Source organism: Hyaena hyaena, unplaced genomic scaffold (assembly GCF_003009895.1).
Source record: "Hyaena hyaena isolate Hyena2069 unplaced genomic scaffold, ASM300989v1 scaffold_334, whole genome shotgun sequence".
Lineage (NCBI taxonomy): Eukaryota > Metazoa > Chordata > Mammalia > Carnivora > Hyaenidae > Hyaena > Hyaena hyaena.
The window spans coordinates 697,254-806,135 of NW_024080967.1; the positions used below are offsets into that span (position 1 = coordinate 697,254).

The following is a 108,882-nucleotide window of genomic DNA, read 5'->3' on the forward strand; positions in this document are numbered from 1 at the left end:
GAACATCCTACTAAAGAATGAATGGGTCAACCAGGAGATTAAAGAAGAAGTTAAAAAATATATATGGAAACAAATGAGAATGAAAACATGAAAGTCCAAATCCTTTGGGATGCAGCAAAGGCAGTCCTAAGAGGACAATACATTGCAATCCAGGCCTATCTTAAGAAACAAAAAGAAATCCCAAATACAAAGTCTAACAGCACATCTAGGAGCTAGAAGCAGAACAGCAAAGAAATCCCAATGCCAGCAGAAGGGAAATAATAAAGATCAGAGCAGAAATAAACAACATAGAACCCAAAAAAACCCGGTAGAACAGATCAATGAAACTAAGAGCTGGTTTTGTAAAAAAAACAACAAAATTGATAAACCTTTAGCTAGACTTCTTAGAAAGAAAAGAGAGAGGACCCAAATAGATAAAATAATGAATGAAAATGGACTTATCACAACCAATCCCTCATAAATACAAACAATTATCAGAGGATACGATAAAAAATTATAGACTAACAAACTGGACAACCTGGAATAAATGGAAAAATTCCTAGATCCTACCAAAGTTAAAACAAGAAGAAATAGATTTGAACAGACCCATAACTTGTGAAAAAATTGAATCAGCTGTCAAAAATCTCCCAACAAATAGGAGTCATGGGCCAGATGGCTTCCTTCAGGAATTATGCCAGACATTGAAAGCAGAGTTAATATCTATCCTTCTCAAGCTATTCCAAAAAATAGAAATGAAAGGAAAGCTTCCAGACTCATTCTATGAAGCCATCATTACCTTGATGCCCAAACCAAATGAGACCCCACTAAAAAGGAGAACTACAGACCAATATCCCTGATGAACATGGATGTAAAAATTCTCAACAAGATACTAACAAATTGAATTAGATAGCATATAAAAGGAATTATTCACCATGATCAAGTGGGATTCATTTCTGGGCTGCAGGGTTGGTTCAAATTCACAAATCAATCAATCAGTGTGATATGTCACATCTATAAAAGAAAGGATAAGAACCATATGATCATGTCAACAGATGCAGAAAAAGCATTTGACAAAATACAACATCCTTGCTTAATAAGAACCCTCAAGAAAGTTGGGATAGAGGAAACATACTTAAACATCATAAAAGCCATATATGAAAATCTCACAGCTTATATCATCCTCAATGGAGGAAAACTGAGAGCTTTCCCCCCTGAGAAAGGAACACGACAGGGATGTCCACTCTCACCACTGTTGTTTAACATAGTGCTGGAAGTCCTAGCATCAGCCATCAGACAACAAAAGGAAATAAAAAGCATCAGAACTGACAAAGAAGAAGTCAAACTTTTACTTTTTGCAGACAACATGATACTCTACATGGAAAACCCAAAACTCCACAAAAGGGCTGTTAGTACTGATACATGAATTTAGTAAAGTCACAGGGTACAAAATCAATGTGCAGAAACGAGTTGCATTTTTATACACCAATAATGAAGCAAAGTAAAGAGAAATCAAGAAACTGATCCCATTTACAATTGCACCAAGAACCATAAAATACCTAGGAATAAACTTAACCAAAGATGTAAAAGATGTGCATGCTGAAAACTATAGAAGGAAAATTCCTTATGAAGGAAATTGAAGAAAACACAAAGAAATGGTAAAACATTCCATGCTCATGGGTCGGAAGAATAAATATTGTTAAAATGTCATTACTACCCAAAGCAATCTACCCATTCAATGCAATCCCAATAAAAATTCCACTGGCATTCTTCTCAAAGCTAAAACAAACAATCCTAAAATTTGTGTGCAACCACAAAAGACCCTGAATAGCCAAGGTATTAAAATGAATACCATAATATTGAAAATGAAAACCAAAGCGGGAGGAATCACAATCCCCGACTTTAGCCTCTACTACAAAGCTCTAATCATGAAGACAGTATGGTATTGGCACAAAAACAAGCACAGTCCAAGGTAATAGAATAGAGAACCTAGAATTGGACCCACAAATGTATGGTCAACTAATCTTTGACAAAGCAGGAAAGAGTATCCAATGGAAAAAAGACAGTCTCTTTAGCAAATGGTGCTGAGAGAACTGGACAGCAACATGCAGAAGAATGAAACTAGACCACTTCCTTACACCATAAACAAAAATAAACTCAAAATGGATGAAAGACCTAAATGTGGGACAGGAAGCCATCAACACCCTAGAGGAGAAAGCAGGCAACAACATCTATGACCTCAACTGCAGCAATTTCTTACTTGACACACCCCCAAAGGCAAGGAAATTAAAAGCAAAAATGAACTATTGGGACCTCATCAAGATAAAAAGCTTCTGCACTGCAAAGGAAACAATCAATAAAATTAAAAGGTAACTGACGAAATGGGAAGAGATACTTGCAAATAACATATCAGATAAAGAGTTAGTATCTAAAATCTATTGGAAAAAAAACTTACCAAACTCAACACCCAAATAACAAACAATCTAGCGAAGAAATGACAGAAGACATGAGTAGACACTGTTCCAAAGAAGACACCCACGTGGCCAACAGACACATGAAAAGATGCTCAATGTCACTCATCATCAGGAAAATACAAATCAAAACCACCTTGAGATACCACCTCACATTGGTCAGAGTAGCTAAAATGAACAACTCAGGAAGCAACAGATGCTGGCGACAATGTGGAGAAATGGGAACCCTGCACTATTGGTAAGAATGCAAACTGGTGCAGCTGCTCTGGAAAACAGTGTGGAGGTTCTTCAAAAAATTAAAAATAGAACTACTTTATGACCCAGCAATAGCACTACTGGGAATTTACCCAAGGGATACAGGAGTGCTGATGCATAGGAGCACATGTACCCTAATGTTTATAGCACTTTCAACAACAGCCAAATTATGGAGAGAGCCTAAATGTCCATCCACTGATGAATGGATAAAGAAGAAGTGGTTTATACATACAATGGAATACTACTTGGCAATGAGAAAGAATGAAATCATATCTTTTGTAGCAATGTGGATGGAACTGGAAGGTATTATGCTAAATGAGATAAGTCAGTCAGAGAAAGACAGATGGTATACGTTTTCACTCATATGTGACTTGAGAAACTTAACAGAAGACCATGGGGGAAGGGAAGGGGAAAAAGTAGTTATAATCAGAAAGAGAGGGAAGCAAAGAGACTCTTAAATACAGAGAACAAACTGAGGGTTGATGGGGGTGGGGAGTGGGCGAGAGGGGAAAATGGGTGATGGGCATTGAGGAGGGCACTTGTTGGGATGAGCACTGGGCATTATATGTAAACTATGAGCCATGGGAATCTACCCCCAAAACCAAGAGCACACTACATATTGTATGTTAGCCAATTTGACAATAAATTATATTACAAAATAATAACAACAACAAAAATAGAGTCCAAGGCCAGAAGGGGGAGCTCTCATACCCTACCACCAGCCATCTATGGCAGACCCCAACAGAAAGAGCCATACCTTGCAAGTGGATACTACTTTAGCTACTACTTTTACTACTCCAGCAGGAGCCCACACCTGCAACCGCCTAGCCACTGAGTTGTGAGCCTGCCACAACTCAGCCAAGGAAAAGCCACTACTTGGAACTTCCAGTTTACTCCAATGGGCTCTTTGTTTATAACAGCCCTCCCAACTCTTCCCTTTCATCTGTTAAAAAGAATTCCTTTCCTTGTTCTACCACTTGCCTATGGTTTTTGCCATGGCTTGCTTGTCCTAAGTTGTAATTCTCTACTATTCCCAAATAACCCCCCTTTTTTGTTGCTGGTAAAAATAACTGACAATTTTATTTTTAAGGTTAACAGAAGCTGTAGGTAAAGATGTGAGTACTGTATGTAGAGTAAGAAGATGAAGTACAGGAACTTCTGAAACATCTACATTTAAAATATGCATAGATGACGAGGAGCTAGAAAGGGAATTGGGAATGCTTTGGTCCAAGGAATAGGGATAAAATCAGGAATGGTGTTGTGAAAGCTAAGTTAAAGGTCAGAAAAGGTGAGTACTAAGAAGTGATTTTTCTGCATTTGACAATTAGGGCATCTTCAGTATTAGTCAGCAACCTGGAACTAGAACTGGAAAAAGATTATCAGGGCCAGTACAAGGATAAGGTTCAACAGCAAGGTGAATCCTGAAAATTGAATAGGAGCATCTGGGTGGCTCAGTCGGTTGAGTATCCGACTTTGGCTCAGGTCATGATCTCATGCTTCATGGGTTCAAGCCCCACATCTGGCTCTGCACTGATAGCATGGAGCCTGTTTGGGGTTTTCTGTCTCCCTCTCTCTCTGTCCCTCCCCTGCTCATGCTCTCTCTCTCTCTCTTTCTCTCTCTCTCTCAAAATAAATAAATAAATTTTATTTTTAAAAAAGTTAAAATCCCTAGCATCTAGTACAATGACTGACAAATACTAGCTGCTTAATAAACATTTAATTCTTTGTAGTGTTTGTATCTTGTATTTGCTTCTCATAGAAGTTTTAAAACAGGGTTATGATAAATTCTGGATGAAGCCATAAAATGGAATTAATAACTTTTTAAAAAGCTGGTGCAAATCTGTTTCCAGAGCTAAAGAATTTGGAATTTCAGATTTTCCTTTTCCAAGTAAATAAAATAAAAAATTTAAATCTATATTCTGAATATATCTCCAGCAACAGAATTTTAGAAAGCAAATAATGATGCTGTGAACATGATGTTCTATAGTTTTAGCACTAATGTAAGTACAAGGAGAGTTAGAAATTATTTGTTGAAATATATTTTCTCTAACTGGGTTCTTCCTGACTCTCCCTACTAGCCACACTATTGTCCTCTAACATCTAAAATCTAATATATTTCTTACATACTTTTAAGAATACTTTATGATTCTTATTGAATGAACCTATAGTAGTCAAATTCATAGAGACAAAAAGTGGAGTGTTAGTTGCTAAAAGCTAGAGAGCAGAGGGAATGGGGAGTCATTAAAAAGTAATTTAAATAATAGCTTCCATTTGAGAAAATGAAAAAAGTTTTGGAGATGAATGGTAGTAATGATTGCACAACAATATGAATGTAGTTAATGCCACTAAGCAGTATACCTAAAATAATTGAAATGGTAAATTTTATGTTACAAATATTTTACCATAATCAACTAATCAATAAATAAACAAAAGACTTTAGCTCATGTAAAGATCTAAATAGTTCCAAAATCAAAGAAGAATCATTAGCCTTTAATAATAATAATATAGTTAAAATAATAAAAATGACCACAGCCTTGTGTTACTAAAACCTCACATCAGAGAATAATCTAATATAGTTAAAATCACCTGGAAACAACTCAACAGATATAGAAAGAACTTCATTTTAAATATCTGTTATTAGGTTAGCCAAGATAAGACGATGTCATGTTATATTTAGTAGAAGTGAAGGATCTCTTACAGAAATTTAGAAGCAGATAGTTGTATCCCAAAATAATCACAAATGTTAATGTCAATTTTTACCAAGTTGATCAATAGATTCACTCCAATACCAATCATAATCTCAGCAGAATTTCTTGTAGACATCAACAAACTGACTCTAGAATTTATATGTAAAAACAGAGGACTAGAATAGCCAAAACAATTTTGAAAAAGTAGCTAGAATACTCACATTATTTGATATCAGGACTTATTACAGGGGAACCTGGGTGGCTCAGTCGCTTAAATGTCTGAGTCTTGATCTTGGCTCTGGCCAAGAGCTCATGGTTTGCAAGTTCAAGCCCCACATAGGGGTCTGCACTGGTGGCACAGAGCCTGCTTGGGATTCTGTCCCTCCTGCTCTCTGACCCTCTCTCGCTTGTGTGCACACACGCTCTCTCTCTCTCTGCCTCTTTCTTTCTCTCAAAATAAATAATTAAGCTTAAAAAAACAGACACTATAAATCTACAATAATCATGACAATGTGGTTTTGGCAAAAGGATAGACACATAGATCAACAGAACACAATACAGTCCAGAATTAAACCCTCAAAAATATGGTCAATTGATTTTTAAAAATGATACAAAGACAATACAACAGAAAATGGTTAGTCTTTTCAAAAAATTATGCTGAACAACTGGATCATGTGAAACATAAATTTGATCAATACCTGACACTTTACATAACAATTTGCTCAAAATTGAAATATTATATATGTACACACACATACACACACACATATGCATGGAATATATATATGGAATTCTACTCAGCAACAAAAAGAAAGTATTGATAACAGCACTGATGACTCTCAAACACATTATTCTAAGTGAAAGAAGCCAGATCCAAAAGCCTACATCCATCCATCTGTATGATTCTATTTGTATGACATTTTGCAAAAGGTAACTCTATGGGTAGAGAACAGATCAGTAGTTGTCAGAGGTTAGAGTTTGCAGGGCTGACTGCAAAGGGGCTGCATGAGGCAAGTTTTGGGGTTATGGAACTGTTCTGCATAGTTTTACTTATTTTATTTTGTTTTAATCTCCTAAATGTATTTATTTATTTTTGAGATAGATAGACAGAACATAAGCAAGGGAGGGGCAGAGAGAGAGGGAGACAAAGAATCTGAAGCAGACTCCAGGCCCTTAGTGTCAGAAGCAGGGCTCAAACTCATGAACTGCGAGATCATGACCTGAGGCGAAGTCGGATGCTTAACCAACTGAGCCACCCAGGAGCCCCTGAATCTGTTCTACATCTTGATTGTTGGGGTGGTTATGTGATTCTATGCATTAATGAAAATGTAAAAGAATGAATTTAACTGCATTAAACTGAAATATAAAATTTTTAAAATAATTACACATATGATCATGAAAAGTCTAGTTAATAATAAACCTGGAAATCCATTGAGGTGATCAGTGAAATAATGAATATATGACCAGGAAATATATTAAAAAAACATATCCAGATGGATGCTGCAGAGTGTGTGGGGAGATGTCCTAATGTGGTAAACATTACGCCAGGCATGATAAATGAAGCTTTGTACTACTTTGCACCAAAACTCATCCTTCAAATATGTGTTGGTAAATGGATCACTATATTACTACAAAGATGAACCCAAGCCATATTTTAAAGAATACTATAGAATTAACCACTACATGATAAACCAAGAGCCATAATAATGGATGAACAAATTTTTCCAACAGATTAGTCAATCCACTATCTGATAAGAATAAAAAGGCAGTAGGAAAAAATGCTTTGCCATTAAAAATATCATAGAAATTGATCTGGAAGCAGGGGAGGGGGAGTAAAAAAGTATGTGTCTCTGGCAGAGGAGCTGAAAGCAAATGTGGAAACTCAAAACCATCAAAGTAAAGCTGCCTATCCCCCTAGCAACTGGTATGATTTCATATACGTGAAATCTTACTTGGACATCTTATCATGTAGAAATGCTTTGAAGTCAGTTTAGAATCAAGGACTTCTATATGCTTGCTAAATAATCAGAGGTTTTCATCTCTATGAATTGTTATAAAGTTCTTCTGTTAAAATATTATGACTAGATTGATTTTACACATGATCACATCTTGCATTTGTAAGATGTACTAATTGTGTGATGAACTTTTACAAAAGTATTTCCTCATTTAAACTTAAAAACTTATGCTTGGGGTTTGTAGGGATTTTGGAAACTTTCAAAGCTATAAAATTCTGTTATTTCAAAGTAGTTTGGGAGTTATAAATTAGTCAGAGAAATACATACCATTGTAAACATTCCAATTTATGTTTGTCCTTTTTCTCCATAATAACAAGTTACAGGATTCGTGGAGCCCCACAGTTTAGGCAGCTGCCACCAACAGTGAATGGTATTTGAACTATGGACTTGATTGAAATAGCAATGAAGATTCCCTCTCTCAGACCATACCACACCCAAATGCCATCTATCATGTGGATACAATGCTACAGCTTCAGAATTTTACATGGGGAAGGGACATGAGAGATTTCTGAGTACAATCCTTTGATTGTAGAAGTGAGAACATTGAAGACCAGAGAGACTGAGTGGTGATTTGATAAATATTTAGACACAAAAAATACTTAGATAAAAAATAGTTCCAGAGTAGGAGAACCAGAGCCAACTCAAAATATGTTACAACGTTCAGCTGATTCTATTCCTCTTTCCTTGTTGTTTGAATTTACAATATAAATAATTAGCTGTAAACTTTTAGTTGCCTCAAGGGCAGGGAAAATCTTGGGAAGGAGGGATCTTGGTGTTTGGCCTGACTACCCCATAGTCAGGGAATATATTCATAGGAATATATTCAGTGGGTTGAGGAGGATGGGCTACCTAAAAATTCCACTAAGCTGTTAAGGCTTTCAAGCTTCACTGGCATTCAGGGTAAGCAAGGGCTGCTGTAAAAAACATATATTTTTATAGGCCTTACTGTATACCAGCCCAAGTACTGTAAGGACACAAGTCTAAACGTCTAAACCAAACTGACTCCATGACAGGCTTTAAGTTTCCCCTCTAAACTAGAAGGCCTGAGTTTCGGCTTCCCCGAAACTATCAGGCAGTTATACATTGCCCAAAGCAGGAGTAACCACCCTTGCAACACCCAATCAGGAAAGGCCAGCGACCACCCTCCACGTTGTTAAGGGAGAGGTCTTGAGATAGAAACTATAGGTAGGACCCTGTCACTTAATGTTAAAGTTAACCCGTTAGTCACCGAGTAAGACCCTAGGCTCGCTCTGTGATTGGTTGAATTTGAAGGTATTCTAAATGTTGTAATTGGATCCCGCCAAAAGTAACGAATACCCTAGACAATGTGTATGGTCAAACCCGCTGTCAATGATGTTGTATAATTATGATTGGATCACTGTTCCCATGTCACAACTTCTATAACTCCCCCGTCACAAACTCCATAAAAACCCTACTCTGCCCTGTTCGAGGCTCTCAGCATGGATCCATTGCGTTGGTGAGGTCTGGGAGCCCGAGCTTAAGCCTGTAATAAAGCCCTTTGCCTTTGCATACGTGACTCGGACTCCTTGGTGGTCTTGGGATTTTGGGGAGATGGTGATCTGGGCATAACATTTGCGGGCTCTCCGGGATTTCTCCCCCAGACTCCCAAGGACCCCCGACACGTGGGGCCTACCGCCAGCTGGTAAGTGTACTTGTCTCTTTGTCTAACTCTTCCTGTCTGTCGTATGTTCTGGTCCCGGGGTGTATCGGTATTGGGAAGTGGTCAATTACGGTCAGGTGGACGCGCCACGGGACAGTGACCACGGGGGATCCTGTGAAGACGTTCCAGGCCCCCATCGGTAACGGGGTTTGAGGCCCCATGGGTAATGGGGTTCGAGGCCCCATCGGTAACAGAACTTGGTAAAGGAAGGAGCGGGTCGCTACCGTGAAACCGGTGCAAGGCCGGCGTCTTATTTTTCTGTGTCTGTGTCTCTCTGTGGTTGTCGATTTTCTCTGTTGGTGTCTATTACCTTGTGACTGAGACTGACGCTATGGGACAGACTTCATCCAAACCCCTAGACTTAATGTTAGCCCATTTTGGAGAGGTTAAAAAACGAACTCATAACCTCTTGGTGATTGTCAGGAAAGGCCCATTTCAAACTTACTGCAGCTCAGAGTGGCCTACTCTCAATGTGGGATGGCCACCGGAGGGGACCTTCGACCGCGACACCATTCGGAAGGTCGAGGCTCAGATTTTCCGACCCCGAAGGGGACATGCAGACCAAGTCCCATACATTGTGGTTTGGGCTGATCTGGTTGATGACCCACCCCCTTGGCTTAAAAGAGTCTTGCCTCCACAGAAACCTGAGATCCTGGCGATAGCTGAAAAGTGCCCGCCCTCCCGGGCTGCCGAAACACACAAAAAAGGAAACTATCTACCCTATCTTGCAGGGCGGAACAGGGCAAGAATCCATTTTCCCCCCTCCTTGTCTATCCCCTCCACAGGGCTCAGCAGGAGGGGCAAGAGTGCTGTTGCAGGAACCACCGGCGCCCTCTGTCCCGCCCACCACGGCGGCCTTCTGAACGGCGGGAATGGGCCCCGCCGCCGCCATGGAATAACGCCTGAGGGACCGGACTCAACTGTCCTGTCCCTGAGAGCTACAGGCCCCCCCGATGATAGGGGAAATCAGCCCCACCATTACTGGCCCTTCGCCACAAGCGACCTATACAATTGGAGGTTTCAAAACGCTCCATTCTCGGAGAATTCCCTCGCCCTTATTAATCTATTAGAAACTGTTCTGTTCACTCATCAGCCCACTTGGGATGATTGCCAGCAATTGTTACAGGTACTGTTTACTACTGAGGAGTGGGAAAGGATCCAGTTGGAAGCCAGGAAACTGGTTGCTGGGCCCACTGGAGTTCCCACTACGGACCAAGCTCGAATTGATGCCGGTTTTCCCCTAGCTCGGCCAAATTGGGACTACAACACAGCTGAAGGTAAGGAGAGTCTCTTGGTCTACCGCCAGACTCTGTTGGCAGGTCTCAAGGCTGTGGCCCGCAAGCCAGCTAATATGGCTAAGGTATATAATGTCAGTCAGGGACCTGAGGAAAGCCCTGCAGCACTCCTTGAGAGAATAATGGAGGCATTCCGTCAGTACACCCCTATGGACCCTGAGGCTCAGGCAAGCTTGGCTGCGGTGGCCATGGCTTTTATCAATCAGTCTGCTCCTGATATTCGGAGAAAACTTCAGAGATTAGATCGTCTAGGAGAAAAAAGCCTCCAAGATCTAGTGGTCGTGGCAGAAAGGGTGTACAGTAATAGGGAAAGTGCAGAGGATAAGCAGATAAGAGCTGAAAAAAGACAAAACCAAAGTCTAGCCAAGATCCTGCTTGTGGCGACTGCTGAACCAGAGGACCGAAAAAGACACCTCAAACAGCTGGCTTCAGGAGAAGGTAAGAAACACTCCCAACGGGTTAAAGGACGCCCCCGCCTGGGCAAAAACCAATGTGCCTACTGTACAGAAGAAGGGCATTGGTCCAGGGAGTGTCCCAAGAGAAAATCGAAAGCTCCCATTCTAGTAACGGGAGATGACAGTGACTAGGGGAGACGGGGTTCGGCACCCCTCCCCAAACCCAGGGTAACTAAAAATGGAGGGGAAGCCCACCGAGTTCCTAGTGGACACTGGGGGCTCAACATTCTGTGCTCCTACAACCTGCTGGCCCCCGGGCAAACAAGACATCCTGGGTCCAGGAAGCCACAGGGATGAAAACAGTATCCACGGACAACCCGAAGAACGGTGGACCTTGGTGTGGGCCGGGTACCCCACTCCTTTATGGTCATCCCAGACTGCCCCTACCCCTTGCTAGGCCGCGATCTGCTGACCAAGCTGGGAGCTCAGATTCATTTTTCAGCCGAAGGTACTAGGGTATTAGACCAGGCTGGGCAGCCAATACATGTGCTCACTTTAGGGCTGGCGGATGAACATCGCCTGCATGAGACGCCGCTGACACCAGATGCAGGGATTCAACGTTGGCTCCAGCAATTCCCGTCAACGAGGGCTAAGACGTTGGCAAGGGGGGCCGGCTGTGGTGCGGGCGCCCCTCAGTACTCCTGGGAGGCCTAGGTGGCCTTCTTGTTGCCCATGGGCGCCTTCGGCCCCACGGTGGCGCTGTTCTTCTTGGGTGGCAGCACGGCCTGGATGTTGGGCAGGACGCCTCCCTGGGCGATCATAACGCCGCCCAGCAGCTTGTTGAGCTCCTTGTCGTTGCGGATGGCCAGCTGCAGGTAGCGGGGGATGATCCGCATCTTGTTGTCATGGGCCGTTGCCCGCCAGCTCTGGAATCTCCATGGTGGGATGTTCCAGCACGGACACCAGGTGCACCAGGGTGCCGGCGCCAACTCGCTTGGCATAACGGCCCTTGATGAAGAGGGACACCTACCAAAGGGCTAAGGAAACACGGCCCACCGAGCATTCCCAACCAAACATGAAACTTCCCAGATCATGGCCAAGAAACTCCTAGAAGACAGGGATGGTTTTCCTCAGATGATAGGGTCAGACAACAGACCTGCATTTGTGTCCAAGGTCAGCCAGAATTTAGCCACGGCCCTGGGGATTAATTGGAAATTACATTGTGCATACAGACCCCAGAGTTCAGGGCAGATAAAAAATGAATAGAACCCTAAAAGAGACCTTAACTAAATTGACCTTGGAGGCTGGCGGAGACTGGGTGGCTCTCCTCCCCTTTGCACACTATCGGGTGTACAACTCCCCTACCAGATGGGATTAACTCCTTTTGAAATCATGTTTGGGATGACCCCTCCCATCATTCCCAAACTCCAAGCACAGGTGATTAACGAGTTTGAAGATTAGCGCCTACGGGATGACTTCAGAAAAGTCCGGTGGGCCCATAAACATGTCTGGCTTAAATTGTATGCCCTCTATCCAGATAGAATGCATGATTACTAAACATAGGTTTGAGTTTTCAGCTTCTATTGCAGAAAAAGTAAAACTATTTGGACCTTTCGAAAAAGATGGTTTATGCTTAATTGGTTCGTGGGCCCACTGGAGGTTGGTTCAAAAATTCTAGTGTAAACACCTCTCAATTGGTTACTAAGTCCTCAATTGGAGACTAAGGTTTCCTAAGTTAAAATTCTATTAAGTGTATACTTACGACTAATGGAAAATAAGGAAAGCAATCCTGTATATAGGAAACTGAGAGATACATAAAAAAGATGTAAGAAATGAAAATACATTTTTTTGAGGGTAAAAGAAAGTAATTTTGTCCTAAATAAGACTGGTTGCTTAAAAAGAAATGGTTTTGGGACGAAGTTTAAAGGTAAAGAAAAGGTGTAGAAGGTCTGTGAAGGGAAGTCTTTGAAAAGGAATTCTACGTGTGCTCAGGAAGGTTGAGATGAATGGAATTCAAAAAGTACACTGGTTGGTATAAGGTTAAAACTCTACTTTTCTCTCTGGTCAAAAGACAAAGTTTTCTTGGATTGTAAATCTGCTCTTGATAAGACAATGTAAACAAAGGTTTTCTCCTTTTGCTGCCAAGAAAACCAAAGCTTTAGGTTTCATCTTTATCAGGTCTTTGTACAGTTAAAACTTCTCAATGTTGAAGGAGCTACTCCAACCAATGTTGGTTTCTATCTTTTATTGCCACTTTGGTTGAATAGAAAAAGTTTTAAGATTTGTAATGATCTGTAATTCTATTTAGGATACGCTTTATAACTTCCTAAGGTTTTAACAAACTTCCCAGGATTTGAATAGTAAAAAAGGGTCTTTTGGCCAATTAGGGCCCTTTATTTGAGATGCTAAATTACTTGGAAAAGCACTGTGTACAAAAGTAAACCTTAGGTTGTATTGCATGGGTAAATGCTATAACTACCTAAATATATACGCAAATCCTAAAGTTTTAATGTTTTGGTATAGGGTTATCATGTAATATTCTGATTAACAATGTCCATCTGAGATTTTGTCATTTGAATAGATTGCTTGAAAACTCCATTGCCCATTTACAAGAGTACCTAACTTCACTGGCAGAAGTAGTACTTCAAAACAGAAGGGGGCTAGACTTGCTATTCCTCCAACAAGGAGGACTCTGCAACATTAAAAGAAGAATGCTGTTTCTACGCAGACCATTCGGGTGTAATAAAAGAATCTTTAGCTAAAGTTCGAGAGGGACCAGCCAAACGAAAGCGGGAACGAGAACAAAACCAAGGATGGTTTGAATCATGGTTTAACAACTCACCTTGGCTATCCAATATATAAAACAAAGATTAGGTACCCTTCAACTAATGGTCTTACAGGCCCAATATCAACCTTTAGACCAAAGTGATGGAGATACGACTGACCCAGGATTGGGTCAGTTACAGGATAGAGGGGGAAATAATAAGGACACAAGTCTAAATGTCTAAACCAAACTGACTCCATGACAGGCTTTAAGTTTCCCCTCTAAACTAGAAGGCCTAAGTTTCAGCTTCCCTGAAACTATCAGGAAGTTACACATTGCCCAAGGCAGGAGAAACCACCCTTGCAACACCCAATCAGGAAAGGCCAGTGACCACCCTCCACGTTGTTAGGGGAGAGGCCTGGAGATAGAAACTATAGATAGGACCCTGTTACCTAATGTTAAAGTTAACCCGTTAGTCACCGAGTAAGACCCTAGGCTCGCTCTGTGATTGGTTGAATTTAAAGGTACTCTAAATGTTGTAATTGGATCCCGCCAAAAGTAACGAATACTCTAGACAATGTGTATGGTCAAACCCGCTGTCAATGATGTTGTATAATTATGATTGGATCACTGTTCCCATGTCACAACTTCTGTAACTCCCCCGTCACAAACCCCATAAAAACCCTACTTCTGCCCTTGTTCGGGGCTATCAGCATGGATCCATTGCGTTGGTGAGGTCTGGGAGCCCGAGCTTAAGCCTGTAATAAAGCCCTTTGCCTTTGCATACGTGACTCGGACTCCTTGGTGGTTTTGGGATTTTGGGGAGATTGCGATCTGGGCATAACAGTGTCTTATGTTTATCAACCCACAATAATTTTATGAGGTAAGTATTATTTTCATTCTATAGGCGAGGAAACTGAAATATGAAAAGGTTAAATAACTCATCTATTGTTATGAAGGTATAAGCTATAAAAATGATATTAGAAACCATGAATCTGTCTCTAGTCATTGTGTTGAGCAAACTCAGAAAAACAGTTAGGTCTTTGATATTATAAGTGCTATGCATAGTTTCCAAGGGCTTCACATGTATTAAGTTGTTTGACCCTCATAATAATGCCCTAAGTACATACATTATTATTAGCCCCATTGCATGATGTGAAAACTGAGGCACAGAGTAAGTAATTTATCCAAGATAACACAACTAGTAAGTTTCAGAGCCAGAATTTGAATCCAGGCATTCTGGCTATAGATAATCCACTTGACCATTGGTTAAGCAAATAATTTTGTTTTGCTTGTTAGCAAAATTTATTTTGATTTATTAATTCATATTAACATGAATTCATATTAATTCAAAAGTATATTCTGAAAAATTTCAAGTAATATATAACATATAAAATATGTTCCTTAAGAGTTATTTAAGTATACTAGTGATATAAGATGTGCATGCTTGTAGAAAATACTAATGAAATGTATTATTTAAATTGCAATGTGTTTACTGCAAGAAATCCCTGTAGGAATTCCTAGAGATTTATTTATATTACTACAAGAAGTGATGCCAGTTCAGTCAGCTTTTTATGAAGATATATATGATAACAGATTGGAAATTTCTTCTCAAACATCTGTCTCCAAGATTGTATCTCAGGAAAATAGTATTTTCACTACTGAGAAATTTGACATTGCAGCTGTGTTTATGCTGTTGGCAGAAAGACTTTGGGTACTTAGAAATTTTTCAGATATGTTGTAGTAGGTTTTTCTGGGTCAAACATATTAATATAAAGATGCTTAAAATAGACTTGATTTTATTAGAGGTTCTAAGGGTAGCTACAGTATTTATATTTTGTGCTGCAAGCTTATAAAATTAACATGATTGAGAATGAAATCTCTGCAACTGTGGAGTTTATTAACATGTACCTTTTTACAATAAATATAACACCATTTACTTACTTGGCTATAGAATATGAACATAGAGTTGCTTTCCTTGCACTCCCCTAATATCTAAAGACACAGACTCAGAACTAGTGATGCACACTGAATGTAAAAAAGAGAGTTTTTTTTTAAATTTTGGGACCCTTTGAATTACAGGAATATTGATCCTATATTTTTGCTCTTATAATTTTGATAATCCAACCATATTATATTCAATATTCTCACATATTGTGCATGATTTTTCACTGGAACCCAATAAGCTCTATAAGGATAAATATAACAATCTTATCCTTGGGGTATGTGTTAAAAACGTAAAATAGCACTATTAAGACTAGAAATAAAATGTAGAAATGAAATGGAATTAAAAGAAAATACAGAGTGGGGCGCCTGGGTGGCTTAGTCGGTTAAGCGTCCGACTTTCGCTTGGGTCATGATCTCACGGTTCGTGGGTTCGAGCCCCGCGTCGGGCTCTGTGCTGACTGCCGGCTCAGAGCCTGGAGCCTGTTTCAGTCTGTGACTCCTTCTCTCTCTCTCTGACCCTCCCCTGCTCACGCTGTCTCTCTCTCTCTCTCCTAAAAATAAATAAAACATTAAAAAAAAAAGAAACAACAACAATAAATTCTATGCATAAAAAAAAAAAAGAAAATACAGAGATAAAAGTCATATGAAAAAGAAGTATAGAAAACCTAAGAAGAAGAAAGTAGTGTGTCATAGAAAACTCAAAGAGGAAGGGCATCTGGCTGGCTCAGTCAGTAGAGTGTGTGACTCTTGATCTCGGGGTTGTAGGTTTGAGCTCTACACTAGGTGTAGAGACTACTTAAAAATAAAAAAAAATCTAAATATTTTTTGAAAAAAATTTTTTTTGAAAAAAATTGGAAAAGATCAATTCTAAGGGCAATATCTTTAGAAAACAGAAGAAAGAAAAGATAAGGAAAAAAAAACAGTGGGAAAGTGATGGAAAATGAAAATAAAAAATGAAATAAAAAACAAAAATAAAAACCAAAATAGAATATTGAGGAAGACCAGCATATCAGAGAACATATTTTTAACAAAAGATTTTTGATAAGAAAATGAAATTATCTGTGAGAATATTTAATACTTAGATAATTTTATCTATATTCACTCTATTATAATACACAGAGTCTGCACAGAACAGAGATCACAGTGGAGCAAATCCACAACCTCTTCTACAGATAATTATTCTCCGTTTGAGAAATAATTCCTGCCTTGATATTTAGGCCTTCGATAGAAACTGAATGCCTAACCATGGGATGTCAATGGACAGTATTAACTGAGTTTCATTTATGAAATGAGTGTGATCTCGGCCACCAGGTCACAAGGTTGGGTGTGCATGGCAGTACTCTATCATGAGGTAGAAATGGTATATAAGATATTGGATTAGAGCAGAATTGGAAGACACAAGTAATTGCATGAAGACATCTTCAACAATGACCCCTCTTCTCTTTCAATCCACATTTAGGGCCTTACAAGAAGTTTCTTATAACTATTTTGACGGGGGAGGAAAAACCCAGGACTGGCTTACAAATGGTTCTTCATGAGGTATTGGTACCAACAAGAGGTGGATGGTTGTATCATTACAGTCCCAATGAGAGGTGGCCCTGAAGCGGCATTAGTAGAGGAAAATTCTCTTGAGTATAATTTAGAGCAATACATCTATCTACCTTGTCTGGACTGAAACTTGACCAGAAGTATGGATCTGCAGTGATTCATGGGTTAGATGTTCAGGCACTTGGAGGGGACAAGATTGGAAGACTGATACAAGATGGTCTGAGGAAAGAGATATGTAGGTGAACTTCTCAGAATGGGCTAGAATGTTAGGATCTCTGTTCTATGCAAATACTCACTAAAAGGCATTATCTGAAGAGGATTTCAATAATCAGGTGAACAAAATGACATTCTCTTGATGTCCACCAACCAGCTACCCTAGTGTTTTCTTAATGGACCCATGGTCAAAACAGCCATGTTGTCTGGCATGGAGGCTCAACATGGTCTCAGTAATATCATCATCTCACCAAGGATAATTCTGTAGCCTGCTGCACTGCTATTGCTGAGTGCCTGACTAGCTGAGAGCACAGAACAACACTGGCATCCTTCCTTGAAGGAACAAGCCAGCCACCTGGTGGTAGGTTGATCATATTGGACCACTTCCCTCATCAAAAGACCGATGTTTTCACTGGGATAGACATTATTTGGGATATGGACTTACTGTCTCTCTATAAGGCTTCTTTTTGCACCATTACATGTGGACTCATAAAATGCCTTATCCATTTTCTTATATTCTGTACAACACTGCTTCTGTTAAGGAACTTCACAGCAAATGAAGTGCAGTATGGACTCATGCCCATGAAACACACTGGTCACTGAAGCATCTGACCTCATAGAACAGTGGATACTGTCTTTTCCATAGCCAGAATAAACACAGGAATCAAGACATGGAATTAGGAGTGGCTTTGCTCATTATAATACCTAAAAATGTGCTTGCAGAATTTTTGCTTTCCATCCCTGTAACATCAAACTCTGCTGATCTGGAGCTCTTGACTCCCAGGGTAGGAATGCTTCCACAAGGGCCATGATAATGGTTCTTCTATTGAATTAGAAGATAAAACTGCCACTTGGACATTTTATGTTTCTCATGCCACTGAACCATCAAATAAATAAGAGAGTTGCTTTATTGGATGAGAAGATTGATCCTGATTACAAAGGGAAAACTGGGCTGATTAACTGATTAACTGCTAAAACATAGTACTCAACCCAGGATACTCTTGAGAGCACCTCTTATCACTTCAATGTCCAATAGTAAAAGTTATTGGAAATTTCAGCAACCAAACCAAGGCAGTACCACTGAGCATTCAGGAATGAAGGTTTTGGTCATCTCACCAGGTAAAGAATTTAGATTGGCTAAGGGCCTGACTAAGGAAAAAGGAAACATGGAATGTAGAATGGTTAATGAAAAAAAGTTGTGAATACCAATGATGGATCCACCCCCAGTTACAGAAATGAGGATTGTAGCAACTGTGTACACATTGTTTACTTGCTACATGTGTGCTTGCATGTGTGCATATGTATTTGTAAATATTAACTATTTTCTTCTTCCTCCTTCTCCTTATATTACTTAATACAAGTTTTGTTGGTGGTAAACTTTAAATTTTAGTTTTCAAGTAGTAGAAAATGAGGTAAGGCTGTGACTAAATTTAAGGAGTAACCAAAATAATATAGAGGTTATTGACTCCCAGAAATGTGCACCATGACTGTTGGGGTACTGTGTCTCCTCCTTTTTAGGGAAGGATGAGAATGTCTTTGTACACAGTAGTTACATCCAGGGGGACAGAGAGATGTCTTGTTATAGTACAGATGCTCAAACATTCCTAGAAGCATTTGTGTGGATACTGAGTTGCCAGAGCAGTCAGTGTGGCAGTTATTCCATCATTTGGTGTGTGCTTGTATAAAATATTCCTTTATGTGTGTATACATGTGTATGTATGTGTGTGTATATCCCACCTTCTTTATCCATTCATATGTTAGTGGATATTTAGGTTATTGCTAATAACTTGCCTATTGTAAATAATGCTGCAATGAACATGGGGATGCAGATATCCTTATGAGTTAGAGTTTTCATTTTCTTCAGATAAATATCCAGGAGTGGAATTGCTAGATCATGTAGTTCTATTTTTAATTTTTTAAGGAACCTCGATACTGTTTTCCATAGTGGCTGCACCAATTTACATTCCTACCATCAGTACACAAGGCTTCCCTTTTCAACATATTCTCACCATCATTTATTTGTCTTTTAAAAAATTCATTAATTGGGGCACCTAGGTGGCTCAGTTGGTCGGGCATCTGACTTCAGCTCAGGTCATGTTGTCATGGTTCGTGGGTTCGAGCCTCGCATCGGGCTCTGTGCTGACAGCTAGTTCAGAGACTGGAGCCTGTTTTGGATTCTGTGTCTCCCTCTCTCTCTGATCCTCCCCTTCTCATGCTTTCTCTTTTTCTCAGAATAAAAGAAAAATAAAATTTCATTAATTTTTAAATTTATATTCAAATTAGTTAGCATATAGTGCAACAATGATTTCAGGAGATTCCTTAATGTCCCTTACCCATTAGTCCATCCCCTCTCCCAGAACCCCTCCAGCAACTCTTTGTTCTCTGTATTTAAGAGTCTCTTATGTATTGTCTCCCTCCCTGTTTTTATATTATTTTTGCTTCCCTTTCCTTATGTTCATCTGTTTGTATCTTAAATTCTTCATATGTATGAAGCCAAATGATATTTGTCTTTCTCTAATTTTGCTTAGCATAATACCCTCCAGTTCCATCCACATAGTTGCAAATGGCAAGATTTCATTCTTTTTGATTACTGAGTAATACTCCATTGTATATATATCCCATCTTTATCCATTCATCAGTTGATGGACATTTAGGCTCTTTCCATGATTTGGCTACTGACGAAAGCACTGCCATGAACACTGGGGTACACGTGCCCTTATGCATCAGCACTCCTGTATCCTTTGGGTAAATTCCTAGTAGTGCTATTGCTGGGTCATAAAGTAGTTCTATTTTTAATGTTTTGAAGAACCTCCACACTGTTTTCCAGAGCGGCTGCACCAGGTTGCATTCCCACCAACAGTGCAGGAGGGTTCCTGTTTCTCCACACAATCCTCAGCATCTGTTGTTTCCTGATTTGTTCATTTTAGCCACTCTGACCAGTATGAGGTCATATCTCAATGTGGCTTTGATTTGTTTTTCCCTGGTGATGAGTGACGTTGAACATCATTTCATGTGTCTATTGGCCAGCTGGATGTCTTCTTTGGAATAGTTTCTATTCATCTCTTCTGCTCATTTCTTCACTGGATTATTTGTTTTTGGGTGTTGAGTTTGGTAAGCTCTTTATAGATTTTGGATACTAGCCCTTTATCCAATATGTCATTTGCAAACATCTTTTTCCATTCTGTCAGTTGCCTTTTAGTTTTATTGATTGTTTCCTTTGCAGTGCAGAAGTTGTTTTTTGTTTTTGTTTTTTTTTTTTTTTTAAATCTTGATGAGGTCCCAATAGTTCATTTTTGCTTTTAATTTCCTTGCCTTTGGAGATGTGTCAAGTAAGAAACAGCTGCGGCTGAGGTCAAAGATGTTGTTTCCTGCTTTCTCCTCTAGGGTTTTGATGGTTTCTTGTCCCACATTTAGGTCTTTCATCTATTTTGGGTTTATTTTTGTGTATGGTGTAAGAAAGTGGTCTAGGTTCATTGCTCTGCATGTTGCTGTCCAGTTTTCCCAGCACCATTTGCTGAAGAGACTGTCTTTATTCCATTGGATATTCTTTCCTGCTTTGTCAAAGAGTAGTTGGCCATACATTTGTTGGTCCATTTCTGGGTTTCCTATTCTGTTTCACTGATCCGAGTGTCTGTTTTTGTGCCAGTACCATACTGCCTTGAAAATTATAGCTTTGTAATACATCTTGAAGTCTGAGATTGTGATGCCTCCACGTTTGGTTTTCTTTTCAAGATTGCTTTTTTTTTTTTTTTCAAGATTTGGTTTTGTTTCAAGATTCAGGAGTCTTTTCTTGAATACATACAACACAATCCATAAATTGTAAATCCATTGTTTACAATTAGGATTGTTTGCTCTAGCTCTGTGAAGAATGCTGGTGTTATTTTGATAGGGATTGCTCTGGTCTTTTTGATAATAGCGATTCTAACAGGTGTGGGGTGATATCTCACTGTGGTTCTGATTTGCATTTCCTTATAATTAGACATGTTGAGCATCTTTTTTATGTACCTGTTGGCTATCCATATGTATTCTTTGGGAAAATGTCTATTCACATCCTCAACATAGTTTTTAATGATTGCTTAAAGTCCAGTCCTTTGGCAAGATCATAATTTATTTAACTATTCCTCTTTTGATAGGCATTCAGATTATTTCCAATATTTATTAAAATAACTGCAATGACTGTCTTCATGTAAAGCTTTTTATGCACTTCAGGGTGTATCTTTAGGATATATTCCCCAAAGTGGAACTGCTGTGTTAAAGAGTGTGGATGTTTTCTGAAAACTATAAAACATTGACAAAAGAAATTCAAGATGATGAAAAGAAATGGAAAGACAATCCATGCTCATGGGTTGGAAGAATAAATAAATGTGTCTATACTGTTAAATTGTTAAATGTCTATACTACCCAAAGCAATCTACAGATGCTACAGATTAATGCAATCCCTATCAAAATACCAACAGCATTTTTCATAGAACTAGAACAAACAATCCTAAAATTTATATGGAACCACAAGAGACCTTGAATAGACAAAGCAATCTTGAAGAAGAAAAACAAAACTGGAGGCATCACAATTCCAGATTTAAAGTTATGTTACAAAGTGGTAGTAATTAAAACAGTATGCTACTTGCATAAAAATAGACACACAGATCAACAGCACAGAAAACCCAGAAATAAACCCAATTATATGGTCAATTAATCTTTGACAAAGTAAGAAACAATATGCAATAGGAAAAAGACAGTCTTTTCAACAAATGGTGTTAGGAAAACTGGACAGCCACATGCAAAAGAATGAAACTAGACCATTTTCTTTCACCATACACAGCTCAAAATTGATTAAGGAACTCAGTGTGAGGTATGAAACCATAAAAATTTTAGGAGAGGGCACAGGCATAATCTGTCTGACATTGACCATAGCAACATTTTTCTAGATAGGACCCCAAGGCAAGGGAAATAGAGGCAAAAATAAACTATTGAGCAAAGATAAACTACATGAAAATAAAAACTTTCTGCACAGTGAAGGAAACAACCCCCCCCAAAAAAACTAAAAAGCAACCTACTGAATGGGAAAAGATATTTGCAAATGACATATCCAAAAAGGATCAGTATCCAAAATACATAAAGAACTGATACAACTCAACACCAAAACCAAACAATCTAATTCAAAAATTAGCATGAACAGACATTTCCCTAAAGAAGACATTCAGATGGCCAACAGATACATGAAAAGACACTTAACATCTCTTATCATTAGGGAAATGCAAATCAAAACTACAATGAGATATCACCCCATAATTTGTCAGAATGGGTAAAACAAAAAACACAAGTGTTGGATAGGATGTGGAGAAAAAGGAACCCTTGTGTACTGTTGGTGAGAATGTAAACTGGCACAGTCACTATGGAAAACAATATGGAGGGTCCTCAAAAAGTTAAAAATAGAACTGCCCTACAATCCATGAAGCGCACTACTGATGAGTCTTTACTCCCAAAATACAAAATTGCTAATTAAAAGGATACATATCCCTCTATGTTTATTGCAGCCAAACTATGGAAGCAGCCCAAGTGTCCAGTGACAGACGAATGGATAAAGAAGATGTGATATATATATATGTGTGTGTGTGTGTATATAATGGAATATTATTCAGCCATAAAAAGAATGAAATCTTGCCATTTGCAACAACATGAATGGAGCTAGAGAATATAATGCTAAGTGAAATAAGAGAGAAAGACCAATACCATATGATTTCACTCATATGTGGAATTTAAGAAACAAAACAAATAAGCAAAGAAAAAGAGAGAGAGAGGGAAACCAAGAAACAAACTCTTAATTAGAAAGCAAACTGATGGTTATTAGAGGGGAGATGAGTGGAGAGGGATGGGGGATATAGGGGATAAGGATTAAAGAGTACACTTCTCAAAAAAGAAAAAAAGAGTGTGGACTTTTTAAGTTTTTAATTTTAATCTTTTCAATCCTAATTTGTCCTCAAGTTCTTACAGACGTATAATGCTTTTTCATGATCCATAATCTAAAAAGCACTGAAAATTGAAAACATTTTCATATATCACCTGACTTATAAGCATTTAGCAGTAAAACTTAAGTGATTTATGGACTTTATTTTCCCACATGGTGTGAATATTTACATATTTTGCAGAAATATTAATATATTTGATTATGGGGCACTATTTGAGAACCCACTTGGAAGGCTATGTAATTATGCAGTAATTGTATCATATAAGGTACTTTGAAATTCCCAAAATGTCTTTCTAATGAAAGATATCCAGGCTTAAGGCTTTCAGATGAGGACTAAGAATCTGTACTAGTAACATACAAGAATATACTAGAAATATTAATTTAAAAAATCTTTGGGGGATCCTGGGTGGCTCAGTCCATTGAGTGTCCAACTTTGGCTCAGGTCATGATCTCAGTTTGTGTGAGTTCAAGCCTCACATTGGGCTTGCCAATGTCCACGCAGAGTCCTCTTCAGATGCTGTCCCCCTCTTGCTCTGCCCTTTCCCCGCTTGCACTCTCTCTCTCAAAAATAAACAAACACTAAAAAGAAAAAAAAGAAAGAAAAACCCTTAAAAAAATCTTTGCTGACCTCTTTATGCTAGTATTGTAGACCTGCTTTAGTCCCCCCTGCAAATTCATTTTGAAATCTTAACTCCTCAGCACCTCAGAAAGTGACTATTTGAAAATAGGGTCTTCAAAGAGAAAATTAAGATAAAAGATCATTAGGGTAGGTCCTAATCTAATCACTAGTATCCTTATAAGAAGAGATTAGGACAGATTCATACAAAGAGAAGACTGTAGGGAAAGAAAGTGGCTATATACAAGCCAACGAGAGAGGCCTCAGGAGAAGCCAAGCCTGCTGACACCTTGATTTCAGACAGTAGCCTCTAGAATTATGAGAAAATAAATTTCTTTTGTGAAAGTCACCCAGTCTGTGGTATTTTATTTTAGCATCCTAGAAACTAATACAGGGGTAACATATAACTTTTATAATGAACAAAATCAGGAAAGGTATGTCTGCTTTGCAAAAAACTAAAACTAACCAACTAAAAATGTAGCAAAAAAAATTCAGTCTTTTATAATGTGATTGGTTTTACAATTGCCATTTATTGTTGTTATCCTTTATGTTGAATTTTGCCAGGGAAGATTTGAAGCTCATTTATCCCTCAGTTACACCGTTCCCCTCCCATTCCAGTCTTACTTCAGTTATTACCTCATACTGTCAAATAACTATATAGAAAACTTTTAATACAAAGCTTTTATTGTTGTGTTTACTTCCTTGCTAGAAACCCAGGACTAATCAGAACCATCTGGGGTCTCCGGGATCCCATAGTCAGTCTCTTGATCTAAGACATGGTCTCCCTAACCCTTCATCCACCTCAACAGAGAGTAGATTACTATCCATCTGTGTGCAGGATCCCATGTACAGTTTCAGTAACTTTTCCAATCTCTGCCATTCTACGAAGTATATTAGGATGGAAACAAATATTACTATATCAATATACTAGGGATTATTTTAATTTTTGAAAAAGAAATCTTAGAAAATTTCAACACCTTAGGGGTGCCTAGGAGACTCAGTCAGCTGAACATCCAACTCTTAATTTTGGCTAAGGTCATGATCTCGTGGTTCAGTTTGTAGGATTGAGCCTTGCCGTCAGTGTGGAGCCTCCACGGGATTCTCTCCTCTCTCTCTCTGCCCCTCCTCAGCTTGCTCTTGCACACACACATACTCATGCTTTCTTGCTCTCTCAGTTTGTGGGATTGAGCCTTGCTGTCAGTGTGGAGCCTCCACGGGATTCTCTCCTCTCTCTCTCTGCCCCTCCTCAGCTTGCTCTTGCACACACACATACTCATGCTTTCTTGCTCTCTCAAAATAAAAAAGTAAACATTAAAAAACTTAAGGGTATTAAAGACAATTTCAACACTTTATTCTTAAATCGTTAAAACTATTGTTAAAGAGTTTGTGTCATTTTACAAGTGTTCCTAGTGAATTGCATATCTAAAGTATTAACCTTTGTTAATGTGCTGAAAAGACACATGAATAGGGAAGAATCTGGGTGACTCTAGTGACAAGGATCTTCGTATTCTCCACTAGCCACTCTTCCAAATTAGTAGGAAAACACTTTGGGAAAAGGTATGACTTTTGGGTGAAGGAGGAGTAGTTCTGGTATTTCTCCATGGAAGGAAACCTGCTACAGGAAGAGGTTTTTCCATAAACAAGAACCAGTAAATGGGAGGCAGCTGGTTTAGCACAAAAAGCTGGTCGTGTGCTTTTGTAGTGCCCAGAAACTGGGTTCCTAGTTCTTCTAAAAGGACTTCAGTACTTTGCAGCCTTGTGAAAGTTCAGTTTGAAGGAGTGTTGTAAATTTCAGCATTGACTGACCATCCTCCCTGCACACAATATGCTGAACAGGCTGTAAATCCTGGTATGAAAACATTGCTCACGCAAGAAGCGTGACACAGGTGAATGTATTCATTCTCAGAACATTTATTGAGTACCAACTATGTGTCAGACTATTCCAGGGGCTGGAGATGCAGTGATGAAGGCAACAAGTAAAAGTTCCTGCCCTTCTTGAGTACATGATTCAGAAATGGAGTTTACTTTACGGTGGTGGAGGTTATATTCTAGTGAAATGGTGACCTGCAGCATGGGAGAGTTTTAGAGCCTCTGATTTGGTTTTCTTTTACTTTAAAAATAAATTGCTGCCATCACTTTTGCAAGCAAACCAGTTCTTGCCAGTCTCCTTGATGATCCATCCAGTTAAGGAATTTTAAAACAGCATCATGCTCTGCTGTCAGCACAGACGCAGTTCGGATCCTCTGCCCCCCTCTCTGCCCCTCCCCCATTTGCTCTTTCTCTCTCTCTCCCAAAAAATAAATAAACATTAAAAAGAATACAATGCCTTAGACTTGGAAGGGACCTTAGTTAAGATAATAGTTTTTAACTGCTTTATTTTACAGATAGAAAATAGGAAGGGACTTACCTAAGGTTACCCATTGCATTACCAAGAGATTGAAGACTAGGCCTTAGAACTCCGCTTGTTTGCTTTTCTCAATCATATTCCTCATAGTTTCTGATTTGAGGTCAGAGCCTGGAGAAGTGACACTTTTCAAAAAGTACCGATGGTGCAATGAGTTCAGGGACTGCTGTAAATTGGAGTGATTTGGTTAATCAGAAATCACGGTTTGGTAAAGGACGAATAAGATAGATCTGAGCTCTAATCCTGGCCTTTTCATTACAGAAAAACCCTTTAACCTGGGCCCTAAATTCTTTGTCTTTCAAATGGATAGGCTAGTTGATAACATTTGCCTAATGCTTTGAGTCCTTTAAAAAAATGCATTTGTGTGAAGAGATTTACAAAGTGCCTGGCAAATAATGCTAAACAATGTTATTTTATTATTAATCACACAGCCTCATAAATATAGATACCATTTTGCAGATGAAGTTGAAAATTAACAGAAATTAAGCACAATTTCCAAGACCCATTAGTGAAGAAACAGGGAAGGTAGGTGAACTGGGAATTCTGACATTACTATTTCTTTTATATGTTAATGTTAAGTACCTTAACATTCTCTCAGTTATTGAGGTTATTATTTTGCAGGAATTAGGACATGCTGTGAACCTAGAAAGATAGGGTAGAAACAGCGAGGTTAGAAACAGCAAGAAGAGGAAAATATTTTATACAGAAGTAAGCCATGCGGGTGAAGGAATAAATAAGTCAATCTTATTTGCTGTCTTTGCCAAGAGGCAGCTTTTCTGATAGGAAGTAGGATGAGAAGGTAGGGAGAAAGAGTGGAAATCCTTGAATGCCAAGCTATGGAGTCTGAGAGCCTTAGCAAGGTGCTTGATCAAAGTGGAGGCCTAATGTTATCAGTATTTTTTATCCGGTTGTGGATTACGGAATAGATTGCGGAAGTGGGGCTGGAGTTTAGGAAACCAGTTAGATTGCTGTTGCTAGAGTCTAGTACGAGATGAGGGCATCTAGTATGTCGAGGTAATTAGACTTGAGGGAAAAGTGTTCCTTTCTTAGTCAACAGACAGCAATCAGGGAATATGTAAACTCGTTATTGCAAAAAGGGCTTATGAGTCGTTTTAAGTGGCTACTGTTGAGCCCTGGGAGGCTAAAAGAGTGCATTTGTTATTAAAAAACCAGGGTTAAATTCCTGGCTATGTCATCTTCTACTTACATAATACAGAGGAAGTCACCTAACCGCTCTTGAGCCTCGGGTTTCGTTTCCTCTAAATTAAGGGCGATACTACCTACTTGGTAGAGATTTGCGTACGGAAAATCGGTATTCGAAGGCACCTAGCAATGGCGCTCAATATCGGTTCCCGCCTTCCCTCAGGTGTCTCTCGGGCTGAGTCTGAGCAGTCAAGCACGGTCGGGGCCGGGAAAGCGGTTCTACCTGCAGACCGCGGCCGGGCACTCCTGGCGAATGGGGCTGACCTCCCCACGCCGGCCCCACCCGGGAGCAAACGTCCCGTGGGATGACTGAGCATCCCCCCGTCACAGGGGCCCTGCAGCGCGTGGCAGCCACCGCCAGCCAAGGTTGCGGAGGAGAAGCGCGGTGAGCCGAGCCGAGAGGCGGCGGCGCCCGAGGCTGCAGCGACCACCCCCACACCGCCCGCCCGCGAACTCGCCGCGGGTGCTGGGCCGCGCTGGCCGCGTTTGAAGTCTCCGGCGCCGCCGCTGGTTGGCCGGCGCGGGTCACGTGCGCCCAGGCAGGAGTTTCCCCGACAGCTGGAGGCTGCGTGGGATCCGGCGGCGGCTCCGGAGCGCGGCGGTGCGGCCTTCCCCGCCCCCTCCTCCCTCCTCCCCCGCCCGCTTCCGCCCGGCTTATTATCCTCCTTATTGACAAACAGAGCGGCCGCCGCGGCGACTCTCCGCGTGCATCTGTAGCTAAGCCATGGGAGACAAGAAGAGCCCCACCAGGTAACAGCGCCCGGGCCCCCGGGCCCGGACTGTGCAGGCGGCGGGGCCCTCGCGCCGGGCTTCGGGCGGCCGTCTCGCTCGCCGCCCGGGCAGCGGGGCCAGAACGGAGGCGGCGCTGGCGCCTCTGCCGCGCGAGCGCTGCCGCGTGAGGGGCCGGCGCCGGCCGCCCTACAATGGAGCCGCGATGGCGGCGGCCGGAGCGGCAGCCCGGGTGTCAGAGCGGCGGCGGCGGCGGCGACTGCGGCCGCGCCCGCGCCCTCCCCCTTCTTGACTCCCCTCCCACTCCTAGCCGGAGCGCGGCGCGCCGGGGGCCCGCGGGGCGGGGGTCGCGGAATCGGGGCGGGGGGCGGGGCGGGGGCGGCCGCGGGGACCGGGCGCCGGGCGCGGCCTGCTGGTGACCCCGCGCCGCGTCGTGTCCGGGTTGTGTCCTGCAGGCCGAAGCGGCAGCCGAAGCCGTCCTCGGATGAGGGTTACTGGGACTGTAGCGTCTGCACCTTCCGGAACAGCGCCGAGGCCTTCAAGTGCATGATGTGCGATGTGCGGAAGGGCACCTCCACCCGGTGAGTCCCGGGCCTGCCCCGCGCGCCGTGGGGCGCCCGGGTCGCGGCGCAGAGGACGCCCCTGCGGCTGCCGCCCCCCTCCCGTGACACTCGCAGACCCGGCGGGAGGAGGCGAGACTGAGGTGGTGGCCGCGGTAGGAATTGGGTCAGATTGATTGCGACCCTTGCGATGGTTTGCGGTGAGGGGTAATTGAAGAGGCTGTAACGTTATATGCTGCCAGGAGAGAATAAATTATTTAAGGGAGGCATTAGCAACTGCGATTTAATACGTATCGCTGGGTCTAATGCCCCCCGCCCAGTCCGGGAATATTAATGTTGGCTGCATTGTTGTGTTAGTGTGTTGGAATCAAAGAAAAGCCATGAAATCCTCTGTAGGATCAAAAGATGTAATCTAATTTAATTCTTAAAAAAAGGTGCCTGGTTATGGAACACACAATAGGTTAAAATGCCTTTTTTATTTATAGAGTCTGGAAGGGTTAGATCAAGGTTTTGTTTAGTATTTTTATTCTAATTCTCTAATATTTTATAAATAGTTGGAGGCGAGCCCAGTCACAGGGACACATTTTTACTGAAAGTATCTGAATGTTTTTAGTTTGATTAAATGGCAATCTATGAGACTATACAAATGAGATAAAATGATCTCTGCCTATTTTCAGTCTTTATTTTATTGTAGGCTTACAGTATAATAACTCAGTCTTTCAAAAAACCACTTAAGTGAATTAAGTGGATAAAGAAAGTCATACAGGAAACGCAAAGTCTGACATTGTTGATCTGCCAACACTTAGAGTTCCTTCACTTTTATAGGAAGATAGTCTTTGAACTTCTTACAACCATGTGAGTTATAGCCTAATGTTTAGATATCATGTATTTTGATATTACACAGTCTGTTAGAAACTAAATTATCACAGGAGTATAAGTATGCTAATGTGATATACTGTTTTAAAGGAGCCCTACTTTATAGTGACATTAGATTTATGTATTCAGTAGAAGTTAAATTTCTGAAAATGAGATAATCCAGATTTTTAAACATTTAGAACAATTTATTAAATTTTTAAAACGTAGAGACAGAAATAGTTGGAAATAACTTTAAAAGTTTATGATTTGCTTAGTGAAACTACTACTTTCAGCATGTCTTTTTGTGAATCAGAATATACATTTTGTATATTCTCATTTACATTGGGTAAAATGTATTGAGCATTTTTCATGACATTCTTTAAAAAGCAAACTTTCAAACATGTAAATTCAAGGGAATATAACAGACCATTCTAAAAAGTAAACAAACAAAAAGCCCGCACCTGTTTGCTAAAGTAAATGTGGCAACTATTTTTGGACCCGTGATTTAAGTATTTTGAAAAGCAGAGTATCTTTGTATCTTTATATCAGTTTGGATTTGGCTTAGAATATATGTTTGTATATCTATGTTAATACTTTGTACTTCTTAAAACACTCAAGCAGGTTTTAGAAAATGTGGTTTTTGGAGGCAGGAACTGTAAAGTGGAGACATTTATTATCTTAATCTCTGGTACTATATTGTTGCTTTTTGTTGTTTCCTCTCTATTTTCTTGTAGCCATTAGAAAAAATACTGAAACTAGAAGAGCCTATATGTTTATTTGCAGGGACAGCAAGGAAGGGGGGAAGCTGTTGTCCTACTCCACAGCCAGTCTTGGGGTTAGAGGAACCCTGAGAAATAGAGTAGGTGGTGGCAGCTCAGAAGAGAAGAAACAGGCTGAATACCTGGCACCTGGAAGAAGAAGGAATATAGTGCACAGGGGAGTTGGCCCAGGACAGAGAAGTGGGCCTAGTTTAAAAGAGGCTTGAGGCCTACAAGGGGTCCCCTGATATTTTTTACCAGTACATCTGAGCTCTTGTAGATCGAATTTTTAGTGGTGGAAACATTACTTGAGAAGGACTCAGAGAAGCATTGTCATTTGGATTGAAACTGAAGAGGCTCTGGGCAACTCACCAGAAGTCTAAGGGACACTCTGTTCCTAAAAGTAAGTGTTCTACACTACGACCCTCTCAGCTTCTTCCTTCCTCTCTCTGAATTGTATCTTCTCTTTTGATTTTGGCCCTAAGTTAAATCTAAGAGCTCTAATTTCTCTGATATCTGTTACTTTCCAACCACTGCTTCTGAAATTTAGAGTGGAATCCATGTTTGGATAGAACAGTGGAACAGGGCATTGTTAATAGGGCAGATATTGATCGCACCACAAAATATTTCCCTCTCTGGTAATGTTAGAAAAACAGGATTAAAGGATTGCAGAACACTAGAGAGAAGCAGAAGTTTCAGGAGTTGGAACAAATAATTCTGTATAACTGACATGTCAATTAGCAGTTAGGGTAATTTCAAGGGTAAAGTTGGTGTTTATCAAAGCAGGGACTGGATGGCAGCAGAGCTGAAGATGCAGTTTGCTAATGACTTGTCTGGTAACTGACCTACGGGACTTGAATTGCTTGGGTCAGACTGACCTTTGAACTGATTCTGCTTCGAAGTCGCCAAATGTGAGGCCAAGTCTAAGGCATTCCAGACGTTTGAAGAGTCTTTTCTTTTTAAACCTCTACAGAAGACAGAGCCCATGGTCTCCCTTCAAAGTCTTTATTGATGATTTTGTCTTTTAAGATTATGAGTTCAAATTTTTTATATTTCAACAGAAGACTATTTTCTTTGGCTGTATCCTTGGTAGGTCACGTTTTACTGCAGACTATTCAGTGAAATGAGGTTATATTCATAGTGGTATTTTAAAATGAAACATGATTTGAAGTAGCTTCAATTCCTAAATTGATCAGTTATATTCTTTAAATTTATGCCATTTCTGTGTTTGAATTTCAGTTTTGTGCTTGCTGACCTTAAGTAGTTTAAATTTGATTCATCTTTTTTTTTTTTTTTATCCAGAATCTAAATAACTAGACAGTTCAAGTACCTGAAGTTTTCCGCATTGTACTTTTGTGAGAGAAGCAGTGATAAATGTCAAACTGACAGGAAACATTTTAAAAAAAGAAAAAGCTATGGTGACAAATTACTGTGACAGGCACTATACAGTCTCCTTCATCTTTATATCTTCATCATCAAGTTCCTATAAAGCAATATAAGGCTAAGAATCTTCAAAAATTAAGAACGAGTCTAAATCATCAGAGAAAGAAATATTTAGTATATTGTGCTGAGGGTAGTGCAGTCAATGTATGATTGAGTTAGAGTAGTATCTCCTTGCCACTTGATATAGGAATGGAAATTACTGCCTAACTCAGATGACACATATTTAAAAATGAGAATGATAGAGCATTTGTTTTCATTTTGAAATGTGATCTAAATGAAAACATAAAACGCCGAGTCCATAGTAGACGTTCAGGTGGAATTTAAACTGTTAACAGGTAATGTTATATTTTCTCACGATAAGTTGTAATAGCTCTCTTAGGTTTCTGAGAGATATTATTTTATGGAACAGTGAAAAAGATTTCAGAGAGAAGAAAGCTCTAGTTGTACTAGGTATCTGGTGACCTGTGTTCTTGCCTCATTTCAACTACTTCAACGCTTAGCAGTGTTTACTGAGCATCTTTATTTTATACAAGGGCTGTGCTAGGTATTGGACATAGAATGGTGAGCAAGAGAGATGTTTCTGTTTCTTTTGCAACGTTTTATGATTTTGTTGTCAAATCACAAACACTTTGAATTGTACCAAATTGTATACATGAGGTCGTATTAGTAAATCTTTATGTATGAGCCAAAGAGGTTGAAATTTTCTCATTTTAAAAAAGTGTTTATAACTGAACACAGTAATATGGTCAGGATCTGACTATTGGTAAAAAGAGGAATTATTTCAGCTTCTATAAAATGGAAGTAAATTGTTACGATTTACATTTTGAAGAAATCTAAAATAAACCCCAATTATCTGGTAAAAGTCTTTTCAGTATTTTTGTTGCCAGATTTGCTTTCTATCTTCTAATTTGAGGTTTGTCACAGATTCTACTACTCTTGGGGTAGGAATGGGAGAAAAAAATTGAGGACCATTTAAGTCAGTTCGTTTTTCAGAAATGCAGAGTTCCCAAGCCTTGCTACCTGTCTGAGGAACCTTTGCAGCCACCGACAAAAGTTGTTCCGAGACTCCTTATTCTAGGAGGTTGGTTGGTTTGTTTGTTTTCCTCCTTCTATCTTGGGTTAGAGAAGTCATGGGGGTTCATTGTTTACAAAGAAATTCTTAAAGTGATTAGTGTTTGGATAATTTAGGGTAATGGTTTTCAGAGTGTGATCTGAGGTAACCCTGGGGGGTCCCTGAGACCCTTTTAAGGAGTCTGCGAAGTCCAGACTATCTTCACAGTGATATTAAGATGCTATTTGTCTTTTTTGCTGTGTTAACCCTTGCGGTTAACAGAGGCAAGGATGGATAAAACTGCTGGACCCCTTAGCATGAATCAAAGCAGTGGCCCCAAATGCTATCCGTATTCATCATAATCTTCACTACCGTGCCTGTGAAGTAAAAACAATGCCAGTTTCACTTAAGCATGTATTCCCGTGATGTAGCAGTAAGAGTTACAAATTTTAGGAAGTCTCATGTCTTTTTTAATATATTTGATGAACTGGGAAGTAAAGTAAAGCCCTTCTGGTGCATACTTAGAGTACAGTGGTTGATTCAAGGGAAAACATTTGTGTAGTTGTTTAATTTGCAAGCAGAACTAGATGCTTTTTTCATGGAAGATCATTTTTACTTGAAAGAATGCCTGGCAAACCATGGTTATTCAAACTTGGATATGTAGCATCTATTTTCTTTTTCCTTTTTTTTGTAGCATCTATTTTCTTGAAATTGAATGGAGAGAGTCTGTCACTTCAGGGAAAACAATTGATAGTGTTTGTTGCCAGTGATAAAAATCAAGCTTTAAAGTGAAAATTAGAATTTTCGAAAATGAGTAGCTACTGTAGATCCCAGTATTTTAAGGATGAAATCAGGTGGCGATACTAATGAATGTAACATCTGATAATTTATCATGAAATTTGTTGATGTTTGGAAGATCTGCATAACTCAGTGAACCAGTATATTCAGATAACCAATGTCTGAGGTTATAAAACCATGCGCAGATAATCCATTTAAAGTACAACATAAATCAATGGATTTTAAAGGACTACTATGAAAACTTTGTTGATGTAGTTTCAGATTCCACATGCAACTGACTTTAGAAAAATAACTACTTGTGTTTTTATGTAGTATCAAAGAATATCTATAATTATCTGAAAAGGCTATTAAAACTACTCCTCCCTTTTCAACTACATATTTGTGGGAGTCCGGAGTTTTTTCATATTCTTGAACTAAACCAACATACTGCACCAAATTGAATGCAGAAGTAGATATGATGATCCAGATGTCTTCTGTTAAGCCAGATATTAGAGGTTTTGCAAAAATATGCAAGTGCTACTCCTCACACAGAATTACTTTTGATTTGGAAAATACAGGGTTTTAAAAGTATTTATATTAAATTGTGATCTACTTTATTTTTTAAATGAACTAGTATATATTTAAATTTTAGCTTTTTATTTCTAATATAGTAATTTATTTCTTGCTAGATTAGACTTACATAAACAAAAACTCTTTTAACTTTGAGAGTGTAAGAGAGCCTGAGACCAAAAGTTTATGAACTGCGGTGTAGGGTTTTACTAGTGTGGGTTTCTACATCCAACAGATTTACTTCAGCAGGCATTCTTTTCCTTTCATTTATCCTTTGTTGAATAAGATCTCTCTGATAACCTAGTGACTTGTTAAACTTAGTGGCCTAATCTCACTCTTCTTTCCATGTCAGCTCCATCTTATTTGATATTGGTAGCCTTTCTTTTTTAATTGAAATTCTCCCTTTTTGATGTCTCTCACATTTTTTCTTTGGTTTCTCTTGTACATCTCTGAAATTGGTTTCTGCCTACTGAAACATGGCTTCTTTTCTATATACTTTACATTGTATGTGGCATAGCATACTCTTTCTGGAATCTAAGCCAGCTACTATCATTGTCTCAACTTTGATTCTAACTCATCCTCATCCCTCATGTCCAGTCTTTGGATTGTCTCTCAAATCTATCCTTTTTCCAGTTGATGTCACTATAGTTTAGAAGCCCATGTCATTTCTCTCCTGAATTATGACAAATTGGTCTCTTATCCCTAATGCTGCTAACATTATTTCAGTATATTTTTTAAAACCTATGTGATTATATATGTTCTTTTATTTAAAAAAAAAATTGAGACTTCTCCAGTGAATAAAGTCCTCTTTATTGAATAAAAATTGAGCTCCTGAGCATGGTATTCAACCATGAATAGCTAGATATAGCTTCGTTTCCTGATGCATATCCCAACCAATCTTATGATGCATCAGCACTTATTTTCATCAGATGGCGCTTCTTAAAAAAAAAACTAAGAAACCCTCTGGGATTATAACCTACCCACCCCAACTATTGTTCAGTCTATGTGAATGTGTATGTAATTATCCCTAGAAAATCACCATATTGTGGTAGTATTGTCTATGTGTTTATCTGCACTTCTGGGCAACCATACCCTGTGTATGTCTTCTCCAAAGTGTGGGTTTCTACATCCAACAGATTTACTTGGATTCTCCAAAGCTACTAAAGTATTTGGAACATTGTAGGTATTTAAACTTTTTCAGCTAAAGTTCCTTTAAATTTTGCTATTGCTATTTAACAATTGGCATCACTTTTCCAATAACTTTTAAAAAAATTTTATTTCTTTAAGTTTATTTTTTTATTGAGACAGAGAGAGAATCCCAAGCAGACTCCTCAGGGCAGACCTGTTGCGGGGCTCATTCTCATGACCACGATATCATGACCTGAGCCAATAGAAGGAGTTGGACACTTAATTGACTGAGCCACGCAGGTGCCCCTAATAACTTTTTTAAGTTTCTTTTTTTTAAAGTAATTTCTGCACCCAACATGGTGCTCAAACTCATGACCCTGAGATCAAGAGTCGCATGTAGAACACGAGTACATTCAAGGGAGAGACAGAGAGAGAGGGAGAAAGAATCCCAAGCAGGCTCGGCATAGTTAGCACAGAGCCTGATGTAGGGGACTCAAACTGATGAACCATGAGATCATGACCTGAGCTAAAGTCAGATACTTAACTGACTGAGCCACCCAGGCATCCCACCCCCAATAACTTTTAAGACTGTGCTTGTAAAAATGTTATCAGACTATTTTGTCCATAATTTATAGGTATATATTACTTTTTAAAGATGTTTTCACAATTTTGTTTCGTATTTGATGCTGTTATTTGATTAAAAGCAGTTATTACACTTAGACTAGTAACTGAGATGAGTGACCCTGAGTATTCATTTCTTTTGTCTTTAAACATGGAAATAATATTTTTATAATGCAATAATGTTATAACAAAATATGTAGTTATTTTGAAAATTAAGAACATAAAGAACTTTGTGCATCTCATTTTTTTATGTTTGTTCGTCTTACACTTAACATGTATGTGTGCAAGTAGAAATATAATTTGCCGCTCAATTTTGAAACATTTTTAGCTTTATCATTTTTAATTGACATATAACAATATATTAGTTTCATATTTCAATAATGATAATGTACTTTACATCACACTATGCCTTAGCATTTTTACAGTAAAACTTTGGAAAGTTGTTCATTATCTCACAGCCACTTACAGAGGCCTTGTTATTCAGATGATTGAAATTTCCATGGTATATAGCTAAAAATGAGAATTATTTCTTGACTAAAGTGAGCTAAAGTTATGAAAAAGTACAGCATATAATGAAACATACTTAAGTTCTCTGTTGAGTGGTTTTTAAAGTTAGTTGACACCAAAGGCCTATCAAAACCTAGAATATACTAAACATAGATTTGTGGTATTTGAGACTGTTTAATTGAAAAATAGATTTCAGATTTTGCATTTATTTGAAATTGCTGGTACAATTAATGGAACAAATTTAACTTAATTATAATTAACATGTTATGGTTGAGATAGTATTGTTTTATCTATGAACTTGTTACTTTAAAGATAGATCAATTATATAAATTATTAGATATCTATATAACTATAGAAATTAGGCAAACATTAAAGAAATAATGGAATTTTCCCTCATCTTGTCCTTCCAGTTGTCTATTTCCAGTTGTCCAGAGTCAGACTAACAGGGTTAGTTGCTGATATTTTGCTACAATTCTGTTATCATTTTGCCTACCTAGTTAACTGCTTATTCTTCCAAACTTAGTTTGTGTATCTTTAGGCTGTGACATTCTCCTTGACCGATCTCAAACATGCTTTCCTTTGTGTGTCTTTTGTGCATGCCTCTGATGGTGATCTTTATCTAGCTTCAGCATTTCCTCATAAATCCAGGGTTGATTTGTGTCTTTTTCATGAAGCTGAGTATTCTCTCTCAGACGATGAATTCTCCAGAGAATGGATAACTTTGGTTAAAGTGATGAGAGTAACTGTTTTCTGGTTTTAGAATCTGAATAGTGCCTCAGTTTGTGATACTTATCTTTCTTTGTCGTATCATTTAGCATATGGTAGTTCTGCTACCTGTATGCATTTACTCTCTTGTTATGCTGTGAGTTTCTTAAGGGAAATATGAGCTTTTCGTTACCTTCTTCGAAGATGCCTGACCAAGTGCCTGGGAAGTAATAGGTGTTCAATGAAAGTTTGTTCAAAGAGGAATATATATATTAGAAAGGAAAAGTTATTGGTTTTTTTTTTTTAATGTATATGTAGCTTTGAAGAAGTTGGAATTTTGATACAGGTTGTGTAAGTCATTATTTGGAGAAGAAACCCACATGTCTACATGTGTGAAGTATCGGAAGTAAATGGTAGGGAACAAAATTCTAGAATTCTGTATATGCTTAATGAACACATACCATATGCCAGGAGTTTTGCTGGGATTGTAGAATTGTGGATGAGACCCAGTTCCAGCCTCTGAGAAATTGAATTCTACCAAAGATAGATAAATAATATTTGCTAATGAGTAAACAGAAGAAGGAATTTACAGTTAATTTTCCAATCTAGTCCTAGTTTTTGGAGAGAGCAGTCCTGTGCTTAAATCAAGGATGAAATCAGTTATTGGTGTAGTCATTATTGGTCAAGCACTTTTGGTAAAGTGTGTTCTAACATCACAGCCTATTTCCTATTTGATTGGTTAGTTTTCTCAAGAAATTTCAGCCAAATGAAACTGCCATGTCAGTGCCCTTTTCTCTATGTATATGTCTATATGTATGCATGTATAAATAATGTATTTTTTAAAAAGAAACTGCTGTTTTTCAGACAATAGTTATATAATTGAAGCAAGATTTCAAATTTACATAGGCTGGTACAGATTATTAAACTTAAGTATGATTAATAATACCAGAAACCATTATTTTGAGAATAAAATAATTTTATAATGGGACTACTTTATTGAATTTAACATTGGTTTCTTCCACTATATTACTTATCATATTGGCAGTGATCTTCAGTATACTACTAATGTATTTTTTTTTAAAGCATTGCTGAGAAGATTAAATGAGTTAATTTTTGTAAAGCCTTATCACAGTGGCTTACATATAGTAAGTGATTATTGAATGGGAGTTATTACTGTTAGGTGTATGAGAGAATATTTATAACATTGCTACAAAATTAATTTTGCTATTATTGGTGGTTTCAGTAAAAGCCAGTATCTTTAAATTATTTATCATTTACGTAGTAATTTTCTGTGTTCAGAATGCTCTCCTTTATATCTTTCCATTTGTTCATCAAAACGCCCTTCATGGAGGAGAGGAAGATGGTCGTCCAATCACAAATTTAGTGTTAGAGCCTAGATTGAAATACAGGTTGACCACTGGTTGATCTTTTCATCCATTTGTCTCTGATGAAGAGGTTTATAAAACTATCGTATTTGATGGAGCACCTGGGTGGCTCAGTCAGTTAAGCTTAGGTCACAATCTCACGGTTTGTGGGTTTGAGCTCAACGTCGGGCTCTGTGCTGACAGCTCAGAGCCTGGAGCCTGTTTCAGATTCTGTGTCTCCTCCTCTCTCTGCCCCTCCCCCACTCATGCTCTGTCTCTCAAAAATAAACAAACATTAAAGGAAAATTAAAAAAAAATAAAAAAAAATAGTTCATAGCAGCACCCTCAACAATAGCTAAAACATGGGAAGAGCCTAAGTGTCCATCAGTGGACGAATGGATCAAGAAGATGTGGTTTATCTATACCATGGAATACTACATGGCAATGAGAAACAATGAAATCTGGCCATGTGTAGCAACATGGATGGACCTTGAAGGTGTTATGCTGAGCGAAATAAGTCAGGCAGAGAAGGACAAATATCATATGTTTGTACATATAGGAGGATTAGGAGGAACTTAACTGAGGAACACGGGGGAGAAGAAGGGAGGAAATGGTGGGGGAAAGGGAGAGAGGCAAACCATGAGAGACTCTTGAATGCTGACAAAAACTGAGGACTGATGGATGTGGGGGGGAGGGGGGATGGGCATGGAGGAGGGCACTTGTGGGGATGAGCACTGGGTGTTATGTGGAAACTAAGTTGACAATAAACTATTTGTAAAAAATAAATAGATAAATATAAATAAAAAAATAGAACTATCCTATATTTGAGTGAAAAGTTTCTTGGCTTACTCTTTTTTTCTTCTGAGGTGTTAGAGGGCCAGTATGTTTTGGTAGAAAGATTAGCATTTGGTGGGATATCAAGTTTTCATTAAAGAATTTAATGAAACAGGTGTCTGAGGTTTTTTTAGGACACATTTTCCTTAATCTTTTATAGCTTATTTTAGTGGTATTGCAAGTACTTAGAATATGTTGTGATTTTGTTTAACAAATACTTACTAAATACCTACAATGTTTTGTTTATTGGCTTTCAGGGTTGTTAAAATCTCTGTCTTTTGTTACATGATCTATAATCTTCTGTTTCAGAAGATTCAGAAGGCACTCCATTTTACAATATGTTTATTATGGGAAATTATAGAATTACTCCGAATTTTAGAGCTGGAAGGAACCTTTCAAGAGCTTCCATGAGGTTTAGTCATTTCCTCAGACTGGCTAGTTTTTCTTACTTGAAACCTTGATAGTAGAGGGATAAGATTGTCTTCACAGGAAAGATCTTGAGCCGTTTGTGGTAGAAATATTGGTATTAAAACTTTTGAAATAGGTTGAGGCCACTGTGTTTGCAAATCTTTCTTGTTTGGGATTCAGCCCAGTTCTTGCTGTACTGAGAACTGCTGGGTAAAGTATAGCAATCTGGTGGGTGAGGTCTTTTCTATTTGTTGGAACTCAGGGCTCTAGTCTAGTATCCTCCTGACAGGTAAGAAAACAGGCATGGAAAGATTGTGACTTGTTTAAAGTCAGTAGCTGGTTAATGTAATGTCAGATACAAATACTTAGATTTCCAGTCCTTTTTATTATCTCGACATAATAACATTTAAATTTGTACTAAGTAATTTCTTAAGAATTTATTCTTGTAAATTGGGTACACAGAGATTTAGAGCTGTATATCTTGATAATTTCTAACATTACACCTACTACTTATAACTAATACAAGAATTTATGTTAAAACTGGGCTTAGCAGTATAGTGAATGAAGAACAAGATGAGTCAATTATTTCCCCCATGTTAACTATAACTAATATTTTTGACATGTAATTGTTACCAAACTTCATATTGATACTTTTTTTTAATGTTTGTTTATTTTGAGAAAGAGAGAGTGTAAGCAAGGGAGGGACGGATGGAGGGAGGGAGAAAGGGAGGGGGAGAGAGAGAGAGAGAGAGAGAGAGAGAGAGAGAATCCCAAGCAGGCTCTTCACTGTTAGTGCAGTGCCAGATACATGGCTTGAACTCCAAACTCTGAGATCATGACCTGAGCTGAAATTAAGAGTTGGATGCTTAACTGACTGAGCCACCCAGCCACCCCTTGATATCTTTTATAGTGACATTTTTTGTGCTTTGTATCCTGACTTTGATATCATAATATTTCCTAGAAGAAAAATCCCAGTAAATTTATTTCCCTTTTTTATTTTGTGACACAAATATTAAGAATCATTAATAGTATAATTGATAACCAATTTTTATGTACGTATATTACTATTTGTATATGATAAAAAGTTTATGCAGTCCACTGGTAATTTTTAGACATGAGTTAAAACACTTAATTTTTACCTGTTTTGTAGTCTGATCAGGGTTTGTTTGCACACTATCATACGAAGTGCTGGGGGCGATCAACTTACAACAGCAGCAAGTAGATAATATTTGGTGCCAAAGAAGTGGTTGTTTAAGAAGTAGAGCTCTAAGGGGTGCCTGGGTGGCTCAGTTGGTTAAGTGGTGGACTCTTGATTTAAGCTCAGGTCGTGATCTCAGTTTGTGAGATCTAGCCCCAAGTGGGACTGGGTGCTTTCAAGGCAGAGCCTGCTTGGGATTTGCTCTCTCCCCTTTCCCTGCTCATGCTCGCTCTCGCTCTCTCGTTCTGTCTCAAATAGATAAATAAACTTAAAAAAGAAGAGCTCTAGGTACATTGACAGAGAAGGCAATTTTGTTTTGGTCTTCTTTGATCTTTTTCCATCCTTTTTTGCTGATTATCGTTGATCTCCCCTGAGTCCAAAGTCTCCTCACTAATATCATTTCTAGCTTGCCTTTTTCCCTTTCCCCCTAGTTTGCTTTTTTCTAATTCCTTTATTTTCTTCAATCCACCAGCAGTTCTTCCTTTACTAGAAAATCTTTGGTTTTATCTGTTCTGTAAATGTGAATAAAGTAATAGTTTCAAGTGTGAAAGTAAATAACCTGAGTGTGGGGGTGGGGGGCGGTTGAGTTTTTCTTTTTTAAGGCAGTAACTGTCTGGTGTTAAAAAGTATTACATGTTCATTGAAAATACTAAAGAAATAAAAGGAGGAAAATAGGAATGCTCATCATAACATCTCTCCAGTCAGAGCTATTTCTAGAATGTGTTTCCTTTCTGTTTTTTACATGTGGATATTAGTATTTAAAAGGGGGAAGTTAGGTGTCTCTCTTTGGAAGAATGGGGTAAAGGAGGAGACTTCTACATCAGGGGTGTTTATCTGACTTGCCAAGACAGCTCTCACCTTGCCTCGATTCTCTCTGTGCTCCAGTGTGCCTCACAAATGCTGGTGCTAGGGAATGCTCTGTGAAAACAAGCCATGAAAGTTCAGAAAGTGTTGTGTATCATTCTCTTGAAGAGTTTAATAAATTCAAAGTCCTGAGAATCCTCTAGTAGAATTTGTTTTAGCTTATTTAGTTGAGCAGTTCTCCGTCTTACTCGACTGGGTTTTGTTTTATTTTGTTTTTCTCTATTATAATACAGAACTCCTTGGAACATCCTGTTCTATAGGCCCTTGCTATTGAAGTGTGGTCCAAAGACCAGTGGCAGGGACACCACCTGGGAGCTTGTTATAAATGTACAATCTCTAGGCTCCTGGCTGGCTCAGTTGGAGGAACCTGGGACCCTTGATCTGGGTTGTGAGGTCAAGCCCCAAGCTGGGTGTAGACATGACTTAAATAAATAAAACTTTAAAAAAATGCAGAATCTCTGGTCCCACCAAGGATTTACTGAGTCAGAATCTGCATTTTATAGATTATTCACATGCACATTAAAATTCAGCAAGCACCGCTCTAGTTTTTTTCAAGATAAAATAGGTGGGCAAGGCTCTGAGGTATTCATTCTACTTGAACTGCTTTTTTCAAAGGACTTTCCCCTTTCCTTTTGGGTTGCATGTGTGTTTGTAGGCAGCATTGCATGTACGATTGTGTATGTGAGCATGCATTTGTGTACAGCATGTGAGTGTGGGGTATCCCCTCTCTGGCCAGCACTTCCCTTATGTCCAAACATGCCTCCTCTGTGAACACTTAAGTCTCTCCTATTCCTGTTTCATGTACCCTTACACAGCTGTACCTTCTTTCAACCGTACAGCTCATTCAGGGCTGCTTTGGGAAACCTGTGAGAGAGCAAGTGCAGGAAATAAGGGAGTAAGAACATGTGTTTGCCAGTTAGAATCAGGTAAACGGGTTTCTTGGGGTAGAAATGCACTAGTCTTCCCTCAGAAGAATCCAGGAGTTTTGAATTGTGTTGGTTGGAGCTCTAAAGTCTCAAAAATTATCTCAGTGGGCTGCCAGCAGGAACAAGCAACTGGGGCTCTGTGCTCCCACACTCCACTTTAGCTACATCATCTATGCTCTTATATACTTTGTTTATTAGGATTTCTTTTAATTTATTTCCTAAAGATGTTTTGCTATTGTAACACTTTTTTTGAACTACTGCGCTATTCCTTCCATTTAGCTTTCTACCACTTAAATTCGTCTGTTTCAACATAGGCTGGGTTAATTGTGACTGAACTTATTAGCCACACATTTCAAAAGCAAGAGCTAATAATGAATTTTGTGTAATGAGTAGATTAAAACCTTTCTCTCTTGAAAAGCCTTTTCTTCCTCCCTCCTTCCCTAGATCTTTCCTTTCTTCTCACCCATGTTGTTAGACGCTTTGCTCTTCTTAAAATTTTTCAAGATTTTTTAAAAAGTTTTTTTTTTATGTTTATCCATTTATTTTTGAAAGAGAAAGAGAGAGATGTGGGGGGAGGCAGAGAGAGATGGAGAGAGGGAATCCCAAGCAGGCTCCACAATGTCCGCACAGAGCCTGATATGGGGCTCGATGTGGGGCTCGAACCTACGAAACATGAGATCATGACCTGAACCAAAGTCAGACGCTTAACTGACTGAACCACCCAAGTGCCTCCTTTGCTCTTTCTTCAAAGACCAAGACTGGTAAAACCTAGAGCTACATAATCATTAATTAGATGAGTAATGAGCAGTATAATTTATAGATGAGAAATATATTAAATTTATAATGTCATCAAATTATTCTTTTTGGTGAAATGGATAAGGCTGTTCCATTGTCTATATGAATGTGGTTATCACATTTGGTTAGTATTCCCTCCTTGCCGATTTTTCATAAACTTCATGGCTCTGATCACATGGCATTTTCTGTAATATTCCTTGGTAACTGACAGTTTAATTGTGATCTTGCCATCTCCATTCGTGTAGGACTTCATTATGCATATATTTGGTGCAGGAAAATTTATCTAGTTTTATTTTCTGCCTACATGTTTGTTTTATTTTTTTTTATATATTTTTTACTTTATTATATTTTGAGAGTGTGTGCACACATGGGAGGGACAGAGAAAGAGATGGAGAATTCCAAGCAGGCTCCATGCTGTAGCACAGAGCGCGATGTGGAGCTCCATCCCACAATGATGATGGTGGGATCATGACCTGAGCTGAAATCAGGAGTTGGATGCTTAAGTGACTGAGCCACCCAGGCGCTCCTACATGTTTGTTTTAAATTTTTAGGTGTATTCAGTATAATGGAAAACAAAAAAAATTTTTTTTCAGTATTTCAGAGTTCCCTGCAGTATAGTGAATATAGTATAGTGGTGAAGATTTTGGACTTTGGAGCTTAATTGTTTGAGTTTAAATATTGATCTTACCACTTACTATCTGTGTGGCCTTGTGAAAGTTAATCAAGTTTTTGAGTCTCAGTTGTTACATTTATAAAATGGACTTGATAATAACACACACCTCATAGAGTTGTTGTGAGGATTAAATGAGATAAATATTGCAAAATACTTGACAGTACCTGACACATAGGAAGTTCTCAGAAAATGTTAGCTAAAACCATCAAATACATGAGTGGTGATATACTTGATATCCATTATGAGTGTAACAGTCCCTGTCATTGAGCATGTGGGTTCAAATGTGGTAGCTGACAAAACCAGGGCATAAGTATAAGTGTCTTCTACTAAAGGATAACGTTTCCACAAATTATTTCAGGGATAATTTCACAATTTCACCTCCCCTCCCTTTATTCCTCCCTCCCTCTTCTCTTTCCTCTCCTCCTCTCCATACCTGCTGTTTGGGGAGGGTTGTCCCCTAGTAACCTGATGTGACTTGTCCACATAAACATTTAGGGCTTACCAGTACAAGTTTTAACATCTGAAAAGCACTTTGGTAGTGTAATACTGGTAAGCAATATGTATAGACCTAAGAGTTGAACAGTTAAAAATAGCAGTTTTTACTGTTTGCCGTAAAGAGTAAGTCTGTTTCCGTGGTTGGATTGTCAGAAAGCATGGTCATGATCTTTTTTAGGCCACTTTGTCATCTTGTATATTATGTTGTTTATTCTTCCTCACACTCTCCCGTCCTCCACAGTTTTCTTGCTTAGTCTTTATGATTGCTCACACATCATCTCTCAAGGAGCATATCTTTATCTCTAGGCCAGAATGAATGTCCTTTCCATTCTTGAAGCATTCTATCCAAAAATGTGGTGATTCTGATTACATAGTGTATTGAAATCATTTTGTTTCTGTTTCTTTCTCCTTCCCAGGAATGTAATCTCCTGGAGAGCAGTAGCATTTGTCCTGGAATCATGTTTCAGCTTAAATTCCCACCTTGCCATTTACAGCCATATAACCATACGGCTTTATGGTGATGATTCAAAGCGATTAATGATGTAAGAAATTTAGCATAGTTCTTTTTTTTTAATAGTTTATTTTTGAGACAGAGAGAGACAGAACATGAGTGGGGGAGGGTCAGAGAGAGAGGGAGACACAGAATCTGAAACAGGCTCCAGGCTCTGAGCTAGCTGTCAGCACAGAGCCTAACACAGGGCTCTAACCCACGAACTGTGACATCATGACCTGAGCGGAAGTCGGACGCTCAACCGACTGAGCCACCCAGGCACCCCAGCATAGTTTTTAATTAATTAATTATGATGATAATTATAAGTAATAATAAAAATTCCCAGTGCCTGTCACTGTGTTTTGCATAAGTATTGGTAATGCTTAATTCAGCTGCAAAAGCTCTTTATCATGTATCTGATTGCTGCTTTACACTATTTTCCACTTCTTGTTTTTAAGCAATGTTTACATAATATCAGTTCATTTTATCTGTCTGTGAGTTGGATGTATTATGTTTAATTATGTCAATTGAACCAAAGTTACCTTCATATGCAACTTTTTCAGCAGTTTAACAAAAGTTTTCTTTTGCCATCAGTATAATGTATACTTTAAACCACAACTAGTAGCATTTTATTTTGTCTGTCATGCGTATTTGTTGGTTGAATCTGAACTAGAGGCAGGGAAACCATTTAGTGGAAGCCATTACAATAGATGTAGGCAAAGATACAGTAGTGGCCCCAACAAGGGTAATGCCAGTGGGAGACAGAAATGAGTGGATTCTAGATACATTTAAGAGAAAGTTGATAGGACTTGATTGGTGGCTGGAGATGGTAATGGTAGCTAGGAAGTTGGGTTGAAGAGAGGAAAGAATCAAGGATGAATCCCAGGATTCTGGCTCAAGTAAGCAGCTGGGTAAATGTGCTTTTCACTGACAGAAGGAGGGACCGTTTTGGGGAAGGTAGCAGTTCACTTTTAGATTTGTTGAATTTCAGGTATTCGAGGGAAATCTGACAGGGAAGATCTGTGAGGCAGTTGGATATGTAGGGCTTAAGCTTACAAAGGAGAACACGGATATGAATATATACTTGGTAGTCATCAGCATACATGATTGAGTTGAAGCTATGGGAGTAGGTAAGACAGGTCAGAGAGAATAGACTGCATAGCGTGAGAAAAGAGAACCCATGACAGAAACTTGAGAAACATTACTACCTTTTTGTGATGGTTCTCAAGTTTCTTCTACTACCTTTTTGTGATGGTTAGAAGAGCATCCCACCAAGATGAAGAAATGGAGGAGAAAGAGAAATAGGGAGTAAGAAACCCAGTAGAGTGTAATATTACAGAAGCTGGGAAGAGATTGTTTTCAAAAGGAGGGGATGTGGTGAGCCATGTCAAATGGCCTTTCTTCAGATAGAATCTTAATTTTTCTCTTGCATTCTGTGTAATGTTCATTTTAACAAGTGTTAAAATTTATATTTTAAGTTATAACAAGGTAATAATACTGCATAGTGCTTGTGCTAAGCTTTTCATGGTAGTTACAGTAGTTCTAAATTGTATCTATAGATTAAATAAAGGAGATAAGTCAGGAGATAAGTAAAATTATGTTAGTAACTTTCTCAAGGGAGGATGCTCTAATTTTACAGTAAAATCTATCATTAAGTTTGTACTTTTACAGATAGCTCCTGACTGTAGCTATAATGGTTAATAGAATTAATTTAAAAATTTGGGTCCACTTTGGTATCAATAATTTTTTTAAGTGTCAGGTAAATGTAATTGCATAATTGTGAGGGAGCATGTATGGTTTGAATAAGCCTTTATGTTCTGTTTTTAGAAGCAATGAATCATAGCAGTCTTTATTGATCAGCTAACCAGGCAAATCACAGCACTTTTCATAAAACTGTTTGGTTAGTAAAGTAATAGTCATCTGTGGAGTAAGTTGGATTTGACGTGATTCATGATTCAGATTTTATGACTGCAGAATAACAAAGTTATTATTTAGAATGTAGGCAGTAATTTGAAAACTGTCAGTATTAACTTCGGACTATATTGGAATTTGTTAGAAAAATTTGCCATTGTTTTATAAAATCAGATTTATGCAGAAAATATGCACTTACACATTTTAGAGAAGGTTATTAAGAACTGAAAACTAAAGCAGGGCTTAGAGTCTGGTCAGATTAATTTTAATATCAAAAGTTGAGAAAAAAACATAATTACAGAGTAAAAGTTAGACTTCATTTTCGTGCTGGCATAATTGTTGGCATTGAGAGTACTATTAGCTGTTGTTTTTGTATGTTGACATGGATACTAACTATAGTTGGTGTATAAAGGATTACATATGATGCTCCTGACGCTTTGGACTAGGATCAGGAAAATGTTTCCTTGTACTAGAAGCTAGTAGATGATATTAACTGTCTATGGAAGTATAGACATAGACAATTAACCCATTTTAAGGTATGGTTTATAAAATGTCGTACTTAATTAAGGGACCTGGGGTATCTGTTAAATTCGGAAGATCAAAATATTGTTAAAGATCAATTAATGTGATTAAGGTATCCTTAGGAAGAATGAATAGAACATAAAGTGTTGTGCAAAAACACTATGCAGCATTATAGCACTGGATAATTGGTTAATATTTAGCATAGTATAAGAGGTGGTAGGAAGTGAGGGATGCTATTTGATGGCCAGTAGAGTGGTACTTTATTCTGGGGGTTGTGGTAATGTAGGCTTCTTTATATCTAAATTAATTAATTCTTAACATCATTCAATTAAAAAAAAAAGTAGCTTGCAGACACGGCAACCTGTTTCAGGGCTGCTGCACACTGTGCATTATGGAAGTCTTTATAACGGTTTGGCCTGTCCAGATATGTTGATACTGGGAAAGAAATGTCCTGGAAGGTGGCATCTCGGTTTGGTGAAATTGGTTGGTGGAATTCAGTCATTGAGTTTTATCTGCTTTAGCTCTAGGTTGAATTTTTGGACCTAAAAGCCAAGAACCAAATAAAAATTGGACCCTTACCTGTCAACTCATATAAGTATTATTTTTCTATGAGTTCTCATTTTGGCAGCTAATTAGCATTTGATTTGCCACTTATAGCTTAATACTAATTACTTTGTAAAGCTTTCTGTATTGTCTATTTGTGTATTTGTTTAACAAATTACCCCAAAATTTAGTGGCTGAAAATAATAAACATTTATTACCTTATCCTTCTTTTTAAGTCGAGAATTTGGAAACAGCTTGTCAGGTGATTCGGGCTGCTCAGGGTCTAGGCTCAAGTGAGGGAGGATGCATCTCCAAGCTCACTCATGTGGTTGTCAGCAGGCCTTAGAGTACTCCTATGGCTGTCCACAGGCCTCAGGACTCTGGCTGTTGGCCAGACATCAGTTTCTTGGCCACATGGGCCCCTCCATGGGGCTGCTCACAATATGGCACCTTGTTTACTCCAAAGCAAGGTGTCTCAGTGACAGCCCCCAAAACAGAAGCCAGTTTTTTTTTTATAACCTAATATTGGGAGTGATATCCCACTACTTCTGCCACATTCTCCTCCTGAGAAATCCGTCGCTAAATCCAGCCTATTTTCTGGGGGAGGAGATCACAGAATGGCTTGCATACCAGGAGGTAGGAGGATCATTGTGGGTGATCTTAGAGGTTGCCCACCACACTATCCTCTGAAGTTTAAATGTTTTGTTGTTGTTACAGAATTCTTTCTTGGAAAGAAAGGGTTGGGGGGAAATTCAAAATATAAAATAAGTGAGAAACTCTTTTGTCCAAAGCAGGGGTTCTAGGGAGATAGATCTGCTACCATCCTTCCCCTTTAGCTTCCAAACAATTTGAATATTAGTATCTTTACCATTAAATGTCAGTCAGTAACCGGAATAAATACTGTTTTTCCCATGTTTTCATTTTAGAATTTGTCAATAGTTGTAAAATTCTAGCTTATAAAAATCAGGTATTGGGACATAGAAAACAATTTGTATAACTGTTTCTGGCAACTTATAAAGTTGAGTAACTTCCTTTACTAACGTAAATCTAATATAAGCCTAGTTTTGTAGTATTAGCAGATATAGTTTATAAGTTAATGAGATAATGATAGTGACTTACTTACTAATTGCTGCCTGAAATGTTTTATTAACTATTTAAAAGTTATGTGCATTTAAAAAAATTTACAAGTACATAGTGGTATTTGGAATTCAATTTTGATATTAACATGTTCTTACAGCTTTTATGTTGTAAATGGTGATTCCTAATCAGTAACATAAATTACTTATTTTCTTTATCTTGCAGTATAAAGAGTATAGTTAGCAGTGCCTGGGTGGCTCAGTCGGTTAAGCTTCCGATTTTGGCACAGGTCATGATCTCACAGTTTGTGAGTTGGAGCCCTGCGTCAGGCTCTGTGCTGACAGCTCAGAGCTTGGAGCCTGCTTTGGATTCTGTGTCTCCCTTTCTTTCTCTCTCTCATCCTCTCTCTCTCAAAAATAAACGAACATTAAAATACGTGTGCATGTATATATATATATGTGTGTGTGTGTAGTTTCAGAATAATAGTACCAAAATTATTATAAACAATAAATTTCTAAGTTTAGAATTTCTTTATGTAGTTTTTTTATGAAGTTTTCTTGTGTAGACTATATCCCTCTAAAGATGTATAAAATCACTTGAAAACCATTTCTGGATGGTTATGTCAACAGTTTGAAATATATAAAGTTAGATTCTGGGCATTGTTTCTAAATGCTTTATTTACATTAACTTAATTCCCAGTACTGCTCTGTGAACTAGGTTTTGTTGTTACCCTTATTTTACAGATGAATATAGTTCTTGCCATTTTGATTTTAAATTAATTACATTAACGAGAAAATTGTATTGTTTTTGTTTGTTTCTCTGTGGATTGCTTAGTGGGAAATGGCTAAAACTGAAGGAAAGGACATTATATGTTAACTAACTTGGATTTAAACAAAAAAAATAAAAATAAAAGTTAAAAAAACTGAGGAAAAGGAAAATTTTGATTAGGAAGTGGATGGTATTTATAATCTGGGGAACCTGAGGAGACTGTATCATGGTACTGAAAAAGGAGAGAAGTCATAATTTACTCAGTTCAAATATAAACACACATGCCCCTATGTTGTTTACATATAAACCATCAGTAGTGTCACTTAAATATGTGTGAATATTTGTATAATGTTAAATTTCATTAGGCTGTTATAAGATTCCAAGTCCAGGATTTACCATGAATAACTTTCCACAACCATAGTCACTTCCATTAGAATTTTAAATCTTAATTGAAAATTAGAAAATAAAGTACTTGGAATCATCAAAACTAGTTGTAATTTAAATTGCTTCTAGCCAAAATATAATGTCTGAACCACAGGTAGTAGTGGAAGTGAAAGTTAGCTACAGCATTTTTTTCTAAGCAGTTTTTTCACAAGTTTAGATTGATTTTATGGAATAGACTTTCATTACTGAAATACTTGATTTGGTTCTTAATTACTAAAGAATACCTTTTTGTGAATGAGCATTGTAATTATTAGGGCTTATACAAGGTAGTTTTGAATAGAGCATCGTAATTTCTGGAATTTCTTTTCTCAGCTATTCTGATAAAATCTGTCTTAGTTGAGTTTATGACACGATAACAATAAACAGCTTTCAATGTTCTTCTCTGATGTTTTGGTTACTTTAAAATGTTTTCAAGATACTTTAATTCTCCTAAATTAGTTTAAAAATGGAGTTGGTTCTATTTTGAATTCATAAGATGAATCTAAATTGGTTAAAAATAAAAACTGGAAATTATTATTTAGTTCTTAATGACATCTTTTATCCTAGGTTATGCCAGAAGGATGAAATACTTGGATTTTGCATGCCTATCTATTTTATCAATCCAAACATGTAGGACCTTTATGCCAGGTACTCTTCTGGCACTAGAAGCTAACTAGGAATCTGGAAAAGTTAACTAGAGGACCTTTTTGGTCCTACCTTTTTTTTTAATCTCTGTATTAGTTAGAAATGGAGGTCTGTGTAGTGCCCTGTTTGTATGAATGGGTCATTTAAAAGCATGCATTAAACAAATTTTTAAAATTCAGATTTATTTTAAAAAGTATATAATTTTTGCAAGGCAATTTATATCTTCAAATTAAGTAGGAATCTAGCAAAAATCTTGACACGTGCTGTTAACCTTTACCAAATGCAAATATTACATCATAATTAGTGAGATGTAAAATTTTCATTAGAATTATGTTTTCAGTTTGTTTTTGTTGAATGATGAGTTTATGCACCATTTTATCCTATTTACTTTTATTTTTAAAATACTTTTATTTTATTTTATTATTGGGGGGTGTGCAAAGGGAGAGGGGGATAGAGAATTTCAAGCAGGCTCAATGCCCAATGCAGAGCCTGATCTCACAATTAATAAATCATGACCTGAGCTGAACTCAAGAGTTGGACACTTAACCACTTAGCAACCCAGGTACCTCATATCCTATTTACTTTTAAAACAGAGTAAAACTGTACATGATCTTTGTTTCCATAGAATTAAGAACCATAACAACTTTGAAAGCAGAAGATGATTATTTAGCAGCGTAATGCTAAGAGGGATGAGTATTACTGAAATATATTTGTATGTTCAACAGGAGCTAGTATTTACCTGATTAATGTGTATTGAGTTAAAGATAATAGAATATTTTCATGTGAGCTTCAAAATAAAGTTCTATTGAGAAGACCTATTTTTTAGAAGTCAGTTTGTTTTTAATCACAGGACCATTTTTAGACATTTATTGTAAAAGTATAACAGTTAATTGAAACTATGATTTCCACTTTTCAAAAAAAATTTTTTTTTAAATCTCTGAGAGAAAGAGAGAGCGTGAGCAAGGGAGAGTCAGAGAGAGAGGGAGACACAGAATCCGAAACAGGCTTCAGAACCTGAGCTAGCTGTCAGCACAGAGCCTGACGCGGGACTCGAACCCACGAACCGTGAGATCATGACCTGAGCCGAAGTCGAGTGCTTAACCAGCTGAGCCACCCAGGTGCCCCAGTGATTCCTACTTTGTATGTGTATTTAAAATAAAATTTTTCTCATTATTTAGCATTATTATCAGTGGTCTGGCATACTTCTATATGTGTGTATGGCTGTTTCTTTATTGGTGATAGGTGTCTATTATAATGACTTATTGAGTGAGAAAAGGGAATTGTATTGATGCTTTTTATCTGATGTCTTATAGATTGTTAGTTCACTGCGGCCTCTACACCAAAATTCGGTGTATGTCAGTGACAATGGCTAGTTAAGAAATGGCAGATTTTGATCAACTAATTATACTTTTACTAATATTAAAGTGTGATGGTGGTGTTTCAGTGAAATGGAATACTCTGATAGCTGATATTTTTGTATATCAAGAGATAGCTGCCATTATAATGGGAATTTAAAAATGAAACCATTCAAATCATATTTTCTTTTCCTTCTCTTTCTGATAATGCCAGGAATGCATTCTGTTTCTGTGTTTATTTTGGTGCATGCATATACAGTTATCCGGTAAATTTACACTCCTTTTCCCTGTAATTTTACGGGTATTAATAATCTCAAATAAAATTAATCTTCTTATTCTGATAGAGAAGAAAAAGCTGGATCACTTACCAGTAACTGGAGTTCTCCTATTGGGTAATCTCCACAGATCCACATTCTTTGAAGTTATTGTGAATGCCTCGAGGACCAAGGAACCGTTGAAATTTCCAATTTCAGGAAGGTAAGCAAGTGCACTGAAGCATGTCTCTAGCATCTCCCAAATCCCCTCCCCCCAACTTTCTTACATATACGTCTGTACTGCATGCCCCCTCAGTTCCAGTGGATGCCCATCAGGAAGATTCTCATGCTGGACAGAAGGGCAAGAGAGGTGGATCTGTGAGGGAAAAGACCCAATAGGATAACTCAAGTTACTGGTGAGTAATCTAGTTTTTGCAAATTTGAGATTTTTTTTTCCTCTCACATTTCTTCTCTTTAGAAAGGAGTTTATTTACAAAGAAGAAAATTGTTTGAGATAGCTTCTTTTTATATTTGATCTGGATTGTGGAATTTATTATATGAGTGATAAATACCTAGTTCTTAATGGGCATATGAATAAGTGTGACGTTAAATTTAAAGAGTATCATTTACCTAATAGCTGTTTATAAAAATTATTGTGTCTATTACCTTTTGGTAAATAGTATAATACTTCTAAAGCAATTTAAGGAAGCTGTGTGTTAAATTATTTTGTAAATTCCTTTATTTGTGATGTTGCATTTGTATGAAGTAAATACTTACACTGTAAAATTTATGCTTATGGCAAATTAGGCCAAATTCTTTTGGCATAGTACTGAATAGCAAAAATAATTTTATGTTAATTACCTAGCACTTCTTACTGACATAGTTTTCAATGTACCTTTTAACTTCATTGTAGGTATATTTGGAAAATAATGCAGGGTGCGTTCAGCTCTGTTTACTTCTTCCTTGTTCATAATAGATGGACTTACTGATATGATGGGTAGCCTAGTTGGTTCACTGTGACTCAGGTTCCATAAGCATCAGACAGTTTATTAAACTGGCATGTAAATGTTAGAATTGGACAGAATTCCTTCTCATTTCTCTCTCTCATACTGCATTGTTAACAGGTTATCCTTTTTAAAAGGGCATTTTTAACACATAAAGAGCCTGTAGTGGTGCTCCATTCAAGCTGTTTCATAATTTTTTAATCTATTTGCTAGGTATATAAGATCTCTTAGAATCCCATCCTATTTATTTAGTCTTAATTTCTCCAGTTTGAAAATTTTCTTTTGGTCTTACTTGGATACTTGTTACATTTATGCTTTAGGGCTTGTGCTTTTTCATTTTTTTGAAATGACTTTATTTTACTTTTTTGTACTCTAAGGTTGAGGTCAAGTCTCCTATCCCTGACATAATTCCTTTAATGCTAGCATCTCTGTGACCTCTGTTTCCTCAGTGGAAAAATGAGATTGCTATGAGGATTGAATTAATTAAATCTTGGAATGTACTTAGTGCCTAGCATCACATGGTAAACATTCTTCTTAACTATTATTTGATTGTAGATTGATCTTAAACATTTCTTTTTATCTTATACATTTCTGTGATTATGGATATAATTTTCATCTGTATGACACAGTTTCGCCATTAAACATTATTAGCTTTAGGTTGTATTGCTGTTTCTTCCAGTGTGAAACACTTAAGCTGATTTGTATGGTCATTGAAAACAAGGATAGGATTTTATTGTTTTTAATCTTATTTAGTTCCTAACATCAGAGATTGAGTTTAAATTGTACCCATTAACAAACTAGTTTTTCATGTAGCTGATAGAAGAAAATGAGTTTTTCATGAATATATTCATCAGTTTTCTTACTTATAAAACAGGTTCATTTGGATTATCAGCCCTCTTTGTATTGTAAGTTCTTAACAGTTGTTTTTTCCTTTTAAAACTGGAAGAGTGAAATTATGATTGTTTAGTATACTATAACCCTCTATGGGACATTAAAATAGAGAGCATAGTTTAGGAGAGTTAACTAGTTCGGCTCATCTTAAGACTCTGTAGTGTTAGTAAGTAAACTGGAAATTCAGTGTACTTGATTTTTGAGGTTTGAATAACTTAGAAGATTATCGCCTGATTTTCAGAAATGCTTGGATTTACGAATACCTGCCTGAAGAAGCAGTAAATGAAATTTAATTTCAGGGTTTCTGAAGGAAGGAAATGACAGATTGAGTGTCAATCTCACCAGAGATGAGTCAGATGACTTAAATGCTTGGTTTGAATTTGCTTCTGCACATCCATGTAAGAAACTATTCAGTTTAATCATTTCTTTGGTATGATAGTGGTATGACATATTAGGAATATCCTTATTCTTTATCTTTAGAGATGCATGCTGAACATTTTTGAAGTGAAATATTATGATGGGTTCACAAATGGGTTAAAAAATGTGTGGTATATGTGTATGTAGAGAAAGAAAAGGAGAGATCAAGCAAATGTGGCAAATGTTAACAATTTTGAACCTAGGTGAAAGTTATATAGGACATTGTACTTTTCAGCTTTTTTGTGGTTTTGATATTTTTCCAAAAAAAAAGAGTTGAGGCAGAATTAAAGATTTTTTTTTACATGTTTTTTATTTATTTCTGAGAGAGAGAGAGAGAGAGAGAGAGACAGTGTGAGCAGGGGAGCATCAGAGAAAGAGGGAGACACAGAATCTGAAACAGGCTCCAGGCTCTGAGCTAGCTGTCAGTACAGAGCCCAATGTGGGGCTCGAACTCACAAACTGCGAGATCATGACCTGAGCCGAAGTTGGACGCTCAACTGACTGAGCCACCCAGGTGCCCTGAGAAAGTATTTTAAAAAGAACTGTATTGTGCTTCAATTTCTTTCTTTCTAAAATGGGAATAATAGAGCTTGTTTTTTCCATGCCTTGATACAGCACATTTAGATTTTTTTTTTACTTTAAAGAAGAGTTTTATAGTGGATAACTTTCAAAGAACACTTTACATAAATGTGTATTAGCTTAAAATATATCCCCTTTTCTCATTCAGAGCATATTGCATTGTAATTGAATAAGAACAGTCAAGAAGCAATAAATTTGTTGAGATATGTGGAGTAACTAATTGAAATAAAAAATACATTTTTATTTTAATATGTAAAATATATTTATATAACAAATATAAATATATTTACAAGTATTATAAATTTAATATATTTTTATTTATAATATATAAAATATATTATAGTTATAAAATAACTCAGTAAATGGACAAAAAAAAAAGATTAGACTCAGCTGAGGAGAGAAGTTGTTAATCTCAGGCTAAAACTGATAATTCTTTCAGGACACCAACCAGGATAATAAAAAGATGAAAAATATGAAAGAAAAGCTAAGCCACTATAGAGGTAGATTGGAAAGCTCTAATATAGATCTGATTGGAGTTTTGGAATGGAGAATACAGAGAATAGTGGAGAAGTGGTACTGAAGAAAAAATGACCAAGCATTTTCAAGAATTAAAAAAAAAAAAAGAACTGTCAAGTAATTAAAACTGAATTATAACAAAAGTATTGTATCAGAACTTGAAAGATATAGGAAAATGGTGCTTAGGGGTAAATTTATAACTAAATGCATGTATTAGGTTGAAACAAAAATAAATGAGCCATATTCAGCTCAAAAACTTAAAAATAAAAATAAAAGCTAAGAAAGAAGGAGGGAGGAAGTAAAAATACAAGTAGAATTTGGTGAAATAGAAAATAATCAATAAAGACGATAGCATTGTTTATTTAAATCAATGTTCTTTTTAGTTGATTAAGTTCTGGACGTACTCATCAAAAACCATGATGGAAATAATAAAATTTAAAATGAGATATAAAAAAAATAAATGAGATATAACTACAAGCACAATTATAATTTTGAAATCACAAGAAATCACTATTGCTTTATAGTATACACACACACACACACACACATACACATATATATGCACGCACATTGTTAAAAACCAGGAGAAATGGATTATTCTCTAGAAAAAAAATCATTCGAAAATTGTAAAGAAAACCATTGAAGAAATTGAAATTGTAAATTTCCCCGAGAGGAATAGGTTTTTAAAAATAGCAACTTTACTGAGCTTTAATCCACAAATCCTATCATTTATCCATTTGAAATGTGTAATTCAGTGGTTTTTAATATTTTTACAGTGTTCTGTGACCATTAACACGATGTTTTACAATATTTTCATCAGTCTGGGAAGAACTGTACCTATTAGTCATTCCCAATTTTCCTCAAACCCTCCAGCCTTAGGCAAGCACTGACTTACTCTCTTTCTATAAATTTGCCTGTTCTAGACACTTTACATAAATGGAATCATTCAGTATGTGTGTGGCATTTTGTGATTCATTTCTTTTGCTTAGCATAATATTTTTAAGGTCCAACTATGTCGTATCATGTATCAGTGCACTTTATTCTTCTTATGGCCAAATAATACTTCATTGTATGGATATACCACATTTTGGTTATCCTTTAATCAGGTGATGGATATTTGGACTGTTTTGCATTTTTTTGCCTATTACGAATAGCTCTAGTATCAACATTTCTGTGCAAATTTTTGTGTGGACATATATTTTCAATTCTCTTGGATATATACATAGGAGCAGAATTGCTAGGCCATATGGTAACTATGTTTCACGTTTTGAAGAACTGATAGACTGTTTTCCAAAGTGTGCCATTTTACTTTCCTACCAGCAGTGCATGAGGATTCCAATTTTTCCACACCCTCACCACCAGCACTTCATTATCTGTCTTTTTTATTCTAGCCATTCTCACTGGTGTGAAGTCATGTCAGAGAAATAGTTTTAATTGTGATATTTATAATCATATTTCACATATACTTTTGGGGAACAGATAATTCCTTTTTAATGCAAAATGACCCAGATAGTAGAAATCTTATGTATGAATAGATACATAAAAATTTTAATTAGGGTATGAATGTAGGGGAAATTCTTTATTTGAAAATTGTGTCAATGTAACATAAGATTTAGGGGAACAGTCTTGAGAGATTTAGTAAAAGTTTATGATAAAAGTCAACATCCATTAATGTTTTCTAAAAACCCCTCACATCATGACAAGTGAACTTTTTCTTTCAGTAAAGGCTGTCTTTCAAACTTTCTTTCAAGCAGCAACATTCACTTTAAGTCAAGAATGAGCAAATATGTCTTTACTAATAAGAAAAAAAAGAAATAAATTAAAAAAATTGAAAAAGGAAAAAATGAGAAGAACATAATCCCTTGAACATTTTTAAAAAATCAAAACTTTTTAAAATTTTATTTTAGAGAGCACATGAGCAAGGGAGAAGAGCAGAGGGAGAGAATCTTAAGAGAATTTTAAGCAGGCCTCACATTCAGCTTTGAGTCTGATAGGGGGCAGGATCCCACAACCTTGGAGACCATGACCTGAGCCGAAATCAAGAGTTGGATGCTCAGCCAACTGAGCCACCCAGGAGCCCCCAAAGCCAGCACTGTTAATAAGAGAATTTAATTTTACTTGATATAAGATCAGCATTCTAATTGGGAATAGTCAATTAGATAATAAAAAATTTCTATTTTATGACCAATTCTATAAAGTACCCAAAGTGTTATTTGAGGACATAAAATTAGACATGAGTAAAAGGCAGGATATACTATATGGGAAGTATAAATATTACTAAAAAAGTGACTCCTCTGTGATTTATTGTATATAGTTTCAGACAAAAATAGGATTTTTTTTTGGTACAAAATGACATTCATATACAAAAGTAAAGCCACAAGAATAGCCAAGACAGGTCTGAAAGAAGAAGAAGAAAAATGAGGGAAGGGATTGTACCATTGTATAGCAAGACTGATTTTAAACTTGCAGAATTTAGAATGGATGGCAGTGAAAAAGAATAAATTGTTACACACAACATGGGATGAATCTCCCATGCTTAATGCTGAGCAAAAGAAATGAGAAAATATTATGTATTGTACGATTTCATTCACAGGAAGTTCAAAAACAAGGAAGGGTGCTTGGCTGGCTCAGTTGGTAGTGGAGCATGCAACTCTGGATCTCAGGGTTGTGGGTTCAGGCCGCATGTTGAGCATGGAGCCTGCTTAATTCCAAAAAAAAGTATAATCTATGGTAATAGAGATCAACATAGTGATTTTCTTGGAAATATGATACTGATTGGGAGGGAGCATTCTGGAGCATGAGAAATGTTAATATTTTGATCTGGGTTGGATCTCATTAAGGGTGTACATTACTTAAAAATCAAACTGTACACTTTATGTAAATTCTGTGTCAGTAAAAAGTAAAATATATGATATTTAAAGTAGTATAGTCTTAATACAGGAAGAGGCAGATTAATATATCAATAAAGAGTTCAGAAATGGATCCGTATGTATTTGAAAAGTTGGTCAGTGCTAGGGGCACCCGGGTGGCTTAGTCGGTTAAGCGTCCGACTTTCGCTCAGGTCATGATCTCGCGGTTCGTGGGTTCGAGCCCCGCGTCGGGCTCTGTGCTGACTGCCAGCTCAGAGCCTGGAGCCTGTTTCAGTCTGTGACTCCCTCTTTCTCTGACCCTCCCCTGCTCACGCTGTCTCTGTCTCTCTCTCTCCTAGAAATAAAAAAAAAAAAAAAAAAAAGAAAAGTTGGTCAGTGCTAGAGATGGCACTTTGTATCAGCAGGGAAAAAGAAAGTGGACTGTTTAATTGGTTTTCTACATGGGAGGAAGACAAGGTCTCTACTTCATACCATATGCAGAAATCCGTTCTATTTTAATTTTACACTAAACATGAACAACTGTTTAATAAGAAAGAAAATATAGAAGAATGTATGTCTTTGTGGAGTGCCTAGGTGGCTCAGATGATTAAATGTTCAACTCTTGATTGTGGCGTGGTTCATGATCTCATGGTTGTGAGATCAAGTCCCACATTGGGCCTCATACGGATCATGGAGCCGAGCCTGCTTGGTAGTCTTTTCCTTCTCTCTACCCCTTCCCCACTTGTGTGCATATGATTTCATGCTTTCTCTCTCTCTCTCTCTCTCAAAAAAAAAAAAAAAAGAATATGAGTCTTTAGGATATGTGAGGATTTCTTTAATGAGTCAAAAGAATGAACCTTTGAAGACAAAGATCTCAAAGGATTTGACTACCTCAGAAAGAAAAACTTAAGTTTAATAAAGTACGTCACAGATTGAACTCATATAAGTGGCATGGCTGGGAGGTAGGTGCAATGTCTATAATATTCAGTAGATTTGTGCCCAGAATATATAAAGATGAAAATAATAGGACAGATGATACAAATGCAAATAAAATGAACAATGGATATTAAGGCAGTTTACAACAGAGGAAAGGAAATTGGAATGGCTAATGAACTGAAAAGATGCTTAGTCTCATTTACAGTGAAATGCAATTAAAATCTTATGAGCCATCAAGTTTCACCCATTAGCTCAGGATCGGGTAAGTGTTACATAGTTAAAAATGCATATCCTAGTGTCCAGAAGGTATTCAAGGTATTATTAGTCTAGAGAAAGTGGCACATTTATCCAAGGAGATTTCTGCAGAGATATTCATTTAGGAAAAAATCTAAACATCTGTCAATAGGAGGCATGGATAAATAAGAAATAAAATAGTTATATTAACAGAGAATTACCAGTCTGCTTAGATTATTATCATTGGAGACTTTTTTTTATACTTCAAGGATAAAAGTTACACTGTCTATGCTTAGGAATTCTTCTAAGCATTTGTAACTGTGAATTATTTTAGTCCTCATAAGGACTCAGAAATCAGTACAATTACTATATCCATTTTACATATGGGAATACTAAAGCATAGAGAGGTAAATAACTTACCACTTTCAAAGCTGGTAAATAGCAGAGCTGTGGTTGAAAGCTAGGATTTGAATCTCACTTGACTGGCTCCACTGTGCCATGCTGCTATTTGATATATTTAAATAAGGAGAGACCTCAGAAGTGTAATGTGAAGTCAGAGCAGAATGATGTGTACAGTGGGATCTCATTTACACCAAATTCATGATGGTAATCACCTCTGGATGGGGTTTGTAGGGGAAGGAGATCCATTGATAGTGATAAAAGGAAGCTTTATGGAACTACATGTTTTTCCTTAAAGAATATGTATATTTATAGCTTTAAAACATCTATTTAATGTATGTATATATTTATTTGTACAAAAAGAAAAACTGGAAGGATTGACCTAATTGTTTCAATTTGCATTTATTCTTGATACTGTTTATAGTAGAAAAGGAAAGCAGTGGCCCTAGCACAAGGACTATGATTTAGTTTAGTTCTTTTTTTTTTATTAACTTTTTAAAAAAAAATTTACATCCAAGTTAGTTAGCATATAGTGCAACAATGATTTTAGTTTAGTTCTGAGATAGCAGCAGATGAGCATCAGTTACTGGGTTACCTCCTGACAGTAGGGAGGTAGTGAATGGGTTTCATCTTCTGCCTTTAAGGAGATTAAAGTTTTATAGGGAAAGAGATAAATAATTATAATTTAGTATGTTATATACAGACTTGGTTTTTTTCCCCCCCATCCCTGCCTTCCGTCAAAATACAAATAGGAGAAAGGGGAAACATTCTGATTTGGGGCATGGGAAACAAGCATTGAAATGTCATTGATGATCCTACTCTCTGTTCCTTTACAAAACTACCAGAGAGAAAACCTAATGGTCAGAGATCGTAGCTTGTTCATGAATTTAGGATAATCCATGTGCTTAACTGGTATGTTTCATTCTCAAATAAACTAGTACCTGAATCCAGATTTCTCCTTAGCCATCTGGATGTTTTCCATTGGTTCTGTTTCTGCAGTTGGTTACCAGAAGTCTATGGTAGTTTGACTGAGAATACAGCATGAAGCCTTAAATTGTTTTGTGCCAAAGAACTTTGACTTGAGAGATATTTTAATTTGTAGGAAATTTAGATCCCTAAAATCCAATTTTCTTTTTCTTTTTAATAATTTTGTCTTTTTTTTTTTTTTAACTTTATTTACTAGAGAGGGTACCTATGAGCATGTAAGATCAGGGGAGAGCAGGGAGCAGGAGAGAATCCCAAGCAGGCTCCATACTACCAGTGCAGAGACTGACCCAGGGCTTGATCTCCTGAACCATGAGATCATGACCTGAGTTGAAATCAAGAATCGGACTCTTTTGTTTTTTCAAACTTTTTAAAAAAATATATTTATTTATTTTTGAGAGAGAGAGAGACAGACAGCCAGACAGCCAGACAGAACGTGAGCAAGGAAGGGGCAGAGAAAGAGAGGAAGACAGAATCTGAAGCAGGCTCCAGGCTCTGAGCTGTCAGCACAGAGCTGGATGCAGGGCTCAAACCTGTGGACTGTGAGATTGTGACCCAAGCCAAAGTCAGATGCTTAACTGACTGAGCCACACAGATGCCCCTCCCCCCCCATTTTATTTTCATTATGCTGAAAATACATTGTTTTGAAACTAGTAGTCTTCTAATATTGGGATAGTACAATTGTTTTTCTGTATTTACTTTGAGTCAGTGCTGTCTTGTACAAGTGTTTATGTTCTGTTTCTTATTTGTGAAATTCTTAATTTCCTAAAACCACATTGTCTTCAAATTTCTAGATTGACCATGAGCTGTGAAATGGTATTAGTGTTTATAGTATGAGAATCCCACCCAGTGTCTTTTAAAGTCTGTCATAGTATCTCATAAAAAGTAATTACCGTTATTTCCTTTTACCCTAGTGAGAGAGGAGTGTTTTCCTTGGTAGCAAATTAGAGTCTGTGTTAGGTGAGAATGTTTTCCAAAAGGGCAAATGTGAATATCTTTTTTTTCCCTAAGTTTATTTATTTATGTATTTTGAGAGAGAAAGCGAGAAAGAACAGGGGAGGGGTAGAGAGATAGGGAGAGAATCCCAAGCAGGCTCTACACTGTCAGTGTAGACATGACACTGGGCTCGGACTCATGAAACCATGAGATCCTTATAGAATGTGAAACCAATACTCAGATGCTTAACCTACTGAGCCATCTAGGTGCTCTGCAAATGTGAATGTCTGAGAAATGGCTAAAATGGTACATTTGAATTCATCATAGTGAAAAGTGTTTATTTTACTTTGTAAATTTAACACGGATTATAATTAAGAATATTTCTAGAACAAAGCATGTTATGCTGGATGGAGTTACTTAAACTATAACCCTCTTGCCAGACATAACATGAGGAGCCTGGTTACCATTTGGTGCAACAGTCCTGCCGGCTCAAGCCTCTGCCCAGAAATTTGGTTCAGTCTTTTTCTGGACAGTCTGGTAAGCTGTCATTGTTCTTTATGTTAAACTCATCTTATTTAGAATGTACCCAAGAGGAATTTAATACTAAAGGAACAAACAATAGTAAGTTTAATGAAAATGTTTAAAAGTTACATTAATTTAAGGCTTCAAATTAAACATGACTAAATTTTAATAGCACTGTCCAATAGAAATATAATGCAAGCCACCAAAGGGAACCATATATGTCTTTTAAAAATTTCTCATGGCTGAAGTGAAAAAAGTAAAAAGTAACAGGTGAAATTACTTTTAATACTGTATTTTATTTAATCTAATATATCTAAAAATTACCCTTTCAAATTATTAGTAAGATATTTTACAATCTTTTTCATATGGAGTCTTTGAACCCTGGTGTATACTTTATTATTTATACCACATCTCAATTTGGACTAGCATATTTCAAGTGCATAAGTGCTCACATGTGGCTTCTCTATTATATAGCACAGACTTAGAACATCTGAAAAAAACATTTGGTTTTATATAATTCTCCTTCTGTTACTTTTCATTAAAGGTGCTTTGAGTTTCTTTTCTTCTATTACTTCACGTGTTTGTGGGTGCTCAGCTTTACTGTTGGTCATTGGTAACCTGAAACCCGATACCCATTCTTATATTTGACCGAGTATTTCTGCACCTCTGTAGTGTTCTCTGATACCTCGGTCTACTTAATATCTTTATGTAAAGTTTCCTTTCTGTAAACTTTTAATCAGAATAGCGATTCCTGCTTTTTATTGGAATATCAGATTTAGATCTTCTGCGTGGGCTACTGTAGGTTTGATTAACCTTATTGCCATTATCATTTCTCCCACCCCACTAGGGTAGCAAACCTCTCCTTTCTGGTTTAAAGTCATTCCTCTGAGCCAGAGGGATTTCTTACATGATGAATTTTTATAAGGGGAAGTCCAGCATCTTACTTTATGGGGATTGGGTGTCCATTCTCTTAGGATAATAATTGCTCAAAAATTCCCAAATCAATCAATTTTTCTCTACTTTTCCCTTGTAGATACTATTTGAGAATGAACATATTGGACAGTAAAGCCATATCTAAGGTACAACACATAAGACTTGACATTTTGATATCCTGCTGGTTTCACCTTTCCTAGATGAGGGACATTTATGAAAATTATTCTCAGTAAATAAATTTATAACTTCTAATAATGGTTATCTCTGTGTCCCAATACCCACAGAGAAATCTTCTACATTTTATTTCAAACACTGCCAGACTTGTTCTTGTAATGAAATTATTTGAACTCTGAATATATAAATGCTCAAGGTGCCTGGGTGACTCAGTTTTTTAAGTGTCTGACTTCTGATCTCAGCTTAGGTCATCATCTAATGGTTCATGAGATTAAATCCCATGTTGGGCTGTGTGCTGACAGCGTGGAGCCTGCTTGGGATCCTCCCTCCCTCCTCCCCTCCCTCTCCTTCACCCTCCCCCTTCCTCCTTTCTGTCCCCCTCCCCCCCCCACTGTGTTCACATGCCTCGTTCACCCATGCTCTTGCTCTCTCTGTCTCTCTCTGTCTCAAATATTTTTTGTAAAAATGCTCAGATTTGGGGGTTTCCTGGGCTGCCTGTTTTCTTGTCTTAATTTCATACCTGTTTTGAATTTCCAGTCTTTCTTAGCCTATCTCTTTGTTACTTTATCTCCCTTCTAGCAGAATTTCAATCCCATTCTGTTTTCTTCCCAACCCTACTATCCAGGAAAACCCATTGCTGTTGGTAGGCATTGCCTAGCACACTGAACACAGCATTTGTTAAGGTAACAGTTTTAGCACCAGTAGACAACCTTAGGGTAGGACATGAAATTAGCATTGGACGGCCTGGTAGGGTGTTTAAATGAAGCAAAGAATATTCTTATTCTCCCATCCACTGTGGCCATTCATCCTGTTTAATTTCATTGCCTTTACCCAGGTGAGAGTTGATAGTTGCTAATTGTGGTCACTGGTGTGTTGGCCCGATTTCTGAGTTAGAGGCAGCTATAGCCAATGAACACTAGGCAGCATGTGGTAGGTGACTGTGAACAAAACTAAAAACTGGTACCAGAGTGATTTAAGATTAGAGCAAAGGAGCACTGGATTTGTTTTCTTTCTTTTATTTTCTTTCCTATGATTGGATTTCTTTCCTATGTTTACTTCCATGACATTGATGTTCAAAAATGCCAGTTTAACTTCATCTTTAAGTATTTACTGAGACCAGCAAAATGTCTTTTGAGAGAGAGAGACAGATTATGAGAGGGGAGAGGGGCAGAGAGAGAGGGGGACACAGAATCCAAAGCAGGCTGCAGGCTCTGAGCTGTCAGCACAGAGCCCGACGTGAGGCTCAAACCCACGAACCGTGAGATCGTGACCTGAGCGGAAGTCAGACGCTCAACCGACTGAGCCACCCAGGTGCCCTCCTTACTTATTTTTATTAATTTTACAGTCTATGTAGATAACTGAACTTGCAACCACTCTTCTAGATAGTTTGGTATCTCACTACTCTAAGCTTTATTTCTTTTCTTGATAATGAACCTTTTAGTACAACCAAGAAAACCTCCTTAGGTAAAGTCTATACTTATTAACGTGGCTTACAAATTATTTCACGGCTTGGTTCATGTTTATTTTTTCAGCCTTAGCTCTTGCCCTTCACTCCAAGTAATGTTACACCCCAGCCATATCCACTACCCCCTACCAGTGTTGTGCTCTGTGGTTTTTGGTTTTTGCACACATTAATCTCTGGATGCTATTTTGATTTCTCCCTCATTTTCTGTCCCCACTGCTTTCACCTCCCACCCCTTGTTTGGTTAATTCCTGTTAATTTCATGTCTTAGTTTAGATGTCACATCCTTCAGAAGGCCTTCCATGTTCCCATAGGCTCTGCCTAGGTAATCATCCTGTGTATTTCCAAAACTGCCCGAATTTAACCTTGTCTTAGCCCTTGCAACTGCTTTAGGTAGTTTGCTTTCCAAACCTTCTGTAGATGTTTTAAGAGGGTGTCTTCACCTTTGATTCCTAGGGACTGTCACAAAATAGGTGTATAGTAAATATTTCTTGAATGGATGACTTCTTTCTCTAAGTTCTTAAAAAAATTTTTAATGTTTATTTATTTTTGAGAGAGAGTGCAAGAAGGGGAAGGACAGAGAGTGGGGGGTAGAGGATCTGAAGCAGCCTCTGTGCTGACAGCAGAGAGCCCAAAGCAGGACTCAGACTCATGAGATTATGACCGGAGCCAAAGTCCAAAGCTCAACCAACAGAGCCACCCAGGCACCCTTTTCTTTAAGTTCTTTTAATAATTTTTTTTTTTTACAGACACAGGAACAAGTGAACACAAGTGGGGGAGGGGCAGAGAGAGGGAGTGAGAAAATCCCAGGCAGGTTCCACACTATCAGTGCAGAGCCCAATGTGGGGCTCAAACTCATGAGATCATGAATTCATGAGATCATGACCTGAGCCAAAGTCAGATGCTTAACCGACTGAGCCCCTCAGGTGCCCCTCTTTTAATGATTACTAATTCTGAGTCTTTGCTAATGTGATTTCTGTTGTATGGAATTATCTTTTTACTCTTCCAATTCTTTTTTTTTTTTAAATTTTTTTGTTTTGTTTTGTTTTATTTCTAGGAGAGAGAGAGAGAGAGAGAGAGAGAGAGAGAGAGAGAGACAGCGTGAGCAGGGGAGGGTCAGAGAGAGAGGGAGTCACAGACTGAAACAGGCTCCAGGCTCCGAGCTGGCAGTCAGCACAGAGCCCGACGCGGGGCTCGAACCCACGAACCGCGAGATCATGACCCAAGCGAAAGTCGGACGCTTAACCGACTGAGCCACCCGGGCGCCCCTACTCTTCCAGTTCTTATTCGTCCTCGAGTTTCAACTCTCCTGAGATTTTTTTTTTTTTTTTTTTGTCGAATTTCAGTACTTTTACTTCTTTAGGTTCTGGTAATACTTTTTATTTTTTATTTTATTTTATTTATTAAAGTTTATTTTAAGAGAGAGAGCAAGTGGGGGAGAGGCAGAGAAACAGGGAGAGACAAAATCCCAAGCAGGATCCGCACTGTCAGCAGAGTCCAGTGTGGGGCTTGAACTCATAAACCATGATATCCTGACCTGAACCGAAACCAAGAATCAGTTGCATAACCAGTTGAGCCACCCAGGAGCCCCCTGGTAATACTTTTTAGAAACCTCTCATTTTAGCACAACGTGGTTTCATGTATATTACTTTATATTGAAGTTATATTTAATGTACAGTGTCATTCTTAAAGTGTTATTTGCCAGTAACTTGTGCTCATAAAGAGTTAAATAATTTATCTAGTGATTATATTCATTTATGAGTCAAGCCTCTACTACTTTCCTAAATATTCTCCCTTATTTACTACTCAGACTCTGACAGCTAGCCTGAAGTTTTTGACTCTACATAAATTTCTTATGTTTTGGGCTTTTTCTATAATAACAGTGCATATATTTTAATTGCTTGGTTATCTTTCCATTTCTCACACTAAACTGTAAACTAAGGGTTGAAACCATGTTTGTCTTGGTAAAACCACCTGTTGGTATAATATCTTAACTAATATTGGAGTTTAGAAGATCTTGAAATTCACCATATCCATGTTTAAGGTGTGATTGCATAACAGTGAGTGTTTTCACTAAGTTAGGCATGAACATCGCATTTCTTTACATGATGATTATTAGACACTTACTTAGATAACTTCACGTTCTCTTTTAGGAATTTCGTGTACAAAATTGAGCTTAACAGTTCTCTCACCAAATTACCTCTTGATTACACACACACTTTGTCTCCTCACTCTCTCTCACCCTCTATTTCCTCCTATTCATTTATAAATCCTCTATGCTGTATCTCCAGTTCCACCTCTTTCACCCTCTAATGTTGCTATCCTATTGTAGGCCACCACTGTTTCCTGCTTGCCTATCACAGTAAGTTCCTAATTGGTTTCTGTGAGTACAGTCTCCTCTCTTACCATCTCTTCTCTAAATAACAGCCAGGTAGTTTTTGTTTGTTTTAAGTTTCCAAAGCTATTTAAATTTGATCCTCACAGGGGCGCCTGGGTGGCTCAGTTAAGCGGTTAAGCATCTGACTTTAGCTCAGGTCATGATCTCACAGTTTGTGGGTTCAAGCCCTGCATCGGGTTCTGTGCTGACAGCTCAGAGCCTGGAGTCTGTTTCAGAACTAGGTCTCCCTCTCTCTGCCCCTCCCCCACCTGTGCTCTGTCTCTGTCTCAAAAATAAATAAACTGTAAAAAAATTTTTTAAAATTTGATCCTCACAAACCCCTTTGTAGAGTGACTATTATTATTGTAATTATTTTACCAAAAAAGTAGAGCCCAGGCAGGTTAAATGACTTACATGAACACAGAAGCTATTCAGTAGTAAAGCCAGAATTTAATTATAGATCTTCTTGTCTCAAAGCTTTGTCTTATAGCTCACAAATTCTAAATGTGATGGCTTAAGAACCCATAAGAAGGACATTACTTTAAAATCTCCCCTAGGCAGTTTTCCAAAGGGATATGTCATTCATACTATTTATAGTCACTTTTTAAGAGCAGTTTTAAGTTCACAGCTAAATTGAGTAGAAGGTACAGAGATTTTCCATATACCTCTTGCCCTCACACTTGCACAGCATTGCCCCAATTGTCATCCTTCCTACTAGAGTGGTATATTTGTTACAGCCGATAAGCCTCTGTTGACACCTCATTATCCCCCAAAGTTCTTTGTTTATATTCGGGTTCACTCTTGGTGTTGTACATTCTGTGAGTTTAGACAAATAGGTAATGACGCATATCCACCGTTATAGTGTAATGACACGTATCCACCATTATAGTATCATATAGAATAGTTTTGCTGTCCTAAACATCTTTGATGCTCTGCCTGTTCATCTCTCTCTCCCCCCATACCAAGGAGAATGACTGCTGGATTATATGGTTAAGTATGTTTAGTTTTGTAAGAAGCTGCCAAACTGTCTTCCAAAGTTGCTGTTCCTTTGTGCATTCCTACCAGCAGTGAATGAGACTTCCTGTTGCTCCACATCCTCTCCAGCATTTGATGTTGACACTCTTCTGGAATTTGACTATTTGAAAAGGGCAGCCTGCTAATTTTTATTTTACTGAAATCACGTTATTCTCTTTTTCAGAACCTTTACATTCTATTTAGTTCCCCGTTCTACTCGGAATAATATTCCAAGTTCTTTTCATTGTGCCAAAGAAAGGCCTTACATGATCTCGTTCTTGGGACCTCTTCAAACCTATTTTATCATTTCTTCTCTCATTCATTGCAGTTGAGACATTTTGGTCACCTTCATGTTCTTCATACCTGCCAGCCTTCTACCACAGGGCCTTTGCAGTTGGGCTTACCTTTCCTGGAATTTTTCACATCTAGGTATCTCCATGGTTTACTCCTTCGTTTCGTTCAGGACTCTCCTTAAGTATAACCCTCTTAGAAGTGCTGCTTTCATTTCCCTGTAGAAAAATAGCACTGCTGTGTAGCTGTCTTTTCCTATACACTGCTTAAGTTTTCTTCTGCTACTACCTAATAATATTTCATGTGTATTTGTGTGTGTTTATATGCACGTGTGTGGGTATACACACAGACACAACACACATAAATAAGATACACATGTTTGCCTGCCTTTACTAGAATCTAAATATGATCCATGAGGGGATATTTCTGTATACCTGTAGAATAGGACCTGGTATATAGATGGTATTTAGTAAATGTTGAGTGAATGAATGTATTACACCAAATAATGTTTTAACATTACTGATTTGGAATATAATGGTAGAACACAATCATATACATAAGGAAGGCTTAGTTTTATTTATTTTTTTTTTTACAACGTGTAAGCTTTTTGAGGATAAGGATTTTCTTCTTTGCTGTAGTCTCATGTCTAGAATGTTGCCTGGTGGCAATATATATTTAATAAATAATTGCTGAACAAGGATGTCTTTATTATGAAAACAACCAAATTATACTATATGTGAAAGTAATGTTGAATAGAACTAAAAGTAGACTATAAAACTCCAAAGTTGGGGGAAAGGGGAAGAGGAAGAGTGATAGTACTACCTTGATTAAAATCTCTGGGTCTCTTTACACCCATTTATCTCCATCATTTGCCAACTACTACAAGCCACCATCATCACTTGTCTGGACTACTCTAATAGTGTACCACTCCATGTCTCTAATTCCAAATATATCATGCTTTAGTTCCTTCTCTACAGTTAAAAATTTTTTAAATATTTATTTAGTTTTGAGAAAGAGAGCACGAGCAGGGTAGGGGCAGAGAGAGAGGGAGATGCAGAATCTGAAGCAGGCTCCGGGCTCTGAGCTGTCACCACAGAGCCCGATGCGGGGGGTCAAACTTGGCAACTCTTAAAACCATGACCTGAGCCGAAGTTAGGTGCTCAACTGACTGAGCCACCAAGGCGTTCCATCATTTTCTATAGTTTTAAAATGGAAATATGATGGAAATCACTTCTCTCCTGACAAGTATTTCAAGATATCTATTGTATGTAGAATGAAATTTAGGTTTTTAACTTGGATCATTTGTAAACTGGATCGGCTTGCCTACCTCTTGATCTCAGGCAGTTCTTCAATATTCTCCAGTGTTACAAACTTTCAGTTTTTATAAGGTACCACGTTCTTTGCTGCCTTTGTACACTCAGTGTTTACTTTCTGCCACATCCAGTCTTTATCCCAGTCCTTCATTGGGGCAGTTCCTTTGCATTATTTAAACCAGAGCATGTCCGATCTTGTGAGCAGTCATCTTTGAAAGCCTTACCTACCCTTACTCCTGTTGCAGTTGCTCATGGTGTTGAAGTGGGGCAGGGAAGAACAAAATCACAGTTTATAATTGTATATGTAGTTAACTTTTTTGTTTGCCATAGTATTCATAACACTAAGTATGGTTTGTGATGCCTAGTAGGTGCTCAGTATACAGTGAAATAACTGTATAACAAAACATAGAAAACAAAAAATAAACATGAAAAGAAAAAAATCTCGGAAAACATAAAAAGACCACATATGCTTATTAAAACAATAAATGCCCACAACATAAGCTCAGCTATTAAGCAAGACTCAGGTAAAATATAAAACTCAATTATACATTGAATGTTTTTAGAAACACATCTGGACCAAAATTACTAAGAAGGTTGGAAGTAAATGGATATAGTCAAAACAAGATATTAGGCAAATATAAACAAAAAATTAATCAGTGGATGGTATTACTAGACAAAGCTGAATTAAAAGGAGTAGACACCGGGTAAGAAAGAGAGGCACTTTGTAATACTCAAAGACATAGTTACTAGTGTAAAGAGAACTACAAATCTTAATTTTTAAAAAATGAAGCATTGGAATATGCAGAGTGAAAATTAAATCCAAGGAGAGAGAGAAAGAAATACAGCACTAATGGGAGACTTTAAAATGTCTTTTAGTCCTTGTCATATCCAAGAGATAAATAAGTAGACAGCCTGAATCATACAATCAATAAATCAGAAATAATAAATATACTCTTACTGTAAAAAGAAAAAGCACCTTTTCAATTACCCATGGAACTTTTGAAAAAATAAGTAATAGAGGGGTGCTTGGGTGGCTCAGTCAGTTCAGCATCTGACTCTGGCTCAGGTCATGATCTCATGGCTTGTGAATTTGAGCCCCACGTTGGGCTCTGTGCTGACAGCTCAGAGCCTGCTTCAGCTCAGAGCCTGCTTCAGATTCTGTGTCTCTCTCTCTCTGATCCTCCCCTGCTCATGCTCTGTCTCTGTCTCTCAAAAATAAATAAACATTAAAAAAATTTTAATTTATTTAAAAAATAAGTACTACAAAGAAAATGGAAAAAAAGTAAAAATATTATCAACCACATACTCTACAGTGAAATTTGAAGTTGATAACAAAAGCAAGACCCAGAAACCAAATCACAAAACCTTCTCAAACCTCAAAACAAAAACTTCAGGGTGCCTGGGTGGCTCACTTGGTTGAGTGTCTGACTTTTGGTTTTGGCTCGGGTTGTGATTTCACAGTTGTGGGATCAAGCCCCACGTCAGGCCCTGTACTCAGCATGGAGTTTGTTTGGGATTCTCTCTCTCCCTCTCTCTCTCTGCCCCTTCCCCTGTTGCACGTGTGCACTTTCTCTCTCTCAATAAACTTCAAAAAAAATTTTTTAAAAGATAAATAAAAATAAAAATTACAACTTTATCCTATTTTGTGTGATTTTCTATGTTACAGTCCTTTATAGTGATATAAATCAATTATTTTCTAAAATACAACCACCGGGCCGCCTGGGTGGCTCAGTCAGTTAAACATCTCACTTTGGCTCAGGACTTTGGCTCAGGTCATGATCTCATGGTTCATGAGTTTGAGACCTGAATCTGGCTCTGTGCTGACATCTCAGAGCCTGGACCCTGCTTTGGATTCTGTGTCAAAGAGTACAAAAAAAAAAATAAAATATGACCATCAATTTGATACGGTTTTCTTGGCAACTTTCAATTCTTCTTTGGTTGTGGTAGATATTAAATTAGAAGCATCTTGGGATTGGGAGTTGTGAATATAATCATATAAGGTTGCCAAAAGCAAATATACCAAGAAGTGGTAACTGATAACAAGACAGGAGACAAAAAGATTACCTATTAGAATGGCACAGAATCCTGGAACTACCCTTTCATGTAAGAGGAGATGGCCAAAACATCTTAATGGACCCATGTTGGTGAGACATGTATGAAGTTCTGAACAGTGGCTCTTGAGTCATCGCAACTGCATGGCATTGTGACATGTAGAAAGCACAGGCTGTAAAAAGACACATAATGAGTAATCTCATGTGCATGTGGAATCTAAAAAAAATGAACTCAGGGCACCTAGATGGCTCAGTCAAGCATCTGACTTCAGCTCAGGTCGTGATCTTACGGCTTGTGAATTTGAGCCCTGTGTCGAGCTCTGTGCTAACAGCTCAGAGCCTGGAGCCTGCTTCAGATTCTGTGTCTCCCTCTCTCTGACCCTCCTCCACTCACCCTCAGTCTCTCTCTCAGATACATATAAACATTAAAAAAAAAAAAAAGTTGAACTCATAGAAGCAGAACAGAATAGTGGCTGCTGAGGAGGGGGAGAAACTGAAATGTTGGTCAAAAGGTACAGAGTTTGTTATGCAGGATGAGTAAGTTGTAGGGAGTCTAATGTGCAGCATGGTGATTATTGTTAACAATACTGTATACTAAAAACTTGCTAAAAGAATAAATCTTTAATGGTCTCACCACTACAGTAAAAAAAAAGCTGGTATGTTAATTAGTTTGAGTATGGTAGCCATTTTACAGTGTGCTCATGTATGAAAACAGTGTTGTACACCTTAACTATATACACTTTTTGTTTGTCAAATGCACCTTAATAGGGTTGGGAAAAAAGTCCATTCTAAAGTATGGACTTTAGAATCCGGCAGACTGGGAGTTGAATATGACTTGAAATGTGATCATGGCAGGTTTCTTGAACATTTTGAGTTTTAGTTTCCTCATCATGTGAAAAGGAATTTGTAATGAAATGAATTAGTGGATGTAGAGCTTAGATTGACCCTTTGTACACGTTAAGACACCTTTCATTGCTTTTATAGGTTATACTATTTACCAAGACAGTGAAGCATGAAACAAATTATAGGAACAGAATTTAAAATTTTGGGTTTTTTAAATGTATGCTTTAGTTAGCTGGAAAATAAATTTTATGTAAGTCCTTCATTCTCAGTTACTCATAATTAAAATCTGCTACGTTTCATTATTTTAACGAAGTATATAACATACAATAAAATGCACAGGACTTATATTTTAGGTTTGACTGAATCTAACTTTGAATATTAATGTGGTAGTTATCTTTTCATTTGCATTGAACTACATACTAGTGAAGTGCTAAATATATTTGATGACTGATAATTTAGTAAATTCTATATTAAGAAATCCTTTTGTAGGAAGTTCAAGTTATTTGAAAGAACTGTTAATTTGTAGTCATTTTTGGTCTGTATTAACTCAGTAGTGGTGTTTTTTTTAGCAAATTATATTTATTTGTGGCCTGTCAAACAAAAATTTCTGCTCATAGCTTTCATTTGTTAGTACATATTTTATGTGAGATTAAAAAGTTAGTCTTCTCAAGTTTCTTTTTATTTACCTCCTTTGGGGAGCCTAATATACTTCTGTTCTTTTTTTCATTTTATTGGTAAACACAAAGTGTTACTTTAGTTTCAGGTATACATCATAGCGATTCCACAAGTCTATATTCATGCTATTCTCACCACCATCTGTCACCATACAAGGCTGTATTCCCTGTGCTGTATCTTTTATCCCCGTGATTTATTCATTCCATTACTGGAAGCCTGTATCTCCTACTATCCCTCACCTACTTTGCCCAATCCCCTACCCTCATACCCTAAGAGAAGCCAGGAGTTTACTTGTGTTTGGTTGAGAAATAATGAGAATAGAGGAACATTTGTCCTTTCTAAATTAGGACTCTCTGTTCATAAGCAGAAATCTCTTCTATAATCTTTTCCTCTCTTCTTTAGATGAGCCTCTTTTTGTTGCATGTTTCTTGATATTTCCTGTTAAACCTCAACTTCCCCTTTTCAGTTATTTTGGAATATATCATTATGACCTATTCTAAAGTAATTCAGTTCACTTTTCTACAAACCAAGTTGTTTACTTACTCATTTGTGATATAATTTAACTGATTAGAGCCAAATCTGTCTAAGCAAACATGAATGTTTATTCAGAAAACTATTTTTCTAAGAAATACGGTATTATGTCATAAACTTCATATATAGCCATTGATCCAGATTTTGGAGAACTTTATTAAGGCTGAATTAAATCTTCTGTTAGCAGATAAAAGATAATAGTCATTTGTTAATTTTTGATTCTTAATTGTGAAAATGTAATATTAATATGTAATATACATGTTACATACATACAAAATGTAATGTATAGTATGATCATAAGGAAGTAGACTAGCAGTGACTGGTATTATTAGGTTTAAATTTAGAAAATATTTCTAATTATAGGATAGCTATCTTTAAAAGAACATTTTTAGGGACACATGAGTGGCTCAGTCGGTTAAGTGTCCGACTTCATCTCAGGTCACGATCTCATGGTTTGTAGGTTTGAGCCCCACACTGGGGTCTGTACTCACAGCTCAAAGCCTAGAGCCTGCTTCAGATTCTGTGTCTCCCTCTTTCTCTGTCTCTCCCTTGCTTGTGTTCATGCATGCTCTCTTGCTCTCTCTCTCAAAAATAAACGTAAAAAAAAATCAAAACATTTTTTAAATAGTGTATTGTCAGGTTGGTTTCCATATAACACCCAGTGCTCAAAACATTTTTAAAATTAGAATGAAATTTGTGATTATAAACATCTTGAATTAAGTAGGAAAAAAAAATCTCAAAAAAATGACAAAAGTAAATTCTATGGCATTGCATAATTTATTAAAACAGCCAGTTTTGGGGGCGCCTGGGTGGCTTAGTCGGTTAAGCGTCCGACTTTCGCTTAGGTCATGATCTCGCGGTTCGTGGGTTCGAGCCCCGCGTCGGGCTCTGTGCTGACTGCCAGCTCAGAGCCTGGAGCCTGTTTCAGTCTGCGACTCCCTCTCTCTCTGACCCTCCCCTGCTCACGCTGTCTCTCTCTCTCTCTCCTAGAAATAAATAAAAAAAAAACCTTAAAAAAAAAATTAAAAAAAAAAAAAGCCAGTTTTGCTCAAGATTTGTGTTCTAATACTTTTAAAATTAAATGTAACTAATGTTACTATTTGGAAAGAATGTGCTGCTATTATATATACATTATTGATCCTGTTTGTTTTGAGCTGATTATTTGTAAATGAATTATCAACAAAAGGTGCTTACACTAGATTCATTTTCCTCTGATACTTAGTGTGGTTTTGCTTACATTGCCTGTCTATCTGTAGCATATACCCTCAGTTAATACTTATGAAATACCATTTGATACTAATAATAGCTTAAGATACATAACCAGGAAAGTACAATTTTTAAGGAGTTTGTATCTGCTACAAATATGTTATATATAACTTTATAATATATAATGTATATAACATTTAACAGATTATGCATAGGTAATATGTACATATGTATATGTGTATATATGTGCACATATATATGCACCGACACACACACATATATATGTATACACACACACAAGGCTAAATAGCAAACTTTAAATATGTTTCTGCTATTGTGGCATCATCATGCCTCTAATCATCCAGCCTTAAACCATGATGTCTCAAGGCTGCCTCCTCTCTGTTTCAAGAGCCCCAAAGCCAATTAGACTTCTGAGTATTTTCTTCACATTCTCTCACATAGCTCTTTTAAACCCTAGAGCCCTACTGTACACCCTTCTCGTCTCTCTCTCAACTGTTGTAATAATTTCCTATTGTTTTCCTTATTTCAAGTCTGACCCTGATGCCCTTTCTTTATCAGCAGTGAAGATTCAAAAATGGATAGTTTCTTAAACTTTTTATTAAATAACATTTCAAACATGCAAAATTAGAATGCCATATGGATTGAACTTGCAATAGATAGCTCCCTGTTCCTTCAAAATGAATCCAGACTTCAGGCAACTTAATGTATAAATCAGAATTTTCCATATCCTGGTTCCAACTTGCCTTTCCAGCTTTGTGTCGTATTATAATATCAGCATTCTAGCAATACTAGGTTACTTTCTAACTGTGGGTTTCTGAAAATGCTCTGGAAATTCCATGCATCTTGTTGACACTGACTGCTCATAGTGCTCCCTGTATCTTAATTGCCCTTCTTTTCAGTCCCATATGTTGAAATTCTGCAACTTAACGTGCATTTTAAGTAGAAGCTCTTCAGGAAGGCTTCTCTGACGTTTTTCTTTTCCACCCTGACTCTCCCAGTTGTAGGTGTGCTCTTTTAGTGTTTCCTACCTCTCATATTTATTCATTAAATATTTACTGAGAGTATACTATGTTCTAGGCCATTATTGGATTCCTCATGTCTGTTTCTCCTATTAAAATAGAGGTTCCATGATGTTAGGAACCATATTGTCTTCATTTTCAGTCCCTTCTTGATTTAGGACAGTATTTTGCATATAGGTGAAGCTTTGAAGTGAATAGTGATCTCAACAATTGACCTTCAGTTATTTTCAAGTAAATTATTTTTTTTTTGACATTTCTGAGAGAGAGAGAGAGAGACAGCATGAGCAGGGAAGGGTCAGAGAGAGAGAGGGAGACATAGAATCTAAAACAGGCTCCAGGCTCTGAGCTAGCTGTCAGCACAGAGCCCGATGCAGGGCTCGAACCCACGAACTGTGAAATCATGACCCCAGCCGAAGCCAGCTGCCTAACTGACTGAGCCACCCAGGCACCCCTCAAGTAAATTAGATAATAAAATTATACATATGAATACTTTGAAAGTTTTTGTTCTTATACAAAAAAGTAAAACATTTTTTAAAAGTGTAGAAAATAGAGGTAAGGACAAAGAAGAAAATTAAAACCATCTTAGAAACCTAGAAATAGGGGCACCTGTGTGGTTAAGTGGCTGACTCTGGATTTCAGCTCAGGTCATGATCTCATGGTTCATGAGTTCTAGCCTCACATCGGGCTCTGTGCTGACAGTACGGAGCCTGCTTGGGATTTTCTCTCTCTCTCTCTCTCTGCCCTCCCCTGCACTCTCAATCTCTCAAAATAAATAAACAAAAAGAAACCTAGAAATGATAGCCTAAAACATTTTGAACATTTTGTATTGATGTATTCTATTTTTTCTACTTTTTTTTTTTTTTAAATGTTTATTTGAGAGAGAGAGCACAAGCAGGGGAGGGTCAGAGAGACAGGGAGACACAGAATCCGAAGCAAGGTCCAGGTTCCGAGCTGTTCAGCACAGGGCCTGACAAGGGGCTTGAACTCGGAAACTGCAAGATCACGACCTGAGCTGAAATTGGAGGCTTAACTGACTGAGCCACCCAGGTGCCCCTATTCTATTCACTTTTTAATTATCTATATTCTCATTCTGCTCCTCCTTCCCATACCAGAAGCCACTCTTTTCACATGGATTTTTGGCAAACAGATTTATTATATATTTCTGTTTAACAAACTATCCCCAAACATTTTCTGACAGTTTTCTGTGAGTCAAGAACTTGGAGCAGCTTAGCTTAATAGTTCTGGCTCAGGATTTACCATGAGGTTGCAATTAAGATGTCAGATGAGGCTGCAGTCATCTGAAGGCTTGACTCAGCTACAGCATCTGCTTCCAAGATGGAAGTCACACAGTGTAGTCACATTGGCTGCTGTTGGCAGAAGGCCTTAGTTCCTTGCTATTTGTACTTCCCCATAGGCCTACTTTAGTGTCCTGATGACTTAACAGTTGGCTTCTCCCAGATTGAGTGATCCAAGAGTGAGCAAGATGGAAGTCACTATGAATTTTATGACCTAGCCTCAAAAATCCTACTTAGACGACTGCAGTGTTTTTCTGGTTACACACATCAGTACTGTTCAGTGTGGGAGGAGACTGTACAAGGGTGTGAATGGCAAGAGATGTGAGGCTCATCAGGACCATCTTCATCATCAAGGATAATGCCAGTTGTCTGTCTCTACTCTAGATTGAGCAACACAGAGGTGAAATAAAGAAGCCAAGTAGCTTTTAGTTTCTCTCCGATTGGGAGTTTAGAGTGTAGCATTACCATTTTAAATTTCAAAATAACAAAGAATATGGGGCACCTGGATGGCTCAGTTGGTTAACCTTCTGACTTAGGCTTAGGTCATGATCTCATGGTTTGTGAGTTTGAGCCCAGCATGAGTCTCTGTGCTGACAGCTCAGAGAAGCCTGCTTCAGTTCTGTGTCTCCCTCTCCCTCTCTGCCCCTACCCAACTCACACTCTGTCTCTGTCTCTCTCAAATAAACATTAAAAAAATAGACTTTATGAAATGACAAAGTATGAGAGACTTAAACTCTTATAAGGATGCATTCCTAAATCAAATTTTAGTGGTGTCTTCACAAATTATTAGCGGTCAGATTTTTCATATATTCAATTATCTGAAGAACTTCAAAAATAAAAAATAGTTCATTATTAATCTTTAATGATACTTATGTTAACACAATATGTTAAGATGTTTTTATGTTTACAACTTTCACTTCTCACAATATTGGTTCTCACTGACAAATGAGATTTTAAGTATCAGAGTAGGATTGCACTCCAGGCAATCTTATTTCAAAACCAAGCTCTTAAACATTATGCCATTGAATCTCAATCTGTTAGTATCCTTGGAACACAGAAAATATAAAAGCATACCACAACTTCATGTAAATTTACAAAAACTTAAGGGTATCTGGGTGGCATCTGAGTGAACATCAACTCTTGATTTCGGCTCAGGTCATGATCCCATGGTCATGGAATCAAGCCCCGCATAGGACTCTGTGCTGAACATGGAGCCTGCTCAGGATTCTCTGTCTTTCTCTCTCTCTCTTTTTCTCTGCCCCTTTCCTCTGCTCCTGCTCTCTCTAAAAATAAAATGTAAAAATAAGGGGTGCTGGGTGTCTCAGTCACTTAAGGGTCCTTCTTTTGATCTCAGCTCAGGTCATAATTTTAGGGTTCATGAGATTGAGCCCTGCTCTGACAATACAGAGCCTTGTTGGGATTCTCTCTTTCTCTCCCTCTCTCTTTGCCACTCCTTCTCAAAATAAATAAATAGAACATTAAGAAAAAATTTAAAAAATTAAAAATAGTCTTTAAAAATAGTTATTATTTATAATAAGTCACATCTGTGAAAAAGATGTTGTTTACTAAGTGTCCTATAGAGCTCATGAACTTGACTATAAAATCAGCTTCTCCATATTGTATGTTTTTTTTCCCTGTCCTTAATTTCTGCTAACTTAAAATTATAGTTTGCTCACATTGTAATAAGCAATGACTTATTCAAATACATCTGGATATTCAGATTGAATGTGACCCTAAATTATAGATAATTTCTTAGGCTATTTCTTGTACTTTCAGATTCTTGATGAACCTCAACTCCCTATAATATTGAGAGTTTGAATAATTCGTATCGCGGCAGTTACAAACATAATATTAATTAGTTTCCTGGTTAATCTTACTGGGAAAGTCAATCTCTTGGTGCTCAACCCTATACATACTATTTGGCTTTTTCTTAAACTAAAATTAAGTTTATTGTATTGCACCCTAAGTCAACATACTCAGTGCTGTTCAAGATGCTAAACATATTGCTCAGATATGCATACTACTTGAGAAAGTGTTAGAAATCACAAAACCGATCATTTAGATGTTATTAGTATCTTGAAGAAATGTAAACACTTTCCTGCAACAGTTTATATTAAGGTAGAAAATATATTCAGTATTTTATTTGTGTAGAAAACATACTGTGACCATTGTGATAGCAATGAATCAAAGTTGAGAGGTGTATTTTTGATTGCCAGCTATATGCATTGTGGTCTAAAGCCACATATGGATCAAGCTATTAATCATAACCTCTTTTATAAAAGCATCATATGTACACAGATAGCTGGTATACTGTCAATAGTGATTCCAGCCCACCTTGTGCATAGTTCACAGTTTTTAATATAGTTTCACTCTACTGACAGTACCTTTTCTGTAGCTTGGTATGTCAATGATAAATCAGTCCATTGATCACTTCTCTATCAGATAGATTGTCTGTAATATAACAAGAACTAATTGGTTGTTTTTCACATTTGTGATTCTAACTGTAAAGCAAAAAATCTGCTAGTGTGAACATGAATGGTATTAACTCATCTACATCATATACTATTAATATTATATATTGACCAGCTATACCATTTATTAAAAGAAGTTTGTGGGGTGCCTGGGTGGCTCAGTCAAGCAACCGACTTCGGCTCAGGTCACGATCTCATGGTTTGTGTGTTCGAGCCCTGCGTCAGGCTCTGTGCTGACGACTCAGAGCCTGGCGTCTTCTTCAGATTCTGTGTCTCCCTCTCTCTCTGACCCTCCTCTGCTTGCGCTCGCTCGCTCTCTCTCTCTCTCTCAGAAATAAATAAAACATTAAAAAAATAAAAAAACAAAAGAAGTTTGTGCCTTCTGCTTTGTCTTCAAACATGTCATCAACTTTGTGAATGTGTTTTGTAAAGCTTCTTATGTTTTTGCTATTATGAATGATGCCTTTGTGGTTTTAGACTTTTCTTTTTCTGGTGACAGAATGAATCAGTTTTACACTCAAGACTGTATTTTGCTGTTGTTTTGTAAAAACTTACTTGGTTTGCCAGTAATTTTGAAGATTGTTCAAAAGCTTTGATGCTTCATGCCACTTTTTGACAAAGGATTATATTGTGGTCACTAGAGGCAAAAGAATGCTGGTTTGTTAAAATCAGTTTTTAGATATTTGTCACTACACTTTCCTTTTCCAGGTCCTTGTGCGCACATTAACACCTGCAGATTCACTTACCCTAATCACTCTGACTGATATTCTGTGTTCTGTTGAAGTTTCACTCAGTGTTTACATCATTCTGAATTTTGGCATTTCTGGAATTATTTTCATCTCTGCTTTAATGAGTTTGGACTGTTACAAAATAGCAGGAGTTCTGTGAGAAATCATAATTGACCTTTTTAAATTTGTGATTATACCAGGGTGCTTTTACTTAATTGATAGGGCCTGCTAGTGGTACACAGACCATGCTTTGGGAATGTTGTGCTAAGCTGTCCTAAGGGCGCAGGAAGTAGTAGCTGTGGGTAGTAGAAGTAAAGGAGAGGTAAAATGAAAGGAGCAATACTACTGTCTGGTGATGACTTTGAAAATCAGTCTTACGCAAACTGGACCAAGAAACAGAGGAAAGGTAATAGGGCGAAGGAATAAGGAGAGACAACACACAGTAAACTGTGCACCAGGAATTAACTGACAGCACAGAATAAAAGTGAACACTACAGAGGAGCAAAGAAATACCAACTAGAACAGCTGTATGAGGTCATTAAGTGAAGGACATATCAAGTATTTACTTCAGTAACTTCAGGCATGGGACAGCTTGTCCCATACTGAAGGTGCTATAATCTGATGCCTGATTTGTTGTAGCCTGGTGGTGAGCTAACTAACAGAAGTGCCATAACTTCTGTGTAATATGTAAATATTCAGTGGTGTATCAAAGAAATCTTCCTCCAGGATGGACACTACCTTTTTTTTTTTTTTTTTTTTGAGACAGAGCGCGCGCGCAAGCGCGCATGATTGGGGGGAGGGGTAGAGAGAGAGGGGGAAGGAGTATCCGTAGCAGGCTCTGTATTGTCAGCACAGAGCCTGATGTGGGGCTCGAACCCAAGCCCCACTAGATCATGGCCTGAGCTGAAGTCAGATGCTCAACCGCTCAACTGAGGGAGTCACCACCACACTAGATTTTTTTTTTAATGTATGGCATCTCATCACTTGGAATGTTAGTGGGTGCCAATACATATATTAGTTATCTGTTGGCCCATAACAAATTCCCTCAAAACTTAGCTGCTTAAAACAACAAGCATTAATTACCTCACAGTTTCTGCCAGTCAGTAATCTGGGTGCATCTCAGGTGAGTCCTTTGATTCAAGGTTTCTCACAGGCTGCAGTCATCTCAAGGCATGTTTGGGGGAGAAATTACCTAAGTCTTACTTAGGGGGCTGTTGGCAGGCCTCAGTTCCTCATTGACCTGTTGACCAGAGACTTCCCCTGTTCTTTGTCATGTGAGACACTCTATAGGGAGTTCACAAAATTGTGAGCAAGATGGAAGTTAGAGTCTTCTAGAAACCTAATTTTGGAAGTAGCATCAGTTAATTTTGCTATACTCTGTTGGTTAGAAGTGCTTCATTAGATCCAGCCTACTCACAGGGAGGGGATTAGACAAGAGCATGAATACCAGGAGGCAGGGATTATTGGGGACCAACTCAGAAGACTGCCTGACACAATAATTGTGTGACGTTTTCATGAATGAGTAAATGAATGAAGGGAAAGAGAGAAACTTAAGAAAAATAGCTTGTACCACTGAGTCCTCCATAAATATAGCTTGTAAGAATGGAAAGTGAACCATAAGTAAAAAGAAAATTAATATCCAGGTGAGACTTGTTTTAGCTAAAAATAGACCCATTTTGATCAGTAAATGTGCTATCCATATCATATCATTTATGGACATATAAGTTCATAAGAGAAAGGCTTGGAAAATACGGTGTTTTCTGCAGACTACAGAATCATTTAATATTGCCAATGTCTATATTTAGAAAAAGAAGAGCATCTAAATTTGATGTTTTTTAGTCATTGGTTCTCAGCTTTCCTTGCATGTTGGCATCACCTTGGAAACTGAAAAAGCAAGCCAAAAAAGGATACCTGGACTGTAACCCAGGCTAAATAAATCAGAGCCCCTAAAGGTGGGGCACAGACAGGGATGTATTGCTCTAAGAGCTCATCAGGAGATTACAATGTGTGGTCAGGGTTAGGAACCATAGTGATTTTTTTTTTTGAAAAATTGTTTTTAATTGAAATGTAGTTGACATTCATGTCAGGTTTACAACATAGTGATTCAGCAATTATATACATTAGGAAATGCTTACCACCCTAAGTGTAGTTACCATCTGTCACATAGCTATTACGATATTATTGACTGTATTCCCTATGCTATACTTTTCATCCGTGTGACTTATTTATTTTATAACTGGTAGTTCAAGTGATTTTTTTTTAACATTCATTTTTGAGAGAGAGAGAGAGTGAGAGAGAGTGCATGTGAGCATGAGTGGGGGAGGAGCAGAGAGAGAGAGGGAAACACAGAATCCAAAGCACGCTCCAGGCTCTGAGCTGTCAGCAGCCTGATGCTGGGCTCGAACTCATAAACCATGAGATCATGATCTAAGCTGACATTGGACACTTAACTGATTCACTGACAGATGTCCCTAAGTGATTCTTAATGGTAAAGTTCGAGTATGTACCCTTTCTCTGGTTTCATATAAATTGGAACAGGGATAATTTTATGAAGAAACTGTCTTCATTTAGCACATGTCTAGTATGTCCATAGCACTTGTGGGGGCTAAAAAAATGTAAGTAGTTTAAAAATGGGAGTAAGCTGGGGCGCCTGGGTGGCTTAGTCGGTTAAGCGTCCGACTTTCGCTTAGGTCATGATCTCGCGGTTCGTGGGTTCGAGCCCTACGTCGGGCTCTGTGCTGACTGCCAGCTCAGAGCCTGGAGCCTGTTTCAGAGTCTGTGACTCCCTCTCTCTCTGACACTCCCCTGCTCACGCTGTTTCTCTCTCTCTCTCTCTCCCCTAGAAATAAATAAAACATTATAAAAAAATGGGAGTAAGCTGTATTTCATTATATAGTTATACGTGGATTTAATATGATTATCTAACACAGATTACATGTGCTATAGGGTTTCAGTGAGGGGAGAGATGTATATAGACTATAGTAGATAAAGAAGGCTATCGGGGAAAGATGTGCTTCAGGATGCATTAGGAAAGTACAGGCCGAGATGTAGAACTTGCTTTACTGGACAGATCCAGATCCCGGAGTCTGATTTGGAAGGATCTAACAATGTAGCCTGCATTTTGATCTTATTCTGCAGACCAGTGACTGAGGAGCAGCTGAGAAGCTTTGAAAAATACCAGGTTTAACTCCTGAGGATGTTAATTTGGTTGGTCTGGGTGGGGCCCTAGTATTGTAATTTCTATTAGACTCCCTGTGATACTAATGTGTAGCCAGAGTTTGAAAAACTGCCTTAGGATCACTTAGGGTCCCTGAAAATGTTTGAGTAGGAGGATTTAACACTCACCTATCCATTAAAAACACATTGGGTATTTTTTTTTTAATTCCACAGGTGCAGGGCAAACAGCAGTGAATGAGATGAAAGAGGAAAATGTCTTCGTTTATGATTATGGGGATGATAGTGAGCTTATATTCCTTTCTGGGGGGAAGACAGGTAATAAACTAATAATACATAACGTGGTAAATAGAAACAGGTACTTTGAAGAAAAGAAAGCATACTGAGAGGGACAGAGTATTGGGCAGAGTGGGGAGCATAGTTGGAGAGGAGAGTGTTATTTTATTTCAGCTTAGGAAAGACTTAACTAACAGCTGTCATTTGAGCAGAGACCGGAGGAAGTGAGGGAGTGAGTAGGCAGAGGGGAATAATAAGTAGGTAAAATCCACAGGCAGGAGTAGAGGTTGGATATTATGTCCCCTCCCCCTAAATTTATATGTTGAAGTTCTAATCCCCAGTGTGACTATATTTGGAGATTGGGCTTTTAGGACCTAAATCGGGTTAAATGAGGTCATAAAGACTGGTGAAAGGTGTGATAGGATTGGTGGCTTTATAAGAAGAGGAAAAGAGTGATCTCTCTCTTTCTCTACTATTTGAAGATGCAGTGAGAAAGAGGCTCTCTGCAAACCAGAAGGAGAGCACTCACCAGAAGCCATACCCTGCTGGAACTTGATCTTGGACTCTGTAGCCTCCAGAACTGTGAGAAAATAAATTTCTGTTGTTTAAGCCACACGGTCTACAGTATTTGTTGTGGCACCCCAAGCTGACTGAGAACAGGAAGAGAGAGTTCCAGAGGGGAGATTAAAGAAGACGAGGTGGAGAGAGAGACTAAATCATGTAGGGTTGCAGACTAGGGCATGAATTTTGGATTTTATTCTCAATTGCCATATGCTCTGAGTGTAACAAAGGAAGGGTTTTGAATGGAGAAGAGAAACCAATGAATGGTTTTAGGTAGAGGAGTTATATAATTTGAGTGATATAATTTGATTTATATCTGGGATGATCACCTGGCTGCTTTGTGAGAGAATAGTCTATAGCAAAGCAGTTGAAGAATTGGGCAGGATGTTACAAGGGTGGAATCAGTGGGGTTGTTAAGAAATCCAATTCTAGGTCTATTTTGAAGGTAGACTAGAAAGGATTTGCTGGTAAATTAGATGTGAGTGTGAGAGAAGGTGGAGAATGAATACTGCTACCATGTGTTTGGTCTGAGCAACTGGAAAAATAGAGCTTATTTACTAAGATAGGAAGACTGTGAGAGACTGGAAGCATGGGAGAAGGAAGGAATCAGAAGTAGTGTTGAACTGAAGATGTTAAAATAGGCAGTTGGTTATGTTAAGTCTAGGGTTTAGGGGAGACATTTGGATCAGTGATACAAATCTTGCAGTTTCATTGTATAGATCAGTTGTTTCATTGATTTATCTTGGGACTAGGGCATTTTTTAATTTGATTAGCAGTTAGGTTAAACATTTTTAAAAACTGCTTTTATTGAGGTATAGTTGACATGTAGTATACTGCACACAATTAAAACGCACAATTTGATAAGTTTTGACATATGAATACACCTATGAAACCATCACCACAATTAAGATAGTGAACATATCCATTATCACACCAGAAATTTCTTTGTACCCCTTTTCAATTCTTCCCTCCTGTGCCTACCTCTTTCCCATCCTCAGTTGCTAGGAAACTATTGATTTGGTTTCTCTATAGATCAGTTTGCATATTCTAGAATTTCATAAATGGAATCATATAGCATATATAGTCTTCTGTGGCTTCTTTAAGCATAATTGTTTTGACATTCATCTGTGTTGTTCAGTGTGTCAGTAGTTCATTCCTTTCTGTTGCTGAGTAGTATTCCATTATATGAATGTACCATAATTTCTTTATTCATCTGTTGGTGGACATTGGTTTGTTTTCAGTTTTCGGCCATTACAAATAAAGCTGCTGTGAACATTCATGTAGAAGTCTTTGTATGGATATGTATTTCCTTCTCTGGGTAAATATATTGGAGTGGAATGAATAACATTTTTTTCGTGTTTCAACATTAGAGGTTTTGTGTGTGCGCACGCATGTGTTGTGTGTGTCCTTGAGGAAAACTCTTATGCCCAGAAAAGATTATTCAGGGACTACTTTCATTATTAAAATTAATGTTCAATGTGGTAGTTTCAGTTAAAAAACTTAGGTTTTTCTTAAGTGTCTGTTCATTTTTATAGATCTTATTCTGTTTATAAAGTTTAACAGTATTTAATTTTCCTTCCAGGCATAGTTACTTTTAAAAAGTATTGTAGGTTAATTCTAATGTGGAGCCTGGACTGAGAACTATTGTACAGATGATATTTAAAGCAAGGACTAAATGAGGTCACCTTAAATAACATTTCTTGAGTTTTGTGTGCATAGAGAATATCTATAGTTCTTGGGCAAGATCTGCAAATCTGCATTTGTACTAGTCTCCCAGGGGCTAATACCTCGGTTTGGTTAGTGGACTACACTTTGAGTAGCACTGTCGTAGAGGGTTAATGTAGATAGAAGTGATATCTGAAGACTGAGTCCTGATGCACTCCAAAGTCTAGAAATTGTAGAAGGAAAAGAACCAATAATTGAGAGTGTGAAAGAGTAGCCACTGAGGCAGGAGAAAAATTGTGTGGTGTTCTAGAGGCTTGTGAAGAAAGTTTTGCCCAAAGTAAAGGAGTGGTAAACTCAGTCAAATACTGCTTGAAAAGACTGAGTAAGGAACGAGCTACAGTTGACCAGTGGATACGGTAAAGTGATTGCTGGTGATCTTGAAAGTAATAGTGTTAATAGAATGGTAGGGACAAGAGCATGATGGAGGTGAGCATGAGAGAGGATGGAGGAAACAGGTGTTGAAAGTGACTGTAGACAAACCATTTGATGCTTATAGTAGAAAGGAAAACAGAGAAATGGGGCAGTAGCTAGAAAGGGATGTGGACTTAGGGGAAGAATTGTTTTTCTTTTCCTTTTTTAAAAGTTAACAGCTATTGTTTTGTGTTAGTATGTTGACAGGAATTACCTATTTACAGAAGGAAGTATCATTGAAGCAGGAGAGAAAGGTGGTCAGTAGCAAGAATGGTGTCCTGGAGAAGGGATAGAGGCATGGCTTTGATTGGTGATATGGATAGGGAAGTTAGAGGATATGGGCACAGATTGGAGCTTGTGGAGATTTCATCAAATAGCTTCTAGGCTCTCTGTGAAATAAGAATCAAGGTTACCACATAGTAAAACGGCACACAGTAAAAGTGAATTTGGTGCTCGGAACAGTGATTTGGACAGTTTAATAAATATTTGTTAAATAAATGAATATAAGGAAGAGTAATCTTGGATTGGAGGGGAGAAGACAAAGTCAGTCAAGTAGATAATATTAAAAGGCTGCTGTTGGGTTGGGTGAGAGTGGTAGTCATGGGAATATAAGGGGGAGCCATTGCAATAATTCAAAAGAAGAACTGAAAGAACTTGATCTTTGTTTGCCTAAGGGGAAGGAAAAGTTCAGGAGGACCTGTTGGAGCTCTAGAGAGTGTCTTTAGTCTTTCAGATTAAGAGAGCTATGGTGGTGATTAATGATTTGAGGAGTTTGTCAGAGATTTAATTGCTTGAACACTCTAACCTAGTTTTTCTAAAGCTGATTGTAGTCATCTATTTTATTTTGTCTCTTCTTACCAAGGACCTTCTTAGTAACTGCCAAAGAATCAAGTCTCCCCTGCTGCCTGCTTCCCAGGAGTTTAGTAGGAAAAAATGTGTTCTGGGCTTTTGCAGAAGTGTTTGATGTTAAAAATTAAGTACATATAGACCTTAGAGTAAAAACTTTTCAGAATACTCAGATTCTTGAAATGATGGATATTGTTCCTTGCGTTCTGTAAGCACACCTAGACAAGTGACAAGAAGAAAGAGTATGTATTACCTGAGGTGTAAATTTAATTGGTATAGTGTGAATACCTTGGACCAGTGGTTTTTGAATTGTGTTTCTCACAGCCATACTTCAGGGATAACTGGGAGGTTGGAGGGTGAGCACTGAGCAGATGTGGGTTCAGGAGTCTCCATAGCAACTTCAAGTAGAAATTATGTATTTTTAGTTAAATATATTGAGATTCCTTTTAAAATTTTGTTAGCTTAATGATTCTTCTAGAAAAACAACAAAAAATTTGAATATCATTACTATCAGTAATATTTGAATTTTGCTAATAAGTCAAATAGTGCTGGTATTAGAAGAGTAGATTATTTCAGTTTTGGAGGTGGAGAAAAACACTTAGTAAGAACTCTTATTTTTTGATTAAGTAATTTTTATAGAAAGCAGACATGTACATTAAACCCTTCATTCTATTTTAATGAAAAGTAAATGGCTCAAAAGATGACATCAGCAATTTTTTCAAGAAAGTGAATTCTCAAAGGTTGGCAAGTCATCAAATCAGTGTTCACATGATTGTTTAATAGTTATATTTATTATGCATCATATTTAACTGGTATTTTTAATGATCATTAATATTGAGATGTTTATTGAGCATCTATACATGTAAGATCTTTACTAGTGCTGGGAATACAAAAATAAGTGAGATTCCTCATCTCTTCTCATGTAGGGATTAGAATCCAGTTTTTGGGAAGATAGAACATAGCCATGAAAGGATCAACAGCATTACAGAGGAGTGTGGAGACCAGGATCCTGCAGAGGTACTGCAGGGGCTCCACAAATACTTGATGCACATTTCTTGTAAAAATATTTTATCATTAAAAACTCTAAGATAACATGTTATATGAATGTGTTCTGTGCACCAAATAGAACAGGCATGGAAGGAAGCCACTAAAGCTAATTATTTTGCAGATTAGCTCATTCTTTTTTTTTTTACAATTATAAAATAAAGTAGCAGTCCTTTCTTTGTATTTCTTGAAACTGAAAAAAGAGAGCCCTAGTAACATTTTTTGGTTATCATTTTCCCTCTCCCACCTATGTGCTCACATAATAGTTTTGCTCCCAACCTACAGTTCTCAATATCTCTTCAACCCCCACAACCTAACAAAACCAAACCTCTCTCATTAGTGTCTTTCTAATTTTCTTCTTACTCTCCATCACAAAATCTCAAAAACTGATTTATTTTAAAAAAAATCTCTACTTCAGAAAGTCTGGGAGGGAAAGAGTCTGTGAGCAGGCTGCAGAATCCCCCCCCCCTCCCCCCATACTATAGGAGAAATCTGAGTAGTCCGGAGTTCACACTGAGTGATTTACATCCTTTTGTGCTTGTAAGCCCTTTGTAGGCTGCATGGTGCTAGAGCTCTCTGAGTCTTCAAATGATAATATCCTAGATGAATTTTTCCACAAACCCAAGAATCAGTACAGAACATTGTATTTTTAAATTTTTTAAAATGTTTTATTTACTTCTGAGAGAGAGAGAGAGACAGCATGAGCAGGGGAGGGGCAGAGAGAGAGGGAGACACAGAATCCGAAGCAGGCTCCAGGCTCTTGAACTAGCTGCCAGCACAGAGCCCGATGCGAGGCTCGAACCCACAAAACGAGAGATCATGACCTGAGCCGAAGTTGGACACTCAACCGGCTGAGCCACCAAGGCACCCCAAGAACATTGTATTTTTAAGGACGAAAGGGAAATATATTTGGTTTCTCACACAAGTAGTCATTCAACAGAAAGGATTTTATCATGCACTATTTGCAACAATGAACCTGAGCCATCTAGTTTTGCTATAAAGACATGTGATCCTATTCTTTGACCTTCTCTGATACTTGGCATCAAAATTTACACGATATGATTCGTAAGTAGATTCTGAAGGATAGGTACGTACACCTAGTCTAAAAATGAAAATGGTAATTTTGATGCAAATAAAATGGTTGTCCTCTCTTCAAAGCATTATGAGCCATCACAGTTTTCAAAGTGCAAGAAGTGTAAGTGAAGATAAGACAAAATCTAAGTAGAAGTGCGTTTGAAATCATGAAATCAGTATTACAAGGTAGATACAGTTCTAAGATTAGGCCTGAGAGCCAATGAGGAGTCAGTCAAATTAAAAAACTTTGTGAATATGAGGGCGATCTGGCTGTGACATCTGTCACCCCATTGATCGCCAGGGTCGACTCAGCTGATCTGGCTGGCTCGGCGTGTGTCCCCTTCCTCCCTCACTGCTCCATGTGCTTCCCTCCTGAAGCTGCACACTGGGTCAAAGAGGAGGACTTTCTCCGATAGAGAAGGACCGTTCTCAGTCAAGGGTATGCGAGTAGCTGCGCTCCCCTGCTAGAACCTCCAAACAAGCTCTCAAGGTCCATTTGTAGGAGAACACAGGGTAGTCAAGCTTCCAAAACTCCATCTAGACACATCCAAATGAGGCGCTGCACATGGCAGTTTGCCTTTCTTTAAAATAAATAAGTAAATAAATAAATAAATAAAATAAACTTTGTCTATTTCAGGTCTGTATATCTTTAAAAAACCACATTATTACAGAATAGAAATTTGGGTTTAGTATGTTTTTAAAGTCTTAGTAAATTTTTAACGTTCATTGAATTTTATTACTTCTGTAAATTATTCAGAGAGAGACAGAGCAATTATTGAGAGAGAGACAGAACAAGTGCTCAAGAACGGAGGAGGGGCAGAGAGGGGAGGGGATGGAGAGAGGCTCTGAGCTGTCAGCCCAGAGCCGAAAGCGGGAGCTAGATCTCACGAACTGTAAGATCATAACCTAAGCCAAAATCAAGAGTTGGACACTCAATCAGCTGAGCCACCCAGTTGCCCCTTAAAGTATTTTTAAAAAATAAAGTATTTCTTTTCTTTAAATAATACTTTATTTTCACGTTGGGGCTCCTGGGTAGCTCAGTCGGTTAAGCCTCCAACTTGGGTTCAGGTCATGATCTCGTGATCAGTGAGTTTGAGCCCCATGTTGGGCTCTGTGCTGACAGCTCAGAGCCTGGAGCTGCTTCGGATTTTGTGTCTCTGTCTCTTTCTCTCTCTCTCTCTCAAAAATAAACAAACATTAAAAAAATTAGGGGTGCCTGTGTGGCTTAGTAGGTTAGGTGTCTCAGTCTGGATTTTGGCTGGGGTCATGATCTCGTGGTTTGTGAGTTCGAGCCCCACGTCGAGCTTTGCGCTGACAGGGATTTTGCCTGCTTGGAATTCTCTCTCTTGCCTTCTCTTTCTGCTCCTCTCCTGCACTCGCTCACTTGCCATCTCTCTCTCTCAAAAAATAAAATAAAAACTTAAATATATTAAAAAATTAAGAAAAAAAGGCCCATGCTGATGGCTCTTTTTCCTGGTGTACTGACAGTTTAAACATGAACTAAATAAAGTTCTTTCCACTCTGTTTATAATAAGTTTGCTTTCTGTTTTCACCATTACAGCACACTGGTTTTTTTCTTCTTAAGTACTTTTGACAAAACTTAGTTTTTTTAAGTTTACTTTTATATGGTTTCTGTCTCATCTGCTAAGTAAATTCAGTGAGCACACAGATGATGTTTGTCTTACCCATTGTGAACTTCCAGCGTCTTACCTATACCTGACTCATGTACGCGTGCAGTAACATTTGTTAAATGAAACAAGGTAGTTGCTTATAAAATCTACTTGGGTTAGTCTTTTTGGTTTTTATTAGCAGTGTATTGATGGACTCACAAGTTTCAGCTGTTTTTACTCACTGAAATTTATTATATTGCTTCACTTTATCATATATTTTAGTGTCATGAAGACTGTTTCTTTTGGATCTATGAGTTATGCTGCTTCTGTTAGAAAAGAACCAGTAAATATTTTGTATCTTACTTGTTTTGCTTGTCCAACTTGACAAAGATAAATTGTGATGAGGTTGATCAAGCTTGAAACATTTTTTTCTTAAAGTATTTAGCACATAGAATTTTTGTTGTGGGGTAGTGGGGATAGAAGGCAGACACATAGGTAGAAATGGCATATACCAAGCACCATGTACCAGTCTTCTGCCCACATGGAAAAAGAAGCAGCTCCTAAAAATGTTTCATTCTGATGGTTATTATTATTATGGTTGAAATTTCACCTTTTTTTATGTTACAGTAAATCAGGAGACCTGTAAAACTTTACACAGTCCATTTGGGCTGTTTATGAAGGATACATAGACATACGGAGATTACCCAATTTTTGAATATCATATTTCACAAGTTACAGTGTAGTCATGACATTATGTAAATAAGATGAGAGTAGAATGCCGTTGAGATATGGTAATTTACTAACTAGATGATTTTTGTCCCCCTTTTTACAGAATCTTTGGCATTATGATGTACTGTCAAAACCATGAATGATAAATCCCTGAATATAAAAAAAGGCACATCTAAACAAATGTCACCCTGCTCATTATTTTCTGAGTTATCAATCTGCCAGCTCTAAAATTTCCTACTATCCTCTAGATTTTTCTCATTAAGTAGAAAATGGATCATAGTTTAAACTTATTTATTAAATTTTGTTTAATGTTTAGTTTTGAGAGAGACAGAGTGCAAGTGGGGGAGGGGCAGAGAGAGATGGAGACACAGAATCCAAAGCAGGTGTCAGGGTCTGAGCTGTCAGCAGAGTCCAAGGTTGGGGGGAGGCTCGAAATCATGAACTGAGAGATCATGACCTGAGCCAAAGTCAGAACCAACTCAGCCACCCAGGCGCCTTGCCCCCATAGTTTAAACTTTAATATTCCTGGAAATATGAGGGCTTTCTTTTTAGTAGAACTTGGTGAAAGTGAGTCATTTTATGATATGTTGAAAAGGTAAGCTTTGTTCCCCCTATCCTCCTATTTTCAGTGAAGGATCTTTAAAGCACATTCAGCCTCTAGAGAGCAGCAGAGAACTTCACTTCAGTAATTAGCCTGTCTGTGTACCTGTGTATTTATATTTTGTGCTGCTTTTCTCCCAAAGTTGAACCAGATCAAATAACTCTAGAACAATGGAGCTTTAAGTAAATCATAATCTTTAAGTAACAGTCCACCATCATTAAGAATAAAGGAATGGACCATTACACATTTAGGAAAGTCTCCGATAAAAAAAGAGAGAAACAGGTGTAACTATTTTTTAAGAAGAGAAATAAATAACATTTTTCTTAAGGGAAAAGGGAATCACTATAGATTTGTTGGTGATTGAAAAATAACAAAATCATTAACAACACTAGTTACAGAGATTACATAGTTGCTTATTAGACCACTAGTCTTACATTCACACTTGTCCAAAGGACTGCTTTGCTTCTATTTTATTAAAATTTTCATTTAAATTCTAGTTAGTTAATGTATAGTGCAATATTGGTTTCAGGAGTAGAATTCAGTGATTGATCACTAACATATATTTTATTAAATCTATAAATCTAACATAATTAACACCAAGTATATCAGGACCTCCTATTTAGAGTAGACCTATTCTTGGCTTTCCAGCAACTGCCTGAGTCCGTTTGAGCTGCTGTAACAAGAATTCCATAAATGAGGTGGCTTATGAAAAAAAAAACATTTATTTCTCACAGTTCTGGAGGCTGCAAGGTTAAGATCATGGTACTGGCAGATTAGCTGCCTGATAAGGATCTACTTCCTCATTGACAGCCATTTTTCTTACATGGCAGAAGAGGCAAGGGATCTCTTTGGGATCTCTTACAAGAACATTAGCCATGAGGGCTATATTCACATGACCCAATCACCTCTCAAATCCCCCTTCCCCCTCCGCCCCCTGACACACACACACACACACACACACACACACACACACACACAGACACCTAATACTATCACCTTGGAGAGGTAGGATTTCAATATATGAATTTTGCAAGGGACACAAACATTCAGTACACAGCACTGGGCTTATAAATTCCCCTGATTTCTTTCATTTTATTACCATTTTGGGGAGAGTTCTTTATCCCTCTTAGTTATGCATCCATTTGGGTTATCCTTATGAAACGTCATCGGATTCACTGCTTCAATACCATTCTTCTGATTATCCACAGAGTAGACCCTTTATACTATTACTTCACTTCCAGTTTGATGTGGTAGTCTTTTAGCTTGTTTTTGGAGGCCAGTCTCTCACCTGACCAGTTTAACTAATTGTTCTGTGTGCCTTTATTGAGTAGTTTGTTCTTAACACTGAGAGTATAACACGAATTTTAGATTCATAACTCATTTAAAAATAAATTGTAAATTTATTTAATTCAACCATAAGGTTGAGTTATGAAGCAAATCAGGCTCTACTAACATTTTCAGATTGATGGCCCTTATAAAAAGGGGAAATGATTCCCAGAATATTCTGGAGAGATAACCCTTGTTACATATGAAAAAGACTTGGCAACAGTTACAAGACACTGAAGTTAGGGAATTAGGATTGTCCCTTTCTCACATAAAAGCAGGAGTGGGGGGGCACCTGGGTGGTTCAGTCGGTTAAGTGTCCGACTCTTGATTTAGGCTCAGGTCATGATCTCATGGTTTGTGAGATCAAGCCCCGAATCAGGCTCTGCACAGCTCCAGAGCCTGAGTGGGATTCTTTCTCTCTCTCCCCTTCTTTGTCCTTCCCCTCATTCACTCATGTGCGCGCGCGCGCGCTCTCTCTCTCTCGCGCTCTCTCTCTCTCTCTCTTTCTCTCTCTCTCTCTCACACACACACACACACACACAAAATAAATAAACTTGAAAAAAGTGGGAGTGAGATGTTGAGGAACAGTGTCACATACTAGTTGGGAACCCACTGGGGAGACAAATGCTTAGAGGTGTGAGGGAGTGATTGATCATGTTATAAAAATATTCTGTACTTAACCACAGCACATAATGGCTACTCAGTAACTAACATCAATTTATTGATAGAAATGTCAGGATTTCTGCTCTGGTTCAAAAGCATGTAAATTTATTTCAGTGTTTGTAATTTTTTATTTTTAATTCAATTTAATCATTAAGATTTTTGTTTACTTATTTTGCACTAAATTTTAGGATGGAGGGAGTGACATTGCAAAATATAATAAAGGAAATTGTTAAACGGTCATTTGTTATGGAAGGAAGAGATTCAGTAATCCATATTACCTTGGGAGAGCAAATGATGACTGTACCTCCATTGCATTTTATATCTTGGAATGATTGAATTTTACGTGATTCACTATTCACTAGGCATTAGTTTAAACAAATATTTTTTCAACCCTGCCACACCTTTGAGCCTTTTCTTTTTCCACTTTCCAACATAATGAAAAGATAAATTAATTCTCCCTTCTCTTACGTTACTTGTTTACTTCTGTGTAGTGAGTGGTTGATCCTGTCCAATGAGTAACCTTAGAGATAATACTCTTTTTTCTTTTTAATTTGAGAGTGCACATATGTGTGCAAGAGAGAGAATGACAGGGCTCAGACAGGGCTCCATCCCACCACCCTGAAATCATGACCTGAGCCAAAATCAAGAGTCAGATGCTGACTGAGCCACACAGATGCCCTTCACAGTACTCCTTTTCTTAAAATATATCTTTCTTCCTTGTTAAACTTGATTTTATCATTCAACAATAAATACTAAGTATCTAGTACTTTTTCAGAACTGTACTAGGTACTAAGTTTTACACTGGCGCATAAAGCTTTCCTTGTGGAGACTTACATGCTACAAAAGGAAACAATACAATTGCCATTCTTCCAACAATCTCTATGTGCCTCATTTTCTCCCTGTAGCATTTAAATGAACATTTAAGACTCTGTGTTTATTTTTTGTTTGATTCCACCCACATAATATTGGCTCCACGAGGGCAAGGATTTGTGTTTTTCTAGATGAATATTTGTTGGTTAAGAAGGGTGAAAGGTATACACAGTTACCACATTTTTTATTCTACTTCTTCAGCCTGTCTTACATTACCCCTTTGTTGCTTCCTTAGTTCAAGCCCTTTTTATTCTTGCCTAATCTATTAAAGTAGCTTTTCTAACAGTTTCCCAGCCATTCTGAGGTATCTTTCCCCTTTAGACTGCTGCCAGTAATCTTTGTAAAATTAAATTTTGAATTTCTTCAGTGATCTCTCCTCTTTAAGGGTGAATCCGACTCTTTAGCTTTTTATTATTGGATTCCTTCCTATCTGTTTAGCCTGGCTTTTTTTCATTGCCTTGCCATTCCCTGCTCTCCATCTCGATCTTTATTTGGCAGTAGTAACAATACATTGCAGTTCTTCAAGCTTTTTCGTGTAGTGTGGGCTAGATCAGAGGCATCAACTAACTCAGAAACCAGTTAGAAATGCAAATTATTAGGCTCCACCCCAGGGCCTGCTGAATTGGAAACTCTGGGCATGGGGCTAAGCAGGCTATAAACAGGTCTTGCTGGTGATCATGATGTACATTAAATTACCAGAACCATTGTGTGTGTGTGTTTTAAATGTTTATTTTGAGAGAGAGAGAAATTCCAAGCAGGTCCCAAGCTGTCTGTGCAGAGCCTGATGCAGGGATGACCTAAGCCAAGAGCTTAACCTACTGAACCACCCAGGTGCCCCCCAAACCATTGTCTTAATCCATTTAAAAAAATTTTATTTCCATATCAAGTTCAGCCATTAATTACCATGCTTTCAATATAACTTTCCTTTGTATAATTCTTGATCTTCATCATTAACCCTGATATCTATCGATCCTACTTCTTAAATTGTTATATATCTTTCCTGGATATGCTTTCTGTACTTCAGACTCTGTAGGCCCTAAACAAAATTCATCATCCATCTACTGAAATCTGTTTACATACTGTGTTTCCTGTTTACCCCTTAAAAGGATTCTTCCTTAAAGTTTTGCATTGTAGATAGTGCAGTATTTTCTCAGTGGTTTCTATTCTTTCATGGCTTTAGAGAAACAACAACAAAAAGATTCTTTAATAACTCTACTGACCCAAATGGGTTCAGGATTTCCAGGCAATAAAATTACTATTGTTTTGAAGACCATCTGCTAAAATTTATGTTTATCTTATTCTCCCTTCCCTTACTGTTTCACTCCTCCCATTTCCCCTCCTCACTCTCTGCCTCTCATTTTAAAAACTTAGAGATTGTTTATTTCGAACCCTGACCACAGTTGCCCAAGCTGTACCATAAAGCTGGAGGGATCCTTGACTAGTAGAATGACAGTTTGTACTGGCAGTAAAGCATGAAGCCAAGCTACATTTCAGATATTGTGGTGCAATTTTTACAGTACGTTCTCCATAAATATATTTAAATGAATAAGTGAGTAAGTAGGCAAGTCTCAAAGGACTAGACAGATTGCTAAGGTCAAAACGTGCTGAGATTATGGCTAGAGATAAAAGGAACCTCAAGGATTTTAGCAATAAAGAGAAAATTTGACTCTCAAATATTTATTAAATGAATAAAGGAAATATTTTAGAGGAAAGAGCAAGTAGCCATTGTCATAGGTAGTTAGGTTAGCTGTTTCCTTCTGTGAGGGAGAAGGGATACACTTAAACGATATTTCAGTATAAATTTTCAAGTTTAAGTTTTTGAAATTCATGTTTATTTAGATGTGTGCTTCCCTATGAGCATTCGGTTTGATATACTTTTTAAAATAATTTTCACATTGATTTATGTAACAGTTGTATTCTCATGGTTTGACCATATATCTTAGGCTGTAACTTTTAACTGTTATTATAGTTATGTTTTTGTTGGATAGGAAGGAGAATAATGTGTGTGTGTGTGTGTGTGTGTGTGTGTGTAAAATCTGTTAAATGGCACATTAAATTATCTCACATATAAGGATTTTTTGGGCTTGAAAATAATGTCATGTATCTGCATTCTTAGAATCTGAGCTATTCTCATAAAGAATGTATATTCTTAAGTTATAATTTAAAAAAATTTCTTTTTAACATGCACACAGGAAACCTCGACCTGTCTCCCAGTTGGTTGCACAGCAGGTTACCCAGCAGTTTGTGCCCCCTACACAGTCAAAGAAAGAGAAAAAAGATAAAGTAGAAAAAGAAAAGAGTGAAAAGGAAACAACTAGCAAAAAGAACAGTCATAAGAAAACCAGGTAAATTGAAGAGTGTTTTATGGCACTTTTGAAATAATAAAACAAACCATTAATTTAATATACTCTTTTGACATTAATCTGTTCATATACAAAGTAGAAGTAAAAGATTTCATCTCCTTTATCATAAAATATCATGAAAGTGTTTTTCTGAGTTTGAGAAGTATATTAGGAATTAAACAGAGGCCACCAATATAAGCTTAAATTTAAGGATGCCTTTTCTTTTCTTCTCTTTTCTTTTCCTTGTTCTTCTCTTCTCTTTTCTTTTTTCTCTTCTCTCCTCCCCTCCCTCCCCACCCTCCCTCCTTCCCTTCAAAAGACATTTGTATTTGAGCTGTTTCTTGTTTAGTCATAAAGTCAGAGCAATATCCACAATACTAAACAGATACTTGCATGGGCTTTGACCAATTAAAATCTTCATGGGTACAGGCAGAATAGATAATCATGATGCCCTTATTAGTGTACATCTTTGGAATAAGAGCATTGCATATAACTGAGCCTTAACAGTTATCAACATACTCTGTGATAAAAGTATGTCATTACTGCCTAAAACATTTATTTTAGTAAAATTTATGAGCCATCTGCAAAATTATGATAAAGCCATAAAAGCACAATTAAGAGACCACTGCTTCCAGAGTATCAGTGTGTCATGTTGAAGAAGATTCGTCAATGATTGGTTTGATTAATGTTAATGATTTAAAACAGTTAATTATACTTTTTTGGTTTGTTACACATAAATCTACAGCTTTAAATATAGATGTATTCATTTTGTTATTTTTTCCTAATTCAGTATATGTTCAGAAAGTTGGTAAAGAGAAAAACTAGTTTAAAATATTTTCATTTTTTGTGTTTAGGCCAAGATTGAAAAACGTGGATCGGAGTAGTGCTCAGCATTTGGAAGTTACCGTTGGAGATCTGACAGTCATTATTACAGACTTTAAGGAGAAAACGAAGTCACCGCCTGCATCTAGTGCTGCTTCTGCAGATCAACACAGTCAGAGTGGGTCTAGCTCTGATAACACAGAGAGGGGAATGTCCAGGTCATCTTCACCCAGAGGAGAAGCCTCATCACTGAATGGAGAATCTCATTAAAGTTTATTTTCTCCAATTTCTTAGTCACTTCTGTCATAACATGCAAATACACAGATTATGCCAAGAGGTACCACATTTTCATGACAAACATATTCATGCATAATCCATAATTTGTGTTTTACATAAAATAGGAATTTGTTAGAATTTGTTAGACTTTATCGCAATCTATGCCTACCAAACATTTCCAGATTTAACATTTTGGTCTCCACAGTTAAAGGTGCCATGAAAATGTGGTTGAATTATTCATTATGCAGTGTTATTGGTAAGTCTATTTTCACTTTTAGTTTAGTGAATTCTAACACATAATTCTCTACTATTGGCATGTACGAATTTCAATTTTTATAACATAGTGCAAGCTGCCTAAATATGTATTATTTGAGAATTGTGAAACAAATAGTTATATGTATACAAGTCAAAGATCAACTTAATCAACTATTGCTGCAACAGGATTTTCTTAATGGTTATCCTCTTAAATACACCTGCTGGTACTTGGTGTGGTTAAATAGGAAAATTGTTATTAAATAAAGAATTTGTATGAACCGTTGCCAATGTTTTTGACACATTTTACTAAATTATTGTTCCTGAATTATGTTTCTGGTTTTATCTTTGTTTTTGTTTATCTTTTAAAACATTCATTATTGTAATGTTTTACTAGCAGAGTAGTAAACAATAAAACATTGATTATTTAGCTTTATAATTCAGGTTTAGTGCTCTTGTCATTGAACACTGGTATATTTTCTGTATGATAGAAAACATTACAGTTCAAATAATTATAAACATTTGGCAAAAACAGAAAAGAAACCTGACATATTTTAAAAGCTGAAAGTTTAGAAAAGCTTTAACTTAATAATAGTTTTATCACTGTTGTCTTACCCCAAACTTGTGCAGGGTCATAGAAGTATGAATCTAATACAGAAATGGGAACTGTTGCACAGATCTGGGAAATATCTTAATCTTAAATCAGTTTAATTGGCCGCTTATTAAATATAATGATTTTTATGAAAATCATAGTATCCTATTTTCAGACACAACTGCCAGTTTATGCATTTATCAATATCCTGAAATAAAAAGTATTTACAGCCCCACTTACTATTATGTAAAATTACCAATAAAATATTTTTATGACTACAGATTTTGCATTTTTGTTTACAACAAATAATGTGTTTCATGTTGTATTTTAAAATCCAACCTAGAAACCACACAGTACTTCTTAAATTCTCCTAGGGTCTCCTGCTTCTTTTAGCCATTTGCTCAATATATATCCACCTCTAGGAGACTCCTGGAATATAAATTAACTTAAAAACATAAGCTGGATACAAAATACCACTTAAAAACACTATGATCACATTCAAAGAACAGAAAAACAAAAAACAAACCAAAAAAAACTGTAGACCCTGACAGTTGTGATATTTGGTGGTTTCTTGTGGTAATGTAATTTTCTGTTTAATTGCAGTACTTTTTCCAGGCACAATGGGACTGTCTTTTTTGTAAGATGCTAGTTGTGAAATATAGTTAATTGCATACAGTAAAAGTCTGTGATTAAAACATTTATATACCTCATTCTTTAGTGTTGTTAAATGAAAAATTAAAATTTGCTTTATTGTAAGATACTTTTAATGGAACCCCAGCTAACTGGTTATGTTCTTTTAAAACATGAAACTTTTTTGTCATAGTTTATTGTTTTTCAACATGTTTCAAATGTTTAAAACTTTAGACACAGTAAAAATTACAAATAATAATTGTAATAGGGAAAATCTTCTAATTTTTAAATCAAAACTATGCTTTGGAGGCACTGGGTCTTATGATGATGATCAGATACTTTCAGGATGTATTTTAAATGGACTGTGAGAGAATATCTGACAGAAGATAGGATTTTACCAGAATGGAGTATAGACATCTTTTTATATAGGTGGGGAGTATATTTACTATAGTAAATAGGGAAATTTAGAGTGCTAACTGGTGTCTGATGCTTTGAATCCCTGTTTTGGATCCTAAGTGAGCTTGAGTAAATTACTCAAGGTCACTTCCCATCTATTAAACAGGGATAATGGTAATCAAATCGAACTCATCAAGTTTTTGGGAGGATTAAATATCAATCCACATAAAATTGTTATTAATTACATGACACATACTGGCTGCTCAGTAAATGAGCCTTTACTATCTTTATAGGTAAAATCCCATTACAAAAATGCAAAAATACTCTTTGTAACAAAAAGTTATTTGCATACCCTCTTGGGTGACCAAAAGGAATTGTGTTCTGCAGGTTACACTGAATTTTCTACATCAGATGCTTGCTCTGATCCAGACCAGCCTACTTTGTGTTGGCATGCATTATGAGCTAGGACAAAGGAACTGAGTTGGCTAGTTTGAGATTTTACTTTGCTCTCATTAATCACAATGATCTTCATTTGCTTTAGTTTTACCCTACCTCAAATACACTTCCAAACCAGGAAACAGACCCAAATTCCATAAATACACCTGATGTTAAAATATGCAAAAAAGATTCAGAGCCTAGGCTTAGGATTTTTAGGCATTTTAAAGCTTAGGCTTAGACATTTTAAACTGTCTCTCATCAATTTATCCTGTAGTTTTAGCAGTGAGTTCTTTTAACCAAGTTCCATACAAAAAGAGAATTTGAATGTTTTTCAGAGTTTATTACCTTATTTTGATATAATTAAGAATGAAGATATAATTTGAGGCACACCAGAAATACATATTCTTAAAAACCTTTTGTATTACACAGTAGAAAATAGTTGACTTAAAGGTTTTATTTTTGTTAAATGCTTTCCTAAAATTATAGTGGTAGTAGACAAAATGAAAACATTAAAAAAGGAAGAGAACCTCAGCTTTTCTAAGTTGATAGCTTATTTATTACCTTTCTTTTAGGCAAAAGTCCTTACTGTCTAAAAATGTAGTTTCTGCATGTGCTATGCATTGATGCTAAATGGTCTAGGAGTTTCAGTTTCCACTATGGCACTTTTTTTTTTTTTTTACTTATTTGCTTGGTCTGCAAATTACCTCTTCTGGAATCTTTTAAAGACCTGATATAGGAATTGGGCAATGATAGGACCTTCTGTATTGTACTTTAAAAATTAACTGAAACAGAAAAGTGAATGTATAAGAAAGGATAACCATAAAATGATACTTTGACTTATTGGCACCGGCCTCCCCTGCCCTCAACCACAGGCACCTTCCGTTGTCTGGAACAATGAATGTAGAAAAACTGAAGTGCAGAAAAGTCATCAGTGACAAAAATAGCTGAGCAGAATCAAAAGACACTGAAGGTTACAAAATACAGGATGTGACTGATCATTTTGTGAAAGCAGAAGGAGAAGAATGCCCTCACTGGCTATTGAGGGTGATAGAGAACACACCCCAGCAAGATCAAAGCAAGGAAGGATAGGAAAGGGGAAAAAATGAGGGAAGGAGTAGGAGAAAAACAAACACAGCAAAAATAGCAGAAATTAGGACACGGGGTGTTGGGATACAATCTGGGTGGTTGAAGAGAAGAATCTCTAGGAAGGCAGAAAGAACAAATAGTAGCCTGTCTGTCTCTGAGAACGTTTAAAAACATACTGTGATACATCTTCATAATGAATGTCATTAAAGTTTCAGCTCTGTTTACTAGGGTAGCAATGTGTAATAACTTTAAAGCCATTTTCTTCAAAACCAGTTCATTTTAAGAAGTTGTCCTAGTGAAGTTTTATCTTGAATTATATGAACACTTTACTTTCCTGAACGTACATCCCCACTAGCCCAGATAATTTAAATGTTTTAAATGCGGCCTTTATATTTAGCCAGTGTAAATATTCCTGTCTTTACGGAATGGGCCAGTTCTGAAGCATATGAAATGCTCTTAAAAGACCAGGTACTTTTAGGGAGAAATCAGGCAGAGCTCTGAAAGGCTTCAGTGTTCTGGGATATGTTTCATGTTTTCTTTTTCTTTTCTTCCATATTAGTAGTTGTAGAGTGTAGTAGCTATTTTACTATTGTAACACTTTCAGTATTTCCCTGAACTAGGTTGTCTTTATATCAGTATTTAATTCTGTGAACATTTATTGAGTATATTTTGTGTGCTCAGCACTGGGCCGGGGATTGGTTATCAAGAGGACACAAAAGTGGAGTTCATATCTTAGAGAAGAGATCTGTAAATAAGTAATGAGAATGCCATTACTACAACAATAAAAATGTGTAAGATACAGAAGTAGCAGAGGGAGTGCTTGCCACTTTTTTCCCCCCTAGGAAACTCAGTTTGGCCTAAGTATCCACTGCAAGTCCACACTAAAATGTTTGGATCTCTTCTTGACAGTTGCAGCTGATAATGTAGGTTGTCAACAGTAGTTTTACTAGCTTCCATTTTATTACTCAAACTTGAATTTTCCAAGTTTTAAGACTTTAAGCCATGTAAGATTATAATCTCTTCTATACTCATTTTTAAAAATCCATAATTAGCTAAATGAGGTCTGCTATTCCCTTTTGTGAAGATGATGAGGGAACATTACCCAGAATCCAAATGAAAAATTTTATTCAGACGTATTTCAGGAAAAGCTTTAATTCACGTAAGGAAATTTGCCTTTTTCTTATGGATAATGCAGATAATTTATTGATTGCCTTCCATTTCTGAGAAAAATTGCAAATTAGGCTTAATGTTAATAGGATGTAGGACTCATTGCCTGCCATGTCACTCTTGATCGATATTTTTCTAGATTCTGACGTTAATGTTTTTCCTTGTGTTCTTATAAAATCCCTCAAATCTCTTCTGTAAATAAGGCTAAGGAGTTATACTTTTTTTTAGGTTAAAAAATTGCTTCATTTCAATATGTGAAGATAAGCCCCAATGAGAACTTTTGGGGTGAGGTCCCAGTGAAATGGAGGCCTCTGCATTTGGAATTCCTGAGGAGTGGCAGGTTTAGATCTGCTAGTCTCCAAGGAAGTAGGGAGTTTAGATGAAAGCTGCTCTCATCTCCATGTTTCCGTTAACTCTTTTAGCAAGAGAATTCAGAAACTAAGCTGAGTTCCAAGATTTATTAATTTAGACTTTTTAATATGTATTATTTTCACTATTCTCTTAATTTATAGTAATAGCAACAATGAAATGAGACTGTTTACTTTTGGAGTCAGCAAGATTGAGAAGAGTTGGGATACTGTGTAAAAGTAGTTTGGGAGAAGACTCCTAGAAGACAAAATGGCAATGAAAGCATTTTATTATTTTTTAAAAAGGAAAGTAGGCTGAATTCTCAGAAGAGCAAAATGATCTTGCCTTAGGCCTAAGGGGTAGTTCTTTAATAAAAGATTAAAAAGCCTAGGTTTCCAGTACAGGATAAGATAAATAGGGGACAGTATAACGTAATTAGAGTAAAAAAGAATCTTTTTTTTTTTTTTTTACTTTATATTAAGAATACAGAAAAGTAAAAAAACAAATATAACATAGGGTTGTCTAGTCCTTTATGGAAAGGAATATGAGTAACAAGCATTCTGATTTTTTCCACTATGCACTACACTTCTGAAGTGTGATGGTATCAGAATTCTTAATTATTTTCAGCCTTCAACTTTTGGTGACCTGGGTCAGGAAAAAGATGTTGGTATTATTGTAATCAAGACCTTGACTGATGGCAGATTTTCAGAGAACTTTTGCATTGTGTATATTAATTCTAATTTTCCTCATGACTAAATTTCCCTGTAAATCTAGCTTTTAATTTTACTGATACCATTTACAAAATAATAGGTTATAATCTGTTGTATTAATAGCAATGGAGAATTCCTGAAGACTGAATGAGGGAGAAGTACAGAGATGGTCCATAGGATATTCCTTACTCCCATCCATACTCTCCCTTGTGGATGGAAATGCCAGCCAATTCAGGGATCGTACAGGAGCTAAGGTGTCCCCATTCATTGGTCTTCCACTGCCATGTTTTTGAATCATGTGGCCTATGAGTTTTTTGAGAAGGAAGAGAATTGCTTTACTCTTTCATCCTACCAGATTCTACCTTTCCCCTACATTTACTGGTCTGAATGAACACCTAAACTGAAATACTTCCGGTTCAAACAGACAGTATTGTTTTCCAACTTCTTCCTCCAGCCCAACAAGGTTTCTAGGAGATGGACTGTGGCAAATGAGATTTCACTAGAGGCCAACCAGAAGAGAGAACAGTTTTCACTTTTAGTCTGAGTTTCTGATTCTTTGTGTTCTGCACCTAATCTGACTTGTATTTCACTGATTGTAAATTTTGTTTTAATCTCAATGAAGACAGTCGAAGGGGTTTTCATAGAACATGATTTTTTTTTCTTTTTTCTTTTACTTCTAATTTGCATCACTCAGATTAGCATTTATTTGTTCATAGTGAGACAGCATGGTACAATGGAAAAAACAAACCTGTGTTGGATCCTCAAAGATTTCCATTTGAATTATGGATCTGCATTATTAGTGATGGGATTGACAAACTTCTCAAAGTTTCAGTTTCCCTGTTCCTTAAAAGAAAATGGCATCTAATTCATGTAAGTGTTATAAATGTTAAATCAGATTTAGCATAGACCATTATAAAGTAAAGTTATATAGAAAAGTTTTTGAACTTTACTCTGAAAAGATATAGAATTTACCTTTTCCTCCAGAGGATTTTTCTTTTTCTTTTTTAAAGAAATACTAAAAGGTAGACAGAAATAGGAAAGGAATGTTGAAGAGAACCCTACATTTGCTATAGAGTGCTTTTGAGAAAATTTATGAAAAAAACATTAAATATCGGTTATACACTCAAAATGTACTAGGAGCTATAGCAATAATCAAGATTGATCTTTTGAATATACAATTCTTGAAATTTGGATTATTTTGAATCTGTGAAGTTTTCTAGATCATGGAATGATCCATATCTCCATAATTTAAACAACAAACATTGCTACTTTCAAATTTCTTTTCATCCACCTAAGTTAGCTTTCTAACAGGATGAAGGGAAGATATACACTGATTAAAAATTTGTATATAGTCAGGCTGTTACTAGAGAATTCAGAGGGTAGTCTAGAAATTAAAAAATAGACTTGGGAGTACATACATGTTACAATGAATGAAAGAAATGCGTAACTATTGTGGCCTCAAAAATAAATCATTTTCAATAATTCAAAATTAATAAGAATATAAAAATTTGCAGGCGTACCTGGGTGGCTCAGTCGTTTAAGTGTCTGCCTTCGTTCGGCTCAGGTCATGGTCTCTTGGTTTGTGAGTTGGAGCCCCGCATCAGGCTCTGTGCTGACAGCTCAGAGCCTAGAGCCTGCTTCATACTCTGTGTCTCCCTCTCTCTGTCTTTCTCCTGCTCACATTCTGTCTCTCTGTGTCAAAAATAAACAAACATTAAAAAATATATATATAAATACGTGAATCCTGGAAATGATCAGAAGGGCATGCACAGGGCTTCTTATACTACAAGATAGCCAGTTAAGGCTGTGGGTAATGCAAAAATAATTACTAATTTTGGAATGCCTTATATATTTTTTCAACAGAATTTCCTTTTTAATTACAGGATTAAAAGGAATATAAAGGGCTGTGATATGGCTCAGAATCCTGATGTCAAGTAAACGGATGATTATTCTTCCAGATATGCTCTTCCCATAAATCATTGAAGAATGAAAATTGCCATTTCAGTATTTTAACAATCTGTGGGTCATTAAATTATTCTTTATTTTTACTGCATTTAGTTTCTTTGTTGAAACAGAAAACAATTGTGGTAGACATCTCTTTAAACATCTTTGATCTATTTGAGTACTAGCTCAATCTAGTTTCTTGGTAATATATCCTTTAGTTTTCTTTCTCAAAATCTATTTTCCATTCTTATAAGTGCTTTGTGATCCATCTTTGTACTTCGTTGAGTTTATCTTTATTTCTCTACGAATTGTAAGGTGTAGTAGAAGGATTAATTTATTATTGTCATCATTTTTACTTGCCTGTCATCCCTTCAAGGGCAGTACACTCTAGCCCCTTGTCTGGCATGTAGAATATATTCAATAAATGTTTACTGAATGAATAAGTGTATGTTTTAATTCTACTTACACATCTTGATAACATGCTAGTTTTCATTTTTTCCTCAGGGAAGGCAAGAAATTTCATCCTTATAGAAGAAACTGAGGCTTAAATCTCTTTAGTGCCTTTCCCAGGGTCACAGAGCCAGCAGTTTGTGTGTGTGTGTGTGTGTGTGTGTGTGTGTGTGTGTGTGTGTGTGTGTAGGGATTCCAAATGGAAAACTACTGGTAAATTACACAGCATTTCCCCCACTTTGTTTCTCATTGCCAAACTCTTCAAAGTTCCAAATGCAATTTGAACATTTTAACAGCATGATTTTTCTCCACAAAGTGTGTGTGTGTGTGTGTTTAAAGCCAACTTCTTTTCCCTCACTTTTTGGGACTGTAACTGCTTTCTGGCTCTAATCTTAATTTCTGTCCCAGCCTCCACACTGGGGCCAGAACCTGCTCTCTAAAAGGTAAATGTAATCATCTTACTTCGTAATTTAAAAACCCTTCAATAGTTCACCCAACTCTGCACTAAATTAAGTTCAAACTTCTTGGAATACCAAACAAGGCACTCAAGTATCTGGCCCCTTCAACTTCTACAGTCTTATCACTCATCATACCCTCCCTTGCATTCACTTAGCTGGTGGTATCAAACTTCTCAGTTTCTCAGACACAAGAACGGGTTTCATTGATCCCTCGGCCTGCAATTCCCTCCTGTACCCCACCCAAGACTCTGGGTCCATTTTTACTATGAAGTGTCTTTTGAGCATGCCCTCAGTAGAACTGATGGCTCCTTTCTGTGCTTGCCCACACCTTTACAGGCTTATATCATAATATCTGTTTCCTAGTATTACATTTATTTATAAGTCCCACTTACTTACGAACTTTCTGTCCCCCCTATGCCCAGCTAGGTGTCTTTATACCTTTATACATCAAGGGATAGTGCTTGGCACATAGTGATGCATTATAAATGTTCAATAAATGAATGGAGTGTTAATATGGTTGAGAAAGAGGGAGAAGGGATGGAAAGCTAAAGAGAAAGCCTTTAAGGAGCATATTAATTGCTATTGACATGCAAATGATGAGTTGTAAACAAGGTGAAAAAAAGATGCAATAGAGTGGACCCCAGAGGAACATGCCCTTAACAGGTTCGTTGGGAGGCTGGATATGGATAGTCAACAGCATTACGAC

The 108,882-nt window shown here is 37.3% G+C and overlaps 2 protein-coding genes and 1 pseudogene across 6 annotated transcripts; 2 read left to right on the forward strand and 1 right to left on the reverse strand.

The window, feature by feature from the left end:
• Positions 1–9,385: 9,385 nt before the first annotated feature.
• Positions 9,386–11,396, forward strand: LOC120243255 (the record flags this gene model as incomplete). Its single annotated transcript, XM_039249330.1, is given in 4 exon segments — positions 9,386–11,008; positions 11,010–11,049; positions 11,051–11,131; positions 11,133–11,396. Coding segments are annotated over 4 exon segments (1,977 nt in total), but the record flags the coding sequence as incomplete, so codon positions are not given.
• Positions 11,397–11,467: 71 nt separating this feature from the next.
• LOC120243256 lies at positions 11,468–17,621 on the reverse strand (annotated as a pseudogene).
• A 10,380-nt stretch (positions 17,622–28,001) lies between these two features.
• YAF2 (YY1 associated factor 2) lies at positions 28,002–101,079 on the forward strand. Of its 5 annotated transcripts, XM_039249329.1 has the most exons (5): positions 28,002–28,185; positions 28,620–28,745; positions 52,836–52,907; positions 98,458–98,610; positions 99,462–101,079. In XM_039249329.1, the coding sequence occupies exons 1-5, from the start codon at positions 28,160–28,162 to the stop codon at positions 99,697–99,699; spliced, it is 615 nt and encodes a 204-aa protein (XP_039105260.1). In that variant the 5' UTR covers positions 28,002–28,159; the 3' UTR covers positions 99,700–101,079. The 5 variants fall into 5 exon arrangements, 4 of the variants coding, with proteins under 4 accessions (XP_039105260.1, XP_039105257.1, XP_039105259.1 ...); XR_005531261.1 differs by lacking the exons at positions 52,836–52,907; positions 99,462–101,079 and adding an exon at positions 30,363–30,740 and having other exon boundaries at positions 98,458–98,530; XM_039249326.1 differs by lacking the exon at positions 52,836–52,907 and having other exon boundaries at positions 28,006–28,185.
• The last annotated feature ends 7,803 nt before the right edge of the window (positions 101,080–108,882 follow it).

Excerpts from the sequence above, each read along its gene's own strand:
- YAF2 (XM_039249329.1), top strand. The coding sequence starts at position 28,160 with ATGGGAGACAAGAAGAGCCCCACCAG. Across the intron at positions 28,186-28,619 it reads GACAAGAAGAGCCCCACCAG|GCCGAAGCGGCAGCCGAAGC; the intron begins GTAACAGCGCCC and ends TGTGTCCTGCAG. Across the intron at positions 98,611-99,461 it reads AACAGTCATAAGAAAACCAG|GCCAAGATTGAAAAACGTGG; the intron begins GTAAATTGAAGA and ends TTTTGTGTTTAG.